The sequence below is a fragment of the Streptopelia decaocto genome (genome assembly GCF_964273445.1).
Source record: "Streptopelia decaocto genome assembly, chromosome: 1".
NCBI classification, from domain to species: domain Eukaryota; kingdom Metazoa; phylum Chordata; class Aves; order Columbiformes; family Columbidae; genus Streptopelia; species Streptopelia decaocto.
In genome coordinates, this window is record NC_138663.1 from 22,006,845 (window position 1) to 22,150,563 (window position 143,719).

At 46.1% G+C, this 143,719-nt stretch overlaps 1 protein-coding gene across 4 annotated transcripts; it reads right to left on the minus strand.

Annotated features, from left to right (window-relative positions):
• Positions 1-2,114: 2,114 nt before the first annotated feature.
• On the minus strand, positions 2,115-36,282 carry MAPK11 (mitogen-activated protein kinase 11). Of its 4 annotated transcripts, XM_082063417.1 has the most exons (13): positions 35,861-36,282; positions 21,399-21,528; positions 20,201-20,259; positions 18,966-19,077; positions 16,492-16,521; positions 16,310-16,357; positions 13,891-14,005; positions 13,678-13,767; positions 12,035-12,114; positions 8,389-8,467; positions 6,767-6,940; positions 3,463-3,542; positions 2,115-2,818 (listed from the first exon to the last, which is right to left on the minus strand). In XM_082063417.1, the coding sequence occupies exons 1-12, from the start codon at positions 35,971-35,973 to the stop codon at positions 3,469-3,471; spliced, it is 1,104 nt and encodes a 367-aa protein (XP_081919543.1). In that variant the 5' UTR covers positions 35,974-36,282; the 3' UTR covers positions 2,115-2,818; positions 3,463-3,468. The 4 variants fall into 4 exon arrangements, with proteins under 4 accessions (XP_081919543.1, XP_081919542.1, XP_081919544.1 ...); XM_082063416.1 differs by having other exon boundaries at positions 2,115-3,542; XM_082063418.1 differs by having other exon boundaries at positions 2,115-3,542; positions 13,696-13,767; positions 35,861-36,280.
• Positions 36,283-143,719: the final 107,437 nt, after the last annotated feature.

Sequence of the window (143,719 nt, forward strand, 5' to 3'; positions counted from 1 at the left end):
AGCTGTGCTCCTCTGAGCATCCCTTCTGTGGTCCACAGGCGGTCAGGGATGACAGCACCCTCATTCAGCATGAACTAAAACCTATGGCGCTCTCATCAAACATATGTGCAATGCATAAAGGATCTACAAAAGCACGGTTGTAATTGTGTAGTCATGTCAGGAGATGAAAAGCCCACCGTATAAGCAGACTCCACTACTAATTTTGCAAATAAAATTTGGTCCATCTAAACAATGCCTTCATTAAAGATATTTTTAGCAAATACATTTTTATAAAATAAAATCCATACTTTTATATTTATTTATTCTGTAAAATGTGGTTTTAAGTGATCTGTCTTAGAGGTTCACTGAGCATTACAAAGCTCTTACTCCTAGATGTTTACCTTCTTGCCTGATTGTGTTGGTTAACAAACGTTTTTTTCCATCTGTGCTTAAATGATAAGCATGATTAGTGCTAAGCCCTCCACCTCTCTGTCCCAGTGGGGTACTGGCTTTCCAATTACCCTGTCCTGCTGTTGTAAACTGATAAATTTACCACATTGCAGTCCCACGTTGGCTTACCACAAGGGAGTCAGCTACCTGTTCTAGAAGAATTCTTTAATTAGTGGCGTTTGAGCTCTAGGAAATCACCTTTATTTTGCAAATCTAGGAAAAGGATGTCTCTCTCCCTGCTGTTTTCTTTGACATTAAAATGAGATGATTTATGAGTTTTGACATAAGAAGGACATGGACCTGTTGGAGCGAGTCCAGAGGAGGCTACAAAGATGATCAGAGGGCTGGAGAGCCTCTCCTATGAAGAGAGACCGAGACAGTTGGGGTTGTTCAGCCTGGAGAAGAAAAGGCTTCAGGGAGACCTTATAGCAGCCTTCCAGTACTTAAAAGGGACCTACAAGAAAGCTGGGGAAGAACTTTTTGCAAAGGCATGTAGTGATAGGACAAGGAGTAATGGCTTTAAACTGAGAGACAGTAGATTTAGACTGAATAGAAGGAAGAAATTCTTCCCCATGAGGGTGGTGGGGCACTGCAACAGGCTGCCCAGAGAAGCTGTGGATGCCCCATCCCTGGCAGTGTACAAGGCCAGGCTGGATGGGGCTGTGAGTAACTTATCTAGTGGAAGGTGTCCCTGCTCACGGCAGGAGTTTGGATTAGGTGATCTTTAAGGTCCCTTCCAACTCAAACAATTCTATGATTCATTAAAAATAGCTGAGCTCTTGTGACCCATTACTGTCACTTTCGATTAGTTTAAATGTGGCTATGACTGGATTCTTCCTACATAATTTATCTGCTACAAAAAAACACATCTTTGCATGGAACTGTCCAGTTAAAGAAGATTCAAAGTTGCCAGAAGAACAAATTTTGTAATATAAAACTTTGTCTTTCTACCTCAAGTATCAAAGTTACAGTAAGAGCAGACAGTCTGATCTTTGCCTACCACAGAGTTTTACACATCCTTTGAAACATTTGGCGATGGCCACCCTCATAGCCAGGAAACCAGATTAAACAAATGATGGGACAAATCCCACACTAAATTAATTGTTGTTGGATGCAGAGGGTTCTTGTGAAATGTCTTTATTTCATCCCTGCCATTCCGGCTGGAAGAGAGCTGCAGAACAGGCTAGCCAAGCTCATTATCAGATTTCAGAGAAAATAAAGCACTAGGCTACTTTTCTGTTAACTGGTAAACAAACAAACCAAAAACACGTTTCAGACATGGGTAAGTGATTATTTTCATTAAACAGTCAGACAAGTCATTTAAGGATTTACAACTTTTTCACCTATTTTAGTCAGCATGAAATTCAGTCGTTGCATGGCCATTACAGGCCTCACCTTGCTTCATAGGAAGCCAGAGTAATGATGGCCTGGCAATTATTCAGAGGACTTGCAGGAAACCTACACAAGCATTTACTTTCAGATTAATATACCTTGCAGAAAGCTGAATACAAATGGTGAATTCTACTGGATGCAATATCAGATAACTGGCCAACATTACCAGCACCAGCCCACCACTCAATCCACAAACCAGGAGCACGTTTTCTAGGTGGAATGCTTATTTCTGTTTCTGAAAGGAGACATGAAACACTGTGTCAAGTATCTCTGAAAAATCAAAGTTCTTGGACTTCATTTTTCTAAATCTGTTTATTAAGAAAAAGCTTCTCTTTTTACATAGAAAAGATACAGAGGAAGGTAAATAAATGCAGTAGAATTCATTACCTCATGTAATAGCTGTACAATTGAATCCTAATGACAAAAGTTGCAGAAAACCTAAATAATATAAAAAGCCAGCCTCCAAAATGAGACTCTGACAGAGCGAGAACGAGACACAAAAATGAACAACAATGAACAACTGTGAACCACAAGTACATAGACAGACACAGCCAGTACACAAAGGGCCTCATGCCAAAGGGTATTCCTGTTTCAGTATTATGCCTTCAGTGGTGAAAGGAGATAAATTAAATTCTTTGAGACATTCAGATATCCACTGTATCTTGCAATGTATTATTTAATTTTTCAGCTTTTCAGAGCTGGAAAGCCTTTATTCACAAACAAATACTTAACTCTTCTTGTTTTGTCTTGTCTTCCAATGGCAGTTTATCAGATTATTTTCCCAAGGATTATGTGAAGGAAAATAAGACAATAAGGAATATTGAATTCAAGGCTGTGAACTGAACACTCTTGCACTGTCATCAGTCACTGCGTTTGCTGAAGCTTGTGGGAGGCTGCAGAGATCTGCCACAGTGCCTTCAGGGCAAATTCACCAGCACTCGGCTGATGGCGTGGTCAGGGGAACCATCGGGAACTAAAACGGTCTCACAACCTGGCACTGTGCAGATTAAAAAAAATATACACAGGGAAAATAATGAGAACAGACGCTTAAAATGGCAACAGAAGACAAAGATTTATTTTTACTGACTTTTAACTGATGTTAAGATCGATTGAGAGACATCCAGTAAATTTGTAAGACAACCACAGATATGACTACATATGCATATTCTGTCTATCTCACTACCACGCCCTCTCTTCATAAAGGCACTAGCTATAAATAATATGAAAATGGACAGATAAAATGCCAGGAAAAAAACTGATTGCTTGTATGGACTTCTCTGTTTATGTTTGTACACATTCATGCTTTAAATGTACAATTTAAAAATTAATTTAAAAAGTCATCTTTATTTTGGCAATACAACTGATAAAATGAAACATGCAGAACACACAGCGCAACAGAACTCAGTGCATAATTTTGTCAGAATGAAGCAGTTCATCACCCTTTGTGAGTTGGGAATACATTCATACTGCAAGGCAAATAAACCCCCACCAAAACCAGACAACATCTGGCTCCTGTATAACGCAACTGTTCTGCCGCATCTCCAGAATCTTTGGATAGTAAAATCTACATCTGACCACAGGTTAAATTGTACGGTTATATTTTAACAGTCTTCATAGTGCAGCAAAGCAAGACAGAACTGCCCGTGTTCACTGTTCTATCTCCAGGCTATCCATTTTCAAGTCGGGGGGTTTAAAGCTGATCACTTCTTCATAGGTAAGTTCTGTAGAGAGAGTGTAACAGAGAGAGAATAATTAAGCGATATTCTGTTCAAAAGAAAAGCATTCTAGACAAAACAGGTCTATGGATGCATGTGACTTGTAGTTTATAATTCCAGCCTCTTTAGAATCGTGATCCAAAAACAGACCGAATTCACCAGGAATCCTTCTGTTAACCTCAGATTATAAATTAAGACTCACAAATACTGTTATTGTACAATATGTCCATCCCTTCCAGCTAATTACTAAAACACAGGTCCTGAAATGGAAACATCAATTATGCTGTCAGATGTCCTGCCAAAATGACATAATAAAAGACAAAATGTAATGGAAAATGGAATTTTCAACAGCACACAAACAGGTTTTAAAACGTACGCTTGTAACTGCAGATTGTTCTTTATCATCTCTCAGTCAATTGCCTTCAACATAAATCCCTTGCAATTCTGTGCGAGTGCCTTGGGATCTAGTTTTTTAGTATATATATTTTATTGTAAACTTAAGGTACTCTTAAAAAAAAAAAAAGTTCTTTTGTCTTAGAAGCATGTAACAGTTCTATTTTCATCAAGAAAGGCTTAACTAGGAACATGGATTCCTTGCTATTTTACCCTGCTTTAGGAATAGCCCTTTATCTTTTCTTGCTGACAGTCATGTCCCATTTTGTGCCTTCCACAGTAATGGACTATGATGTCCATAGCTGCCTCCTATGTATTTTCTCAAGTTAGATATTGTATTTTAAAGGACCAAATCCTGTTCACACATAAATATATGGCTAACTTCCAGATCTGTTTTCCAAACACAGATGTTTAAATCGTATCAAACTTGTGCCTATTAGTTTGTCTACTAAATAGATCTGTCTGAGACAGCTGCTACACAGGCAAGCAGACCTCGCACTCCTCTAAAAAGTATGTAAAAATCTTTGGGCTGAATCTTGCATACACTCTGGTTGTTTTATGCTGTAGCATGTTGTACAGTGACCAGGGCGCCAGCCCCAGTGAAGGATTTCTCTGGAAGAAATTCTGCATGCAGAACCCCTGGGGCTGAGCGATTCGTTAGGTGACTCAGTGGTTGATCTGCAGCTATGAAGTAGCCACAGGCCAAAGCACAGGTAGGAGCTGGAGCGGTCCTGACGGAACTCGGATGAAATTGGATGCCTGGGACTGTATCAGAAATTATTCCCGCTCGCTATGCATTGTATGGTTATGAAGCTTCTTACCCAGTTCTCATGCCACCTGCTCAGCTGAGAGTGTATGAGGTATGTGCAAGCGGAGCAGCAGCTAAGGAGAGACAGCACATAGCATTCAACTCTGAATAGCATACTCCTGGCCTCTAGAATTTTGAAATATTTTCTAACTGATTAAACACGCCAGAAAGAAATTATGAGCTTGGGCACCTAGTGCACAATGGAGGCCAACAAAAGTCTTCAGTGCATAATGTATAAGACAAGGTGTCTGAAATCTCAGTTTACTTTGCTCAGTCTGTCTCCCTTAGGATCAAGCACCACTGATTTTTAATTTGAACAGAAAAAGAGGGGAAATATGCCATTGATACCTTGAGAAACCAGGTCAATATTTCATCAACAATACAAAAATTTTATGCAAATGGTGACCACGTCATCTTGCTCAAAAGTGACACATACTATCCTTGAAAAGTACACTTGCCAAAATAAAAATATGGCCAGGAGGAATGGTTGCATGTCCTGTGACAGTTTTGAGATTTTTGTCTCAAGCCTTTTTTCCTCACCCCCCGGCCCCAGTATAAATAAGGAATTTGACCTGTAGTTCCAGCAAGGACAGTCATGTAGAAAAATGTGATACTGCCCTTCCTAGAGAATTCACCTCCATGTCCTCATCTCAGTTCAGAAAGTGTTAAGCTAAGATTGCTCCTGAAATAATTTCAACGGAGTTTCATCACAAACAGAAATCAGCTTCGTGACTCGGAAATTGTTCAACTTTCCTGTTAAGGACTCAGTCAACTGAAAAAGTAGCAGAAAAAAATTGCCCACTGGTAAGTACAGCAGCAAATTGAACATGCCTCTCAATAAACAAGAAGCACGGGTGGTGGTGCATGCTGCCAGGTTTTGCAGAGGAGAGCATGTGGAAGGAATAAGTGATACCAGTCAACCCTTCTTGTTTGTACAGATACACTAGGCTTCTAGAAAACCCTTTCCAGGGCTCTAGGAGGTTGTTTTATTGTAGAGAGACCCATGACCCCACTCCTATTTTTCTTCAAGATGTATTTGCTATAGTCAGACTGCTTCTCTCCCCTGTAATGCCCAGGATAAAACATGGCACAAGTGGAAGGGCATGAGTAAGACATGAGAGGTCAGTATTTTTCATCATAAACCTACTATGTTGATTTTATTAAGCAAACCTTTCTGGAGTAAAAGTTATAGACTATACAAATAGAAACAGAAGAACATTTATTTTTAGAATACATATTTGATCTTAAGCCAAGGAAAGGACTTTATTGATAAACAGGAACAATAAGTTTTCTAGAACATTAATCTCAATTTAAAATGTCTAGTAAGGAATTTTTAGCAGAACATGTCCTCATCAGACAATGATGAAATTAAACTGTACTTTTCAGTACACTTGCAACTTAAACATTTAGCCATGTTTCTTCCGTGATACTGTAGTGCAATAGGATCATGATGCAAGCACGGAATTAACTAATAAAAAAAGGTTGTTGCAATATTTCTCAAGAATGGGTTTTTAGGGTGTCACTCCAAAGTAAAATCATCAACTCTCATCTCAAACAGGATCAACAGCATGGTTTATCTACTAATCCCAATTACGTGGCTACATGAAAAATGATTAGCTAAATACACATTTGTCTAAAAAACTTCCATTTTCGGTGGTGAACAAAGCTAGATCAGAATCCCAAATAGTGTCACTTACCGTAGGACAGCTACTTTAGCTGAGAATCTGACCTAGAAAACTAAAACTAAGACAGAATGCGTGGTTACCTGCTAACTCACATCACCTTTTAGTTAAGAGTAAACCCACTACAGAGAATGTAGTGAGATGATAGACCAGGGAAAGGGAGCAAAATCCAGAGAGGAAACACAACCCTTTCCATACCTCCCCTCCCACATGCATACAGGTGGACTTATCTTGTTTACCTGAGGCTTAAGCATTCAAATTGCTCTGGTTAGAAACAGAGGAAAACTGTCACTTAAGTAAAGTTTTGTCCTGCTGTGTGTATTAACTACCACACGTAATTCTGTTACCTTTCCATTCATCTATGGTTCGCTCCTTATTCTCTATTGACTCGTCATACAGCTCGGCTTCAGGTTCATCGTCTGGGTCATGATACTGTACAAAATATGGATGTGCAAGTGCTTCTGAGGCAGTAATTCTTTTATCGCTGTCTAGTATAAGCATCTTCTCAAGAAGATCTACAGCTATGGGAAAAAGAGAAACATGGTTCAATGCCAGAAGAGATTGTCTAGAAGTAAAAGAGAACACAACTGTTTACACACAATCTGTTCTCACTCACCATAAACACAGTTAACATTGTTGGCAAACCCATGAAATTTAGGCAATATACCAAACAAGTTTTGAAGATTTTATACTGTGAGTACAATTCTCAGAGCTGAAGGAAGCTTCTGGTTTGCTTACAGTGTGCACACAGGTCACGGAATCACAGAATGTTAGGCATTGGAAGGGACCTCGAAAGATCATCCAGTCCAATCCCCCTGCTGGAGCCATTACAGTCCATTTGTTATCAGATTCACCTTTACTGACATCCAATGCCTTAATTCTGAAAAGACCTCTGTGCTTAAAATTTAAATATCCTGTCTTGTGCATCATATGCTTAATTTAAATTACTTGAAGTAATTAAAAGTGTAATCTCACATTCCCAATTTTAAATTAGTTGCACCAATGAAATGATCAGATAAAAACTGCAAAGCAACTTTACAGGACCCAGCATAAAGAAAATAAGTTTGAAGTCAACAGTTGCAAAATATTAGAAAAAAGAAAGATCTGTAAGACTGAAATTGCTTTTAAATGGAAAGTTTATAATAACTATTTAAAATATGAAATAGAAATTTTCAGTGCTTTTATATAAGCACTGTGATTAATTTGCCTTTATGATATTAATACGTAGTATGCTGTCATGTACCTCATGCAAGTAAATCCTTTTTTTCTTTATAAACAGTTCACAGCTACTTGTATTTGTAAAAATAAAATAGTCTTTTAACACAGAAAGAATTCAAAACATTTTAACTCATAATACTTCCCTATCTTCAGTATTTTAATGTGCACTCAATGGAACCGACCAGGCACTGGAGCAAGATGACTCCAGTGACTCAAATGTCTCCTTTGCCATGTCATAAGAAACCGTTCAGAGAAACATCTCTTTTGCGCAGGCAGAGCCAATTGGTTAGACATAAAAACAATTGTGCAGGATCAGACTAAAGGTCTGTCTAGCCCAGTATCCGGTATCAACAATGGCTAATACATTTCTAGGAAATAATACTCAAAAGGGTCATTCTAACAGCTTCACTTCCTGGTACATTCTTCTGCTCACCAGCAATTTACAGCCCATGGCCTTCCTGAGCCAGAACTGATGTCTCTAGTCTAGACCCCACGACATTTATTTATTCCTGCTATATATAGCTGGCTTTTGCTTTTTATCCACAGAATATTTTCCTTTAGGAGGTTCCCATAATCTCCACCAGAAACAAAAAAACACAGGCTTCATGAAGAGAAAACAGTCTCGGGATGAAAGCTTAAGCAATGCTTTTCTCACTGGTCTGATCATTATTATGTGGGATGATATGGCAAAGGAAAGCTCGAGTTCCTGTGTTAGTGAAAGATATAAACTATATCCGTCTGACTTTCTTACCTAGTGGGTTTGCCCCACGGAATACTGCTTTCAAATCCTGTTGAGGCATATGTGGAAGAGATTCAATGTATTTTCTTGCCTAGAAATAAATCAATATACATACCACATGCAGAGAGGTTAATTTTTGCCCAGCAGTAACCATATCAACTCTAAAAAAACAGATGTAATATTCATTATGTTTTTTTATACATGGGAAACCTTATTTACATAAAAACATAATGTATGACTTTGTTTTAAACTCACTCCTGTATATTGCACAATAAGCAAGAGGTATATTTTCCTCTAAGGTTTATGTGTTAGCACACAGTTTTCAGCTACGCTTACTGGTTCAATGCAATATATCTCCAGGGAACACGAGCAGGTAACATTCAGCCAGAAACTGCAACCTAAATAATCTATCAGTTACCCTCAGCAAAGTGGTATCATCCAATCTGCGTTCTTCCCTCCTCTCTTCTGCCGAACAGTAGCTTCACTAACCAAAGAATAAATCCTGATACTCGCATGGCACAGATATTCAAATATTTAACAGAATTTATAGCTTGGCTTGTCATCACAGCTGTGAAAGACTGATCCAAACTCAGGTAGGAAAGGGCTGCCCTCATACTGGACCTACAATGTCAGCATGGAGTCTGACATTAGGTAAGTCACAAATTTCTTGGCTGAAGTAGACAGGCGAACATTTATCAGCAAGAGAAGAGGTTGAATGCTGGTCATGAGGGCTGGAGTTGGACAGAACAGGGAGTTCTGAAATGGAACAGGTAAATAAGAGGCAAATGGCTGTCCCCAAATCCATAGAAAACTCAGCTGGTCTTTGAACAAACCTCAATCCTTTAAAAACATGCTTGTGTTACAGGGACATCTCCTCGCACACTTGGCAATCCTGTTAGAAGGAGACTATCTGCAGGAGGCCAGCTAAGCATCCTTGGCCTGCTGAAGACTGCACAGGAAACAAAGGTGTTCACACTGGGCAGCTCCATGGCTTCACGGGAGATATGAGACTGAGAACTGGAACTATCTGCAGGATTGACCACCTCGGTGCATCATGAAGTGATTATAAAATGCTCTGACAGGTCATCTGTGCAATCCTACAGCCACGCTTGGGCAACAGACCCTGTTCTCTACAGTTTTCTCTGACATCATCTTAATTTCCGCAGCTACAATGAACTGATATAAAGTTATTTTAAATCATTACAAAGCAGTCTCTTTTCAAACTGTGTTCTAATTTAATGAGGCTAATCTATTTTTTTTTGGCCTTTTTAAGAGATGTAAGCATATTCTAACATAATTCTAGACTACCATTAGTGACACATTCCAGAGTCTTACTAAGAGAAGCAAATCCTCATGTGTTACGTCCCCACCTGTTAAAACTATATTAGCATTTTTCCTCTTCATTATGGGGGCTGACAGCAGAGCTTTCTAAGAGGATTATTATTTTTCTTAGCAGCTGTAGCTAGTCATGAAGAGAACAGTGTTTAAAGACTAGTCAAACACAGGCTTTGCTCCACCTATTTTATGCTCCTCAAGTTGGTGTGCAGCTCCCATCAGAGTTAAGTCTTCCAGGGCATTAGTTTATACATATGTATGAACAGCAGAGCCAAAGAGAGCTGTCACTCATTCTTGCACGGAAGATACGGACTAGAGTAGAAACAAGATGTAAATTTATCTTACGACAAACATCTGTGGATTTGTGGATTATTTGTTCCTGAATGGACATCAATTAACATCACTAATCCAAACATGACTGAACAACATACCCTCAGAATTATCTCCAACCTTGTCCAGAAGTCCTTTGAAAACAACATAGACCTATCAAAGTACACCTACCAACTCATCCCCTCTGCTTATATATTCATCACAGAAACCCAACCAATAGAATCTAAACATTTAAATTATCCTGAAAATAATGAAATGCAATCACTGTTTAAACCTATATTACTCCAAAAGACCAACAAATCAGCTCAGTAACTTGTGTTGAAATACCCCATGAGGTTGATCTTTTAGTTTCCAGTTCCTTAATCCTCCATTTATAACTGAGAATAGGCTTGGCATTTCAGAGAGCCTCTGATCTTGCTGTTAAGAGGATGGGAAAAACTGTCCAGGACTGCAAATTGCATTAAGAAATATCTAAACAATAAGGCCAAACTATAAGGTAAAGAAGAACTAGAATGACAGAACAGAATAGATACTCCCTTGCAAGAAGCAAGTATCTCCAAGTAGCTCCTCCAACCAGGCAGCAGCAGCCCAGAGGTGACCTCGCAACACTCCCATTCATTAACTTGCTTTTTGTGTTCTCTCTATGCTCTAAAGGTATAATTAACCCCAGTAAAACAGTTTAGGGATCTCAGTAGCTCACTGAGGTTTGCTCTGAAACACTACAAAATTAAACACAAAAGCAGATACTATCTCCAGTAAATATTTAAGGTGCTTAATCTCATAATCAAAAAGCTCACAAACTGACTACTTGTGGGCAAGCCAGACGTTTGTATACACTACTGCAAACTCGTTACTGCAAAAGCCGTAGGATCTCAATAAGACATCAAGGCTATACAAGGGCTTAGGTTTAGGACAGCACAGTCCAAGATTTGCTGATGGATCCAAGCCTTGGCACAAGGACTGATCCTCCTCCTGCCCTGGCCATCCCCAGGTGCTGGTACCCACAACCTCTCAGGCTGCGCGTTGACCTGCACTGATGAGGTTTCCTTATGCTGGGACCTTCCAGAAGTACAGCATTGCTCTGGCTCTCCTACTGTTCCTGCTTACTTAACCCACTGGTGTATTAAATTCAAAGAAACCCTATCAATATACACACATGAGCTGAAAAATTAGCCATTAGTATTAGACTGAGGTCTATATAGAAAATGTTTAAGAAAAAAGCTTCAGCTCAGGAGGTTTCTGTGTGCTGTTGTTTATCTGAATTTTTACATTGTGGCCATCACCTGCCTTTGTCAATCAACACCACATCTCATTCCTCAGCTGGATATCCATGGCTATTGCTTGAAGTGAATCCTTTAAGTGTAGCTTTAGCAGAACAACAAAGTGGGAATTGTTAATGTACTAGATTACTATCTTAAAGAAGTCACACAGAGTTGAAAAATCACACCTTTAACTACAGATATTATCATGAAAGTGAACCTCACACAAGAATTCAAAAACATGAATAAATATGAATTTCAAATTAGGGATCCAAATAAGAGCGTTTATGCAGAACACACATTATTTGATTCTGATATATCTGATTAGATCCCTTACAACAACAGAAAGCATAGAAGTTAAAGAGACATCAGATTCAATAACAAAAATATAATGCTCTGAGCTGACTGTAACTTGGAATTTTTTTATTTTCAGTATAGCAGTAAAATAAAAGATCATGCCGACCAAGTGCAAAACTCCTTTCAAAAACTGAGTACATGAGAACAAGTATAAAAAATAATCCAGCTGACAGTTAAGACATTTGGATACCTCTAAAAATAATATATTTTTAAATCATGCCAGTCTACTGACAAAAAAAAAAAAAAAAAAAGAGACATCACTTTGATATGTTTGCCCATTTTCAAATCAGAGTATCTGTGTAACACAACCAGTGACATATGATGCCAACTAGAAAAAAGATAGAAAGTCAGTTAACCAAATAAAGCTGTGAACTCACGTGTTCTGATGATATCTTCTTCAGAAGTTCAGGGCTGGGTGTGCCCACAACTTCCATTATTCTCTTTAGTTGATCAATATCTGCATTATTTCAGGGAAATAAAAACAGCACACGGTCCTTCTGGGTTTAAACAATTAATGAGCTTTCATGCAGATCGTTAAGATATTTAATACTATTCAGCAAGACAATTCCATCGTAGTCCATGGAAGGACACCAATTCATACCTGCTGAAGCCTAGTCCTGGAGTGTCAAATTCTCTGTTTGTACTAGAGGAATCTCTGTCAGGTGTGCTTGTATGTGAGAAAGGTGCATACAAAATATAGCTTCCCTGTCCCTGTTCCCCATTTAACATATTCCTCTGAAGCTTACTTTTAATAGCACATTTACGTTTCAGTGATCTGAAGGATTTCGGAAGAACTGCCTATTATAGCACATAAGGCTAGATTACTAACCTGAGGGCTGGTAAGTGGAAAATTCTCATTTGGCAGCTTTAAAAATCTGTTTTATATCACTCTCAAGACTAAAAATTTTAAAATGTTCATTTTTCATTGTCATATATGCCCTGTAAAGTACATTACCTTTCCTCCAGAGACTCAAGGTTATTTTACAGCTTTATTTAAACCGATGTAATCACAGAATTGTAGACAATATAATGGTAAAAACCATCTTATTTCTTGAAAACTACATGTATTGATTTTTCCAAATACCACATATCATGTAATCCAGCAGTCTGAAGCAGTCACCATCCAGATGATAAACATCTGGACAATGCCTGTGGTTACAACAGAGACTAATGATGCTAAGCACAATAGAAAGGCCAGTGGGGAGACCCGGTCACTCAGCTGTCTCTTGCAGGCAATTCTAGTGTCATGTTGTTTTGCACCTGGCAATATCTTAGTTTTAGCAGAAACCTTTGCTTTTGGAGGGGTTTCAAAGTAGTGAGAAATGTCAACATTTGGTACAGAAGAATGTGCCTCTGTTTCTTATGTTAAAAGCTTTTCCTGCTCTGATGTAGTTGTTTCCTCATTCCTGGTTGCCTGTTTTTCTTCAGTTTTCTTTTATTATTTTATGGCTCTTTTTTGTCTCCTGCCAGGGCAGCAAACACCAATGGAAATCCCTGATGCTCCAGCAGGGACCACAGCACAGCGCTGAAGAAAATGCTTCTGTGGCATTTCTAAAACTGCTGCATTTTTTATAACAGGATGCAATATGCCTATTAATTCACTTATTATCTAAAAGGTAATTTGTTCCTATTTTAGGAACTTTCAGCCTGAAAGCAGTTCTGTTTTTAAAAATTATATTAGCTGATCAAAAAATACTGCCTTTACTCAGCTTCAGTTTTAACATATGTTATTTCAGTAAGATGCACACATGGAAGAAATCTGCTCTGTTGTAACTAGGTTATTATTTAAATACTGATACACAACAAAGAGTAAATGTAACTTATCTTTGTTTAGAAACATCTGTTACTGTTTTTATTCCTACCAGTGGGTCTCATATTCAGCTGTCATATACACTAAACTGAAAGATTAGCAAAAATTGTTTACTGTTTTAAAGTTTATTACCTCAAAAACATTTCCATAGAAACACTCAAATAATTATATATATATAAAAAAAGGGAAGATTTACAGAGTATTTTATACATTTTATGTTAAGGATACAATCATCTCCTGGAAACAGAGCCTTCCCTTTCAGTAGCTCTGCCATGATGCATCCAACTGACCAGATGTCAACTGCCAAAAAATGGAGACAGAAACGTGTACAATGAATCAAAGAGATCCTCAAACAGAGTTGCCAGTCCGTTTAAAACTATCATTATATCCAGCTGTAGCAAAACGCAAGTCTTCACAGTTTACCTGTTTGATTGTAGTGCATCCAGTTTAACATAATTTCAGGAGCTCTGTACCATCTTGTTGCAACATATCCAGTCATTTCATCATCGGTTTGTCGAGCTAAGCCAAAGTCTAAAATCTACAGGGTAAAAAAGAATTAACAAAAAATTCCTTTTCACTTTTGTTACAGGTACTGATTTTCCTCCCTTACTTATTTCTGCATTTCTCCAGCAGCCCAAGTCCCTCAGCACTCAATACTGTGGACGAGTTCCTCTGCTCTCCCTCCTGTGGCCCTGCGGCCTACGGGGCTGCATCAGGATGCTGCCACTGCCACGAGCCTATTGAGCACTATTGCTATAAAAATGAAACGTTACCAAGTGGCAACGTTTGTGTAAAATGCCAACAGCAAGCACCGCTGGCCAATTAACACTGAAAGAGCACATGAGCTGATCACAAATCCACAGAATTTCTGCTGTTGCCCTCTCACGGCTACCTAACCACTGTTGCACACAGGTAGCACTTACCCAAATCATGCATCATTCTGATGCCATTAGGAGAGAAGCATATATCCTACATAACAAGGTAGATTTAAATCACATACCATCTGTTTTCGGTAGAACTCCCCCACCAAAACAACAAAGAAACTCTGTTTAGATACACACACTACTCACAGGATTGATAGCAAAAAGTTCCCCTCCATATGCTCTCCCTTGCTAAGTTTATATTGATGGTAAGCTATTTCAGCTAAATTTTTTCCTGCTCATTTCATTGCTGTTTTTTTATTAGTCTACTTCCCATTAATTATGGAGCTAAAAGGTACTCCTAACTCCAAGAGACACAGTTGCAAAAGGCTACAATCTGTGCCTCAGCACTATTCATTAAGACAGTCATCTAAGCTAGTTAGCATCTCTTCAAACAGAAATGTGAATTAAGATCAATGGCAACCTCCTGTGATGAGATCCAGGATTATTTATTAAGCTGATGGCTAATCCTTTTCATTGGGAGTAAGACAATTTTAAGAGTATCATTCAAAATTCTTCAGTTATAATCCAATTTAAAGATACAAAAAGCCTAAAGAAAAATATTGATATATAAATAACATATTAACATCTTCACTTCTAATACACTTTTAAAGCATTATTTGTTTCTTAAATAAGAAAAAATAAAAGTGTGAAGTAAACATGGTATGAATAACGGCTTGAAACTATAACACTAATGCAATTGTTTCGGCAATATTTTTCTTTAATGGCTGATCCCTTCTATCATATGTGTGCACACACGTTTTCCTTTTTTTTTTTTCCTCTAATTCCTTTTTGTTCATACTTGGAAATAACCACTAGTTTGTTGTATTAGAAAATAATTTGGCATCAGAAGAAATAAAGCTATAAATATACACAAAGCAAAGAGCAATGTAACAAATGCTAGGCAGTGAGGTGCACAGATACCATAATAATAGAGGAAAAAAACCCACAAAGGTCTCTTTTACTTACAGTACAAAAATACAGCACACATTTTAGAGTTCATGATCAGACCCAGATGACCCATAAAATTTCACAGATGCTGAACATACATGCATAAAGACATTAAAGGGATAATCATGAAACCTGGTGAGCATCTGCAAGTGTCGCTAAACCAAACAGGAACTACAGTTTCTCACCACAGATCTGGATTAGTGCGAGAACCTAACTGCACTGCTCTTATTCACTGTTGGGGTTTTTTTGCTGATCTCATAGTATTTGGAATCTTTTCTTAAATCCCTCACAGCTGGAATAAAGTGATTACATCAGAGTCTCTCAGGGAGAAAGATGTTTCTGGCTGTCATGGAGAAATGCTAAACTTCTCATTCTTAGGCTTAAAGGCTTAGCAAGCTACAATACATCTTCCTCTTCTCCAGAGTCTCATGCTTATTATGTATCACACAGACACACAAAGGTATGTATTTATATAGACATGTAAATTAAAATAGCATTTGAGAAGAGGGGATTACAGGGAATTTTTTTCTGAGTGTACCTGCTGACATAACTGGTAACAGTGGTTATCTTTTTTTTCATATCATTATTGAATTTAGCCTGTATACTCGGTAGATATAAAAAAGGAAGTCGTTACAAGGCTTCACCTAATCATGGCAGATGCAGATACATATCACAGGACAAACTTCCAAGATATACTCAGTTAAGTACTCACTCATGGGCCAAATTATCAGCCTATGTACCATCTCTGAGGAACTAGGGATGAATGTTTTACAAATATCTTTGTGTTCATACTAAATTAACACTGGGGAGAAAACACACGTTCATGAAAATGGGCTTTCTATGCCAGGGGAACAACAGTAGCAAACAGTGGAAACTAATGGAATCAGAAATAAAAATGGTAATGTTTTCTCAGAAAACTGTAATCTTGAGAGCTTTTACAGCATTCTTCATTACAACAGCATGATACCTACCCTCAATTCACAGTCTTCATTTACCGCTAGGTTGCTGGGCTTCAGGTCCTGTAGCAGAACAGACAGAGTTAGTCCAGCACGATATCAACCTTTTAAAGTATAATATAACTATCTTGGTAACACACTTGATGCACAAAGGGACATGTGTCATTCATTTTTATTATCCTGATGAGTGAACTCACCCGGTGGATGATTCCAGCTGAATGAATATACTGCGAAACAAAAAGGAAAAAAAAAAAGGTAAGATTTGAAGTTAGAGATGAAAGAAGGTATAAGTCACTTGTCTTCTAGCTTCTGAGATGGATGGTTTTATATACAGAAAAGACTTATGTCACACTACGTTTTCAGATCAAACAGAGATACGACGCACTTCAAAACCTCCTTGTTTTGACTTATCCAGAGCTGGATAGTTCAAGAAAGGTAACCACGAAGACTAGATTCTAGCATAAATGATAGCACTTGCAGTGATTCTTCTGTCCAAAGTTTCTTACCAATTTGGAATTCATTCCTTTCTTATCTGGATGCCCATGTTGACTGGCTATTGTGAGTGGCCTAGGGAGCTGTAGGGCTGACTCCTAGCTGATGTAAATCCCCTTCCCATGCTGTCAACACTGGATGTGGGTATTTGCACCCTGGGACAGGTTAGTGGCCAGGATACCCACCTGGGCCACAGTATTGCCTCAGGTGCACTCCCAAAGCAGGGACCTGAAGCAGTCTTTCAATGGCTACATGGGGTCTCTGCTGTTTTACATAAAACATTAAAGCTCAAATACTGAGAAAAGCTTACTCCATAATTGCCTGCTGTTCACTTGTTAGGATTAACACCAATTTATCTGGGATCTTACAGACCAGGATGGGCAAGAACTCTAAAACCTTATCTTCCATACTCTAGAAGTGAATTCACCTTCTTATTTATGAGCAGAGATTACGCGCAAAACCTGTATATCAACTGGGAAAACCCAAAGAAAACACCAGGGCACTCTCCTTGTTCCAGACCCTTACACTGTTTATCAGCAGGGCTGGGCCACCCCTGAGTGCTCCTCACAACAGTTGTGAGCAGCTGAACCGAGGGGAAACCAAACCCCCACTGATGACAGAGCGAGGTGTGTCCCTGCTCTGCTGAGACCAGGATCCCCTGGTGCCACCAGCGAGCTCAGGATCCTGCTGACCCAGGCAGCTCCATGCCAAAGTGTCACCTGCTCCAACAGCTTCCGCGGGTCACGGAGCCCGGGTTCATCCTGCTGAGACACCGACCAGCCAGCCCAGTGCTTACTCAGGTGCGTGAATACACATCCTAATACTCCAGCATCAGTGTAAGGGATGAGTTACACACAATCAAGTGTTCTTTAACTAATGAGACATAGGAATTTCAATTGAAGAAGAGCTGAGCCACCATCAGCCCCTTCCCTTTGAAACAGAGCCAGAAATGCACCTGAGTGCATTTCTGAAATTAATATTCACTTTAGAGCACAACTCCTACTATTATTTAGCTCTGACAGAACATACTCTTATATTCAATACCACAAACTGGGTAATTAACTCCAGAATCCATCTTTCTAATTAAGCTATTAACTTAAGTAATTGAGACGAAGCAATTAAGTGCTCAGTTCTGCAATTTTTATTCACTAAAATTGGCACATAAACTGACAGAACCTACACGCATGAATAAGAATCAGTCTCAGGCACCAGGTGACTTGCTGAAAATAACGTAATAAGTGTATTTCAGAGCCAGTATTTACCATGGCTTACTTTCAAACACAGTTATTTTTCCATGTCTAAAATATCAATTACTGTTAAGTTACCTACAGAAGCAGCTGACCTCTGTCTTTTCTTTTTGCTTATACTTGGGAAAATCAACACTGGTCTGAGAAAATGCTTATCACCTAGTAATGGGAAGCATTTTCTAAAGCTTCTGCTGTTTATAGACACTTGCGTGTTTAATGTCAGCAAAATGATACATATTTTAATTATTTCAGAAGAAAATTTTGCTACAATTTAATTGCTAATCACCTGTATTATCTAATTGTACAAATTTTAACTGGTACTATTAAAGGAAACAATGACTTTACAGGCACAATAAATCCTAGGTGATTGTATGCAACATTGTACATTGTTAGGATAAACTTCTACTTCCAAACATTTCCCAAAGAACTCAGCTAACTTGGTTCTCTCACCCATGTGATGCTCTCTACAAAAATCAGGGTGGTAGCTTTCAAGCTAGCTCACGTCTTTCAAAGCAGAAATGTAAGTTACTTGACATATCATTCTTTATCAATTTCACCTCTTCAGAAGTTTTTTCACTACTTGCTCATGACAGGTGAAGTATCTAAAACACACACTGTGTGCTACAGAACATGTTTGCTTGAGACACTATATAATAACTGATTCTCCTTCAATAACTTTAATAGACACTGATCTGAAGTTAAAGTTCAGGGGGAGTGTTCATGTGTATTGCGCGTGCAAACACTGGCAGGCTTGGCGTTTTATTTCTGGTTAGAAAAATGAACTGATAATTTCCGAAATGATTGCTGCTATCTGCACACTCTTAGGACATTGAGAAAAAAAAAAGGGGGTTAAAGTACTGTCACTGCAATGAACCAGTTGTTACTACAACATTTTGGTTGCTGACTCTAAAACTCCTGCATTCAGCCAGTACCTTAAGACCTCGAAGTAACTGATATATGAGAAACTGTATATGATCATCCGTTAACTTCTGGCACTTCACAATGTTATTTAGGTCAGCACCCATTAAATTTGTCACAAGATACCTGTGAAAACAAAACAGAGAGAAGACAACAAAGAAACGCACCTCATTTAAGGAGGCAGAATGTAAATCCTTCTAAAAGCAGCACATCTGAAGAGTAACTACACATTCACGCGTAGGTGCCTTTTCCACTCTCTACTAACATGGAGTTCATGCCTTTTAAATCAGCGATGAGCTTTAATAATGAAATCACAGCTATGGGATTTAATATAATGAAAAAGAAAAATCCTTATGGTGCATTAAAAGCTTTTATCTCTTTTTTCTCCATGATGCACTACAGCAGTTCAGTGAGGGGAACGCATTGTATTTTGAGATGAGCAGGAACCCTCACCCAATATCATAGTGGGAGCCTGAGGCACCAAAACTGCAGCACCTGAAAGGCCCCGAAATATCTGATGACAGCCACTAACACCAAATTGGTTGAAATAATTGTGTTTTGTGCAACTTTCTTCCCTGCCCCCACTGGAAGTTCTGTTTTATGCCAAATCTTGCACTGACTGTCTTCCAAAAATAGTGCTGGGATGAAAGTATGAAATCTATCATGCCCAGTTCTCATTTGTGTAATTTTGCCCCAGAATCAAAGGGGTTTGGCCACTAATTTCCTTGGACACAGAAATATATTAATTACTATTTTTTCTGCTTTTTTTTTTTTTTTTTTTTTTCCCAAGTGCTTATACACAATGTAAACCAAGAGGAACTCAGCATAAATCGTATGTTTGAGTAACACCAAAATGCACTTAGTCCTAGGTTAGTCCTAGGTTGTCTCAGTTAACCAACAGAATACTCTCCTGCATTCCTGAACTGTCCTATCTAGCTGTGAAAAAATAATATACAGCTAACACAAAATTGAATTGAAAAAGTTTTAAGTTTACATGCAGCATCAAACCATTTACCATACACCTATAATCTTATTAATCATAATTCAAAAAAGTACAAAAATGAGGCCCATCCTCCTGCCTCCTCTTTCGTGGAAAAGTTGCAAAAAGATTTATTGGAGTTTTTCCACACAAAGGTAACTGCAGCTGCAAGTCTATTACAGAAGTACATTCTTTTTTTTTTTTTTTTTTTTAAAAAGTGGTACTTACTTTCTTACTAATTATTTAGAATGATTTTAAAATTTTACTTACACTTCATTAAAATTTTCTATTGATGTTGCAGGTGTAAAAACATCTAGCAATCCTATAACCTGAAAGATGAGGGAATAGACATTTTATTTTTAGAAATCTGTAAAGCAACATGTAATTACTATTGACAGTGATTAACATTTTGGGGATGAAACTTGCAAAAATATGACATATGGTCATCCTGATAACTTAGTGCAACTGGCACAATATGTGGTCTATACAGGTTTAGCTTTAGCTATATCCACAATCAACAGAAAAATATATTAATTACAAAAAGCAATTACAAGAAGACTTTAAAGTCTCATTTGAGAAAAGCTGACACATGGCTTATGCACTTGTTATACTTAAGATTATGCATAATTTCATGGGTTATCTTGCTCTGTTGTTTAACTTTTCTAGCATCCTTTCTCCAGGATACTTTTCAATCCACTGTATTTTAGTCAGGCTTAAATTAATCAAGTTACTTTTAAGCAGGTGGATACTCCCACTGAAATCAACTGTTTGCCACATAAACTTTGAATAGTGCTCAGTTACTTGCGGCCTGAAGTTCTACTGTGTTTCATCTGCATATTACACTGTTGTTAATATCAATGAGAGCATCTGCCCTTAATTTCTCAACAGAATCCAAATTCAGCAAAAGGTTTGAGGCATATTTTTTCCAGGACTGATGTTTCAAGAGCACCCAATAGTAGTGAGCAACACACTATTATTACTTTGGTTAGAGAAGAGTAGGATCACTTGGTTTGGATTTCAAAAGCTGCATCTTCCAGATGAAATTAAATAACTTTTCAATAAAAAGGCATCTTTTTACTGAAAGTCTCTATTTTGAAGTCCAGTGATTTCACTTCACATAAGATGGCCAGGTCTAGGTATCTTGGGTAGTTAGAGAGTTGCACATACAGGGTGTTTCAAAAAGATGGACCAAATTTAATGATGGCAACACGTTACACAAAAATTTACAAATGGTTTAGTGAGCTGCCAAGTTTTAGTAACTTTTTTATAAATGCTCTACATTTCTTCCAGCTTCTGTACGGACAACATCGAGACGATAGTTGAATTCGTATGTAGTGATTTCAAATTGTGTCCCTCTTTCTGAAACATCCTGTACTCTTCAAAAAAGATTGTACCTAATTGAAACTAAGGCTGTATTGCAAACTTTTGCCATAAAAATCCAAAGGGAAAGAAGTCACTCTCCACTTACATTCTCATGCTTCATGTGCTTAAGCAACCGAAGCTCTCGGTAGGTCCTCCTCGCATGGATAAGTGATTGAAAAGGTCTTGAGAGCTTTTTCACTGCCACCTTCTGTCTTGTTTTGGTATCATAAGCTGAACTAGAAGAAGAAAAGAAAAAGTCCACGTTGAAGGCATGTGGTACTTCAAAGATCTCAGCTAGTTCACTGGAGAAACCTGTACCCTTTGGGGAATCTTACTCCTTCCTTTGCCCTTTTTCACCTTCTGCTTAGGGACTGCAGCTGGGGGAGCTGGTCAGCAGTAACTCTGAGTATTCAAAGACAGTTCCCTTGTTTTCCATCTAGAAAACTACTAACCCTTATGATAATGTTCTGAACTCAACCTCAGGTAACCCTTCCCTATATGGCAGGAAAATAACCAGAGAATTACCTCCACTAGTGCAGCTCCTGCCTCCAGCTCCAAGGCAAGGCTCATTGGGAGTATGGGGATTCAAACTCCGGGTCTTATTCAACAAACATAGGTCTTTACTAATTAGAGGAACACTGCCATCATGTCTAGCAATATTAATTACTTATGTAACCATTATCTTGCTAGACAATAATACCACAAAGCTGGTATCAAATTAGGATGTTGACGTAGCCAAGCCCACACCGTTTCCTCAGAAGATGCTGGTAACGAGTGAACAACAGGTATGTGTCTCACACTTCAGCCCATAGATCCTGCTCACACACAGTATGTGCTTAATTTCATACAGATTTCATACAGATGATACAGCCTGCTGAAGAGGACACTAAAGACACACACATCACCATTGGCATAAAAAGGAGACCCACTGCTTTTTGTGCATTAGAAAGACATGACAATCAAAAAAGCCACAAATAAATGCTGTCTGTTATGTAACACAGGAATAAAAATGATCCTTGTATGCACTACTTCATGACACTACACACTACAATTATAAAAATATTCAGTTTGCTACCTTCTGTTACAAAGAAGAAAACCTTGAAATTGTTAAGTTAAAATTGTGTTCAATTAAAATACCTTCAAATTCTCTCTGGAGGAGAGCACTATTTGCACTTGCTGGAGAGCATTAGAAAACCAAGAACCTTCACACATTTATCTTACAGAACCCTTTTGGAGTTACAACCACTGAAAATTAGATAACATGAAAAACGTACAACATATGATCACAACAGTCCATAGTCACACCAAATACTATTACCTCCTCTGCAAGTTGTGGTAGGAGACAACCCCTAGAGAGAAGAAAACATTGATCTTCCCTGTAGAGCTCCCAAACTAATACACCAATCCTATAATCAGCTCCAAGCAGGTGGACTCATACACATAGCTGATGCTCTGGTAAAGTTGTGAAGAGCTGGGTGAAGAGCAAAGCCTCTTTATCTGCAGGCAGCTGGAGGACAAGGTGGTGTTTCTAATTAGAAGTAACAAAGGTTACAAGCAACAAATGGGCAGGAAGAACAGAGTGGAATTAGAAATTATCCTAGAATTCACCCAACCTCTGCCAAGGCCAACACAGGGCACACCCAGCAACAGATAAAAACAGAGTAAGAGGAAGTAGATTGGAGCAAAAAATTTCTTGCAGGCACCGTGGAAAGGGCGAGTCACTCATGAGATAAATGAAATAAGATGAGCAGATTACTTAGCTGGTTTCTTGCAAGCACCACAGACCTGCATCTTCAGGGAAGTTTTAGAGGTGTAGAGGGTTGTGGCTTTGCTGAGCCCCTCAGGAAGGGCATTCCCTGAGCAGAAGCAAGCACAGGAAGGAGAAGAAGCCTGGTGGCATTCTGAAGGGTGAGAGGAAGGGATGTGACAGAGATAACATGTTCTGACAGTAGGGTACGGACACAATTATTCAGCATGTGATGGCACAGTGGTGCTGAAATATGTGGAGCAGCTCAAGGAATGAACAGTGTGTGAAGAACTGACAACAGAGACATCTTGAATTCCACATGACTGGCCACAGGCGCAACGTGACGGTTGCACAAGAAAATCTGAGGAAATAAAAAGGAAGCTGATGCTTAGCTGTTAATGTAACAAAGATCAGATATAATTACCCTGTGGGTAATCCTGGCTGATGAAGCCACTGGAAAACACCGCCAAGTCTCACAAATACGTATTCTCTACGTCCTTTCCAACTTTTTTCCAGTAAAAAAGGAAATGTTTATCCAGATAAATAAATAACATTGCTGAAAACAGCAGTCTGTGCTTAACATCTCAGCTCTTCTGGTAATTCACAAGGCTTCCCACTGATATTTGTACCAGTTTGTGAAATACCGTGCACATTATACAAGGCTAGGACGAATTAAGTTTTAAATCCTGTTATCATGATAAACATCCCTCTCCTCCCAATTCTAAGGTCAAACATGGCTTTCAGTGTTTAAAAACTGCTGATCTTTAAGATGGATTGCTTTTTAGCCTCCATATGACCCAAGGCTGCAAAGCTTTCAGATGGCATAAAGCACTGTTTTGTTTAACTTCAGTAATTCTTATGACAGCAGCTTTTTAGACCCAGGATGGAAGCACATAAGGAGGGAGGGGTGGGGGGGGGAAAGGAGAAAACAAATGGCAACTTACGTCCTGGGAGCCCCAATGGGAAATCATTAATTGAAGCTGTACAGGCCAGGGACTGACTTGGTTTAAATTAGTTACTCTGCAGTCAAGAAACTGTACCAAATGATAATTAGAGCTAATGCCTTCAGCTCTTTCCCTGCCTGTTTACCATCATCATAATTGAAGTTATTAACAGTGAAGCATTCAAAAATATAGATTTGATGTTGTTTGAACTCCCTTGTTTGTGAGGTTCAAGGATGACTTGCATCTGTGATCTCTGCTACTACCTCTGTGATCCCGTTTCACAAGCCACTGCCTGCATTCCTGCTAGGGTAAACTAGAGCTTCTTATTTTAGACTCGGTCTCCCCTCATGCTGTTATATCATCATAGCTGCAATCTGGGTCGTCCCCTGAATCCCTCATCCTCCCCTGAGTAAACTGTTAGGTGACAGGATGAACTGCTTTCCTTTCTGCATAGTTTCTCAGAGTGTTCAGGTTTCAGACTAGTCCCTGGACAGGACCTCCCCAGCCCCAGTCACGATGACTCTATGGACCCACCTCTGCTTGGCACCTGCAAACCCTTCCTTGGAGGCCTGTGACCAGCCTTTCACGGCTTCTCAAAAACACCCCAAAGCTCACGACACGCGTTAACTAGTTTTATTAATGGGTAAGAAAAGGGGCAGGGGCCCTCACCTCCCCTTACCCTGCATAGCACTCGACTCGCACCCTCCCCGCCTCTGCGTCTAGATGGAGAGCGTTTTTCTGCCTGTCTCCTGGTGTTTGCGTTGCCTCACCAGCAACTGCCAGCAACCTACAGCACCTTTTCTTTTTGCAGTTATTTTCTGCTGCTGTGGTGGTTTGGAGCATGGGCTTCAGCTTTGGCAAACCACTTGTGTTTATACCTAGTTTATGCTCACAGCTGGAAACAAATAATCCTTCCAATGACTGGTCTACTCTTTCCTGATTGTCTTTGAAACTACTTATTCTGAAGTGCCTTACCTCTGATTATTGTGTTACGTCATGTGGCTGGACAGAATAGTATGATAGAGATAAACTTTGATAGTTATAAAGGGCTATCAACTCCCATCTCTAATCTACTATTTACTGTTAGCATTTAATTTGATGTAGGCAGTGACAATAAGTGACTTTTAACTGCACACCATATTTCTTACATTTAAAGCAACATGTTCACATGCCTCAGTACCATATGTGTATACCACTTTAGACAGAGTTTCTACCATAATCTAAAAAGAAACACAATTATTACTATTTTTTTCTTATTTTACAAGAAACAACTTAGTAACAATCTTAGTAACAGCTTTTTCAGATATGATCATTCTTGACCCAGAACCCTTTGCAGTTATGACATGTTTTTTTTTACTTTCTGTCCTTTCCAAGATCAAGGATAAAAAGCTATTATCCTGCTTAGAGGGAAGGCATCATTTTCACACAGATTAGAGACCTTTACTTAGTGTGATTTTTCAACCATTGCTTAAATTAGACCTAACTTTTCAGTGTTGTCAACTCCTGTATTTAATAATTCTATTGAAGTTTCAGTAGATTAAATATTAATCTCTATTTATATGCACATTTTTCCAGTTCTTAAAGTTTCAGAGGGAAGTATGAACATCGTAAGCTAATGTAGTCAAAAAACTCAGAAGGAAAAAGCACAGGATTTTAACAGCTTCATGCTAACTTCAGGACTTTTGATGGGGCATGGATTTTTAGTAAACCCATACAGTCATTTCCCTGGTATTCATGGACAATTTATCCTGTGGCTGCAAAGCAGTAATACTGGACAGACAAGCCGTTCACGTGTGCAGCCTTGCTCAGATTCTTCAGGGCTTTTGGGTTTCGGAGAACACTATTCAGCCACAGTTCCTCAGCCCCCAGGGTCAGGTTTGCTCCAGCAGCTGCAGGGCTGCTTGCAGGAGCCCAGTCCAACAAACCACTCCTGGAGCCAGTGTGGATCCCATTCAGTAAACACCAGTATCCAATACAGGCAGGACTGCTCCTGGGATCAGTTGGTACCCTTGGAATACAGCCGGCCGCTGAGCTTCCTAATGCTTTGGGCTCAGAGAAGCCTTCTTAGCTAGGTACAGTACTACCCAAAAATGCCCAGAAAAAGCTCAGCTTGAGGGCACTGTTTGCTCTACTGAGTTCTTTCCATTCCTGGGGCCAGCTCAGTTCTAGCTGATGCAGAATGAAGGCAAGACCGAAGCTGGTTGTACATGGTGCCCATCTTGTGTCTGTAGTGAACTCCCCATTTACTGGTTGGACACACTATACCAAACTTGGAGAAAATACTATACACAGCAGATCCTTAACTTTGCCACATGTGACAATGACACTGGGTCTGGGCTTTCCCCCTATTATTCTAGGCATCTATTTCTTTCACTGCAGTTTAACAAAGGTTTCTTTCCTTACTTCACTGGGTCATATTCCTTCAGAACACATGAAGATTCCCCATAACATGTAAGTGTTAAGAGGAAAAAAAAAAAGGTGGGGTGGAAAGGCAATTCATGTTCAAAACACAGATTCACATGGAGAGAGCTTTACTGATTTTGGTAAGAAAGAAGGTAACATCCAGAAAACAAAGTACAAAGCGCACAGAATTTCTGCCACATATTTAGTGCAGTCACAACTTTGAGCTCTTATCCAGAGACCTCAGCATCCTTTCAGGTACCGACTCCTTTCATTACAGGAGACATGAACCTCCTTGTACACAAATGCACCCTTAATCTGTAAAATCCTGAATTTCTGACAAAAACAAGTAACAGCAGCACAAGCGCGTATGTGAGCAAGTGATGAGGGGAAGGAGGGGCAGAGGGGTCAACACAGAGAACCTCATCACTGAGGTAAGCAGCGCTTACTGCACCACACGTCAGCCAGTAAGACAGGAAAGGGGGACACCCTTTTTACATTTCTCATAAATATAATGAAAGTGACTGAAAGTCATCACATGAAAAACACGGATTTTGGGTTTTGTTTGCAAGGCTTTGTTTGTCAGCTTTGTCTTCTGGGTCTTCTCCAGGATCTTGCTGCTCTTTTTAAAAATATAACTTTTTAAAAGAATATATAGAGCTACTTTTTATTGGGATATAGAATAGTATTGAAAAAAAAAAGCAGACACAGCATCTATCCAGTACCAGAAAATAGACCATAATAGCTATTGGCAGTGCAGCAAGAGAACAACAGAAAAAGCAGAAAAAAAGGCCACCCATGGTAAGCTTAAGTTAATCAGCCAAATAAAGTCAGGAAATGGCTCATTTATTTCTTCTTTATAAATGTTTTGTTACTTTATGCAAGTTCAATTTGGTGATTTCCACCCTTTAAGGTACAGAGTGTGTTTGTTTACTAACCAACACAAATCAGGACATGCATGTGCATCAGGAAACCATACAGAAAAATGAGATTGTAGCAAGACAAAAGGTGGGAGGATGAGTAATGGGCAGCTCTGGAATGACATGTTAATCTCCTCATTAGAGAAAAAAAAAACAAAAACCCTTGCTCAATGACGACAGGTCATTCTATTGTAAAATTACAACCCATCACTTGGATATTATTCCAACACACCATGCTGAGCACTGGCATGAATTGTTTTGGCCTCAGTAAAATCAGTGTCAATTATCTCAGATTAATTTATCACTAGATCTAAATATAAAAGCACAAAATCTCACACATGCAATATAATTATTCCATAACCAACATAAATATGTACATACTTTCAAGCAGCCACTGAAAAATACTAAAAACATAATTGCTATCCATATATTTACATCAATATATCACCAGTCTTCTTTCAATGTAACAATATGATCATAAAAATGCTATTTTTTATTTTCTGATCTGTCTCATGTCTCCACAGTGACATAAATATTCAAATAACTTTTATAAAGGAGCAGTCACACTTTTCTAGGTGAAGTCACAGGCAGTAGAGTTTCTATCAGTAGGAGTGATGCTTTCAAAATCACAATAGTAAGAGAAACATATAGAGGGTTGGGGTCATAAGCTGTTAGCTTCCCTGGCGCGTACAACCAACTCACGGATACTAAAATAATCGTGTATTTTAGATAGCCTATAAGCCAAATGTCAGCATGTAAACAAGAAAATCTGTCAGCTGCCACTAAACCAGTACACTGCTAACGACAAATGTATTCTATTCAGCATTTCATAAAAAAGACTGCCAGGTAGTTATAAATCTTGGGCTTCAAAGCTGCAGCTAGAAATGCTTGTAGTTATAAAGTTTAATGTGAAAATTACTCGTGCTTTCAAATACATAAACCTAAACAGATGAAATCTCACGTACATTCTTGTCCTTCTTTTCCTATTCTTCCCCTACTTCTCCTTCACATTTCCTGTTTTCTCTGTCTACAATGGCCAAAATATTACATGGTAGCAATTCGTTTGCAGGACACACACAGGTTTTGAAATGCCCTCTCTCTCCCCAACTGTATACACAGAACTAAGATACTGGATTTTTGGTACCAACTAGCTAACAGGGTCTGAAATTGCAAACAGCTCCTTGGGAAGCTATATTGAAGGCACCCAGGACAAAGACTTGAAGGGCTCTGGAATAGGGACTGTGTCCCCTCACCAACTACAACCACAATCATGATTGATGGCAGGAGAGGAAAGCAATTCACTATACCACTGCTGTACCGTGTGCTCAGGAAGGTGCATATTATAAGAAATTATATTGAAGTAGGGATGGAGGAGATCTTCTGCAGAGATTTTTATTCTGGTAATGTATTCCTACAGCCACACAGAGGTTGTAATTCCATGATCCTTGCTGCCATTCTGCCACAACCTGCTCACCCCATGCCCTCTCTCTCTCCTGCACAATCCAAAGTGGTCTTCCCCACCTCCTGAGCTTGCCGTTTCTTCACCCTTCCTACAACTCCCTCTACCACCCTCCTCACACACATGCAGATGTTTCTCATCTGCTCTGGAACTACTCCACGGGCCTTGTGACAGCATCATACCTAAAGATTTCCATCACAGCCACTCTCAGCCCTTCTCATCCTTCTCCGCAAACACCTCCTTCCCGATTCAGTCTCCTTCATTAAAAGCATTCTTAGATATTCTAATTCAAAACAGGAACTTTGACTCCTCTAATTACCATCCCACTTCCTTTTCCAGTAGCTATGCTGTTCCAAAAACTGGAAGATGTGCAGAATGAAACTGGACAAAGGAATTACAAGCAATCTGCATTCCATCCTAGTACTTCAACAAAAGCACTCTCCAGTGATGTTTCCCTGGCAAGTGCTCAGAAACACTCTCCCACCTTTCTCCATGTATCTTTCACAAAATGTCTTGGATTCTTGACCTCCCTTGGTTTTATAGCTGCAAGCCCCACTGTGCCTCCATTCCTAATAGCTATTTCATCATGTTCCTCTTAGGATCTTTGACACTCTGCAACATTTTTTGTTGCTTCACTTATTTTCATCCGTTCATTCTAGCAAAGCTGCTGCAAAGATCCTCTTCCTAACCTGTAACGATGACCATGACCATACAACTCCTTTTAGTTCTCCTCCTTATTGCAATCTCACTTTCAAGGCCCTGCCTCTAAGCATCATTATTACATACCCTCACTCTTAAGAGATGTCCTGCCTCTGACTGGTCTCTCATCAGCCTTTGACTCTCACTCAGTTTTCAAGCGTCTGAATAAGCATAGAACAGCTCATTGTAAATATCTGCAAAACTAACAAAAGGCTTCAAAACTTGCCTTCTGAATGATGCATATCAAAAATAGACAACTGCTAACAGATCTTGGACAGCAGTATTTTAACAATATTGTCTGAAATGTTTCAAATAAAATATTACCATGAGCATATGTGGGATGAAGTTTCAGCCCCTGTTTTGCGTTGCAAACAAAAGACCTAATCTGAAGGAGGAAGAGCCCAAAGAGTCCACTGAGATCAACTGGCTCTACATGTGCTTGGGTTCTGCCTTTAGCCTGTATAGATCTATACAGTCCCTAGTTTCCAGATGTATTTACATACAGCAGGTGTGTGTTACTATCCTACTAGTCTAAAATCTTATCTCAGCATTCACTATTTAAAATAACACATAAGGTCACAGTGATACAAATCATAACTCCAGTAACCTGATCTCATAATTGAAAGCATAGTTGTGATGTGATACTAAATATAAGTAAAAAATCCCTTAAAAAAAAAAAAAAAGTCCAAAAGTCATCAAGTACCATCTTGGATGAAGGAGTTTTTCTTTTTGTCAGTCAAAGACAATTTATATCAGCTTTTAAAAAAACTCACACTCAACTGAGTTGTCTCAGCATCTCCTTTGAGGTCCTCAGTGTGAAAAGGACAGTATCAGCAATGTTATGTCCTAGTCTTGCAAGCTACTGCCCACAAAACACTTGTGAGGGACAGTCTAACCAAAAGCACAGGATGGCGTGGATGGCGGAAAGAAGGGGTTAAACTTCATGATGAAACCCTTCTGTTTCTATCTTTCCACTCCTACTTCCTCAAAGCAAAATAGAAGCTTAAACACCACCCCACCTTCCCCTGTTTTGACCCAAAATTAGCCAGGACAAAAACTCAATGGATCAGCATGCACTTAAAGTTAGCAGGATGAAATGCTGCATTGCAGAAATGACTTATGGCAGGCTTTCATTTCCTGCTTTTCTTGAACTGAGGCCTGTGCAACTACACTCTGACTTAACACATTTTAAAAAAAAGAGGCCTGCTAAGTCACCTGAGTTGGTGTCAGGTGTTGCACACTCTTAACATTAAAAGAGAAGTACTATTGATGCCAATGGCCTCTGAGGAAACAGTGCAGGAGTTTCCGGGTGGGAAGAAGCTCTGGACTCACTTTGATTCACCTTGAAAGGTCTCTTCTTTCCAAAGAAGGCAGAACACAGAGCTTGCAATATGCTAATGGGAAATAACCCGTTGGAGAGATCAAAGACAGCACGCTGCAGAAGGCAGTCCATACCTCCCAGGCAAAAACAGGACTAAATAGGTTGGAAGACAGTTTACAAAAGCCAGCATGAAAAGAGGCATACAGGCTCTAAAAAAAGAAACAAAATCAAAACCAACCAGCAAACAAACAAACAAATCTATCCATGTTACATAATTTGTGGTATAACAAAAAGTTTCTAAAAAAAGAAGAGATGAAGAAGCTCTTTCTTAAGCAGGTGGTAACGCCAGCTCTCAGAGGAAAAGGTGGACAAGTCCCAAACTATAGTGGACCTATCAAGATAACCCAGCAGGGGAGCAGAGGTGCTTCAGGCCAGAGGGTCCAGTTCATAAGCAAAGTCACCAGGGCACTTAAAAGACACAAATGCAGCCAAAATTCTTAACTAAAAGGCAGAGTCACAAGGGACAATAATTTAAAATTCTGTTTGACACAAGACAAGAATTGTTTCTTTTCTCTAGAACTGAAACCGAATTGTTGTAGATGAAGATTACCTTGTGAAAGTAAGTTTGCTTGCTTCCCATTTAAATGGCAATCAGCTTAAATTCTGCACTTAAAATCAGAAATGGTTTTAAAACTCACAATTATCAGAGATAGTCCCTGATCTATAAGAGCCAAGCAACTCCTTGACTTCTGTGAGAGGTAAGTCCAACTCTGAAAGCAGACACTGTGAAAATGCATTGCTCAAGAAGACCTCAAATTTAACTGAGTTTCTTGAGGAAGAGTTAAAATAATCACCCAGTACAAAAAAAACGCAATTTGATAAGCAGATCGATAACACAAAAAGAAAACAACTTCAAGAGAAAAAGTTGTGCATGTATATTTGATATTTGCTAATAAGCAAACAACCCTGAAAAAAGAAAAATTAACCAAAGCACACTGTTGAAGACCCCGTTTATAATTTTAAACGTAATTAAACTACCACACACGCTACGCTTTAATTTTTTTCCTTAACAGGAGGGAAAAATTAAAAAAAAAACAAAACCAATCAGATCAGATCTGACAGCAGCAAGTGACAGAACATCCACCAGCTTGAGCAGCCATAGGAAAGAGCCAAGGTAAAAGGAAGCTCTCCGCAGAGTTAAAATACAAGAAGAATAACACAAAATGTACTACAATGGTGAGGTACTTGAGGGAAAGACCTCACAGTTCTCTCTGTGGTTCATGTAGAATCATTTCAGTTGGAAAAGACCCTAAGGATCATCGAGTCTAAACATAACCTAACTCTGGCACTAAACCATGTCCCTAAGAACCTCATCTAAATGCCTTTTAAACACCTCTAGGGATGATGATTCCACCACTTCTCCCAGCAGCCTGTTCCAACACCTGGCAACCCTCTCCATGAAGAATTTTTTCCTAATATCCAACCTAAACCTCCCCTGGTGCAACTTGAGGCCATTTCCTCTCATCCTGTCACTTGCTACTTGGGAGAAGAAACCAACAGTCACCTCGCTACAATCTCATTTCAGGTAGTTGTAGACAGTGATAAGGTCTCCCCTCAGCTTCCTTTCTCCAGGCTAAACAGCCCCAGCTCCCTCACCTGCTCCTCTTGAGACATGTGCTCCAGACCCCTCACCAGTTTCATCACCCTCCTCTGCACTATCTCTAATATTTCGATGTCCTTCTTATGATGAGAAGCCCAAAACTGAACACAAGATTCAAGGCGCAGCCTCAGCAGTGTCGAGTACAGGAGCACAATCACTTCTCTAGTCCTGCTGGCCCCACTATTGCTGATACAAACCAGGATGCTGTTGGCCTTTTTGGCCACCTGGGCACACTGCTGGCTTGTATTCACCTGGCTGTCAATCAACACCCCCAGATCCTTCTCTGCCAGGCAGCTTTCCAGCCACTCTTCCCTGAGCCTGTAGCCCTGCCTGGGGTTGTTGTGACTCAAGTGCAGGACCCAGCACTTGGCCTTGTTGAACCTCATACAATTGGCCTCATCCCAACAATCCAGCCAGTCCAGATCCCTCTGTATGGCCTTCCTACTCTCCAGCAGATCAACACTCCCACCCAGCTTGGTGTCATCTGCAAACTCACCAAGGGTGCACTCAATCCCCTCATCCAGACAATTGATAAAGAGATTAAACAAAACTGGCCCCAGTACTGAGCACTGGGGAACACCACTTGTGACCAGCTGCCAACTGGATTTGGCTCCATTCACCACAACTCTTTGGGCCTGGCCATCCAGCCGGTTCTTTATCCATTGCAGAGTACTGAAGTGCAACTCCAGTGGGCAGCGTGACTGAGTTCTTCTGAGGATATCTAAGACAGAGTGTTCTTTATGATGTGTCATTAAAAAAGTGAGAAAAGCAGCTGACCTCTTCATTCTAAGGAAGGTTTGCCTTTTAGATGTATTCCACATCTAAATTAAAAAAAAAGAAAAAGAAAAACATTCTGGAAAGCACTGTGCTTGATATAGATACCTCTCTAAAAATGATTCAGTTTTAAAATGATAATATCTACGTCTGTAGCACATTTGATGCATCTGCACGGAAAAACTAACCCAAACATGAATTCTATTAGACTTACGAAATGTCAATAAATTGGGTCAAAACATGGCCTTCGTGACGCGAACTCTTCTATTGATTTTGAGCTGCAAGCTAAAAAGGGCAAGCAGAAGTTAGCTTAAATGCAAATATTTACAATATGTTCCTTATTACCAGTTATCACTTCAGTTGCACAGTTTGACTGATAATTTACTGTAAAAAAGGAAAGAGTAGGACCAGAGAAGAGTTTCACTGAGGTGGAAAAAGATTTGTTGCAACAACTCTGTTCCTATTTTAAAGTCAATGTTTGGATTTCAGGACCTTGGCTTCTATTCAGCAAAGCACTTAAGAATTTGTTTAATTCCAGTGGTTTCTGTAAGACTTAAATATGTTTTTAGATATTTTACTGAACAGGAGTACAATTATTCACAAAAGCAATATCACGTATTACTCAAGGGAATGATTGTGTCTTGTGGGTCTCCTGAGTAAAGCACATGCACACAGATGGGAAAAAAAAAAAAAATCAATTTCAAAAGACACTAAATATAGATGGCTTTTCTGAGAGATGCAAACCTTTTCCTCACATTCAAGCTTCTGTTCAGTTTTATAGTTCATCGATGTTAACAAGGCTATTAATATAGAGTAATATTTTATTGCTGTATTCTGTTCTCAAATGTATATTTTAGAGTAAACCTCTCCCATAGCATCTCCAAGTCTCCATTTAATGTCCCAGGCTTATATATTCACAGGCTTCTCCATTGACAAAATAATAGGAATTCCTTGGCTTTGCAGACAGAAGTCAGCACAATGAATTAACAACACGAACAGTTTAAAACAACAAAGCACCAGCTGTGCTGCAAGTGAATGACCACATGTTTTCATTTCCTTTGCCATTTCTCAAAAGTCTTGACATCTCATTACAAAATTCAGCAGCGTAGGTCTTCCCGCTAAAACTATGTCAGCATGAACAGGGAAGATAACCAGAAATGCAGGTCCAGTTGGAAAACGACAATAGTTACTGTCCTACTGTATATCCAGCTCCTAGTTTGTAAAAGAGAAGAAAGTAAACCAAGATTTTATGGTCTAAATAAACTAGATCCTCGTGCAGCTATTCATGTCAGATAGTCACAGAACTACAGGCTGAACTACAACGGCAGGTACCACTCACAGAATCTGCCTAGATTTCCCTGGTTCAAGCATAAGCCTGAAAAAATAAAAAAAGATAATTCAGAGATACTTCACACTAATTCTGTTTCTGCTGATTGTTGGAGTTTTTTTAAAATCCTTATTTCTAGTTTACATGTAATAGAAGTATGTCACAGAGCTAGGGGAGGAAGCAACAAATAAGAAACTCCATAAATGTTCTCCAGTGTCTGACTGTGAAAAGAAGTGACAACTATTGCACAAGTTCAGTCCACAGCAAAAAGTTTTTTTGTGCAGTACACTTAAAGACCCATTATGGATTGTTTTTACATAATTCCACTTACCTAGCTTACAAAAAAAACACAATTCTTTTCCAGAAACCCTTTAACCACTATTATTTCAAAAAATTGATTCAAAGCTTTTATAAGCACAGTTAAGCACGCATCAAATACAACAACAATAGCGCTATCTGCACTGGGAGTTCCCGAAAGTGCAAACCTGATATAGTAATTATCATAGAAAGGGAAACGTGATGTGATAAACCCTTACACAGCCCTAAGATGGTGAAGCCCTTGGGTGGCAATCTCCCGTCATTGGCCAACCCCAAACGGCCAGGTGCAGCCCCTCAGCCCGCTCTGCCCCGCTTCAGGGGGTTCTGGCCGTGGGTGTCCCGGGCCCCGGGTCAGCCCCGCTAGCCGCTCTGTCCCCATCACGGCCCAGGGCCGGAGCAGGCAGGTCCGCGGCCCCCGGGGAACCCTCCTGGGCCGGCAGCAGGGAGAGCTCCGGCAGCCGCGCCCGCCGCTGCCTCCCGGTCCGTCCCGCTCGGACACGCCGTGACTGTGCAAGATTCTCGGCTGCGGGGCAACTTGCGGCGACAACCGGCGAGTGGCCCCGCGGCGGCCGGTCGGCTTAACCGGCGCTGCGGAGAAGGGGCGGCAGCGGCGCGGCCATGGGGCCCGGCGGGCAGCCGGCGGTCCTGCACAGCCTCTCCGTAAGGCGGGGGGCGGCGGCCCGAGCGGGCAGCGGCGGGAAGGCCGGCAGGGGCCGCCCTCCGGCGGCGGCGGGCGCGGTTGTCCGGGTTACAGCGAGGCATGCCCGGCCCCGTGGGGCCGCCAGCCGCGGGGAGACCCCCCAGCGCCCGCCGCACAGCCCGGCGGACACGCCCCCGCCCTGGCACGCTCGGGGCCGACCCCGCCGCACGGCACCCCCGACCGGCGCACACGACCCCCGGCGCTCCCGCCTCCCCGGCATTGTCTGTCCCCGCCGGGCGGCGCCGGGCTCCTCCCGCTGCCGGCCGGCAGCACCTGCTGGCTCCCGGCCCCGCACCTACCAGACGGAACCGTAGGCGCCGGAGCCCACGGGGGTGAGGTTCTGGTAGCGCTGGGGCACCTCCCACACCGTCTTGTTCAGCTCCTGCCGGTAGAAGCCGCCGCGCTCGGACATCTTCCCGGAGCCGCCGCCGGCAGCAGCAGCGGCAGCCGCCCCTCAGCCGACGCGGGGAGCGAGGCGGGCACGGCGGGCGCCGGCGGGGAGGAGGGACCGGGAGGGGAAGGGGAGGAGAAGGCGGGAGGCCGAGGGGGTGGGGGCAGCTGCCGGGGGGAGCCCGGGCGGGGGTGAGGTGCTCCCAGCGCACAGGCCCAGGAGCCCCGGGCCGGCCGCCGGTGTGTTCCCGGGGGGCGTGTGGGGTGTGGCGAAGCGCCGAGCCCGCCCCGGAGCGGCCGGCATCGCTGGCGGGGCGATGGCGGCTGGAGCGGCTACTGCCACCGCATCAGCCACGCCCGCCGGAGCGTACGGGAGGAGCCGGCACCGCTGCCCCTCACCCGACGTCCAGCAGGCGTTTTAAAGCCCCGCTGACACCGCTCTTATTTTGCCACGGCCACCTGAAGCTCCTCCTCGGCCCGCAAGACCCCCCTTGCTCGGGGTACAGCGACAGCGGGTGTGAGCCGAGGCATCGCCCCCGGACCCGCGGACCAGCGGCGGTTCTTCTGCACTGACAACCCGGCCGGACCGCTCGGGTTTACTCGGAGTCCCCTGGTGCCGAGAATTGCCCCTTGAAGCATTAACTCCCGCATGCATTCAAATCATTTGAACACCTCCGCTTTCATCGATGAAGACTCGACCTCTCAGAATAACAGAAGAAAAATCTTGAATATTTTAAATTCCCAAAACACATGAACCAACTGACATAAAATGTACTCTGATTTTTTTACTTTTTTTTTTTTAAGTGTGCTTTATACAATATCTCAATGACTCGTGCAATCGTTGCAGCACTACTGCAATGTTACCGGTATATTTTGTTGTGTATTGTTTCCTTCCTTAATTTCTAATGCTTCCTTGAGCCCCTCTAAATAACTTGTATGTAGCTTGCTTGCATACATTCATTGTATGGAGATTGCTCTGCACCTGCCTTTGAGTCAGTGTGAATTCCTGTAAATCCTCTCTTTTCAGAACCCTGTGTCAATTCCAAGACCATGGAATTGACAAATGGATGCTCAGTTCATGACAGGACATCACTGTGAGTGTGCAGAACACAGACACTTGTATAGTTGTGAGCATGATGAGCCTGAAGGCAAGTTTTAAGGATGCTCCAAACACCAGATGGTTCAAGTCCCAGCTCCTAAACCTCAGCCCATATTGCATGACAGGAATTCCGTGCTAGGACTGCCAGAGTGAACAGTGCCAGCAACTCTGGCATTTGCTCACTGCATTTCAAATTAAGAATGTATGAATGGTACTATAGCCATTTATCTGCAGCCACCCACTCAACAGGTACTAAGCACTCTAAAGCCATAGCCTAGTTCTCACTTCTACTCTGCTCTAGTGCAAAAGACATCTCCAGCCCTCTCCAGACCGCTCCTTGGTCCCACTTGAACTTCTGTGCAGAGGGCAGAGTATTTGAAGGAAATGGTAAGCATGAGCAATTCAGCAATACATTCACATATCTCATTTTTCTCTGCAGCGCCATTCTGAGTTTTAAAATCAGAATAACAGTCTGATCACCCTACACCAAGCCAAGAAGAAATATTCCCATCCCTGTAGTTCCCCCTTCACCCCGCCCCCCCTGCAAGTAAGCAGACCCAAATGTATTCCAGTGACAAAACAAAGCAAATATTCCTACTTGCTGACTTTTATTTTACTTGGTCTCTGGAGGTGTTTTGGTCTCTGGCCCTCACCCACTCAGCAAATATTAGATTATTTCTTGCTAACTGGAGCCATGATTACTGGAAGTTGAGTCTATCCATATCTGCCCAGGCTTCTAATAATGTAATTTCCACAGGATTTAATTTTCTGCCTTGTTGATATTTACAGTTGCTCTCAATTTCCTGTCTTCTGTGAGCTTCTATCAGGTGTTCGTATTGCAGTCATGACTCTCAGATTGTGCGTGATTACCTTGTCTTATTGGATACTACATCGATGATGTTCTGCTCCACATAATGAGGGAGATATTAGAAAACACAGAGGTTGCAGTACAGTGCATGAGTTGTTTCAAAGCTAGGTAGGTTGCAGGTCTCCAGAAGCCTCCCACAAAGCAAGCCCTGACAGCTGCTCCTCCCACGGCAGAAGCAGCTCATCCATCTTTGCTCGGTCTGCGGAGGCACATGAGGAAGAGGCAGCTCCCTTGTCAGCCGCATTCTTGTCTGTTAGTTCCTGTTTTACAGGCTGACCAGGTCTGTGTGTGCACAGGGGAGAGCAGTGTGACCATGCTCTGATGAGGTGTGAAGGCATAAGGAAGAGATAAGGTCTGGGCTTCTTCTGTATATACATTGACTTCTCATGAACTTTCATTTCCTATATGGGAAGGAGTGCTACATTAAACTGTGCATCAGGCTGTGCTGGGGCTGCCCATGGACAGGGGGAGGTCACAAAACTGATGAGGACACTGCACACCCCTTCCCCTTCTGCCATGACAGCTCTGTGACAGTTCCTTGCCATGCCAAGTGCTGATGGCCAGATGGTGGCAGGTCAGAACGAATCACTGCATTTCACATATGGTGTCACGGTGCGGGACAGAGGCCTGCGTGCTGCCATGGGGAGGCTTACATGCCGTACTTCTACAGTCAGGTTCTCTAGCAGAGCTGCCACAATGGGGCAGCCCAAATAGGCTTGCCTCTGCACTGCTGGTTATTTTGCTTCCACTGCTTTAACCACCCCTACAAGGCATTTGCCACCATCCATGAGTCAGTGTAGAGATAAAGTACTGGCCACTTTTCTCTTTCAGCAATGTCCAATGCCAACTGTATGGCTTTTACCTCTGCAAACTGGCTTGATTCACCTTGTCCCTCATCAGTCTCTGTGACTTGTCGTGTAGGACTCCATACAGCAGATTTCCACTTTCGATGTTTTCCTACAAGACAACAGGATCCACCAATGAACAGGGCATGCTGCTTTTCAGTCTCTGGTAAATCATTAGATGGTGGGGCTTCCTCAGCACACATCACCTCCTCTTCTTCAGGTGACACTCCAAAATCTTTGCCTTCTGGCCAGTCTGTGATAATTTCTAAGATCCCTGGGCAGTTTCCCTATTTGAGCCTGCTCTGTGACTAATGCAATCCACTTGCTCCATGTAGCTTCAGTTGCATGATGCGCGGTAGAAACCTTACCCTTGAACATCCAGCCTGGTACTGGTAATCGGGGCGCCATGAGGAGCTGTGTTTCAGTACCAATCACTTCTGAAGCAGCTCAAACTCCTTCATATGCTGCCAGTATCTCTTTCTCAGTTGGGGTATAATTGGCCTCTGAGTCTTTATGTCCTCTACTCCAAAATCCTAGAGGCTGACCTCGAGTCTCACCTGGTGCCTTTGCCAGAGGCTCCAGGTAGGACCATTGTCCCCAGCTGCAGTATAGAGCACATTCTTAATACATTGTCCTGTCCAGACTGGCCCAAGAGCTACTGCATGAACAGTCTCTTGTTTAATTTGTTCAAAGGCTTGTTGTTGCTCAGGGCCCCATTGAAAATCACATTTCTTTCGAGTCACTTGATAAAGGAGGTGCACAATCTGGCTGTAATCTGAAATATGCATTTTCCAGAACCTCACAACACCTAAAAAGGCTCGTGTTTCCTTTTTGCTAGTTGGTGGGGACATAGCTGCTATTTTGGTAATCACCTCTCTCAGAATCTGGCAACACCCATCTTGCCATTTAACTCCCAGAAACTGAATCTCTTGGGCAGCTCCCTTGACCTTACCTCTCTTGATGGCAAAACCAGCTTTCAAAAGAAGTCGAATTATTCTCTCACCTTCTTTGAAGATTTCTGCTGCTGTATCACCCCATACGATGATGTCATCAATGTATTGCAGGTGTTCTGGAGTTTTACCTTGTTCCAGTGCAGTCTGGATCAGTCCATGGCAGATAGTAAGACTGTGTTTCCATCCCTCGGGCAGTTTTTTCCAGAGGTACTGGATAGTCCTCCAGGTAAAGGCAAACTGTGGCCTGCATTCCGCTGCTAAAGGAACCGAGAAAACTGCATTAGCGGTGTTAATTGTGGCGTACCATTTGGCTGCCTTTCACTCCAGTTCATATTGCAGTTCAAACATGTCTCACACAGCAGCACTTAATGGTGGCGTAACTTTTTTTAGGCCATGATAATCTACAGTCAGTCTCCATTCTCTATAAGGCTTTGGCACAGGCCATATAGGACTATTGAAAGGTGAACGAGTCTCACTGATCACTCCTTGACTCTCTATTCTATCGTATGTCAAAGGTGGCTAGTGGAGTTCCCAGCCTAGATTTCCAGGAGTCAGCTGGCACTTTCCACGGGAAAGAGCGATGTTTTGTTTGCAGAGCCTCATGGAGCGGGCTATGGCTGTCCCTGTCCAAATGTGACTCAGGTACCTTTGGAATATCCGGGGAGAAACGGAAGGGCTTGGAGAGATCCTTATGAAAAGCTCATGTGCTGTCAGCTGTTGTGTGTCACCAGACTGAGGAAAAACATCTATTTTTTGTAAGTAATTGCTCACGCTTCCATGCCAATGCCATATATACGTCATACTTCAGGCGACCATGCTCTCTTGTGAAGCTGGAAGTCCTGCACACAAGCTTTCCTGTCCCTGGTGCAGAATGGTAAGAGAGCATGAGAGCTCGGGCTGTTGAGGAGGGACAGACAGGGCAGGTGAGGTTGGGGGAGTCGCAGGGTATGTAAGGGAGAGGTTTGACTTGGCAGCCCTTACGGTTGAGAGCCTGTTGTTGTTGAGAGCCTGTGAGTGAGGATTAGGGGCTGGAAAACAAAGAAGGTTCATTGTGGGTGTCTATTAGCAATCAGCTAGCCAGGATGATAGCACTGGTGAGTTCTTGCCTAGGAAATGAGGAGAAATGTCTGGCAATGCTATGGGCATGAAGCGTATTGTGTTCAGTTCTGGGCCCCTCAGTTCAGGAAAGACATTGAAGTGCTGGAGCGGGTCCAGAGAAGAGCAACACGACTAGTGAAGGGACTTGAACATAAGACCTATGGGGAGAGGCTGAGGGAGCTGGGGTTGTTTAGTCTAGAGAAGAGGAGGCTTAGAGGTGACCTCATCCCTCTCTATAACTACCTGAAGGGAAGTTATAGCCAGGTGGCGATTGGTCTCTTCTCCCAGGCAGTTAGCAATAGGACAAGGGGGCATGGGCTTAAACTCTGCCAGGGGAAATTTAGGCTGGATATTAGAAAGAAATTCTTTACAGAGAGAGTGGTCAGGCACTGGAATGGCCTGCCCAGGGAGGTGGTGGACTCGCCGTCCCTGGAGGTTTTTAAACTCAGATTGGACATGGCACTTAGTGCCATAATCTAATAAACGGACTAGAGTTGGACCAAGCGTTGGACTTGATGATCTCTGAGGTCTTTTCCAACCCAGTCGATTCTGTGATTCTGTGATCCTGGGACACGTGCACCCAGACTTGTGACCCAAAGCAGCTTGGCAAAGCTGCTGGCAAAGAGCGTGGCACAAAAGGTCCTGGGCTCCCGGTGGACGGCAAGTTGAGCAGGAGCCAGCGAGGTGGCCTTGGCCCAAGGCGGCAGCCAGTGGTGCCCTGGGCTGCACGGGGCAAAGCCTTGCCAGCAGCTGGAGGGAGGGGACCCTTCCCCTCTGCTCGGCGCTGCTGAGGCCAGGCCTGAAGTGCTGTGCCCAGGGCCGGGCTCCCAGGGCGAGAGAGGCATGGGCATAGTGGGGAGAGCCCCCAGTGCCCCTCCCCCACCACTGCGCTCAGAATGTTGGGCTGTGTTGACCCGGCGCTGTCCCGGCAACGCTTCTGTGCCAACTCGGAGTGCCAGGGGTAAGAGCCAAGCTCTTGCCCTGCACCACTGGGACGGCACTGGGGCGCTCTTCGCCAGATTTTTCCACGCGTCTGGCCACCCCCTCGCGCCCCGCAAGCGTGCCCAACGCGAGGCAGCTCTTGGTTCCGTGGCGATGGGCCAGCTGAATTGCTGCCGCGGCTCCAGGTAGGCTCCCCCCACGCACGGCTCGGGGACACCCCAGAACAGCCGGACCGTGCAGCAGCCGATTTTCTCATGCCCGCCGCCGTCTGCTCCGCAGGGACGAGCCTGAGCCTGAGCCCCAGCACCCACGCATGCCCAACGGTGGATGTGGCCAGTTGGCTGGTGAGTTTGGAGAAGACTAGGGCAGGATGGCCCTTCCCTCCTCCCCTTGTGGACGGGCACTCAGGCTGCACTGGGGCTGCTGCTGCCCTTCCCGCAGGGCACGTCTGTCCCCGTTACTCTGCGGCAGGAGAGACCTGAGCCCTCGGGATCCCTCGTTGCCAAAGGACACTTCTCCCGTGCGCTCCAGGGTCCAGGAGCGCTGGCCAGGCGCTTCTGCTCCACCTCTCTTTGCTCTCTTCTCCTTGGCAGATGGTGGCGCCCGCAGCAGGAGGAGGAGCTGGCTGCCCTGGCACTTTGTGCGGCCAGGGACCTCGGCGGCTGCAGAGGCACCGGGGCCCTCGGGCTCTGCCCGCACGGGGCTTCTCTTTGGCCGGCCCCTGGCGGATCTCTGCAGCCAGGACGGCATGCTGCCCCAGCCCATGCAGGTAAGCAAGCCTGGCCAGGGGGTCCCCATCCTGCTGGCTCCTCTGGAGAGGCGCTGTCCCCATGGCAGGCATCCCAGATGAGTCCTGGGGACAAAGCGCACTCCTCTCCACGTCACCCAACTCCAGCCAGCCCTCTGTTCAGCCCCATCCACACTCGCTCCTGCCCCTGAGGAAGCCTGGCCTCTCCCAGGGCATGTCTCCAGCCCAGCAACGTCCTCCTCTCTGCCCTGCAGGACCTGCTGGCTCTGCTGCACGAACAGGGGCCATCCACGGAGGGGATCTTCCGGCTGGCGGCCAGCGAGCGTGCCTCCCGGGAGATCAGGGAGGCCCTGGACAGCGGGACCGAGGTCCACCTGGCCAGCCAGCCGGTGCACGTCCTGGCCGTCATCTTGAAGGTGAGCCCTGCTGACCTGGAGTCCGGCAGCTCCCGGTTCTGGCGCTGCTGACGGGCAGCTGCCCGAGCAGGAGCCCAAAGCCAGGAGCTGCTCGGCACCCAGCGTGCTGGGGATGCTGCCCGTGCTCCCGGCAGCAGCGCCCACAGCCTGACGCGCAGCCCTTGGCATTGCAGGACTTCCTGCGCAAGATCCCCTCCAAGCTCCTGGTGGCGGAGCTCTACCAGCAGTGGATGGCCGCCCTGCAGAAGAGCAGCAGGGAGGAGAGGCTGCTGGGGCTGAAAGAGTAAGTGTGGCCAGCAGCCTGGCTGCTGCGCAGGGACTGGCAGAGCCCGGCACTTGCCTGCAAAGAGACAGCCTGCCTGAAAAAGATGCAGGCGTTGGGGCTGGCTCCTTGTGCAAAGGGACTCTGGCCAGAAGGGCAGGCAGGGAGGGAGGGGGCAATATCTCAGGGAAGGCAGCGCCTCGGCTGTAGAGCCGGCTTGGCCAAGGAGACTTCCCTGGGGTGGGCTTGGCTGACATCAGCATGGGACACCTGTCTTGACAACACCTACTTCATCTCTGAACGTTGCGTTCCTGTTCCCGCAGGGTGGCCCGCAAGTTACCCGAGGCCAACCTCCTCCTCCTCAACACCTTGCTGCGGCTGCTGCAGAACATCAGCAGCAACGCCACCGTCAGCAAGATGTCAGCCAGCAACCTGGCCATCTGCGTGGGGCCCAACCTCCTCGGCCCACCAGAGGAGGACACGCTCCCTCTGGACATGCTGGTGCAGGTGACAGCCAAGGTACGCTGCGTTTCCCAGCCCGCTGCAGCCTTCCAGCTTTGCTCTTCAGAGGTTCCTGGCTGCCTCCTGTCTTCAGCCAGTGCTGGCAGGGGAGCTGCTGGGAAGAGCAGCCGCACAGCTGCAGCTTTCTGTGCGCAAGGCAGGATGAGGAGTGGGAAGGGCTGTTGGAGCCATTTGCAGCCAGCGCCTTGGAAACCAATGGTTTGCTGTGTGCAGGTCACCCAGCTGGTAGAGTTCCTCATTGACCACCGGGAGGAACTCTTTGAGGCCGAGGAGGAGCGGGAGGAGGTGGAAGAGGGGGCTGGGCTCGCCGCTGAAGGGGCCGAGGAGTCGCCGGCAGCAGGAGCAGAGGCGGAAAGTGCCGAGGTAGGTGAGGTCCACAAACAGCGTGAGAGAATGCCTCCCCCCTCAGAAGGTGGGATTGCCGCTGCAGGGACGAGCAAGTTCATCCACCAACCTGCAGCTCTGCACCAGTGCAGAGTGAGGCTGACGCAGGTTGGCCATCACCCTTTGTGCAGTGACCCCAGCAGAAGTGGCACAGCTGGGCTGAGCAAAGCCATCCAAGGGATCTGCCTTTTAGAGCTGAGCTGGAAAACGGGCAGGGGGCATCTTCTGCGTTTCCATTGCAGGTGCCTGCAGTCGCTGCAGAAAGCGAAGGCCAGAATAGCTCCTCTGGGCAGAGCAGGTAACATGAGCTAGCTGCGATTTAGAGTAGAATTGATTCCTGTTTGTCATGGCTTTACCTGCCTAACAATCCTTTTGGATGGAAAGCTCGCCAGGCTCTTCGCGGGAGGGGGGAAATCCTTCCCCCCGGAAGAGAAAACTCCCACGCGAAGAGGAGAGCGATGCGCAGCCCAGCAAGCGCAGGAGGAGCCTGGAGCCAGAGAGCTCAGGAGCGGGCGACTGAGCCAAGGCAGGTGGGGCGAGAGGAACAGGGAGCCCTGGTGTGTGAAAGAGCCTGCTCTCCCTCTGTCCAATTGTCATGCTGCTCTGAGTCTAGGAAATATTTCTGTGGTGCCCAGAGACGGCCCCAGAGAGGAAGCATTCACCTTCCCTTGGGAGAAGGGGCATGTCTGGAGGCAAAGAGCACTCCAGCGTTGGCGGTTTTCATTTGGCACTTAGAATCCTAGAATCAAAGAAGAGTTTGGCTTGGAAGGGACCTTCCAAGGTCATCTAATCCAACCTCCCCGCAATCAGCAGGGACATCTTCAATGAGATCCAGTTACTCAGAGCCCCGTCCAGCCCGGCCCTGAATGTTTCCAGGGATGGGGCATCTACCACCTCTCTGGGCAACCCGTGCCAGTATTTCACCGCGCTCATTGTAAAAAAGTTCTTCCTCTTGCCTTTGTCTTTGTGCTTGTCTTGGTCTTTGTCTTGGTTCTTCCTTCCTTTACTCTGGTTCGGTTTTACTCTCTGTTCTTACTGCAGCTGTACCCAGGCCTGGCCCTCGAAGCATAGATTTGTACAGCAGTTGAGTCAAAAGCCCCTGCGTCCGCTCAAGCCTCCCCAAACTCGCACAATCTAAATCATTCATAGCAAACCACCAAAGCCCAATCCCCAGCCCTAAGGAATCCTGCAGAGGAGAACTGTGGATGGGGATTGCCTATCCCGGCAAAGCACGAGTTGCTTGTTCTCCTCTCAGCCTTGTACTTAATGCCTGTCTTTTCCCCCCCCTCTTTCTCAAGGCAGGTTGAAGAGGAAGTCGCCCTCGTGTTGCCACCCTCAGGTTGGCTCGGCCGGACAGTCCGGAGTTTGTTTTAGTGAGTTTGTTAGTTAGCAGTTAGTTAGTTTGTTCGTTAGTTTGTTTGTTGGTTTGTTACTTAGCAAGTTAGTTAGTTAGTTAGTTAGTTTGTTACTTAGCAAGTTACTTAGCAAGTTAGTTAGTTAGTTAGTTAGTTAGTTAGTTAGTTTCTAGTGTAGGTAGCTGTGTACTGAGTGCACTTTTTTTTCACATACGGGTTTGCAAGTTTCCAAAATTTTCCCATAGGTTTTTGAGCCAGTAGGGCAAGAGAGTTTGTTTGTTCGTTTGTTTGTTTGTTTGTGAGTTATCTAGCAAGTTTGTTATTTTGTTTGTTTGTTAGTTTCTAGTGTAGGTAGCTGTGTACTGAGTGCACTTTCGGTTCACATACGGGTTTGCAAGTTTCCAAAATTTTCCCACAGGCTTTTGAGCCGATAGGGCCAGAGAGTTGGTGAGTCAGGTCGGTAGGTAGGTAGGTACATCTGGCTGAACTGCACAAGTTCCCAACAAATGTATGGAGAACAGCCCTGCTGCCAACAACGTCTGCGGCTGCACAAGATGAGGGCCCGGCCGAAGGAGCTGCAAGAATCAACTGCCAAGCCAGAAAACCTGGCGACCGAGCGACTGAGGCGGGATCCAGCTGTGCGAGCCTCACTCCTGCTGAGCAGGGTGTCTGGCGCGGATGGGAGCCCTGGCTGCAGCTGCGAGGGGACCGTGGCCCCGCGAGGTGCCAAAGGAAGAAGACTTGCTGCTGCGTCAGGGCACGACTTACCTGTTGTGGTTGTTCTCTCACTGCACAGTCCGATCCGATGTTCTGCTCACTCAGACAAAGCCCAGTTAAAACAAAGGAAAGTATTACTTTAGCCAGTTGTGAGTTACCGATTTCCAGTTCTTCCTCATTTCTACCTCCTCTTTTGTTTGGTACATTCCAGAAAGTGTCTGTAACTAAAGGTTTAGCAAGTTTCAGAGAGGTTTTAGAATGAACCACCTTGATTCTGCCACTTGATCTGTTACAGACTTAATGTTGAACTTGGAGATGTTCATCAATACATTCCCTCCTTTCCACCTGAAGTTACTAACAGTAAAATAAACCTGAGAATGCCAAGAAGATGCTTCCTGTGCCGCTTTCTTTTGAAATGTAATCAACATCTTTACAAAATAAAAAATTATCATGGAGCGTTCTGTACATTACTATGAATAAGTAAACATTGTGGTATTCTAATCAGCTATAGTGGTGGTCTTGTTGGTTTTTGTGAATTTCTAAAACTGTGTCTATGAACATGTAATTCTGACAGGAAAGCTGTGACTGTCTATAACTGCAGAAAAGATGGAGTACAGGCAGCAAGAAAGGCCCAATGAAGCCTCTGTAAACAGGGAGACAGTCATTAGCTGCTCTTAATGTAACGGTTTCCATGAGATGGCTTTGCAAGAGACCGTGTCTCTTTGTTACTGAATTACAAGACACTTGTTGCATATGCCCGCAGGGCAGTGCCGCTCTTTTTTCTGCTATTATTAGTAAATACCACTTCTTGCTGTTGAATACCTGTTTGGAAGGCGCCTAGAGCAGCCCAGTCGATCCAGATGAGCTGCTCCAGCCTCCGGCTCTTATGTCCTGTTACAGCTTAGATGCTGCGACCGGAGAAATGTTTGTGACATTGTGAGAACATGAAGGGTCTTCCTTTGGGGAAAACTTAAAATTTAGCTCTTCATTTTGAAACTCAAATTTGACAGTGCAAAATCCAAGGTATTTAATACCTGTGGCTAGGTACGACATCCACTGAGGAACGCTGCTCTTGACCGAGGACTTTTAAAAAATCTGGCTAATACCTTAAGAATTGCATGGCAAGGACGGGTTTCTGCTCTTCCTGAGAAGACATATTCTAATACGGTTTGAGTGGAGAGCTGGGGCTTTGTTTCCTTTTCTCCCCCATTCTTTCTCTGTGGACTTCCGAGGGTCACTAGACATGTTTGTGCCACCTTTCCACATTTGTGAACTGAGACTAGTATTGTTTCCCTATTTTAAGGGTAAATATACGGGATTGACATTACCTCAGATAGTAACTGGTTTAGCCCAAAGCCTGATGTGCGTTAGATACCGAGAGCAGAAACTTCATTCCAAGGGCTCCCGTCACTGCCCTTTGGCTTCTACCCAGTTGCACACACTGCAAAAGGCACATGTTGAGCTGCAAGGATTTCCTCTAAGGACACAGGTAATAAAATGGCCGTTCTAAAATGACTCTGACCCAGTTCTTCTTGGCACATTTCCTCCACGCAGTGAAAGGGTGAACCTTGCCATCAACCTCTGCGAAGTCGCACTCTTCTTTAAGTGGTTGAAACACAGCTCTGGGGCAAGCAGGACCCTCAATCGCTCCTCTGTGACACTTTGTTCCTTGCCTCCCGGCCTCCCTTCCTCCCTTCTAGAAAATGGAACACAACAGCCTGGGTTTGGATTTTGGGCTTCTCCTGACTTTGCTTCATAGATTTGGAGCCAGAGGGACAAGAAGACTGGCCCGAGGAGGCAGAAGGACAGCTTTCTTGTCTCTGCCAAGTGTCTAAGGCACCCCAGGAAGAGTGGGAAGTGGGCAGGATGTAGCTGCAACCCCCTGGCTTGCACTCTTCTGATCTCTTCTGTTTCTTGGAGTTTCTCCTTGATGTTTTAGAGGCTGGGGTCTAAAAGACAGTACCAACCGCCACCTTTTAGCCAGGTATTCTGTGAAGAACAAAGTCGGTGTGAAAAAAGCTGGAGTTAGGGAAAAAAGACATAGGATGGAGTTCTATGGAAACTCCACCTCTGGACTCTGTCACCAGGGTGCATCCTCTTTCTCCCCGTCCCGTAACAAGAGAGAGCCTTTCCGCCTGCACCACTGCTTGGGCTGGAGGAAACGTGCCCTCCTCCTCCTCACGGCAGTGGCAACAGGAGACGTGCGGCAAGAGCGTGGGACTGACTGTGGATGGCACGGGCATGGGGCATTTGAAGGCATTTCATGCACGTTGGAGAAAACGGGTACAAGCACTGAGATGATCTCCATCTCTCATGAACACACAAGGAAATGGGTGAGGCATTCGAGCCTCCTGAAATGCTGCTGCTTTGTGCCCTTCTTACTGCATTAGAAGGACCGTGCATGCGGAGCTGCATCACTGAAGCCAGCTGCGCGCTTTTCCCTGTTTGCTTGGTCAGGTAGCCTGGAACGGTGACAGACCTATTGTGTGTGAACTGTGTCACAATCTCGTCACTTCTCAGCATGACAGTTCTCGGGAGCCACTTGCTTTGAGCCCTATAAAAGCCAAAGCGAACCAAACCTGGAGAAGGCATCAAAGCAGAAGTCCTGAAGAACCTCCAAGGTCAACTTAGAGAGGTTTTCATGGAAGATAAGAAACAGTGAGACGCAGGCGATGAACAGCCTGTAATGCAGCTTACAGAAATGTGATGGTTACCTAGAGAAACCTTGTATTCCGTGGGCCGTTCTGTTGTATCAAAATATATTTACTAGAGAGAGACATGCTTCATGATAGAATGAGAAGACGTAATCTGAAAGGTGATGTGAAAAAGGGAGATTCTTCATCTTAAACTGTGCTGGTGCTTGACAGCACACAAAGAGCGGTCGCTTGCTCGGCGCTTTTGAAATTATGTCGGTGGTAAATGGGTAGGGCACGATGAATTAGCTGCGGTCAGGCGCTTTGCTGTGGGCACAACCTGTTGCTTTCAGCATGCTGGTTGACCAGACGCTGCCTGTGAAACTCACTCAGGTATTCAATGGAAAGCAGGAGCGATGGGTGGAGCGATGTATTTGCTGTTTCATGACTACTTTAAAAATGGCTCTTCACTTTGGCCGATGTCTTGTAGTATGTAGATATGTCATATATTAATACATTTTCTTCAATAAAGGAGTGTTTCTTTGCAGGAAACAGACATGAGACACATCCTTTCTTCAAAGGTCAAAAGCTTGTTTCACTAAGTCCATTGTGTTTTTTGAAACTTGCCAAATGGAAATGGTTAGAACAAGACACAGTAAAAAAATAAACAACAAGAACAACAACACCAAAGCGCATTCCTTAGCCCCCAATATTTGCTCTTAACTGCACAAGCTACCCAAAATGTGCGGAGAATGCTCCCACTGGGTCTCAGCTATGGGGATACAGGACACAAACCTCCTCGGCGGAAGAGGGAACTACAACCAGGGTGGGGTTCGGTTCACTGTGACTTGGGTGTCACAGTGTTGGGACTTGGTTTCCACAAAGCCCTTAGAGTGAGCGGGCAGCAAGGGCTTGATGACAGAGCCTCTCCCTGGGCATGGTTTGGGAATGATCTGAGATTCTAGAGGGGATGTTCTCTGGCCTCCAGCTGTCCCCTCAGAAGGGCCAGACTATCCCTAGGTCCTGCGTCGCATCTGCTGATCCCCAGGTGCTGGTTTCGTTACGGCATTTGAAATGGCATTAAGTTGCCTGCGCGTAGGAAATCCAACTGAGGCCTTAGTCGATACACTCCCTTAAGTCTAAAGGTGTCCTAAAGATGTCTGCTTAAGGACAGTAGGAATAAGTCCTTCCTCTGCTAACTAGAATGGGACCTTGGCAATTATTTCACATGCAAAGCTGCAATAGAGCTCTGTAAATTGGGAGGAGCTGAATGCCCAATTTGGTGTCTGGTGTTGGCTGCTTCTCAAAAACTGCTACTCTGTCGTATGTCAAAGGTGGCTCGTGGAGTTCCCAGCCTAGATCTCCAGGAGTCAGCTGGCACTTTCCACGGGAAAGAGCGATGTTTTGTTTGCAGAGCCTCGTGGAGCGGGCTATGGCTGTCCCTGTCCAAATGCGACTCAGGTGCCTTTGGAATATCCGGGGAGAAATGGAAGGGCTTGGAGAGATCCTTATGAAAAGCTCATGTGCTGTCAGCTGTTGTGTGTCACCAGACTGAGGAAAAACATCTATTTTTTTGTAAGCAATCGCTCACGCTTCCATGCCAATGCCGTATTTACGTCACACTTCAGGCGACCATGCTCTCTTGTGAAGCTGGAAGTCCTGCACACAAGCTTTCCTGTCCCTGGTGCAGAATGGTAAGAGAGCATGAGTGCTCGGGCTGTTGAGGAGGGACAGACAGGGCAGGTGAGGTCGGGGGAGTCGCAGGGTATGTAAGGGAGAGGTTTGACTTGGCAGCCCTTACGGTTAGGGGTGATGTAGTTGAGAGCCTGTGAGTGAGGATTAGGGGCTGGAAAACAAAGAAGGTTCATTGTGGGTGTCTATTAGCAATCAGCTAGCCAGGATGATAGCACTGGTGAGTTCTTGCCTAGGAAATGAGGAGAAATGTCTGGCAATGCTATGGGCATGAAGCATCCTGGGACACGTGCACCCAGACTTGTGACCCAAAGCAGCTTGGCAAAGCTGCTGGCACAAAAGGTCCTGGGCTCCCGGTGGACGGCAAGTTGAGCAGGAGCCAGCGAGGTGGCCTTGGCCCAAGGCGGCAGCCAGCGGTGCCCTGGGCTGCACGGGGCAAAGCCTTGCCAGCAGCTGGAGGGAGGGGACCCTTCCCCTCTGCTCGGCGCTGCTGAGGCCAGGCCTGAAGTGCTGTGCCCAGGGCCGGGCTCCCAGGGCGAGAGAGGCATGGGCATAGTGGGGAGAGCCGCCAGTGCCCCTCCCCCACCACTGCGCTCAGAATGTTGGGCTGTGTTGACCCGGCGCTGTCCCGGCAACGCTTCTGTGCCAACTCGGAGTGCCAGGGGTAAGAGCCAAGCTCTTGCCCTGCACCACTGGGACGGCACTGGGGCGCTCTTCGCCAGATTTTTCCACGCGTCTGGCCACCCCTTCGCGCCCCGCAAGCGTGCCCAACGCGAGGCAGCTCTTGGTTCCGTGGCGATGGGCCAGCTGAATTGCTGCCGCGGCTCCAGGTAGGCTCCCCCCACGCACGGCTCGGGGACACCCCAGAACAGCTGGACCGTGCAGCAGCCGATTTTCTCATGCCCGCTGCCGTCTGCTCCGCAGGGACGAGCCTGAGCCTGAGCCCCAGCACCCACGCATGCCCAACGGTGGAAGTGGCCAGTTGGCTGGTGAGTTTGGAGAAGACTAGGGCAGGATGGCCCTTCCCTCCTCCCCTTGTGGACGGGCACTCAGGCTGCACTGGGGCTGCTGCTGCCCTTCCCGCAGGGCACGTCTGTCCCCGTTACTCTGCGGCAGGAGAGACCTGAGCCCTCGGGATCCCTCCTTGCCAAAGGACACTTCTCCCGTGCGCTCCAGGGTCCAGGAGCGCTGGCCAGGCGCTTCTGCTCCACCTCTCTTTGCTCTCTTCTCCTTGGCAGATGGTGGCGCCCGCAGCAGGAGGAGGTGGCTGCCCTGGCACTTTGTGCGGCCAGGGACCTCGGCGGCTGCAGAGGCACCGGGGCCGTCGGGCTCTGCCCGCACGGGGCTCCTCTTTGGCCGGCCCCTGGCAGATCTCTGCAGCCAGGACGGCATGCTGCCCCAGCCCATGCAGGTAAGCAAGCCTGGCCAGGGGGTCCCCATCCTGCTGGCTCCTCTGGAGAGGCGCTGTCCCCATGGCAGGCATCCCAGATGAGTCCTGGGGACAAAGCGCACTCCTCTCCACGTCACCCAACTCCAGCCAGCCCTCTGTTCAGCCCCATCCACACTCGCTCCTGCCCCTGAGGAAGCCTGGCCTCTCCCAGGGCATGTCTCCAGCCCAGCAACGTCCTCCTCTCTGCCCTGCAGGACCTGCTGGCTCTGCTGCATGAACAGGGGCCATCCACGGAGGGGATCTTCCGGCTGGCGGCCAGCGAGCGTGCCTCCCGGGAGATCAGGGAGGCCCTGGACAGCGGGACCGAGGTCCACCTGGCCAGCCAGCCGGTGCACGTCCTGGCCGTCATCTTGAAGGTGAGCCCTGCTGACCTGGAGTCCGGCAGCTCCCGGCTCTGGCGCTGCTACTGGGCACCTGCTCGAGCAGGAGCCCAAACCCAGGAGCTGCTTGGCACCCAGCGTGCTGGGGATGCTGCCCGTGCTCCCGGCAGCAGCGCCCACAGCCTGACGCGCAGCCCTTGGCATTGCAGGACTTCCTGCGCAAGATCCCCTCCAAGCTCCTGGTGGCGGAGCTCTACCAGCAATGGATGGCCGCCCTGCAGAAGAGCAGCAGGGAGGAGAGGCTGCTGGGGCTGAAAGAGTAAGTGTGGCCAGCAGCCTGGCTGCTGCGCAGGGACTGGCAGAGCCCGGCACTTGCCTGCAAAGAGACAGCCTGCCTGAAAAAGATGCAGGCGTTGGGGCTGGCTCCTTGTGCAAAGGGACTCTGGCCAGAAGGGCAGGCAGGGAGGGAGGTGGCAATATCTCAGGGAAGGCAGTGCCTCTGCTGTAGAGCCGGCTTGGCCAAGGAGCCTTCCCTGGGGTGGGCTTGGCTGACATCAGCATGGGACACCTGTCTTGACAACACCTACTTCATCTCTGAACGTTGCGTTCCTGTTCCCGCAGGGTGGCCCGCAAGTTACCCGAGGCCAACCTCCTCCTCCTCGACACCTTGCTGCGGCTGCTGCAGAACATCAGCAGCAACGCCACCGTCAGCAAGATGTCAGCCAGCAACCTGGCCATCTGCGTGGGGCCCAACCTCCTCGGCCCACCAGAGGAGGACACGCTCCCTCTGGACGTGCTGCTGCAGGTGACAGCCAAGGTACGCTGCGTTTCCCAGCCCGCTGCAGCCTTCCAGGCCCACGCCAGCTTTGCTCTTCAGAGGTTCCTGGCTGCCTCCTGTCTTCAGCCAGTGCTGGCAGGGGAGCTGCTGGGAAGAGCAGCCGCACAGCTGCAGCTTTCAGTGCGCAAGGCAGGATGAGGAGTGGGAAGGGCTGTTGGAGCCATTTGCAGCCAGCGCCTTGGAAACCAATGGTTTGCTGTGTGCAGGTCACCCAGCTGGTAGAGTTCCTCATTGACCACCGGGAGGAACTCTTTGAGGCTGAGGAGGAGCGGGAGGAGGCGGAAGAGGGGGCTGGGCTCGCCGCTGAAGGGGCCGAGGAGTCGCTGGCAGCAGGAGCAGAGGCGCAAAGTGCCGAGGTAGGTGAGCTCAACAAACAGCGTGAGAGAATGCCTCCCCCCTCAGAAGGTGGGATTGCCGCTGCAGGGACAAGCAAGTTCATCCACCAACCTGCAGCTCTGCACAAGTGCAGAGTGAGGCTGACGCAGGTTGGCCATCACTCTTTGTGCAGTGACCCCAGCAGAAGTGGCACAGCTGGGCTGAGCAAAGCCATCCAAGGGATCTGCCTTTTAGAGCTGAGCTGGAAAACGGGCAGGGGGCATCTTCTGCGTTTCCATTGCAGGTGCCTGCAGTCGCTGCAGAAAGCGAAGGCCAGAATAGCTCCTCTGGGCAGAGCAGGTAACATGAGCTAGCTGCGATTTAGAGTAGAATTGATTCCTGTTTGTCATGGCTTTACCTGCCTAACAATCCTTTTGGATGGAAAGCTCGCCAGGCTCTTCGCGGGAGGGGGGAAATCCTTCCCCCCGGAAGAGAAAACTCCCACGCGAAGAGGAGAGCGATGCGCAGCCCAGCAAGCGCAGGAGGAGCCTGGAGCCAGAGAGCTCAGGAGCGGGCGACTGAGCCAAGGCAGGTGGGGCGAGAGGAACAGGGAGCCCTGGTGTGTGAAAGAGCCTGCTCTCCCTCTGTCCAATTGTCATGCTGCTCTGAGTCTAGGAAATATTTCTGTGGTGCCCAGAGACGGCCCCAGAGAGGAAGCATTCACCTTCCCTTGGGAGAAGGGGCATGTCTGGAGGCAAAGAGCACTCCAGCGTTGGCGGTTTTCATTTGGCACTTAGAATCCTAGAATCAAAGAAGAGTTTGGGTTGGAAGGGACCTTCCAAGGTCATCTAATCCAACCTCCCCGCAATCAGCAGGGACATCTTCAATGAGATCCAGTTACTCAGAGCCCCGTCCAGCCCGGCCCTGAATGTTTCCAGGGATGGGGCATCTACCACCTCTCTGGGCAGCCCGTGCCAGTATTTCACCGCGCTCATTGTAAAACAGTTCTTCCTCTTGCCTTTGTCTTTGTGCTTGTCTTGGTCTTTGTCTTGGTTCCTCCTTCCTTTACTCTGGTTCGGTTTTACTCTCTGTTCTTACTGCAGCTGTACCCAGGCCTGGCCCTGGAAGCACAGATTTGTACGGCAGTTGAGTCAAAAGCCCCTGCGTCCGCTCAAGCCTCCCCAAACTCGCACAATCTAAATCATTCATAGCAAACCACCAAAGCCCAATCCCCAGCCCTAAGGAATCCTGCAGAGGAGAACTGTGGATGGGGATTGCCTATCCCGGCAAAGCACGAGTTGCTTGTTCTCCTCTCAGCCTTGTACTTAATGCCTGTCTTTTCCCCCCTTCTTTCTCAAGGCAGGTTGAAGAGGAAGTCGCCCTCGTGTTGCCACCCTCAGGTTGGCTCGGCCGGACAGTCCGGAGTTTGTTTTAGTGAGTTTGTTAGTTAGCAGTTAGTTAGTTTGTTCGTTAGTTTGTTTGTTGGTTTGTTACTTAGCAAGTTAGTTAGTTAGTTAGTTAGTTTGTTTGTAGTGTAGGTAGCTGTGTACTGAGTGCACTTTTTTTTCACATACGGGTTTGCAAGTTTCCAAAATTTTCCCATAGGTTTTTGAGCCAGTAGGGCAAGAGTGTTTGTTTGTTTGTTTGTTTGTTTGTTTGTGAGTTATCTAGCAAGTTTGTTATTTTGTTTGTTTGTTAGTTTCTAGTGTAGGTAGCTGTGTACTGAGTGCACTTTTGGTTCACATACGGGTTTGCGAGTTTCCAAAATTTTCCCATAGGTTTTTGGGCCGATAGGGCCAGAGAGTTGGTGAGTCAGGTCGGTAGGTAGGTAGGTATATCTGGCTGAACTGCACAAGCTCCCAACAAATGTATGGAGAACAGCCCTGCTGCCAACAACGTCTGCGGCTGCACAAGATGAGGGCCCGGCCGAAGGAGCTGCAAGAATCAACTGCCAAGCCAGAAAACCTGGCGACCGAGCGACTGAGGCGGGATCCAGCTGTGCGAGCCTCACTCCTGCTGAGCAGGGTGTCTGGCGCGGATGGGAGCCCTGGCTGCAGCTGCGAGGGGACCGTGGCCCCGCGAGGTGCCAAAGGAAGAAGACTTGCTGCTGCGTCAGGGCACGACTTACCTGTTGTGGTTGTTCTCTCACTGCACAGTCCGATCCGATGTTCTGCTCACTCAGACAAAGCCCAGTTAAAACAAAGGAAAGTATTACTTTAGCCAGTTGTGAGTTACCGATTTCCAGTTCTTCCTCATTTCTACCTCCTCTTTTGTTTGGTACATTCCAGAAAGTGTCTGTAACTAAAGGTTTAGCAAGTTTCAGAGAGGTTTTAGAATGAACCACCTTGATTCTGCCACTTGATCTGTTACAGACTTAACGTTGAACTTGGAGATGTTCAGCAATACATTCCCTCCTTTCCACCTGAAGTTACTAACAGTAAAATAAACCTGAGAATGCCAAGAAGATGCTTCCTGTGCCGCTTTCTTTTGAAATGTAATCAACATCTTTACAAAATAAAAAATTATCATGGAGCGTTCTGTACATTACTATGAATAAGTAAACATTGTGGTGTTCTAATCAGCTATAGTGGTGGTCTTGTTGGTTTTTGTGAATTTCTAAAACTGTGACTATGAATATGTAAATATAACAGGAAAGCTGTGGCTGTTTATCACTACAGAAAAGATGGAGTACAGGCAGCAAGAAAGGCCCAATGAAGCCTCTGTAAACAGGGAGACAGTCATTAGCTGCTCTTAATGTAACGGTTTCCATGAGATGGCTTTGCAAGAGACCGTGTCTCTTTGCTACTGAATTACAAGACACTTGTTGCATATGCCCGCAGGGCAGTGCCGCTCTTTTTTCTGCTATTATTAGTAAATACCACTTCTTGCTGTTGAATACCTGTTTGGAAGGCGCCTAGAGCAGCCCAGTCGATCCAGATGAGCTGCTCCAGCCTCCGGCTCTTATGTCCTGTTACAGCTTAGATGTTGCGACCGGAGAAATGTTTGTGACATTGTGAGAACATGAAGGGTCTTCCTTTGGGGAAAACTTAAAATTTAGCTCTTCATTTTGAAACTCAAATTTGACAGTGCAAAATCCAAGGTATTTAATACCTGTGGCTAGGTACGACATCCACTGAGGAACGCTGCTCTTGACCGAGGACTTTTAAAAAATCTGGCTAATACCTTAAGAATTGCATGGCAAGGACGGGTTTCTGCTCTTCCTGAGAAGACATATTCTAATACGGTTTGAGTGGAGAGCTGGGCCTTTGTTTCCTTTTCTCCCCCATTCTTTCTCTGTGGACTTCCGAGGGTCACTAGACATGTTTGTGCCACCTTTCCACATTTGTGAACTGAGACTAGTATTGTTTCCTTATTTTAAGGGTAAATATATGGGATTGACATTACCTCAGATAGTAACTGGTTTAGCCCAAAGCCTGATGTGCGTTAGATACCGAGAGCAGAAACTTCATTCCAAGGGCTCCCGTCACTGCCCTTTGGCTTCTACCCAGTTGCACACGCTGCAAAAGGCACATGTTGAGCTGCAAGGATTTCCTCTAAGGACACAGGTAATAAAATGGCCGTTCTAAAATGACTCTGACCCAGTTCTTCTTGGTGAACCTTGCCATCAACCTCTGCGAAGTCGCACTCTTCTTTAAGTGGTTGAAACACAGCTCTGGGGCAAGCAGGACCCTCGATCGCTCCTCTGTGACACTTTGTTCCTTGCCTCCCGGCCTCCCTTCCTCCCTTCTAGAAAATGGAACACAACAGCCTGGGTTTGGATTTTGGGCTTCTCCTGACTTTGCTTCATAGATTTGGAGCCAGAGGGACAAGAAGACTGGCCCGAGGAGGCAGAAGGACAGCTTTCTTGTCTCTGCCAAGTGTCTAAGGCACCCCAGGAAGAGTGGGAAGTGGGCAGGATGTAACTGCAACCCCCTGGCTTGCACTCTTCTGATCTCTTCTGTTTCTTGGAGTTTCTCCTTGATGTTTTAGAGGCTGGGGTCTAAAAGACAGTACCAACCGCCACCTTTTAGCCAGGTATTCTGTGAAGAACAAAGTCGGTGTGAAAAAAGCTGGAGTTAGGGAAAAAAGACATAGGATGGAGTTCTATGGAAACTCCACCTCTGGACTCTGTCACCAGGGTGCATCCTCTTTCTCCCCGTCCCGTAACAAGAGAGAGCCTTTCCGCCTGCACCACTGCTTGGGCTGGAGGAAACGTGCCCTCCTCCTCCTCACGGCAGTGGCAACAGGAGACGTGCGGCAAGAGCGTGGGACCGACTGTGGATGGCACGGGCACGGGCGTGAAGCATCCTGGGACACATGCGCACTTTGGGACTGGTGATCCAAAGCAGCTTGACCGGGCTTCTGGAAAGCAACGTGGCAGAATATGTCCTGGGGGTCCTGGTGCACACCGAGTTGACCAGGAGTCAGCAAGGTGAGCTGACTTACATGCAGCATACACCCTAGCAGCTAAAAAATGCCTTTGCCATAGACCAGTATTACGTTCTTCCCCTAATATGCTCCACAAATGCAGCCCAGGCCCTTTAGTGGGTGACCAATGTCAAGAAGATAAAGCTCTGTATCCTGTGTACATCCTTTCAAAAGAAGGCATTTTAAATTCTGACCATCTTTTAATATGTCTTGCTCATATGACGTGACAAATACTTCTACACAGTTGCGCATGCTGCAGAAGGCCCGTGTTGAGCTGCAAGAGTTTCCGCTAAGGACATGGGTAACAAAATGGCCATTTGAAGGCATTTCCTGCAGGCTGGAGGAGAGGGGTAGCAAGCACTGCGGTGCTTTCCATATTTAAATGTTTAAATTAGTGTCTCTTGAAGTTTGCCAAATGGAGACGGTTAGAACAAGGCACAGTAAAAAAATAAACAACAACAAAGCGCGTTCCTTAGCCCCCATATTTGCTCTTCACTGCACAAGCTACCCAAAACGTGCGGAGAATGCTCCCACTAGGTCTCAGCTACGGGGATACAGGACACAAACCTCCTCGGCGGAAGAGGTAATAAAATGGGCATTTGAAGGCATTTCATGCACGTTGGAGAAAACGGGTACAAGCACTGAGATGATCTCCATCTCTCATGAACACACAAGGAAATGGGTGAGGCATTCGAGCCTCCTGAAATGCTGCTGCTTTATGCCCTTCTTACTGCATTAGAAGGACCGTGCATGCGGAGCTGCATCACTGAAGCCAGCTGTGCGCTTTTCCCTGTTTGCTTGGTCAGGTAGTCTGGAACGGTGACAGACCTATTGCGTGTGAACTGTGTCACAATCTCGTCACTTCTCAGCATGACAGTTCTCGGGAGCCACTTGCTTTGAGCCCTATAAAAGCCAAAGCGAACCAAACCTGGAGAAGGCATCAAAGCAGAAGTCCTGAAGAACCTCCAAGGTCAACTTAGAGAGGTTTTCATGGAAGATAAGAAACAGTGAGACGCAGGCGATGAACAGCCTGTAATGCAGCTTACAGAAATGTGATGGTTACCTAGAGAAACCTTGTATTCCGTGGGCCGTTCTGTTGTATCAAAATGTATTTACTAGAGAGAGACATGCTTCATGATAGAATGAGAAGACGTAATCTGAAAGGTGATGTGAAAAAGCGAGGTTCTTCATCTTAAACTGTGCTGGTGCTTGACAGCACACAAAGAGCGGTCGCTTGCTTGGCGCTTTTGAAATTATGTCGGTGGTAAATGGGTAGGGCACGATGAATTAGCTGCGGTCAGGCGCTTTGCTGTGGGCACAACCTGTTGCTTTCAGCATGCTGGTTGACCAGACGCTGCCTGTGAAACTCACTCAGGTATTCAATGGAAAGCAGGAGCGATGGGTGGAGCGATGTATTTGCTGTTTCATGACTACTTTAAAAATGTCTCTTCACTTTGGCCGATGTCTTGTAGTATGTAGATATGTTATATATTAATACATTTTCTTCAATAAAGGAGTGTTTCTTTGCAGGAAACAGACATGAGACACATCCTTTCTTCAAAGGTCAAAAGCTTGTTTCACTAAGTCCATTGTGTTTTTTGAAACTTGCCAAATGGAGATGGTTAGAACAAGACACAGTAAAAAAATAAACAACAAGAACAACAACACCAAAGCGCATTCCTTAGCCCCCAATATTTGCTCTTAACTGCACAAGCTACCCAAAATGTGCGGAGAATGCTCCCACTGGGTCTCAGCTATGGGGATACAGGACACAAACCTCCTTGGCAGAAGAGGGAACTACAACCAGGGTGGGGTTCGGTTCACTGTGACTTGGGTGTCACAGTGTTGGGACTTGGTTTCCACAAAGCCCTTAGAGTGAGCGGGCAGCAAGGGCTTGATGACAGAGCCTCTCCCTGGGCATGGTTTGGGAATGATCTGAGATTCTAGAGGGGATGTTCTCTGGCCTCCAGCTGTCCCCTCAGAAGGGCCAGACTATCCCTAGGTCCTGCGTCGCATCTGCTGATCCCCAGGTGCTGGTTTCGTTACGGCATCTGAAATGGCATTAAGTTGCCTGCGCGTAGGAAATCCAACTGAGGCCTTAGTCGATACACTCTCTTAAGTCTAAAGGTGTCCTAAAGATGTCTGCTTAAGGACAGTAGGAATAAGTCCTTCCTCTGCTAACTAGAATGGGACCTTGGCAATTATTTCACATGCAAAGCTGCAATAGAGCTCTGTAAATTGGGAGGAGCTGAATGCCCAATTTGGTGTCTGGTGTTGGCTGCTTCGCAAAAACGGCTACTCTGTCGTATGTCAAAGGTGGCTAGTGGAGTTCCCAGCCTAGATCTCCAGGAGTCAGCTGGCACTTTCCACGGGAAAGAGCGATGTTTTGTTTGCAGAGCCTCGTGGAGCGGGCTATGGCTGTCCCTGTCCAAATGCGACTCAGGTGCCTTTGGAATATCCGGGGAGAAATGGAAGGGCTTGGAGAGATCCTTATGAAAAGCTCATGTGCTGTCAGCTGTTGTGTGTCACCAGACTGAGGAAAAACATCTATTTTTTTGTAAGCAATCGCTCACGCTTCCATGCCAATGCCGTATTTACGTCACACTTCAGGCGACCATGCTCTCTTGTGAAGCTGGAAGTCCTGCACACAAGCTTTCCTGTCCCTGGTGCAGAATGGTAAGAGAGCATGAGTGCTCGGGCTGTTGAGGAGGGACAGACAGGGCAGGTGAGGTCGGGGGAGTCGCAGGGTATGTAAGGGAGAGGTTTGACTTGGCAGCCCTTACGGTTAGGGGTGATGTAGTTGAGAGCCTGTGAGTGAGGATTAGGGGCTGGAAAACAAAGAAGGTTCATTGTGGGTGTCTATTAGCAATCAGCTAGCCAGGATGATAGCACTGGTGAGTTCTTGCCTAGGAAATGAGGAGAAATGTCTGGCAATGCTATGGGCATGAAGCATCCTGGGACACGTGCACCCAGACTTGTGACCCAAAGCAGCTTGGCAAAGCTGCTGGCACAAAAGGTCCTGGGCTCCCGGTGGACGGCAAGTTGAGCAGGAGCCAGCGAGGTGGCCTTGGCCCAAGGCGGCAGCCAGTGGTGCCCTGGGCTGCACGGGGCAAAGCCTTGCCAGCAGCTGGAGGGAGGGGACCCTTCCCCTCTGCTCGGCGCTGCTGAGGCCAGGCCTGAAGTGCTGTGCCCAGGGCCGGGCTCCCAGGGCGAGAGAGGCATGGGCATAGTGGGGAGAGCCCCCAGTGCCCCTCCCCCACCACTGCGCTCAGAATGTTGGGCTGTGTTGACCCGGCGCTGTCCCGGCAACGCTTCTGTGCCAACTCGGAGTGCCAGGGGTAAGAGCCAAGCTCTTGCCCTGCACCACTGGGACGGCACTGGGGCGCTCTTTGCCAGATTTTTCCACGCGTCTGGCCACCCCTTCGCGCCCCGCAAGCGTGCCCAACGCGAGGCAGCTCTTGGTTCCGTGGCGATGGGCCAGCTGAATTGCTGCCGCGGCTCCAGGTAGGCTCCCCCCACGCACGGCTCGGGGACACCCCAGAACAGCCGGACCATGCAGCAGCCGATTTTCTCATGCCCGCCGCCGTCTGCTCCGCAGGGACGAGCCTGAGCCTGAGCCCCAGCACCCACGCATGCCCAACGGTGGAAGTGGCCAGTTGGCTGGTGAGTTTGGAGAAGACTAGGGCAGGATGGCCCTTCCCTCCTCCCCTTGTGGACGGGCACTCAGGCTGCACTGGGGCTGCTGCTGCCCTTCCCGCAGGGCACGTCTGTCCCCGTTACTCTGCGGCAGGAGAGACCTGAGCCCTCGGGATCCCTCCTTGCCAAAGGACACTTCTCCCGTGCGCTCCAGGGTCCAGGAGCGCTGGCCAGGCGCTTCTGCTCCACCTCTCTTTGCTCTCTTCTCCTTGGCAGATGGTGGCGCCCGCAGCAGGAGGAGGAGCTGGCTGCCCTGGCACTTTGTGCGGCCAGGGACCTCGGCGGCTGCAGAGGCACCGGGGCCCTCAGGCTCTGCCCGCACGGGGCTTCTCTTTGGCCGGCCCCTGGCGGATCTCTGCAGCCAGGACGGCATGCTGCCCCAGCCCATGCAGGTAAGCAAGCCTGGCCAGGGGGTCCCCATCCTGCTGGCTCCTCTGGAGAGGTGCTGTCCCCATGGCAGGCATCCCAGATGAGTCCTGGGGACAAAGCGCACTCCTCTGCACGTCACCCAACTCCAGCCAGCCCTCTGTTCAGCCCCATCCACACTCGCTCCTGCCCCTGAGGAAGCCTGGCCTCTCCCAGGGCATGTCTCCAGCCCAGCAACGTCCTCCTCTCTGCCCTGCAGGACCTGCTGGCTCTGCTGCATGAACAGGGGCCATCCACGGAGGGGATCTTCCGGCTGGCGGCCAGCGAGCGTGCCTCCCGGGAGATCAGGGAGGCCCTGGACAGCGGGACCGAGGTCCACCTGGCCAGCCAGCCGGTGCACGTCCTGGCCGTCATCTTGAAGGTGAGCCCTGCTGACCTGGAGTCCGGCAGCTCCCGGTTCTGGCGCTGCTGACGGGCAGCTGCCCGAGCAGGAGCCCAAAGCCAGGAGCTGCTCGGCACCCAGCGTGCTGGGGATGCTGCCCGTGCTCCCGGCAGCAGCGCCCACAGCCTGACGCGCAGCCCTTGGCATTGCAGGACTTCCTGCGCAAGATCCCCTCCAAGCTCCTGGTGGCGGAGCTCTACCAGCAGTGGATGGCCGCCCTGCAGAAGAGCAGCAGGGAGGAGAGGCTGCTGGGGCTGAAAGAGTAAGTGTGGCCAGCAGCCTGGCTGCTGCGCAGGGACTGGCAGAGCCCGGCACTTGCCTGCAAAGAGACAGCCTGCCTGAAAAAGATGCAGGCGTTGGGGCTGGCTCCTTGTGCAAAGGGACTCTGGCCAGAAGGGCAGGCAGGGAGGGAGGGGGCAATATCTCAGGGAAGGCAGTGCCTCTGCTGTAGAGCCGGCTTGGCCAAGGAGCCTTCCCTGGCGTGGGCTTGGCTGACATCAGCATGGGACGCCTGTCTTGACAACACCTACTTCATCTCTGAACGTTGCGTTCCTGTTCCCGCAGGGTGGCCCGCAAGTTACCCGAGGCCAACCTCCTCCTCCTCAACACCTTGCTGCGGCTGCTGCAGAACATCAGCAGCAACGCCACCGTCAGCAAGATGTCAGCCAACAACCTGGCCATCTGCGTGGGGCCCAACCTCCTCGGCCCACCAGAGGAGGACACGCTCCCTCTGGACATGCTGGTGCAGGTGACAGCCAAGGTACGCTGCGTTTCCCAGCCCGCTGCAGCCTTCCAGCTTTGCTCTTCAGAGGTTCCTGGCTGCCTCCTGTCTTCAGCCAGTGCTGGCAGGGGAGCTGCTGGGAAGAGCAGCCGCACAGCTGCAGCTTTCTGTGCGCAAGGCAGGATGAGGAGTGGGAAGGGCTGTTGGAGCCATTTGCAGCCAGCGCCTTGGAAACCAATGGTTTGCTGTGTGCAGGTCACCCAGCTGGTAGAGTTCCTCATTGACCACCGGGAGGAACTCTTTGAGGCCGAGGAGGAGCGGGAGGAGGCGGAAGAGGGGGCTGGGCTCGCCGCTGAAGGGGCCGAGGAGTCGCCGGCAGCAGGAGCAGAGGCGGAAAGTGCCGGGGTAGGTGAGGTCCACAAACAGCGTGAGAGAATGCCTCCCCCCTCAGAAGGTGGGATTGCCACTGCAGGGACGAGCAAGTTCATCCACCAACCTGCAGCTCTGCACAAGTGCACAGTGAGGCTGACGCAGGTTGGCCATCACTCTTTGTGCAGTGACCCCAGCAGAAGTGGCACAGCTGGGCTGAGCAAAGCCATCCAAGGGATCTGCCTTTTAGAGCTGAGCTGGAAAACGGGCAGGGGGCATCTTCTGCGTTTCCATTGCAGGTCCCTGCAGTCGCTGCAGAAAGCAAAGGCCAGAATAGCTCCTCTGGGCAGAGCAGGTAACATGAGCTAGCTGCGATTTAGAGTAGAATTGATTCCTGTTTGTCATGGCTTTACCTGCCTAACAATCCTTTTGGATGGAAAGCTCGCCAGGCTCTTCGCGGGAGGGGGGAAATCCTTCCCCCCGGAAGAGAAAACTCCCACGCGAAGAGGAGAGCGATGCGCAGCCCAGCAAGCGCAGGAGGAGCCTGGAGCCAGAGAGCTCAGGAGCGGGCGACTGAGCCAAGCCAGGTGGGGCGAGAGGAACAGGGAGCCCTGGTGTGTGAAAGAGCCTGCTCTCCCTCTGTCCAATTGTCATGCTGCTCTGAGTCTAGGAAATATTTCTGTGGTGCCCAGAGACGGCCCCAGAGAGGAAGCATTCACCTTCCCTTGGGAGAAGGGGCATGTCTGGAGGCAAAGAGCACTCCAGCGTTGGCGGTTTTCATTTGGCACTTAGAATCCTAGAATCAAAGGAGAGTTTGGGTTGGAAGGGACCTTCCAAGGTCATCTAATCCAACCTCCCCGCAATCAGCAGGGTATCTTCAATGAGATGCGGTTATTCAGAGCCCCGTCCAGCCCGGCCCTGAATGTTTCCGGGGATGGGGCATCTACCACCTCTCTGGGCAACCTGTGCCAGTATTTCACCGCGCTCATTGTAAAAAAGTTCTTCCTCTTGCCTTTGTCTTTGTGCTTGTCTTGGTCTTTGTCTTGGTTCCTCCTTCCTTTACTCTGGTTCGGTTTTACTCTCTGTTCTTACTGCAGCTGTACCCAGGCCTGGCCCTCGAAGCATAGATTTGTACGGCAGTTGAGTCAAAAGCCCCTGCGTCCGCTCAAGCCTCCCCAAACTCGCACAATCTAAATCATTCATAGCAAACCACCAAAGCCCAATCCCCAGCCCTAAGGAATCCTGCAGAGGAGAACTGTGGATGGGGATTGCCTATCCCGGCAAAGCCCGAGTTGCTTGTTCTCCTCTCAGCCTTGTACTTAATGCCTGTCTTTTCCCCCCTTCTTTCTCAAGGCAGGTTGAAGACGAAGTCGCCCTCGTGTTGCCACCCTCAGGTTGGCTCGGCCGGACAGTCCGGAGTTTGTTTTAGTGAGTTTGTTAGTTAGCAGTTAGTTAGTTTGTTCGTTAGTTTGTTTGTTGGTTTGTTACTTAGCAAGTTAGTTAGTTAGTTAGTGAGTTTGTTACTTAGCAAGTTACTTAGCAAGTTAGTTAGTTAGTTAGTTAGTTAGTTAGTTAGTTTCTAGTGTAGGTAGCTGTGTACTGAGTGCACTTTTTTTTCACATACGGGTTTGCAAGTTTCCAAAATTTTCCCATAGGTTTTTGAGCCAGTAGGGCAAGAGAGTTTGTTTGTTTGTTCGTTTGTTTGTTTTTGAGTTATCTAGCAAGTTTGTTATTTTGTTTGTTTGTTAGTTTCTAGTGTAGGTAGCTGTGTACTGAGTGCACTTTTGGTTCACATACGGGTTTGCAAGTTTCCAAAATTTTCCCACAGGCTTTTGAGCCGATAGGGCCAGAGAGTTGGTGAGTCAGGTCGGTAGGTAGGTAGGTACATCTGGCTGAACTGCACAAGTTCCCAACAAATGTATGGAGAACAGCCCTGCTGCCAACAACGTCTGCGGCTGCACAAGATGAGGGCCCGGCCGAAGGAGCTGCAAGAATCAACTGCCAAGCCAGAAAACCTGGCGACCGAGCGACTGAGGCGGGATCCAGCTGTGCGAGCCTCCACTCCTGCTGAGCAGGGTGTCCGGCGCGGATGGGAGCCCTGGCTGCAGCTGCGAGGGGACCGTGGCCCCGCGAGGTGCCAAAGGAAGAAGACTTGCTGCTGCGTCAGGGCACGACTTACCTGTTGTGGTTGTTCTCTCACTGCACAGTCCGATCCGATGTTCTGCTCACTCAGACAAAGCCCAGTTAAAACAAAGGAAAGTATTACTTTAGCCAGTTGTGAGTTACCGATTTCCAGTTCTTCCTCATTTCTACCTCCTCTTTTGTTTGGTACATTCCAGAAAGTGTCTGTAACTAAAGGTTTAGCAAGTTTCAGAGAGGTTTTAGAATGAACCACCTTGATTCTGCCACTTGATCTGTTACAGACTTAATGTTGAACTTGGAGATGTTCATCAATACATTCCCTCCTTTCCACCTGAAGTTACTAACAGTAAAATAAACCTGAGAATGCCAAGAAGATGCTTCCTGTGCTGCTTTCTTTTGAAATGTAATCAACATCTTTACAAAATAAAAAATTATCATGGAGCGTTCTGTACATTACTATGAATAAGTAAACATTGTGGTATTCTAATCAGCTATAGTGGTGGTCTTGTTGGTTTTTGTGAATTTCTAAAACTGTGACTATGAATATGTAAATATAACAGGAAAGCTGTGGCTGTTTATCACTACAGAAAAGATGGAGTACAGGCAGCAAGAAAGGCCCAATGAAGCCTCTGTAAACAGGGAGACAGTCATTAGCTGCTCTTAATGTAACGGTTTCCATGAGATGGCTTTGCAAGAGACCGTGTCTCTTTGTTACTGAATTACAAGACACTTGCTGCATATGCCCGCAGGGCAGTGCCGCTCTTTTTTCTGCTATTATTAGTAAATACCACTTCTTGCTGTTGAATACCTGTTTGGAAGGCGCCTAGAGCAGCCCAGTCGATCCAGATGAGCTGCTCCAGCCTCCGGCTCTTATGTCCTGTTACAGCTTAGATGTTGCGACCGGAGAAATGTTTGTGACATTGTGAGAACATGAAGGGTCTTCCTTTGGGGAAAACTTAAAATTTAGCTCTTCATTTTGAAACTCAAATTTGACAGTGCAAAATCCAAGGTATTTAATACCTGTGGCTAGGTACGACATCCACTGAGGAACGCTGCTCTTGACCGAGGACTTTTAAAAAATCTGGCTAATACCTTAAGAATTGCATGGCAAGGACGGGTTTCTGCTCTTCCTGAGAAGACATATTCTAATACGGTTTGAGTGGAGAGCTGGGCCTTTGTTTCCTTTTCTCCCCCATTCTTTCTCTGTGGACTTCCGAGGGTCACTAGACATGTTTGTGCCACCTTTCCACACTCGTGAACTGAGACTAGTATTGTTTCCCTATTTTAAGGGTAAATATATGGGATTGACATTACCTCAGATAGTAACTGGTTTAGCCCAAAGCCTGATGTGCGTTAGATACCAAGAGCAGAAACTTCATTCCAAGGGCTCCCGTCACTGCCCTTTGGCTTCTACCCAGTTGCACACGCTGCAAAAGGCACATGTTGAGCTGCAAGGATTTCCTCTAAGGACACAGGTAATAAAATGGCCGTTCTAAAATGACTCTGACCCAGTTCTTCTTGGTGAACCTTGCCATCAACCTCTGCGAAGTCGCACTCTTCTTTAAGTGGTTGAAACACAGCTCTGGGGCAAGCAGGACCCTCAATCGCTCCTCTGTGACACTTCGTTCCTTGCCTCCCGGCCTCCCTTCCTCCCTTCTAGAAAATGGAACACAACAGCCTGGGTTGGGATTTTGGGCTTCTCCTGACTTTGCTTCATAGATTTGGAGCCAGAGGGACAAGAAGACTGGCCCGAGGAGGCAGAAGGACAGCTTTCTTGTCTCTGCCAAGTGTCTAAGGCACCCCAGGAAGAGTGGGAAGTGGGCAGGATGTAACTGCAACCCCCTGGCTTGCACTCTTCTGATCTCTTCTGTTTCTTGGAGTTTCTCCTTGATGTTTTAGAGGCTGGGGTCTAAAAGACAGTACCAACCGCCACCTTTTAGCCAGGTATTCTGTGAAGAACAAAGTCGGTGTGAAAAAAGCTGGAGTTAGGGAAAAAAGACATAGGATGGAGTTCTATGGAAACTCCACCTCTGGACTCTGTCACCAGGGTGCATCCTCTTTCTCCCCGTCCCGTAACAAGAGAGAGCCTTTCCGCCTGCACCACTGCTTGGGCTGGAGGAAACGTGCCCTCCTCCTCCTCACGGCAGTGGCAACAGGAGACGTGCGGCAAGAGCGTGGGACCGACTGTGGATGGCACGGGCACGGGCGTGAAGCATCCCGGGACACATGCGCACTTTGGGACTGGTGATCCAAAGCAGCTTGACCGGGCTTCTGGAAAGCAACGTGGCAGAATATGTCCTGGGGGTCCTGGTGCACACCGAGTTGACCAGGAGTCAGCAAGGTGAGCTGACTTACATGCAGCATACACCCTAGCAGCTAAAAAATGCCTTTGCCATAAACCAGTATTACGTTCTTCCCCTAATATGCTCCACAAATGCAGCCCAGGCCCTTTAGTGAGTGACCAATGTCAAGAAGATAAAGCTCTGTATCCTGTGTACATCCTTTCAAAAGAAGGCATTTTAAATTCTGACCATCTTCGAATACGTCTTGCTCATATGACGTGACAAATACTTCTACACCGCTGCACATGCTGCTTCAGAAGGCCCGTGTTGAGCTGCAAGAGTTTCCGCTAAGGACACGGGTAACAAAATGGCCATTTGAAGGCATTTCCTGCAGGCTGGAGGAAACGGGTAGCAAGCACTGCGGTGCTTTCCATATTTAAATGTTTAAATTAGTGTCTCTTGAAGTTTGCCAAATGGAGACGGTTAGAACAAGGCACAGTAAAAAAATAAACAACAACAAAGCGCGTTCCTTAGCCCCCATATTTGCTCTTCACTGCACAAGCTACCCAAAACGTGCGGAGAATGCTCCCACTGGGTCTCAGCTACGGGGATACAGGACACAAACCTCCTCGGCGGAAGAGGTAATAAAATGGGCATTTGAAGGCATTTCATGCACGTTGGAGAAAACGGGTACAAGCACTGAGATGATCTCCATCTCTCATGAACACACAAGGAAATGGGTGAGGCATTCGAGCCTCCTGAAATGCTGCTGCTTTATGCCCTTCTTACTGCATTAGAAGGACCGTGCATGCGGAGCTGCATCACTGAAGCCAGCTGCGCGCTTTTCCCTGTTTGCTTGGTCAGGTAGTCTGGAACGGTGACAGACCTATTGCGTGTGAACTGTGTCACAATCTCGTCACTTCTCAGCATGACAGTTCTCAGGAGCCACTTGCTTTGAGCCCTATAAAAGCCAAAGCGAACCAAACCTGGAGAAGGCATCAAAGCAGAAGTCCTGAAGAACCTCCAAGGTCAACTTAGAGAGGTTTTCATGGAAGATAAGAAACAGTGAGACGCAGGCGATGAACAGCCTGTAATGCAGCTTACAGAAATGTGATGGTTACCTAGAGAAACCTTGTATTCCGTGGGCCGTTCTGTTGTATCAAAATGTATTTACTAGAGAGAGACATGCTTCATGATAGAATGAGAAGACGTAATCTGAAAGGTGATGTGAAAAAGCGAGATTCTTCATCTTAAACTGTGCTGGTGCTTGACAGCACACAAAGAGCGGTCGCTTGCTTGGCGCTTTTGAAATTATGTCGGTGGTAAATGGGTAGGGCACGATGAATTAGCTGCGGTCAGGCGCTTTGCTGTGGGCACAACCTGTTGCTTTCAGCATGTTGGTTGACCAGACGCTGCCTGTGAAACTCACTCAGGTATTCAATGGAAAGCAGGAGCGATGGGTGGAGCGATGTATTTGCTGTTTCATGACTACTTTAAAAATGTCTCTTCACTTTGGCCGATGTCTTGTAGTATGTAGATATGTTATATATTAATACATTTTCTTCAATAAAGGAGTGTTTCTTTGCAGGAAACAGACATGAGACACATCCTTTCTTCAAAGGTCAAAAGCTTGTTTCACTAAGTCCATTGTGTTTTTTGAAACTTGCCAAATGGAGATGGTTAGAACAAGACACAGTAAAAAAATAAACAACAAGAACAACAACACCAAAGCGCATTCCTTAGCCCCCAATATTTGCTCTTAACTGCACAAGCTACCCAAAATGTGCGGAGAATGCTCCCACTGGGTCTCAGCTATGGGGATACAGGACACAAACCTCCTTGGCAGAAGAGGGAACTACAACCAGGGTGGGGTTCGGTTCACTGTGACTTGGGTGTCACAGTGTTGGGACTTGGTTTCCACAAAGCCCTTAGAGTGAGCGGGCAGCAAGGGCTTGATGACAGAGCCTCTCCCTGGGCATGGTTTGGGAATGATCTGAGATTCTAGAGGGGATGTTCTCTGGCCTCCAGCTGTCCCCTCAGAAGGGCCAGGCTATCCCTAGGTCCTGCGTCGCATCTGCTGATCCCCAGGTGCTGGTTTCGTTACGGCATCTGAAATGGCATTAAGTTGCCTGCGCGTAGGAAATCCAACTGAGGCCTTAGTCGATACACTCCCTTAAGTCTAAAGGTGTCCTAAAGATGTCTGCTTAAGGACAGTAGGAATAAGTCCTTCCTCTGCTAACTAGAATGGGACCTTGGCAATTATTTCACATGCAAAGCTGCAATAGAGCTCTGTAAATTGGGAGGAGCTGAATGCCCAATTTGGTGTCTGGTGTTGGCTGCTTCGCAAAAACGGCTACTCTGTCGTATGTCAAAGGTGGCTAGTGGAGTTCCCAGCCTAGATCTCCAGGAGTCAGCTGGCACTTTCCACGGGAAAGAGCGATGTTTTGTTTGCAGAGCCTCGTGGAGCGGGCTATGGCTGTCCCTGTCCAAATGCGACTCAGGTGCCTTTGGAATATCCGGGGAGAAATGGAAGGGCTTGGAGAGATCCTTATGAAAAGCTCATGTGCTGTCAGCTGTTGTGTGTCACCAGACTGAGGAAAAACATCTATTTTTTTGTAAGCAATCGCTCACGCTTCCATGCCAATGCCGTATTTACGTCACACTTCAGGCGACCATGCTCTCTTGTGAAGCTGGAAGTCCTGCACACAAGCTTTCCTGTCCCTGGTGCAGAATGGTAAGAGAGCATGAGTGCTCGGGCTGTTGAGGAGGGACAGACAGGGCAGGTGAGGTCGGGGGAGTCGCAGGGTATGTAAGGGAGAGGTTTGACTTGGCAGCCCTTACGGTTAGGGGTGATGTAGTTGAGAGCCTGTGAGTGAGGATTAGGGGCTGGAAAACAAAGAAGGTTCATTGTGGGTGTCTATTAGCAATCAGCTAGCCAGGATGATAGCACTGGTGAGTTCTTGCCTAGGAAATGAGGAGAAATGTCTGGCAATGCTATGGGCATGAAGCATCCTGGGACACGTGCACCCAGACTTGTGACCCAAAGCAGCTTGGCAAAGCTGCTGGCACAAAAGGTCCTGGGCTCCCGGTGGACGGCAAGTTGAGCAGGAGCCAGCGAGGTGGCCTTGGCCCAAGGCGGCAGCCAGTGGTGCCCTGGGCTGCACGGGGCAAAGCCTTGCCAGCAGCTGGAGGGAGGGGACCCTTCCCCTCTGCTCGGCGCTGCTGAGGCCAGGCCTGAAGTGCTGTGCCCAGGGCCGGGCTCCCAGGGCGAGAGAGGCATGGGCATAGTGGGGAGAGCCCCCAGTGCCCCTCCCCCACCACTGCGCTCAGAATGTTGGGCTGTGTTGACCCGGCGCTGTCCCGGCAACGCTTCTGTGCCAACTCGGAGTGCCAGGGGTAAGAGCCAAGCTCTTGCCCTGCACCACTGGGACGGCACTGGGGCGCTCTTCGCCAGATTTTTCCACGCGTCTGGCCAGCCCTTCGCGCCCCGCAAGCGTGCCCAACGCGAGGCAGCTCTTGGTTCCGTGGCGATGGGCCAGCTGAATTGCTGCCGCGGCTCCAGGTAGGCTCCCCCCACGCACGGCTCGGGGACACCCCAGAACAGCCGGACCGTGCAGCAGCCGATTTTCTCATGCCCGCCACCGTCTGCTCCGCAGGGACGAGCCTGAGCCTGAGCCCCAGCACCCACGCATGCCCAACGGTGGAAGTGGCCAGTTGGCTGGTGAGTTTGGAGAAGACTAGGGCAGGATGGCCCTTCCCTCCTCCCCTTGTGGACGGGCACTCAGGCTGCACTGGGGCTGCTGCTGCCCTTCCCGCAGGGCATGTCTGTCCCCGTTACTCTGCGGCAGGAGAGACCTGAGCCCTCGGGATCCCTCGTTGCCAAAGGACACTTCTCCCGTGCGCTCCAGGGTCCAGGAGCGCTGGCCAGGCGCTTCTGCTCCACCTCTCTTTGCTCTCTTCTCCTTGGCAGATGGTGGCGCCCGCAGCAGGAGGAGGAGCTGGCTGCCCTGGCACTTTGTGCGGCCAGGGACCTCGGTGGCTGCAGAGGCACCGGGGCCCTCGGGCTCTGCCCGCACGGGGCTCCTCTTTGGCCGGCCCCTGGCGGATCTCTGCAGCCAGGACGGCATGCTGCCCCAGCCCATGCAGGTAAGCAAGCCTGGCCAGGGGGTCCCCATCCTGCTGGCTCCTCTGGAGAGGCGCTGTCCCCATGGCAGGCATCCCAGATGAGTCCTGGGGACAAAGCGCACTCCTCTCCACGTCACCCAACTCCAGCCAGCCCTCTGTTCAGCCCCATCCACACTCGCTCCTGCCCCTGAGGAAGCCTGGCCTCTCCCAGGGCATGTCTCCAGCCCAGCAACGTCCTCCTCTCTGCCCTGCAGGACCTGCTGGCTCTGCTGCACGAACAGGGGCCATCCACGGAGGGGATCTTCCGGCTGGCGGCCAGCGAGCGTGCCTCCCGGGAGATCAGGGAGGCCCTGGACAGCGGGACCGAGGTCCACCTGGCCAGCCAGCCGGTGCACGTCCTGGCCGTCATCTTGAAGGTGAGCCCTGCTGACCTGGAGTCCGGCAGCTCCCGGCTCTGGCGCTGCTGACGGGCAGCTGCCCGAGCAGGAGCCCAAAGCCAGGAGCTGCTCGGCACCCAGCGTGCTGGGGATGCTGCCCGTGCTCCCGGCAGCAGCGCCCACAGCCTGACGCGCAGCCCTTGGCGTTGCAGGACTTCCTGCGCAAGATCCCCTCCAAGCTCCTGGTGGCGGAGCTCTACCAGCAGTGGATGGCCGCCCTGCAGAAGAGCAGCAGGGAGGAGAGGCTGCTGGGGCTGAAAGAGTAAGTGTGGCCAGCAGCCTGGCTGCTGCGCAGGGACTGGCAGAGCCCGGCACTTGCCTGCAAAGAGACAGCCTGCCTGAAAAAGATGCAGGCGTTGGGGCTGGCTCCTTGTGCAAAGGGACTCTGGCCAGAAGGGCAGGCAGGGAGGGAGGGGGCAATATCTCAGGGAAGGCAGCGCCTCTGCTGTAGAGCTGGCTTGGCCAAGGAGCCTTCCCTGGGGTGGGCTTGGCTGACATCAGCATGGGACACCTGTCTTGACAACACCTACTTCATCTCTGAACGTTGCGTTCCTGTTCCCGCAGGGTGGCCCGCAAGTTACCCGAGGCCAACCTCCTCCTCCTCAACACCTTGCTGCGGCTGCTGCAGAACATCAGCAGCAACGCCACCGTCAGCAAGATGTCAGCCAACAACCTGGCCATCTGCGTGGGGCCCAACCTCCTCGGCCCACCAGAGGAGGACACGCTCCCTCTGGACATGCTGGTGCAGGTGACAGCCAAGGTACGCTGCGTTTCCCAGCCCGCTGCAGCCTTCCAGCTTTGCTCTTCAGAGGTTCCTGGCTGCCTCCTGTCTTCAGCCAGTGCTGGCAGGGGAGCTGCTGGGAAGAGCAGCCGCACAGCTGCAGCTTTCAGTGCGCAAGGCAGGATGAGGAGTGGGAAGGGCTGTTGGAGCCATTTGCAGCCAGCGCCTTGGAAACCAATGGTTTGCTGTGTGCAGGTCACCCAGCTGGTAGAGTTCCTCATTGACCACCGGGAGGAACTCTTTGAGGCCGAGGAGGAGCGGGAGGAGGCGGAAGAGGGGGCTGGGCTCGCCGCTGAAGGGGCCGAGGAGTCGCCGGCAGCAGGAGCAGAGGCGGAAAGTGCCGAGGTAGGTGAGGTCCACAAACAGCGTGAGAGAATGCCTCCCCCCTCAGAAGGTGGGATTGCCGCTGCAGGGACGAGCAAGTTCATCCACCAACCTGCAGCTCTGCACCAGTGCAGAGTGAGGCTGACGCAGGTTGGCCATCACTCTTTGTGCAGTGACCCCAGCAGAAGTGGCACAGCTGGGCTGAGCAAAGCCATCCAAGGGATCTGCCTTTTAGAGCTGAGCTGGAAAACGGGCAGGGGGCATCTTCTGCGTTTCCATTGCAGGTGCCTGCAGTCGCTGCAGAAAGCAAAGGCCAGAATAGCTCCTCTGGGCAGAGCAGGTAACATGAGCTAGCTGCGATTTAGAGTAGAATTGATTCCTGTTTGTCATGGCTTTACCTGCCTAACAATCCTTTTGGATGGAAAGCTCGCCAGGCTCTTCGCGGGAGGGGGGAAATCCTTCCCCCCGGAAGAGAAAACTCCCACGCGAAGAGGAGAGCGATGCGCAGCCCAGCAAGCGCAGGAGGAGCCTGGAGCCAGAGAGCTCAGGAGCGGGCGACTGAGCCAAGCCAGGTGGGGCGAGAGGAACAGGGAGCCCTGGTGTGTGAAAGAGCCTGCTCTCCCTCTGTCCAATTGTCATGCTGCTCTGAGTCTAGGAAATATTTCTGTGGTGCCCAGAGACGGCCCCAGAGAGGAAGCATTCACCTTCCCTTGGGAGAAGGGGCATGTCTGGAGGCAAAGAGCACTCCAGCGTTGGCGGTTTTCATTTGGCACTTAGAATCCTAGAATCAAAGGAGAGTTTGGGTTGGAAGGGACCTTCCAAGGTCATCTAATCCAACCTCCCCGCAATCAGCAGGGTATCTTCAATGAGATGCGGTTATTCAGAGCCCCGTCCAGCCCGGCCCTGAATGTTTCCGGGGATGGGGCATCTACCACCTCTCTGGGCAACCTGTGCCAGTATTTCACCGCGCTCATTGTAAAAAAGTTCTTCCTCTTGCCTTTGTCTTTGTGCTTGTCTTGGTCTTTGTCTTGGTTCCTCCTTCCTTTACTCTGGTTCGGTTTTACTCTCTGTTCTTACTGCAGCTGTACCCAGGCCTGGCCCTCGAAGCACCGATTTGTACGGCAGTTGAGTCAAAAGCCCCTGCGTCCGCTCAAGCCTCCCCAAACTCGCACAATCTAAATCATTCATAGCAAACCACCAAAGCCCAATCCCCAGCCCTAAGGAATCCTGCAGAGGAGAACTGTGGATGGGGATTGCCTATCCCGGCAAAGCACGAGTTGCTTGTTCTCCTCTCAGCCTTGTACTTAATGCCTGTCTTTTCCCCCCCCTCTTTCTCAAGGCAGGTTGAAGAGGAAGTCGCCCTCGTGTTGCCACCCTCAGGTTGGCTCGGCCGGACAGTCCGGAGTTTGTTTTAGTGAGTTTGTTAGTTAGCAGTTAGTTAGTTTGTTCGTTAGTTTGTTTGTTGGTTTGTTACTTAGCAAGTTAGTTAGTTAGTTAGTTAGTTTGTTACTTAGCAAGTTACTTAGCAAGTTAGTTAGTTAGTTAGTTAGTTAGTTAGTTAGTTTCTAGTGTAGGTAGCTGTGTACTGAGTGCACTTTTTTTTCACATACGGGTTTGCAAGTTTCCAAAATTTTCCCATAGGTTTTTGAGCCAGTAGGGCAAGAGAGTTTGTTTGTTCGTTTGTTTGTTTGTTTGTGAGTTATCTAGCAAGTTTGTTATTTTGTTTGTTTGTTAGTTTCTAGTGTAGGTAGCTGTGTACTGAGTGCACTTTTGGTTCACATACGGGTTTGCAAGTTTCCAAAATTTTCCCACAGGCTTTTGGGCCGATAGGGCCAGAGAGTTGGTGAGTCAGGTCGGTAGGTAGGTAGGTATATCTGGCTGAACTGCACAAGCTCCCAACAAATGTATGGAGAACAGCCCTGCTGCCAACAACGTCTGCGGCTGCACAAGATGAGGGCCCGGCCGAAGGAGCTGCAAGAATCAACTGCCAAGCCAGAAAACCTGGCGACCGAGCGACTGAGGTGGGATCCAGCTGTGCGAGCCTCACTCCTGCTGAGCAGGGTGTCCAGCGCGGATGGGAGCCCTGGCTGCAGCTGTGAGGGGACCGTGGCCCTGCGAGGTGCCAAAGGAAGAAGACTTGCTGCTGCGTCAGGGCACGACTTACCTGTTGTGGTTGTTCTCTCACTGCACAGTCCGATCCGATGTTCTGCTCACTCAGACAAAGCCCAGTTAAAACAAAGGAAAGTATTACTTTAGCCAGTTGTGAGTTACCGATTTCCAGTTCTTCCTCATTTCTACCTCCTCTTTTGTTTGGTACATTCCAGAAAGTTTCTGTAACTAAAGGTTTAGCAAGTTTCAGAGAGGTTTTAGAATGAACCACCTTGATTCTGCCACTTGATCTGTTACAGACTTAACGTTGAACTTGGAGATGTTCATCAATACATTCCCTCCTTTCCACCTGAAGTTACTAACAGTAAAATAAACCTGAGAATGCCAAGAAGATGCTTCCTGTGCCGCTTTCTTTTGAAATGTAATCAACATCTTTACAAAATAAAAAATTATCATGGAGCGTTCTGTACATTACTATGAATAAGTAAACATTGTGGTATTCTAATCAGCTATAGTGGTGGTCTTGTTGGTTTTTGTGAATTTCTAAAACTGTGTCTATGAACATGTAATTCTGACAGGAAAGCTGTGACTGTCTATAACTGCAGAAAAGATGGAGTACAGGCAGCAAGAAAGGCCCAATGAAGCCTCTGTAAACAGGGAGACAGTCATTAGCTGGTCTTAATGTAACGGTTTCCATGAGATGGCTTTGCAAGAGACCGTGTCTCTTTGTTACTGAATTACAAGACACTTGCTGCATATGCCCGCAGGGCAGTGCCGCTCTTTTTTCTGCTGTTATTAGTAAATACCACTTCTTGCTGTTGAATACCTGTTTGGAAGGCGCCTAGAGCAGCCCAGTCGATCCAGATGAGCTGCTCCAGCCTCCGGCTCTTATGTCCTGTTACAGCTTAGATGTTGCGACCGGAGAAATGTTTGTGACATTGTGAGAACATGAAGGGTCTTCCTTTGGGGAAAACTTAAAATTTAGCTCTTCATTTTGAAACTCAAATTTGACAGTGCAAAATCCAAGGTATTTAATACCTGTGGCTAGGTACCACATCCACTGAGGAACGCTGCTCTTGACCGAGGACTTTTAAAAAATCTGGCTAATACCTTAAGAATTGCATGGCAAGGACGGGTTTCTGCTCTTCCTGAGAAGACATATTCTAATACGGTTTGAGTGGAGAGCTGGGCCTTTGTTTCCTTTTCTCCCCCATTCTTTCTCTGTGGACTTCCGAGGGTCACTAGACATGTTTGTGCCACCTTTCCACACTCGTGAACTGAGACTAGTATTGTTTCCCTATTTTAAGGGTAAATATATGGGATTGACATTACCTCAGATAGTAACTGGTTTAGCCCAAAGCCTGATGTGCGTTAGATACCGAGAGCAGAAACTTCATTCCAAGGGCTCCCGTCACTGCCCTTTGGCTTCTACCCAGTTGCACACGCTGCAAAAGGCACATGTTGAGCTGCAAGGATTTCCTCTAAGGACACAGGTAATAAAATGGCCGTTCTAAAATGACTCTGACCCAGTTCTTCTTGGTGAACCTTGCCATCAACCTCTGCGAAGTCGCACTCTTCTTTAAGTGGTTGAAACACAGCTCTGGGGCAAGCAGGACCCTCAATCGCTCCTCTGTGACACTTCGTTCCTTGCCTCCCGGCCTCCCTTCCTCCCTTCTAGAAAATGGAACACAACAGCCTGGGTTGGGATTTTGGGCTTCTCCTGACTTTGCTTCATAGATTTGGAGCCAGAGGGACAAGAAGACTGGCCCGAGGAGGCAGAAGGACAGCTTTCTTGTCTCTGCCAAGTGTCTAAGGCACCCCAGGAAGAGTGGGAAGTGGGCAGGATGTAACTGCAACCCCCTGGCTTGCACTCTTCTGATCTCTTCTGTTTCTTGGAGTTTCTCCTTGATGTTTTAGAGGCTGGGGTCTAAAAGACAGTACCAACCGCCACCTTTTAGCCAGGTATTCTGTGAAGAACAAAGTCGGTGTGAAAAAAGCTGGAGTTAGGGAAAAAAGACATAGGATGGAGTTCTATGGAAACTCCACCTCTGGACTCTGTCACCAGGGTGCATCCTCTTTCTCCCCGTCCCGTAACAAGAGAGAGCCTTTCCGCCTGCACCACTGCTTGGGCTGGAGGAAACGTGCCCTCCTCCTCCTCACGGCAGTGGCAACAGGAGACGTGCGGCAAGAGCGTGGGACCGACTGTGGATGGCACGGGCACGGGCGTGAAGCATCCCGGGACACATGCGCACTTTGGGACTGGTGATCCAAAGCAGCTTGACCGGGCTTCTGGAAAGCAATGTGGCAGAATATGTCCTGGGGGTCCTGGTGCACACCGAGTTGACCAGGAGTCAGCAAGGTGAGCTGACTTACATGCAGCATACACCCTAGCAGCTAAAAAATGCCTTTGCCATAAACCAGTATTACGTTCTTCCCCTAATATGCTCCACAAATGCAGCCCAGGCCCTTTAGTGAGTGACCAATGTCAAGAAGATAAAGCTCTGTATCCTGTGTACATCCTTTCAAAAGAAGGCATTTTAAATTCTGACCATCTTCGAATACGTCTTGCTCATATGACGTGACAAATACTTCTACACCGCTGCACATGCTGCTTCAGAAGGCCCGTGTTGAGCTGCAAGAGTTTCCGCTAAGGACACGGGTAACAAAATGGCCATTTGAAGGCATTTCCTGCAGGCTGGAGGAAACGGGTAGCAAGCACTGCGGTGCTTTCCATATTTAAATGTTTAAATTAGTGTCTCTTGAAGTTTGCCAAATGGAGACGGTTAGAACAAGGCACAGTAAAAAAATAAACAACAACAAAGCGCGTTCCTTAGCCCCCATATTTGCTCTTCACTGCACAAGCTACCCAAAACGTGCGGAGAATGCTCCCACTGGGTCTCAGCTACGGGGATACAGGACACAAACCTCCTCGGCGGAAGAGGTAATAAAATGGGCATTTGAAGGCATTTCATGCACGTTGGAGAAAACGGGTACAAGCACTGAGATGATCTCCATCTCTCATGAACACACAAGGAAATGGGTGAGGCATTCGAGCCTCCTGAAATGCTGCTGCTTTATGCCCTTCTTACTGCATTAGAAGGACCGTGCATGCGGAGCTGCATCACTGAAGCCAGCTGCGCGCTTTTCCCTGTTTGCTTGGTCAGGTAGTCTGGAACGGTGACAGACCTATTGCGTGTGAACTGTGTCACAATCTCGTCACTTCTCAGCATGACAGTTCTCAGGAGCCACTTGCTTTGAGCCCTATAAAAGCCAAAGCGAACCAAACCTGGAGAAGGCATCAAAGCAGAAGTCCTGAAGAACCTCCAAGGTCAACTTAGAGAGGTTTTCATGGAAGATAAGAAACAGTGAGACGCAGGCGATGAACAGCCTGTAATGCAGCTTACAGAAATGTGATGGTTACCTAGAGAAACCTTGTATTCCGTGGGCCGTTCTGTTGTATCAAAATGTATTTACTAGAGAGAGACATGCTTCATGATAGAATGAGAAGACGTAATCTGAAAGGTGATGTGAAAAAGCGAGATTCTTCATCTTAAACTGTGCTGGTGCTTGACAGCACACAAAGAGCGGTCGCTTGCTTGGCGCTTTTGAAATTATGTCGGTGGTAAATGGGTAGGGCACGATGAATTAGCTGCGGTCAGGCGCTTTGCTGTGGGCACAACCTGTTGCTTTCAGCATGTTGGTTGACCAGACGCTGCCTGTGAAACTCACTCAGGTATTCAATGGAAAGCAGGAGCGATGGGTGGAGCGATGTATTTGCTGTTTCATGACTACTTTAAAAATGTCTCTTCACTTTGGCCGATGTCTTGTAGTATGTAGATATGTTATATATTAATACATTTTCTTCAATAAAGGAGTGTTTCTTTGCAGGAAACAGACATGAGACACATCCTTTCTTCAAAGGTCAAAAGCTTGTTTCACTAAGTCCATTGTGTTTTTTGAAACTTGCCAAATGGAGATGGTTAGAACAAGACACAGTAAAAAAATAAACAACAAGAACAACAACACCAAAGCGCATTCCTTAGCCCCCAATATTTGCTCTTAACTGCACAAGCTACCCAAAATGTGCGGAGAATGCTCCCACTGGGTCTCAGCTATGGGGATACAGGACACAAACCTCCTTGGCAGAAGAGGGAACTACAACCAGGGTGGGGTTCGGTTCACTGTGACTTGGGTGTCACAGTGTTGGGACTTGGTTTCCACAAAGCCCTTAGAGTGAGCGGGCAGCAAGGGCTTGATGACAGAGCCTCTCCCTGGGCATAGTTTGGGAATGATCTGAGATTCTAGAGGGGATGTTCTCTGGCCTCCAGCTGTCCCCTCAGAAGGGCCAGGCTATCCCTAGGTCCTGCGTCGCATCTGCTGATCCCCAGGTGCTGGTTTCGTTACGGCATCTGAAATGGCATTAAGTTGCCTGCGCGTAGGAAATCCAACTGAGGCCTTAGTCGATACACTCCCTTAAGTCTAAAGGTGTCCTAAAGATGTCTGCTTAAGGACAGTAGGAATAAGTCCTTCCTCTGCTAACTAGAATGGGACCTTGGCAATTATTTCACATGCAAAGCTGCAATAGAGCTCTGTAAATTGGGAGGAGCTGAATGCCCAATTTGGTGTCTGGTGTTGGCTGCTTCGCAAAAACGGCTACTCTGTCGTATGTCAAAGGTGGCTAGTGGAGTTCCCAGCCTAGATCTCCAGGAGTCAGCTGGCACTTTCCACGGGAAAGAGCGATGTTTTGTTTGCAGAGCCTCGTGGAGCGGGCTATGGCTGTCCCTGTCCAAATGCGACTCAGGTGCCTTTGGAATATCCGGGGAGAAATGGAAGGGCTTGGAGAGATCCTTATGAAAAGCTCATGTGCTGTCAGCTGTTGTGTGTCACCAGACTGAGGAAAAACATCTATTTTTTTGTAAGCAATCGCTCACGCTTCCATGCCAATGCCGTATTTACGTCACACTTCAGGCGACCATGCTCTCTTGTGAAGCTGGAAGTCCTGCACACAAGCTTTCCTGTCCCTGGTGCAGAATGGTAAGAGAGCATGAGTGCTCGGGCTGTTGAGGAGGGACAGACAGGGCAGGTGAGGTCGGGGGAGTCGCAGGGTATGTAAGGGAGAGGTTTGACTTGGCAGCCCTTACGGTTAGGGGTGATGTAGTTGAGAGCCTGTGAGTGAGGATTAGGGGCTGGAAAACAAAGAAGGTTCATTGTGGGTGTCTATTAGCAATCAGCTAGCCAGGATGATAGCACTGGTGAGTTCTTGCCTAGGAAATGAGGAGAAATGTCTGGCAATGCTATGGGCATGAAGCATCCTGGGACACGTGCACCCAGACTTGTGACCCAAAGCAGCTTGGCAAAGCTGCTGGCACAAAAGGTCCTGGGCTCCCGGTGGACGGCAAGTTGAGCAGGAGCCAGCGAGGTGGCCTTGGCCCAAGGCGGCAGCCAGTGGTGCCCTGGGCTGCACGGGGCAAAGCCTTGCCAGCAGCTGGAGGGAGGGGACCCTTCCCCTCTGCTCGGCGCTGCTGAGGCCAGGCCTGAAGTGCTGTGCCCAGGGCCGGGCTCCCAGGGCGAGAGAGGCATGGGCATAGTGGGGAGAGCCCCCAGTGCCCCTCCCCCACCACTGCGCTCAGAATGTTGGGCTGTGTTGACCCGGCGCTGTCCCGGCAACGCTTCTGTGCCAACTCGGAGTGCCAGGGGTAAGAGCCAAGCTCTTGCCCTGCACCACTGGGACGGCACTGGGGCGCTCTTCGCCAGATTTTTCCACGCGTCTGGCCAGCCCTTCGCGCCCCGCAAGCGTGCCCAACGCGAGGCAGCTCTTGGTTCCGTGGCGATGGGCCAGCTGAATTGCTGCCGCGGCTCCAGGTAGGCTCCCCCCACGCACGGCTCGGGGACACCCCAGAACAGCCGGACCGTGCAGCAGCCGATTTTCTCATGCCCGCCACCGTCTGCTCCGCAGGGACGAGCCTGAGCCTGAGCCCCAGCACCCACGCATGCCCAACGGTGGAAGTGGCCAGTTGGCTGGTGAGTTTGGAGAAGACTAGGGCAGGATGGCCCTTCCCTCCTCCCCTTGTGGACGGGCACTCAGGCTGCACTGGGGCTGCTGCTGCCCTTCCCGCAGGGCATGTCTGTCCCCGTTACTCTGCGGCAGGAGAGACCTGAGCCCTCGGGATCCCTCGTTGCCAAAGGACACTTCTCCCGTGCGCTCCAGGGTCCAGGAGCGCTGGCCAGGCGCTTCTGCTCCACCTCTCTTTGCTCTCTTCTCCTTGGCAGATGGTGGCGCCCGCAGCAGGAGGAGGAGCTGGCTGCCCTGGCACTTTGTGCGGCCAGGGACCTCGGCGGCTGCAGAGGCACCGGGGCCGTCGGGCTCTGCCCGCACGGGGCTCCTCTTTGGCCGGCCCCTGGCGGATCTCTGCAGCCAGGACGGCATGCTGCCCCAGCCCATGCAGGTAAGCAAGCCTGGCCAGGGGGTCCCCATCCTGCTGGCTCCTCTGGAGAGGCGCTGTCCCCATGGCAGGCATCCCAGATGAGTCCTGGGGACAAAGCGCACTCCTCTCCACGTCACCCAACTCCAGCCAGCCCTCTGTTCAGCCCCATCCACACTCGCTCCTGCCCCTGAGGAAGCCTGGCCTCTCCCAGGGCATGTCTCCAGCCCAGCAACGTCCTCCTCTCTGCCCTGCAGGACCTGCTGGCTCTGCTGCACGAACAGGGGCCATCCACGGAGGGGATCTTCCGGCTGGCGGCCAGCGAGCGTGCCTCCCGGGAGATCAGGGAGGCCCTGGACAGCGGGACCGAGGTCCACCTGGCCAGCCAGCCGGTGCACGTCCTGGCCGTCATCTTGAAGGTGAGCCCTGCTGACCTGGAGTCCGGCAGCTCCCGGCTCTGGCGCTGCTGACGGGCAGCTGCCCGAGCAGGAGCCCAAAGCCAGGAGCTGCTCGGCACCCAGCGTGCTGGGGATGCTGCCCGTGCTCCCGGCAGCAGCGCCCACAGCCTGACGCGCAGCCCTTGGCATTGCAGGACTTCCTGCGCAAGATCCCCTCCAAGCTCCTGGTGGCGGAGCTCTACCAGCAGTGGATGGCCGCCCTGCAGAAGAGCAGCAGGGAGGAGAGGCTGCTGGGGCTGAAAGAGTAAGTGTGGCCAGCAGCCTGGCTGCTGCGCAGGGACTGGCAGAGCCCGGCACTTGCCTGCAAAGAGACAGCCTGCCTGAAAAAGATGCAGGCGTTGGGGCTGGCTCCTTGTGCAAAGGGACTCTGGCCAGAAGGGCAGGCAGGGAGGGAGGGGGCAATATCTCAGGGAAGGCAGCGCCTCTGCTGTAGAGCTGGCTTGGCCAAGGAGCCTTCCCTGGGGTGGGTTTGGCTGACATCAGCATGGGACACCTGTCTTGACAACACCTACTTCATCTCTGAACGTTGCGTTCCTGTTCCCGCAGGGTGGCCCGCAAGTTACCCGAGGCCAACCTCCTCCTCCTCAACACCTTGCTGCGGCTGCTGCAGAACATCAGCAGCAACGCCACCGTCAGCAAGATGTCAGCCAACAACCTGGCCATCTGCGTGGGGCCCAACCTCCTCGGCCCACCAGAGGAGGACACGCTCCCTCTGGACATGCTGGTGCAGGTGACAGCCAAGGTACGCTGCGTTTCCCAGCCCGCTGCAGCCTTCCAGCTTTGCTCTTCAGAGGTTCCTGGCTGCCTCCTGTCTTCAGCCAGTGCTGGCAGGGGAGCTGCTGGGAAGAGCAGCCGCACAGCTGCAGCTTTCAGTGCGCAAGGCAGGATGAGGAGTGGGAAGGGCTGTTGGAGCCATTTGCAGCCAGCGCCTTGGAAACCAATGGTTTGCTGTGTGCAGGTCACCCAGCTGGTAGAGTTCCTCATTGACCACCGGGAGGAACTCTTTGAGGCCGAGGAGGAGCGGGAGGAGGCGGAAGAGGGGGCTGGGCTCGCCGCTGAAGGGGCCGAGGAGTCGCCGGCAGCAGGAGCAGAGGCGGAAAGTGCCGAGGTAGGTGAGGTCCACAAACAGCGTGAGAGAATGCCTCCCCTCTCAGAAGGTGGGATTGCCGCTGCAGGGACGAGCAAGTTCATCCACCAACCTGCAGCTCTGCACCAGTGCAGAGTGAGGCTGACGCAGGTTGGCCATCACTCTTTGTGCAGTGACCCCAGCAGAAGTGGCACAGCTGGGCTGAGCAAAGCCATCCAAGGGATCTGCCTTTTAGAGCTGAGCTGGAAAACGGGCAGGGGGCATCTTCTGCGTTTCCATTGCAGGTGCCTGCAGTCGCTGCAGAAAGCAAAGGCCAGAATAGCTCCTCTGGGCAGAGCAGGTAACATGAGCTAGCTGCGATTTAGAGTAGAATTGATTCCTGTTTGTCATGGCTTTACCTGCCTAACAATCCTTTTGGATGGAAAGCTCGCCAGGCTCTTCGCGGGAGGGGGGAAATCCTTCCCCCCGGAAGAGAAAACTCCCACGCGAAGAGGAGAGCGATGCGCAGCCCAGCAAGCGCAGGAGGAGCCTGGAGCCAGAGAGCTCAGGAGCGGGCGACTGAGCCAAGCCAGGTGGGGCGAGAGGAACAGGGAGCCCTGGTGTGTGAAAGAGCCTGCTCTCCCTCTGTCCAATTGTCATGCTGCTCTGAGTCTAGGAAATATTTCTGTGGTGCCCAGAGACGGCCCCAGAGAGGAAGCATTCACCTTCCCTTGGGAGAAGGGGCATGTCTGGAGGCAAAGAGCACTCCAGCGTTGGCGGTTTTCATTTGGCACTTAGAATCCTAGAATCAAAGGAGAGTTTGGGTTGGAAGGGACCTTCCAAGGTCATCTAATCCAACCTCCCCGCAATCAGCAGGGTATCTTCAATGAGATGCGGTTATTCAGAGCCCCGTCCAGCCCGGCCCTGAATGTTTCCGGGGATGGGGCATCTACCACCTCTCTGGGCAACCTGTGCCAGTATTTCACCGCGCTCATTGTAAAAAAGTTCTTCCTCTTGCCTTTGTCTTTGTGCTTGTCTTGGTCTTTGTCTTGGTTCCTCCTTCCTTTACTCTGGTTCGGTTTTACTCTCTGTTCTTACTGCAGCTGTACCCAGGCCTGGCCCTCGAAGCACCGATTTGTACGGCAGTTGAGTCAAAAGCCCCTGCGTCCGCTCAAGCCTCCCCAAACTCGCACAATCTAAATCATTCATAGCAAACCACCAAAGCCCAATACCCAGCCCTAAGGAATCCTGCAGAGGAGAACTGTGGATGGGGATTGCCTATCCCGGCAAAGCACGAGTTGCTTGTTCTCCTCTCAGCCTTGTACTTAATGCCTGTCTTTTCCCCCCCTCTTTCTCAAGGCAGGTTGAAGAGGAAGTCGCCCTCGTGTTGCCACCCTCATGTTGGCTCGGCCGGACAGTCCGGAGTTTGTTTTAGTGAGTTTGTTAGTTAGCAGTTAGTTAGTTTGTTCGTTAGTTTGTTTGTTGGTTTGTTACTTAGCAAGTTAGTTAGTTAGTTAGTTAGTTTGTTACTTAGCAAGTTACTTAGCAAGTTAGTTAGTTAGTTAGTTAGTTAGTTAGTTAGTTTCTAGTGTAGGTAGCTGTGTACTGAGTGCACTTTTTTTTCACATACGGGTTTGCAAGTTTCCAAAATTTTCCCATAGGTTTTTGAGCCAGTAGGGCAAGAGAGTTTGTTTGTTTGTTTGTTTGTTTGTTTGTGAGTTATCTAGCAAGTTTGTTATTTTGTTTGTTTGTTAGTTTCTAGTGTAGGTAGCTGTGTACTGAGTGCACTTTTGGTTCACATACGGGTTTGCAAGTTTCCAAAATTTTCCCACAGGCTTTTGGGCCGATAGGGCCAGAGAGTTGGTGAGTCAGGTCGGTAGGTAGGTAGGTATATCTGGCTGAACTGCACAAGCTCCCAACAAATGTATGGAGAACAGCCCTGCTGCCAACAACGTCTGCGGCTGCACAAGATGAGGGCCCGGCCGAAGGAGCTGCAAGAATCAACTGCCAAGCCAGAAAACCTGGCGACCGAGCGACTGAGGTGGGATCCAGCTGTGCGAGCCTCACTCCTGCTGAGCAGGGTGTCCAGCGCGGATGGGAGCCCTGGCTGCAGCTGTGAGGGGACCGTGGCCCTGCGAGGTGCCAAAGGAAGAAGACTTGCTGCTGCGTCAGGGCACGACTTACCTGTTGTGGTTGTTCTCTCACTGCACAGTCCGATCCGATGTTCTGCTCACTCAGACAAAGCCCAGTTAAAACAAAGGAAAGTATTACTTTAGCCAGTTGTGAGTTACCGATTTCCAGTTCTTCCTCATTTCTACCTCCTCTTTTGTTTGGTACATTCCAGAAAGTTTCTGTAACTAAAGGTTTAGCAAGTTTCAGAGAGGTTTTAGAATGAACCACCTTGATTCTGCCACTTGATCTGTTACAGACTTAACGTTGAACTTGGAGATGTTCATCAATACATTCCCTCCTTTCCACCTGAAGTTACTAACAGTAAAATAAACCTGAGAATGCCAAGAAGATGCTTCCTGTGCCGCTTTCTTTTGAAATGTAATCAACATCTTTACAAAATAAAAAATTATCATGGAGCGTTCTGTACATTACTATGAATAAGTAAACATTGTGGTATTCTAATCAGCTATAGTGGTGGTCTTGTTGGTTTTTGTGAATTTCTAAAACTGTGTCTATGAACATGTAATTCTGACAGGAAAGCTGTGACTGTCTATAACTGCAGAAAAGATGGAGTACAGGCAGCAAGAAAGGCCCAATGAAGCCTCTGTAAACAGGGAGACAGTCATTAGCTGGTCTTAATGTAACGGTTTCCATGAGATGGCTTTGCAAGAGACCGTGTCTCTTTGTTACTGAATTACAAGACACTTGCTGCATATGCCCGCAGGGCAGTGCCGCTCTTTTTTCTGCTGTTATTAGTAAATACCACTTCTTGCTGTTGAATACCTGTTTGGAAGGCGCCTAGAGCAGCCCAGTCGATCCAGATGAGCTGCTCCAGCCTCCGGCTCTTATGTCCTGTTACAGCTTAGATGTTGCGACCGGAGAAATGTTTGTGACATTGTGAGAACATGAAGGGTCTTCCTTTGGGGAAAACTTAAAATTTAGCTCTTCATTTTGAAACTCAAATTTGACAGTGCAAAATCCAAGGTATTTAATACCTGTGGCTAGGTACCACATCCACTGAGGAACGCTGCTCTTGACCGAGGACTTTTAAAAAATCTGGCTAATACCTTAAGAATTGCATGGCAAGGACGGGTTTCTGCTCTTCCTGAGAAGACATATTCTAATACGGTTTGAGTGGAGAGCTGGGCCTTTGTTTCCTTTTCTCCCCCATTCTTTCTCTGTGGACTTCCGAGGGTCACTAGACATGTTTGTGCCACCTTTCCACACTCGTGAACTGAGACTAGTATTGTTTCCCTATTTTAAGGGTAAATATATGGGATTGACATTACCTCAGATAGTAACTGGTTTAGCCCAAAGCCTGATGTGCGTTAGATACCGAGAGCAGAAACTTCATTCCAAGGGCTCCCGTCACTGCCCTTTGGCTTCTACCCAGTTGCACACGCTGCAAAAGGCACATGTTGAGCTGCAAGGATTTCCTCTAAGGACACAGGTAATAAAATGGCCGTTCTAAAATGACTCTGACCCAGTTCTTCTTGGTGAACCTTGCCATCAACCTCTGCGAAGTCGCACTCTTCTTTAAGTGGTTGAAACACAGCTCTGGGGCAAGCAGGACCCTCAATCGCTCCTCTGTGACACTTCGTTCCTTGCCTCCCGGCCTCCCTTCCTCCCTTCTAGAAAATGGAACACAACAGCCTGGGTTGGGATTTTGGGCTTCTCCTGACTTTGCTTCATAGATTTGGAGCCAGAGGGACAAGAAGACTGGCCCGAGGAGGCAGAAGGACAGCTTTCTTGTCTCTGCCAAGTGTCTAAGGCACCCCAGGAAGAGTGGGAAGTGGGCAGGATGTAACTGCAACCCCCTGGCTTGCACTCTTCTGATCTCTTCTGTTTCTTGGAGTTTCTCCTTGATGTTTTAGAGGCTGGGGTCTAAAAGACAGTACCAACCGCCACCTTTTAGCCAGGTATTCTGTGAAGAACAAAGTCGGTGTGAAAAAAGCTGGAGTTAGGGAAAAAAGACATAGGATGGAGTTCTATGGAAACTCCACCTCTGGACTCTGTCACCAGGGTGCATCCTCTTTCTCCCCGTCCCGTAACAAGAGAGAGCCTTTCCGCCTGCACCACTGCTTGGGCTGGAGGAAACGTGCCCTCCTCCTCCTCACGGCAGTGGCAACAGGAGACGTGCGGCAAGAGCGTGGGACCGACTGTGGATGGCACGGGCACGGGCGTGAAGCATCCCGGGACACATGCGCACTTTGGGACTGGTGATCCAAAGCAGCTTGACCGGGCTTCTGGAAAGCAACGTGGCAGAATATGTCCTGGGGGTCCTGGTGCACACCGAGTTGACCAGGAGTCAGCAAGGTGAGCTGACTTACATGCAGCATACACCCTAGCAGCTAAAAAATGCCTTTGCCATAAACCAGTATTACGTTCTTCCCCTAATATGCTCCACAAATGCAGCCCAGGCCCTTTAGTGAGTGACCAATGTCAAGAAGATAAAGCTCTGTATCCTGTGTACATCCTTTCAAAAGAAGGCATTTTAAATTCTGACCATCTTCGAATACGTCTTGCTCATATGACGTGACAAATACTTCTACACCGCTGCACATGCTGCTTCAGAAGGCCCGTGTTGAGCTGCAAGAGTTTCCGCTAAGGACACGGGTAACAAAATGGCCATTTGAAGGCATTTCCTGCAGGCTGGAGGAAACGGGTAGCAAGCACTGCGGTGCTTTCCATATTTAAATGTTTAAATTAGTGTCTCTTGAAGTTTGCCAAATGGAGACGGTTAGAACAAGGCACAGTAAAAAAATAAACAACAACAAAGCGCGTTCCTTAGCCCCCATATTTGTTCTTCACTGCACAAGCTACCCAAAACGTGCGGAGAATGCTCCCACTGGGTCTCAGCTACGGGGATACAGGACACAAACCTCCTCGGTGGAAGAGGTAATAAAATGGGCATTTGAAGGCATTTCATGCACGTTGGAGAAAACGGGTACAAGCACTGAGATGATCTCCATCTCTCATGAACACACAAGGAAATGGGTGAGGCATTCGAGCCTCCTGAAATGCTGCTGCTTTATGCCCTTCTTACTGCATTAGAAGGATCGTGCATGCGGAGCTGCATCACTGAAGCCAGCTGCGCGCTTTTCCCTGTTTGCTTGGTCAGGTAGTCTGGAACGGTGACAGACCTATTGCGTGTGAACTGTGTCACAATCCCGTCACTTCTCAGCATGACAGTTCTCAGGAGCCACTTGCTTTGAGCCCTATAAAAGCCAAAGCGAACCATACCTGGAGAAGACATCAAAGCAGAAGTCCTGAAGAACCTCCAAGGTCAACTTAGAGAGGTTTTCATGGAAGATAAGAAACAGTGAGACGCAGGCGATGAACAGCCTGTAATGCAGCTTACAGAAATGTGATGGTTACCTAGAGAAACCTTGTATTCCGTGGGCCGTTCTGTTGTATCAAAATGTATTTACTAGAGAGAGACATGCTTCATGCTAGAATGAGAAGACGTAATCTGAAAGGTGATGTGAAAAAGCGAGATTCTTCATCTTAAACTGTGCTGGTGCTTGACAGCACACAAAGAGCGGTCGCTTGCTTGGCGCTTTTGAAATTATGTCGGTGGTAAATGGGTAGGGCGCGATGAATTAGCTGCGGTCAGGCGCTTTGCTGTGGGCACAACCTGTTGCTTTCAGCATGTTGGTTGACCAGACGCTGCCTGTGAAACTCACTCAGGTATTCAATGGAAAGCAGGAGCGATGGGTGGAGCGATGTATTTGCTGTTTCATGACTACTTTAAAAATGTCTCTTCACTTTGGCCGATGTCTTGTAGTATGTAGATATGTTATATATTAATACATTTTCTTCAATAAAGGAGTGTTTCTTTGCAGGAAACAGACATGAGACACATCCTTTCTTCAAAGGTCAAAAGCTTGTTTCACTAAGTCCATTGTGTTTTTTGAAACTTGCCAAATGGAGATGGTTAGAACAAGACACAGTAAAAAAATAAACAACAAGAACAACAACACCAAAGCGCATTCCTTAGCCCCCAATATTTGCTCTTAACTGCACAAGCTACCCAAAATGTGCGGAGAATGCTCCCACTGGGTCTCAGCTATGGGGATACAGGACACAAACCTCCTTGGCAGAAGAGGGAACTACAACCAGGGTGGGGTTGGGTTCACTGTGACTTGGGTGTCACAGTGTTGGGACTTGGTTTCCACAAAGCCCTTAGAGTGAGCGGGCAGCAAGGGCTTGATGACAGACCCTCTCCCGGGGCATGGTTTGGGAATGATCTGAGATTCTAGAGGGGATGTTCTCTGGCCTCCAGCTGTCCCCTCAGAAGGGCCAGACTATCCCTAGGTCCTGCGTCGCATCTGCTGATCCCCAGGTGCTGGTTTCGTGACGGCATCTGAAATGGCATTAAGTTGCCTGCGCGTAGGAAATCCAACTGAGGCCTTAGTCGATACACTCCCTTAAGTCTAAAGGTGTCCTAAAGATGTCTGCTTAAGGACAGTAGGAATAAGTCCTTCCTCTGCTAACTAGAATGGGACCTTGGCAATTATTTCACATGCAAAGCTGCAATAGAGCTCTGTAAATTGGGAGGAGCTGAATGCCCAATTTGGCGTCTGGTGTTGGCTGCTTCTCAAAAACTGCTACTCTGTCGTATGTCAAAGGTGGCTAGTGGAGTTCCCAGCCTAGATCTCCAGGAGTCAGCTGGCACTTTCCACGGGAAAGAGCGATGTTTTGTTTGCAGAGCCTCGTGGAGCGGGCTATGGCTGTCCCTGTCCAAATGCGACTCAGGTGCCTTTGGAATATCCGGGGAGAAATGGAAGGGCTTGGAGAGATCCTTATGAAAAGCTCATGTGCTGTCAGCTGTTGTGTGTCACCAGACTGAGGAAAAACATCTATTTTTTTGTAAGCAATCGCTCACGCTTCCATGCCAATGCCGTATTTACGTCACACTTCAGGCGACCATGCTCTCTTGTGAAGCTGGAAGTCCTGCACACAAGCTTTCCTGTCCCTGGTGCAGAATGGTAAGAGAGCATGAGTGCTCAGGCTGTTGAGGAGGGACAGACAGGGCAGGTGAGGTCGGGGGAGTCGCAGGGTATGTAAGGGAGAGGTTTGACTTGGCAGCCCTTACGGTTAGGGGTGATGTAGTTGAGAGCCTGTGAGTGAGGATTAGGGGCTGGAAAACAAAGAAGGTTCATTGTGGGTGTCTATTAGCAATCAGCTAGCCAGGATGATAGCACTGGTGAGTTCTTGCCTAGGAAATGAGGAGAAATGTCTGGCAATGCTATGGGCATGAAGCATCCTGGGACACGTGCACCCAGACTTGTGACCCAAAGCAGCTTGGCAAAGCTGCTGGCACAAAAGGTCCTGGGCTCCCGGTGGACGGCAAGTTGAGCAGGAGCCAGCGAGGTGGCCTTGGCCCAAGGCGGCAGCCAGTGGTGCCCTGGGCTGCACGGGGCAAAGCCTTGCCAGCAGCTGGAGGGAGGGGACCCTTCCCCTCTGCTCGGCGCTGCTGAGGCCAGGCCTGAAGTGCTGTGCCCAGGGCCGGGCTCCCAGGGCGAGAGAGGCATGGGCATAGTGGGGAGAGCCCCCAGTGCCCCTCCCCCACCACTGCGCTCAGAATGTTGGGCTGTGTTGACCCGGCGCTGTCCCGGCAACGCTTCTGTGCCAACTCGGAGTGCCAGGGGTAAGAGCCAAGCTCTTGCCCTGCACCACTGGGACGGCACTGGGGCGCTCTTCGCCAGATTTTTCCACGCGTCTGGCCAGCCCTTCGCGCCCCGCAAGCGTGCCCAACGCGAGGCAGCTCTTGGTTCCGTGGCGATGGGCCAGCTGAATTGCTGCCGCGGCTCCAGGTAGGCTCCCCCCACGCACGGCTCGGGGACACCCCAGAACAGCCGGACCGTGCAGCAGCCGATTTTCTCATGCCCGACGCCGTCTGCTCCGCAGGGACGAGCCTGAGCCTGAGCCCCAGCACCCACGCATGCCCAACGGTGGAAGTGGCCAGTTGGCTGGTGAGTTTGGAGAAGACTAGGGCAGGATGGCCCTTCCCTCCTCCCCTTGCGGACGGGCACTCAGGCTGCACTGGGGCTGCTGCTGCCCTTCCCGCAGGGCACGTCTGTCCCCGTTACTCTGCGGCAGGAGAGACCTGAGCCCTCGGGATCCCTCGTTGCCAAAGGACACTTCTCCCGTGCGCTCCAGGGTCCAGGAGCGCTGGCCAGGCGCTTCTGCTCCACCTCTCTTTGCTCTCTTCTCCTTGGCAGATGGTGGCGCCCGCAGCAGGAGGAGGAGCTGGCTGCCCTGGCACTTTGTGCGGCCAGGGACCTCGGCGGCTGCAGAGGCACCGGGGCCGTCGGGCTCTGCCCGCACGGGGCTTCTCTTTGGCCGGCCCCTGGCGGATCTCTGCAGCCAGGACGGCATGCTGCCCCAGCCCATGCAGGTAAGCAAGCCTGGCCAGGGGGTCCCCATCCTGCTGGCTCCTCTGGAGAGGCGCTGTCCCCATGGCAGGCATCCCAGATGAGTCCTGGGGACAAAGCGCGCTCCTCTGCACGTCACCCAACTCCAGCCAGCCCTCTGTTCAGCCCCATCCACACTCGCTCCTGCCCCTGAGGAAGCCTGGCCTCTCCCAGGGCATGTCTCCAGCCCAGCAACGTCCTCCTCTCTGCCCTGCAGGACCTGCTGGCTCTGCTGCATGAACAGGGGCCATCCACGGAGGGGATCTTCCGGCTGGCGGCCAGCGAGCGTGCCTCCCGGGAGATCAGGGAGGCCCTGGACAGCGGGACCGAGGTCCACCTGGCCAGCCAGCCGGTGCACGTCCTGGCCGTCATCTTGAAGGTGAGCCCTGCTGACCTGGAGTCCGGCAGCTCCCGGCTCTGGCGCTGCTGACGGGCAGCTGCCCGAGCAGGAGCCCAAAGCCAGGAGCTGCTCGGCACCCAGCGTGCTGGGGATGCTGCCCGTGCTCCCGGCAGCAGCGCCCACAGCCTGACGCGCAGCCCTTGGCATTGCAGGACTTCCTGCGCAAGATCCCCTCCAAGCTCCTGGTGGCGGAGCTCTACCAGCAGTGGATGGCCGCCCTGCAGAAGAGCAGCAGGGAGGAGAGGCTGCTGGGGCTGAAAGAGTAAGTGTGGCCAGCAGCCTGGCTGCTGCGCAGGGACTGGCAGAGCCCGGCACTTGCCTGCAAAGAGACAGCCTGCCTGAAAAAGATGCAGGCGTTGGGGCTGGCTCCTTGTGCAAAGGGACTCTGGCCAGAAGGGCAGGCAGGGAGGGAGGGGGCAATATCTCAGGGAAGGCAGTGCCTCTGCTGTAGAGCTGGCTTGGCCAAGGAGCCTTCCCTGGGGTGGGCTTGGCTGACATCAGCATGGGACGCCTGTCTTGACAACACCTACTTCATCTCTGAACGTTGCGTTCCTGTTCCCGCAGGGTGGCCCGCAAGTTACCCGAGGCCAACCTCCTCCTCCTCAACACCTTGCTGCGGCTGCTGCAGAACATCAGCAGCAACGCCACCGTCAGCAAGATGTCAGCCAGCAACCTGGCCATCTGCGTGGGGCCCAACCTCCTCGGCCCACCAGAGGAGGACACGCTCCCTCTGGACGTGCTGGTGCAGGTGACAGCCAAGGTACGCTGCGTTTCCCAGCCCGCTGCAGCCTTCCAGGCCCACGCCAGCTTTGCTCTTCAGAGGTTCCTGGCTGCCTCCTGTCTTCAGCCAGTGCTGGCAGGGGAGCTGCTGGGAAGAGCAGCCGCACAGCTGCAGCTTTCTGTGCGCAAGGCAGGATGAGGAGTGGGAAGGGCTGTTGGAGCCATTTGCAGCCAGCGCCTTGGAAACCAATGGTTTGCTGTGTGCAGGTCACCCAGCTGGTAGAGTTCCTCATTGACCACCGGGAGGAACTCTTTGAGGCCAAGGAGGAGCGGGAGGAGGCGGAAGAGGGGGCTGGGCTCGCCACTGAAGGGGCCGAGGAGTCGCCGGCAGCAGGAGCAGAGGCGCAAAATGCCGAGGTAGGTGAGGTCCACAAACAGCGTGAGAGAATGCCTCCCCCCTCAGAAGGTGGGATTGCCACTGCAGGGACAAGCAAGTTCATCCACCAACCTGCAGCTCTGCACAAGTGCAGAGTGAGGCTGACGCAGGTTGGCCATCACTCTTTGTGCAGTGACCCCAGCAGAAGTGGCACAGCTGGGCTGAGCAAAGCCATCCAAGGGATCTGCCTTTTAGAGCTGAGCTGGAAAACGGGCAGGGGGCATCTTCTGCGTTTCCATTGCAGGTGCCTGCAGTCGCTGCAGAAAGCGAAGGCCAGAATAGCTCCTCTGGGCAGAGCAGGTAACATGAGCTAGCTGCGATTTAGAGTAGAATTGATTCCTGTTTGTCATGGCTTTACCTGCCTAACAATCCTTTTGGATGGAAAGCTCGCCAGGCTCTTCGCGGGAGGGGGGAAATCCTTCCCCCCGGAAGAGAAAACTCCCACGCGAAGAGGAGAGCGATGCGCAGCCCAGCAAGCGCAGGAGGAGCCTGGAGCCAGAGAGCTCAGGAGCGGGCGACTGAGCCAAGCCAGGTGGGGCGAGAGGAACAGGGAGCCCTGGTGTGTGAAAGAGCCTGCTCTCCCTCTGTCCAATTGTCATGCTGCTCTGAGTCTAGGAAATATTTCTGTGGTGCCCAGAGACGGCCCCAGAGAGGAAGCATTCACCTTCCCTTGGGAGAAGGGGCATGTCTGGAGGCAAAGAGCACTCCAGCGTTGGCGGTTTTCATTTGGCACTTAGAATCCTAGAATTAAAGGAGAGTTTGGGTTGGAAGGGACCTTCCAAGGTCATCTAATCCAACCTCCCCGCAATCAGCAGGGACATCTTCAATGAGATCCAGTTACTCAGAGCCCCGTCCAGCCCGGCCCTGAATGTTTCCAGGGATGGGGCATCTACCACCTCTCTGGGCAACCCGTGCCAGTATTTCACCGCGCTCATTGTAAAAAAGTTCTTCCTCTTGCCTTTGTCTTTGTGCTTGTCTTGGTCTTTGTCTTTGTTCCTCCTTCCTTTACTCTGGTTCGGTTTTACTCTCTGTTCTTACTGCAGCTGTACCCAGGCCTGGCCCTCGAAGCACCGATTTGTACGGCAGTTGAGTCAAAAGCCCCTGCGTCCGCTCAAGCCTCCCCAAACTCGCACAATCTAAATCATTCATAGCAAACCACCAAAGCCCAATCCCCAGCCCTAAGGAATCCTGCAGAGGAGAACTGTGGATGGGGATTGCCTATCCTGGCAAAGCACGAGTTGCTTGTTCTCCTCTCAGCCTTGTACTTAATGCCTGTCTTTTCCCCCCTTCTTTCTCAAGGCAGGTTGAAGAGGAAGTCGCCCTCGTGTTGCCACCCTCAGGTTGGCTTGGCCGGACAGTCCGGAGTTTGTTTTAGTGAGTTTGTTAGTTAGCAGTTAGTTAGTTTGTTCGTTAGTTTGTTTGTTGGTTTGTTACTTAGCAAGTTAGTTAGTTAGTTAGTTAGTTTGTTACTTAGCAAGTTACTTAGCAAGTTAGTTAGTTAGTTAGTTAGTTAGTTAGTTAGTTAGTTAGTTAGTTAGTTTCTAGTGTAGGTAGCTGTGTACTGAGTGCACTTTTTTTCCACATACGGGTTTGCAAGTTTCCAAAATTTTCCCACAGGTTTTTGAGCCAGTAGGGCAAGAGAGTTTGTTTGTTCGTTTGTTTGTTTGTTTGTGAGTTATCTAGCAAGTTTGTTATTTTGTTTGTTTGTTAGTTTCTAGTGTAGGTAGCTGTGTACTGAGTGCACTTTTGGTTCACATACGGGTTTGCGAGTTTCCAAAATTTTCCCACAGGCTTTTGAGCCGATAGGGCCAGAGAGTTGGTGAGTCAGGTCGATAGGTAGGTAGGTATATCTGGCTGAACTGCACAAGCTCCCAACAAATGCATGGAGAACAGCCCTGCTGTCAACAACGTCTGCGGCTGCACAAGATGAGGCCCCGTCTGAAGGAGCTGCAAGAATCAACTGCCAAGCCAGAAAACCTGGCGACCGAGCGACTGAGGCGGGATCCAGCTGTGCGAGCCTCACTCCTGCTGAGCAGGGTGTCTGGCGCGGATGGGAGCCCTGGCTGCAGCTGCGAGGGGACCGTGGCCCCGCGAGGTGCCAAAGGAAGAAGACTTGCTGCTGCGTCAGGGCACGACTTACCTGTCGTGGTTGTTCTCTCACTGCACAGTCCAATGCGACGTTCTGCTCACTCAGACAAAGCCCAGTTAAAACAAAGGAATGTATTACTTTAGCCAGTTGCGAGTTACCTATTTCCAGTTATTCCTCATTTCTACCTCCTCTTTTGTTTGGTACATTCCAGAAAGTGTCTGTAACTAAAGGTTTAGCAAGTTTCAGAGAGGTTTTAGAATGAACCACCTTGATTCTGCCACTTGATCTGTTACAGACTTAACGTTGAACTTGGAGATGTTCATCAATACATTCCCTCCTTTCCACCTGAAGTTACTAACAGTAAAATAAACCTGAGAATGCCAAGAAGATGCTTCCTGTGCTGCTTTCTTTTGAAATGTAATCAACATCTTTACAAAAGAAAAAAAATATCATGGAGCGTTCTATACATTACTATGAATAACTAAACATTGTGGTATTCTAATCAGCTATAGTGGTGGTCTTGTTGGTTTTTGTGAATTTCTGAAACTGTGTCTATGAATATGTAAATATAACAGGAAAGCTGTGGCTGTTTATCACTACAGAAAAGATGGAGTACGGGCAGCAAGAAAGGCCCAATGAAGCCAGTTCTTGCTGTTGAATACCTGTTATAAGCCTCCTAGAGCAGCCCAGTTGATTGAGATGAGCTGCTCCAGCCTCAGGCTCTTATGCCCTGTTACAGCTTAGATGTTGCGACCGGAGAAATGTTTGTGACATTGTGAGAACATGAAGGGTCTTCCTTTGGAGAAAACTTAGAATTTAGCTCTTCATTTTGAACCTCAATTTTGATAATGCAAAATCCAAGGTATTTAATACCTGTGGTTAGGTACGACATCCACTGAGGAACGCTGCTCTTGACCGAGGACTTTTAAAAAATCTGGCTAATACCTTAAGAACTGCATGGCAAGAATAGGTTTTTATTCTTCCTGAGAAGATGTATTCTAATACGGTTTGAGTGGATAGCTGGGGCTTTGTTTCCTTTTCTACCTCATTCTCCCTACGTGGACTTCTGAGGGTCACTAGATATGTTTGTGCCACCTTTCCACATTCATGAACTGAGACTAGTATTGTTTCCCTCTTTTAAGGACAAATATATAGGATTGATATTACCTCAGATAATAATAGCATATGTACTAGGTATGATTATTTTTTGCAGTCATTGATAACAACATTTTTCAAATATTCCTTTAATACTGCTGCGGATGCAAGGTGGGAAATATTTTCTAATATCCTGTTAAATTATTTAATTTTGAAATAAAATCAGCTTCCTTTACCTGAAGTTATAGTGAGGTGTGTGTTTTCCTTCGGTAGTCTACCCGTCCAAGGTACCAGTGTTTTCTTCATCCAGGAACAATATATGATTATTATTGTAAGCTCACATTGATATTAGATTTTCAATGTGATTGGAACTGTAAACATGCTAGCAATTGGCATCAGAAGTCTTCAAAGTAAATTTAATAAAATACAATATCCTGTTCAGTTATGTCAACAAGGGCTTCTCAGTGTATGTACATTCAGAACAAGGCCATCATCAGAAAAATAAATACAGATTTAACTTCAAAATAATCCCTAATTAAGTAAACAAAAGTCTGCATATAATGAGGGAAGGCTGAGATCGGCTATTAATATACAGTGCTATATTTTGCTTTGTGTTTCTCTTGCAATCCATGTAATCGTGTTGCCTGGTGTCACACAACAACTCTATGATACTTTATTCTTATGCATAATACAGCATCATTGAAACACAGACTAATATTGACATGTATAATCAGTAGCTGCAGAGAGCCCTGCACTGTTCCCATTCAAGTCAAAGGCAAATTTCATTGTGTGAGTGGGAGCAAGAACACATTGTTCCAAATGCATTAATTTGGGTTTATGTCCTGAATAAATATTAGTTGTAAATTTCTCCTGTTTGACTCTGAAGACACTCCAAAGACAAAAGCAGATGTGGATGTAAGAGCTGGCATACACCAAGCTATCTGCTTTTCTCTGCTGAAGGAAGGCTGTTTAATTGACTATTGGGTTGACTTTTTTGGTTCCAAAGAAAACACTACGTGATCTTTAAAATGATCGTGCATTCCTAATCATGAATTCCTCTAATCACAATCAAAAAATATTTATGTATTGGAACATTTATATTAACAAGTTGTCAGTTTGGCTAAAATTGTTTTTACTGTGCACACTAAGTCAATATGAAGAGAACGTGTTACTGATATGGCTTTTAAATAGCCAGGCTTGTAGATGTGTACAAACTTGCACCCACACCTGCAGGGCTGCTCTGCCTGATTCCTGTAAGCTTCAAAACACGGTGAGTGCTAATACAGTGCTTTAAAAATATGCAAATATTTGCAGTTAGGGCAGAACAATATGTGAGTTCTGATTCAGCCTTAACTCTTGGTGAACACCTAGAGGAAACAGTTACCAATGCTACCACGTGTAAAAGGAGAACACTAATCTCTAGTAAATTATCAGCCTGGCTTAGTATGGGATGCATGTCTTCACAAGCCTTCATTTGCCATCTGCTACTCATCTACAGAATTTTGTACTGCAATCTGGTGCTGTTCATCTCCCATAAAGCAGCTACACTCAACCCTATCATACTGAAAATACTGCATCCTTCTCCATCACTGTGTTTTCCAGCCATTATTCAATATATTGTGAGGGTGCAACTCAGGTTATTTGAGAAAAATGGTACAAATTCGGTTGTGCTATTGTATATGAACCTCTCCAACCTATTTGCAGTTTGTTTGTTTGTTTGTTTGTTTCCACCAGTATGACTCCAGTGCACAGTGGGCTATTCCACAAAGGTGAAAAGTGGAATTTCTACTTTAATAACAATTATGTCCTCCTCACTGATATTATAAAGTCACCTTCTTGGTTTTGACTTAATATCCTGTCTTTGGACTCTGCTGAACAGACTTTCGATTCTTCAAAGTAAGTGTGTCAGCAAGGCTCCAAATAATGGTCGTAATGTGGCTGTAACGTGGCAAATTATGCTGCAGATGTTGAGCAGTGTGGACAATAATGGACCTGATGCCCTCTATCGAGGCTTCACGGGGGCTCGATAAACCCAGTGAAACAGTTGTTGCAAGGTTTGGCACACTGTTCATTTATTGGGCACATTTGGGCCCACAACATACTTTGCTTGCTAAATATCTAGATCAAACTTTCTGCTGTTATTATGATGATTATGATTATGATTATGATTATGATTGTTATTATGATTGTTATTATTATTATTATTATTATTATTATTATTATTATTATTATTATTATTATTATTATTATTATTATTATTATTATTATTATTTTGGCAGGGTGGTAAGACAATAATGTGATGTGTTCCAAATTATTCCAAACAGCCATTTGTGTGATCCACGTGATGCACATTCTGTTCAAGAGATGCCATCCGTAAAGGGGGAAAAATTTTCACAGCTTCATCACAATTCAGGATGTGTTCAATACACATTGGATCTTTCAGACTATTTAGACCATGCATCTACTGAAATTTAATAATATTTCTACTAATGAACCTACATAGTCTACATGAAACTGTTGTGAAAGAGTAGTTTATTACTCCTCAGTTTTTCTTGTCCTTATGAGAGTTCTTATGAACAGAACTGCATAAGCTGTGTCCACAGATTAAGCAATCTTCTTGTACATATATTGCCCTCTTAAAGCAGATAAAGACATAAACCTTTGCATATAGAGTTGTGTAGACATATTGTATATGTCTACTAATATTTCAGAAATAAATATCAGGTGGCACCTCAGTTTCCCTGTTTTATATTATTGTACCTGACTGTACACGGTTAAATCAATGAATAAAAGAAATAGCAGAGATAAAGCTGTTTTGAGAAACAACTAATTGATGGCCCTCAACTTGAGGATTTAAGCCCCTTAATGACATTTTTATAAACTGAAACTTAACAAAGGAAATACTAAATCACTGTAAGATCAGAGGCCCTGGAAACGAATGGGGTTATCAGCAGTTGCAAGAAATAAGTGAGACAGGTCCTGACTGCAGCAAGTATATGGCCACACAAAAAGGTGAAGGGAACTGTGCTGGGAAGAGTTTTCAAGTGAAGGCTCCGTGATGAGAAGGAATATAAGACTGGAAGTTGTTTCCCAGGTAGGTCATTGAGTCACAGGTGCTACATTCACCATCACAAACTTACTGTGTGCCAATTCAAAAGTAATTCATTTTCACTGGCCTTATAAGAAAATTTATACGAGTTTGTACACTACCAGTATATACTTGTGCTGGTGCCGGTGCTGCTCTGTGGCCTTTCCTTGGCATTTCCATTTCCCCCAGTGTATTCTAGACATCAATTGTGTCTGTGGTGGCATTCATACTAAATACACTGAGCTCTTTATGTTTCCTGCCTTAAGCCAGGCTTACCCTTCCCTGCATGATTCTAAGGAGAACAAGCAAAAACTGTAACAGCTCCTCCTGTGGAGTTGATTATTTTATGAAAAATACAGTGTGACTGTTCTCTGTAGCCATCAGGGAGTTATGAAGTAGTCCTTTTTTTGTACTGTTGTCTATTGTATAAGCCAAAATTAATTATTCCCAATTTCCTTGAGGTTTTACTTAGCCTGTAGCAAAATACAGACTGTCGCTTTTGGTGCTTGCTTACTGCTGTCTCTTGTAAAATAACCAACAGGCTATGTTCTCTTACTGACTGGGACTGTCGGACGTGAATGCCATAGCAGTGGGCTTTCAAAAGTAATGGTCATGCCCATTACTTTCTTTGTGTGAACATCTAAATGACATGACAGTAACCTGTGGTAAAACCTTTTACATCCGCAGCTTGCATTTGGGGGCCTAATTAAGCTTGGCAGAGGTAAGAGACCTACAAGCAAAAGCAAGAGGCATTTCAATACAATTTTTAATGCATGCAAAGTTATTGCTCCTGTCATGCTAAGGGGAACGAATGCAAGGTGTCTTCACTGGCAAAGGCAGCACATTTGTTTTAAACACTAGCCTGTTTTATAGCAAAATACCTTGGTAAACTAATGTTTCTTAACACTACTTATCATCTTTAATCTCCATTTTATGTAGGATTAGACTGAATATACATTAAGGAAATTCTTATCACCAGCTAATAAGGCAAATAGGTCCTTAATTTCAGATAACAGAAAGTGATTTTTATGGCATGCTACTGGTGTTCTTGAAATCATCATGGAGATGGGTATGAGCCCATATTTTACTACTGCCATGGTAACATGCCCCATCTTCCCCCAGTAAGTCTTCTTTATACACCCAATGGTCTGCTTCTCTTTTGAAATAGTGTGAAACAGTGGATCAGCTTTTAGGCTGATCAAGTATAGTTTCTGTTTTCATCGGTTCCAATCTGTTCTGGCTTCCTCCTGAAAGACATCAGCCAACTGCCTTGTCCAGCAGTCTCAACAATTTTTGCTTTGTGATGGAGACCAATATTTTCTTTAAAACCTTGGATTGATTGTAAGCATGGGCATTGAAACGAATTCTCTCTGCCAGTCTTCAGCTCCCATTTCTTAACGCAGAGGTTTAGCAAATACTGTATCAGTTTTAGTTAATTCTCCTTCTAGAAAGCTCCATGGGAGGCTTTTCCCAGTAGGGGTTTTAGAAGCACCAGGTTTTCTGTAACTTTTCTTCTTTTACTAGTTTTCACAACTTTTGTGTTTCAAAATGTAGAAACAGCAAACCTTGACTCAGGCTTCTTTTGAAAGTGGTTTTTGTTATGTATTGTAAAATTCAAGTTGTTTACTGTTTTCTGAACTTAATGGATGCCCTTGAAGAGTGACCATTTACTTCTTCTGCCTGATCTGTTTCTTGCTTTTCTGTGTGATGTTGTTGCACCTACATAGCAGCTTTACAAGTTCTCTCTCCCTTGACTCAGCAATTATTAATGCATTTTTAAGGCCCAAATCAATGTCTAGTTGCCTCAGTTTGTGCATCCTATACTAACTCATTTTTTGAAACAAAGATTCGCAACATTTCAAGGGCCTAGTGCTAGACTGTGATTTTTCCTCCAATTTAGACAACAAGTATGTTACCAGGAGCTCAGTGGAGTGGTGATTTTTTTTGCCTTTATACAAATAGAAACTGCTGTGTTTTGAACCCAACTAGATCCAAGTACCTGTGAATGTTGTTGATGTCTCTCCTGAGATATGCTGTGGTGTCAGGGCCTGGTTCTGTACCAGTTTTGCTGTATGCCAGCTAAAAGAGGCCACGTACATTGTTTGTTACTCCTCCTGCAGTTTCCTGCCCCTTGCTTTGGTGTGATGAATTGCTAAACTCATAATGTTCCACCAAACTCTTAATCCAGTTGCATACTGGGAAAATATGATACTTTCTGTCTGACACTTCTATGGCAGCAGAAGAGCTTTGCAATCACCAGTGGCTTTGTGGACAGGTGATCCTGCAAAGTCATTCTGTCTCAGCACTATTTTGTGTGCTGACTTACAGAAATTGCCAGCTATAGAGTAGCTCCTTTATTCTCAGAAAATCAATAAATTCTGTCATTAGCTATTAGAAACTCCCACATTCCCCATGCAAGTGGAGCAGTAGATTTTTTTGCAAGCATCCTGTCTTTTGACACTTTTCTATCTCCTAGATAATTTTCCTTTTTTTTTTTGCTTTTTTTTTTTTTTTTAACATTGCAACAGCTGCAAGGTGATGAGGTCTTTTTAGTTTCATTCAGCTGGCTTCTCCCTTTTCCTCATTTCCAGTTCAGGATTCCAGCCTCATTCCAAATTGGCAGGACTCTCACTCTGCAAATAACAACCATTTGTTAAGACTGGACCCCATCAAGGCTGCACAGTTTTGCATCAATTGTGATTGTTGTAACAATATTTGATGTCGGCAGGAGCCTGGACTTGACCTGCGAGATTCCTTCCCAGTACTGTGACGCTTCCATTACAGATCACACAACCAAAAGACCAAATGGCAATGAGAAGGAAAACCTAAATCACAACATATAGATAAGAAAGAGCACAAGGAGGAGTTCCCTGGGAAGGCACAGTCCCTTACCGCAACTCTACTGTCCAGTGACTCATTGTACCTCAAACCCACACTGCACTACAAAACTTAATTACAACAGAGCTCAGATCTTCACAACTACATAAAAAGCGATGTACACCAGAAAACATATTTTTGGTTTTATATTAAATAACATAATGGGGCTGAATTCTCCTTCGATAGTACCCTGTTTTCAGTTATTTCTTTCTATACTCATGTATGCATAGTTATCAGCAGTTCTGCTTTAATAGGGAGAACTTTCTTTAAATATCTCCAGACTTTCCTTCATATTCACCTCTGTATTTTCTTTCTTTCTTTTTCTTTCTTTCTTTCTTTCTTTCTTTCTTTCTTTCTTTCTTTCTTTCTTTCTTTCTTTCTTTCTTTCTTTCTTTCTTTCTTTCTTTCTTTCTTTCTTTCTCTCTTTCTCTCTTTCTCTCTTTCTCTCTTTCTCTCTTTCTCTCTTTCTCTCTTTCTCTCTTTCTCTCTTTCTCTCTTTCTCTCTTTCTCTCTTTCTCTTTCTCTCTTTCTCTCTTTCTCTCTTTCTCTCTTTCTCTCTTTCTCTCTTTCTCTCTTTCTTTCTCTCTTTCTTTCTCTCTTTCTCTCTTTCTCTCTTTCTCTCTTTCTCTCTTTCTCTCTCTCTTCTCTCTCTCTTTCTCTCTCTCTTTCTCTCTCTCTTTCTCTCTCTCTTTCTCTCTCTCTCTCTTTCTCTCTTTCTTTCCTCTCTTTCTTCTTTCTCTCTTTCTCTCTTTCTCTCTTTCTCTCTTTCTCTCTCTCTTTCTCTCTTTCTTTCTCTCTCTTTCTCTCTTTCTCTCTTTCTCTCTTTCTCTCTTTCTTTCTCTTTCTCTCTCTCTTTCTCTCTCTCTTTCTCTCTTTCTCTCTTTCTTTCCTCTTTCTTTCCTCTTTCTCTCTTTCTCTCTTTCTCTCTTTCTCTCTTTCTCTCTTTCTCTCTTTCTCTCTCTCTTTCTCTCTTTCTTTCTCTCTCTCTTTCTCTCTTTCTCTCTTTCTCTCTTTCTTTCTCTTTCTCTCTCTCTTTCTCTCTCTCTTTCTCTCTTTCTCTCTTTCTTTCCTCTTTCTTTCCTCTTTCTCTCTTTCTCTCTTTCTCTCTTTCTCTCTTTCTCTCTTTCTCTCTTTCTCTCTTTCTCTCTCCTCTCTCTTTCTCTCTTTCTTTCTCTCTCTCTTTCTCTCCTTTCTCTCTTTCTCTCTTTCTCTCTCTCTTTCTCTCTCTCTCTCTTTCTCTCTTTCTTTCTTTCTCTCTTTCTCTCTTTCTCTCTCTTTCTCTCTCTTTCTCTCTTTCTTTCTCTCTTTCTCTCTTTCTCCCTTTCTTTCTCCCTTTCTTCCTTTCCTTTCCTTTCCTTTCCTTTCCTTCCTTTCCTTTCCTTTCCTTTCCTTTCCTTTCCTTTCCTTTCCTTTCCTTTCCTTTCCTTTCCTTTCCTTTCCTTTCCTTTCCTTTCCTTTCCTTTCCCTTTCCTTTCCTTTCCTTTCCTTTCCTTTCCTTTCCTTTCCTTTCCTTTCCTTTCCTTTCCTTTCCTTTCCTTTCCTTTCCTTTCCTTTCCTTTCCGTATTCCTTTCCTTTCCTTTCCTTTCCGTATTCCTTTCCTTTCCGTATTCCTTTCCTTTCCGTATTCCTTTCCTTCCATTCTTTCTTTCCTCTCTTTCTTTCCTCTCTTTCTTTCTCTTCCTTTCTTCCTTTCTTCCTTTCTTTCCTTTCTTTCTCTTTCTTTTCTTCCTTTCCTATGTGACTTAGACCAAAATGAGCCCTCAATACATTTCCCAAAGTCTCACATGCCAAGAAGACAAAAAGAAACTGAGGGTGGCTGGGTTTGCCAGCAGTAGCCCCCACTGCTGTGTTGATCATCCATTCTCTCTCATTAACTTACCTGGAATGAGGAGGTTTGACTTGCTGGATTCTGCATGTTCTCTTTCCTCCCTTACACCTGCTTTTCACCATTCTGCTGATAGATCCTGTCCATACAGCTGAGGGACCTGCCCAGCAGGGAATTTCCTCACTGTAGTGCAAACTGTGGATAGTAAGAATGTGTGAATAGCCTGGAAGCATCGTGGTTAAAAGGGAATGAGAAACAAAATTACTGAGCTTGGGCTCGGTGACCTTCTCTTTCCAGCCATGAATTCTGCAGAAAGCATAACTCAACCTGAATTAATAATAGCTATGCAATACTTGTTCAACAAACAAACAAAAAGAGCAACAATAACGAGACCTTAACCGAGGTTTATGCTTGCTTTCTGAGGTACAAATTGATAAGAGTCTAGCTTAGACATGAATATCAGTTTCATTAGATCTTTTGGTTAAGGTGATGGCCCTTAGTGTAGGGAATATGAGAGGTGATGCTTTGAGAGGAAATGGCAACAGATAAGGATGCTCAGGCTGTAAATGCTGTCGCTTTCCCTCTTTCTTTAATGAAATAACAGTAATCATAGAGAGACAAGCAGACAAATGGTTCACACATATGGCAAGCTTCAGCAGTCAATCAAACAATTCCCCCAACACAATGACGACAATCTTTCCAGCTCTAGGCCTTTGCCACAAAGCTAATAGCTCTGCTGTTCCGGAAAGCAATCACATGCCTGTCCCTGCAGGTGCAGCTTTCCTGGTCCATCCAACCATAAACACTGTATTTTTCACTCCCTTGTACAGGAGTAAGTGGCAATCTTGCCATTAGGAAATGCCATGATCACAAGCCATTATGCTAAATTCTCCAAAGTAATGCAAAGGCACACAGGGAATAGCTTTGCATGATCTTAAAGGCTTCACACAGAGGCTGCTAGATGTTCTGAAACAGTAACTAGTGACTGAAATAAAATGATAGGTTATCGCTTCCCCTCCACTCTTTTTTTTCCCTGTCAAAGCAGGAAAGAAAATTAAAGAAAAATCTGTTTTTATGAAATAGAAATAGATTTTTATTATAAATAAATCTTGGGCAAAACCAGAGCAAGCAAGAGCACTGCAGTTTCTCTTTTTGGCAGGTAACTTGGTAAAGTATGGGACAGGTGGCTTCAGGAAGTAAAATACTCTGTACCGCTGCAAGTGGTTGGCAATCTGTTAAAACAGCAGCTGTCCCAATCTCAACCATAAGGAGAGGGAAATTATTGTAGCCTCTGTTATGACTATAGGTAAGTCGACAGGCTTCAGCACAACTTGAATCCTGTTTCTTTTGCTCTTGTTTACCAGAAGCCACACACTGCCCCAGGCGTTTCACACAGCAAGCAGCCAGATTTCACACATCGGTTATCAGCCAGAAAGAGCAATGGTGTTGTCCAGACCTTAAGAAAGTGGGTTCAGTTCCTGCCCTTGCACAGACATCCTATGGGATTTTATACAAATCATTCAGTTTGCCTAGTCCAGATACTTTAAAAGACTTTTTTTTTTCCCCTAATTCCTAAAACCTTTACATGCTAATCCTTCAAAGAATACACTATGAAGAGCGAGGTACCAAAGTTACACAGGGATTAAGCATCCAGAAAGAGTTAGAGAAAGACTCGCTCCTTTATTCTAACACTAGGACAAGCAGACAATTTTCCATACAAGACTTCAGTGTTTGGAGAACTCATCTAGGAGTGAGAAGCATGAATGCAATTCTTCCTTCAAACTTACTGTCTTGAACCCTAGATTTCTGCCCACTGCCTAAGGCTGTCCCAGTTCCAAGGTTCCAAGATATGGGGCAAGAAGAAGGGAAGTACAAATGGATCAAGATGGGATGGAGGAGAAGAAACTATTCCTCTTATACAACGTGTAGTGTTTTGTACTGACAGAATCTGAAGACCAAACAAGCTGGAGGGCAAATAAACTGCCCCTCAGTTGTGTAGCATACTTGCAATCCAGCTGTTGCTTTAATCAAGTCATCAAGAACATTTATTTTTATTATTATTATTATTATTATTATTATTATTATTATTATTATTAAAAATAATTTTATGTCTTTTTCTTAGTGAATATTCAATTCTTGTTTGCAAAATGGAGCTGCTTCAAACAAAGGAAGTAAGGGCATTGCTATGCCTGTGTAACCCAAGTCCTTATGGTCCTGGTGGATGAAGGAAGGACAGGGACAAGAGAGGAAAGGAGAACTTCGATTCTGCATAAGCAGAGGGAAGCACAGAATCCAGCCACCCATTTCCTAAGCACTGTAACCACCAGAGCACGTCTTCCAAAGAAGGAGCTCAATGGCTACACTTCAGGAAAGCCTCATTTTCAGATCTGAGTTAGGTCAAGTATGAGGGGTATGAGTTTGATTGGCCTGAAGAGATGAAGGTAGTTCCTTTTTTACAAAAGTAGAACTGTAGGCAAGGGACCTTCACTATTAAAACCCTGATAACTACAGACTTAGACACTAGGAGTATAAGCCAGAGTTTGGAATTTCATGGTATTATACTTCTGAATCTAATTGGTGTCTACAAGCCAAGGTGGACACAAAAACTGACCTTCTGGTTTTGACCCGTCATATTTCTTTTCCTGATCTTCTCATTCAACAATAAGAGTTTTTACATTTTTCCCAAGGCTTTTTATGAGGGTAAAAGCCCTAAAAAATTCTAAGCGGTCATCTTGCATGGCAGTAAGGCTCTATATGAATATCTAAAAGTTGCACATCCAGTGGAGGGAATGTGTGACTGGAAGCTACGCACCCCACTAACGTGAGCAGGTGAGGGTGAGAAATGAACCTCACTCTTGCACCAGCTCATGCCTAGGGGCATCCTCCCCCACCTTACTCTATGTAAAGGGGTACAACCTTCACCCTGTGCCATGTATGTCCTCCTGATGTTGAGTCAGTCCCTGGCTCCTGCACAGCGATGCAGCCTGGCTTCAGTTCCAATGCAGCTGTTGTTACCAACCCATGACACAATCACACCTTCAGTTTTCTGTGTGAACTTATCCTAAGGGGTATATTTGTGCTGCATGGCGTGGAAGGGGTAAAGGTGGATGAGCCAACATTGCACAAAAGGTAGGGCTAGTTATCAGATGTGGAACTCCATGCTGCTGTGGCCTATTTAGAAGAAGCCCAGGTATTTAGAGGTAACACAGAGTTATGCTGCGCAGACACATCAGTACAGGAATGGGTAATATTTTTGAAGCAAATATGCTTGGCAAAAGCTGCTAACAAAAAGAATCAGTCTTCTGCTCAGTCAGAACTGATGCCATTGACTCCCTGTGCCTTGATGATGTTTAAAATATTGCTGACTGCTGTTGTGTTGATACGAGTAATGCAAATCCACGCACTTTCTGTCAGTGAAAAACACAGGAAAACAAGGCTCCAGGGCCAAACAGTCTGTTGAAGCAGGAAATGTTTTCAGAACAAAAAGTGACTGGGTCATGCACAGGGTTTGTGACAGCAATTATTCTGGCAGCTCTACAAACAGTCTGTTGGGGGAGGCAGGTCAGTTCATCTCCCTTGACCTAGAGTACTTCTTTCCTGTATTAACTGGCTGCTTTGACTTGCTGGCTTTGGTTCCTACATGTTTACTTTTTTTTTTTTTTTTTTTTTTTAAATAAGAAAAGGAAGATGTATGGCAGGAGAGGCCACAAGAATCTGTGGACAGAAATGCCTCTCCAATGGCAATGCCTCTCCATTGGCAATGCCTGATTTTCAGTAACCTTGGCATAAGTCATATGGATGGGCTAGGAGATAAACCCCAATCCAGGCATAGGTCACTGTTATTGCAACAATCCATCTAGCTTTACACTGACTTTCAATATACAGGAAATTTTTAAGCAAGCAAAGATATCATGGGAGGTGAGAGTGCATCAAGGCATGGAATCCAACTTCCACATCATTTTCAGGGACTTTCCCTTCTGAGGCCTAAATCATCTGAGAACATTCCTGAGTTAACTAGAACACGTCTCTCACTCTGAGCTGCCCACCAAAAATCTTTAAACAAAACATAACACGTGATTAATGGTGACATGAACTCCCCTGACACATGCACAGCCAAAGTAATATTATGGTACAGTCTGTTATGCTTGATTAAACAAAACGTTTTGGTACTCACATTTGACAAGCTTTTGCACAAAACAGTTTTATCAAACTACACACCTGAGTAAAGAAACTTTAATTTGTTCCAAGGCTGAGTGTTCACGTTCTTTTCTCCTCTCACTTCCTTGTTTCTCTGGCAAGAAGCAGCTCACACCACCCTTGTCACAGCTGAATGTACATGACTTGTCCCGACTGTATTGCTGAACCTGCAAGGAGATGCTGCAAGTGGGAAAGACCTCACTGAGGAGGTGCAAGGATGGTGCTGTGGCTCAACAGAGAGCTTGAGGGTGACAGGACTGTTTCTGCAGCATGCCTAAGGTGCTCCGAGCATGGGGAGAGAGCCCTGAAATGACTGAGAGGCTCTGGGCTGGATCTGCCAGGCTCAGGTAGCCTCACTAGCCTGGCCACGGTGCCTGCTCTGTGGGAAGCAGATTTGGAGTTAGCAGGGTGAAGCAGAAACATCATGGGTGAGGAGTGAGCCCTGAGCCAGGAGTGACAGTCCTGGTACTGCTGGAGGAGATGCCCAAAGAGATGGATTTTGTGGCAAGTCAGTAGGTGTGTCTTGCTAGGATGTCCCACATATGACTGGCTGAAGTGATCCTATGAGCATGATCATCAGCCGAGAAACCAGCTGTCACAGGAATTCTACCACGAAATGACTGCTGATGAGTTCAGCTTCCCAGGAGGGGTATGAAGCCTAATTAGCACAAGTAAGGATCAAGACTTTCATTGGATTGTGTCACCAATGTTTTCATATGCTTTAAATTGTCTCAATTTTTTTAAGATCTGCATCCCAAAGTACATAAATCATTGATATTGTTCAACTTGCTTATACATAATCTTTAAACCATGTTTTATGCTATTGCCTGTACATCTCGACCAAACTGTGAGAAAGGCAGAGAGCGCAAGATCAAAGCAAGCAGGAAACTTATAGTGTGGCTGGACTGGTAAAAACATCTGCCTGTCGAAATGTTTGTATAATCACTCATGTCATGGCTGTCAGATGAGTGATACTTGTGTCGTTCTGCACACTGCAGCTCACCAGTGGTACCTGGGGTGCTGGGTTTTAAAGAACATGCACCAGGACTACAAGGCAGTTAATTGCAAGTGAGAGCCAAGCTCTTTGTACTGCTCTTCATATGTATTCTTTAAAGTAAATCCTGCTATATCTTAGTCAAGATAAGGTTTATTTTAACTAATGTCTTCTATAGCCCTAATTTATTACTTTGGGCTTTTCTTACCAAGAAGATGTTAAAAAATACCTTTCCTTTGCATCTTTAAGAAGCACCGTAGTATGATTTATGTTTTAATGCTTCTGACAATGTAAACTCCTGATGTACTCAGATTTGTGTAGCACTTAAAAGACAGACACTTTATCAAAAAGTTTGCAGGCATGTTCAATTAGAGCAGTGTCTTGAAAAGAAGAAACCTTGTCTCATTTGTGAGACAGCGAAGGCAAGGATAAAATAGTCTAACTTCCTCTGAGTAGTTTTTATTGCTGGAAATATACTTGCTGTCCTTTAATAACAATTTGGGACTTCAAGCAGTACATAAAAAATAAGTATTTAAGAGCAATCTTACTTTTTGAAACAGACAATTACTCAGCATGAGCAGCCTATGAAGTTTGCATAGGCAATATGAGCAGTTATTCAGACATACAGTAAAAGATCTCAGAAGAAAGAGAATTATCTTGCAGCACTTACCTTGAGGAATTTTTTACTTCAACCTGGCAGGTCCCTGTGTAGCAAAAATCCATGCTGAGGCCTCACATCTTCTCAGCTGCACCGTGTCATTATCAAAGTTCATCACAACTATGCTGCACCTTGGCCATGGTGTTCTGAGAAGAGTGCATGGTCCAATCACTGTGAATGGGTAATTCATGCCCAAGAAGGAACTCTGGAGGACAGATGACGAGCATACTTCCAGCAGCTTGTCTTGTTTTCCCTTTCTCCCTGCACTTCCCAGGAAAGGTTCATCAGCAGTTGTGACAAGTCCCTATTGCTACAGCCCACTGAGAGCCTGGACTGGGATTCAGCTTGTTGCCCAACACTCAGTTGGTGTCTGCGTAAGTTTGACTTTGTTTTCACTGCTGCTAGGGGTGAAAGGGACGTGTAGCACATACAGCAGAATCAAAAAAGGGATAAAGTCTCCATTACTGTGCTTCTTTCCCTCATTAAAAGTCGAGCTAGTTTAGATCCATGAAACAAAGGCAGCATTCCTACAGAAATCGCATTAATTTGAAGAGTAAAATAAGTTTACAATCATAGCTAGATATCATGGCAACCCCAGGCAGTCAACTCACCATTAATATTAGACTGTATTTAGATATTACATACACCTGCGTAACTCTTCTCTCCACCACTTCTTCTGTCCATGTTCTCTGATCTCCATGGGTCTGAAGCAATTGCTCTGCAGTAGCTGTGATGCTTTACGGGTGTAAGAGCTGAAGTTTGTGGAGAGAGGAATTAGCCTGTATTAGATTTGTTGAAGAGAGGAATTAACCTATATTAGGTCTGTTGATTTAACTGAAAAATTAGATATGCTTTAGGCTTCATAAGTTCTTCTTGCCTTTCACAGAGTTGGGCATTTGAAATCAAGATTTAATGTTGAATTCTGTTTTATCAATTATGGACACAAAATTGCCCTTACTTAAGCAGTGCAAATTCACTTGCCTTCGATAATATCAAAGGCCAGTGGTCAACAACTTATGACACAGAAGCGTATGTTGAACTGCCCATAGTGCAGCTTGGGACAGTGCTGGGAAATTCTACAGTTTGAAAATCCATCTATGGAAGGGAAAGGTTTCTGGTTTCTTCTAAATTCAATGGAATCCTTTGAACCCAGAGGATACAAACAGTCCCTGCCATTCGGAGGCAGGGGGCTGCCAGTTGGCTGACTGGTATCATCTTGCCTCTCTGTGAAGCAGCATCCCTCAGCTCCCTCTGAGCTTCTACCAGAGCTGCTCTTAACCTCTAAATTGAGAAAGAAAATACAGCTTGGCACGTGCTCTTTAAAAAGTTGCTTCTCCAGCTTTGGAGCTCAATCGTCTTTGAGGATGTTTCATTTATTTGGGCTCGAAAACAGTTTTTAATTGAAGCTGTCAAAGCTCCAGACTGAACAGTGCTTTTAAAATTTGGTGTATCTCCTACGAATCACATCCTGAGATCTGTATTGTATCAAGTTGCCTTTTTACAGCTCTAGGCTAAAAACTTAAAAGCAAAGCATTTTAAAAGGCTGAATGAAAGAAAGGAAACACAAAGCGGTTTGCTTGGCTCATGGCCAGGCCAAGGTTGCTATCTGGAGAATATTCTGAAACACAAATCACAAAATATGGAGACTTGCCATGTCATCAGTTATTTTTAGCAGAGTGAAGAAGAAGGAACTCACTTTTAAGAGACATGTAAGGTGAATGATGCAGCCTTAAAATTAACTTTGGTTTAGATTTGTTCCTTGAATTATTGGTATGAAACAATGATCTGCATTTTACATATCCCTTGTAGATGTCTTCTCTTCTGTGTACAAAAACAAAATACACCATGTTTTTATATAGTAAAAGCAGTAAGACTGAATAAACAACTATGTACTTACAACATAGTATGAAAAAGAAGAATTAGAATAATTTGGGAAAAAAAACCAAACAGTTCTACACATTTTTAAAGGCCTTGCATTTCTATACCTCATCAGCTTGCCTCATACTTACAGAAAATTTCAGAGGGGTGAAATCCAAAGTTCTACTCATTCAAATTACACCTTACTAGGCTGCTATATAGAATGCATTTCTGGCCTCTGGGCCTAATTCATAATACTGTCTTTACTCTTTTTCAGTGCTATGTTTCTTAATCTTGTACACATTTTTAAACTTTGATGGATCTTAAGTTGTGATGGCATTCATGCAGATACTGATATGCTCACATGAAGAATCAAAAGCACATGAAGTAATATTCTAGAAACTGATTTGGCTGTGAGGCACAGAATCAGACCTAGTGCTCTCCCACGGATGCGGGAGGGAAACAGTGATGGCAGCGGCAGCCACTCCGTCATGCCAGGTCATGGTCAGAGGGCAGTGACCATCTGTTAATCAGGTCTAGAGCTGTAACCCACGACTTCTTTTGCTTCCTCACACTGTAGCCCATGTACAATGCTAAACATTTATTCCTGACTTCTTAGTGTAGTCAGCTTGCTGCAGAGGAAAATCCCTGCTGCTACAAAGTCCCAAGTCGATTGCAAACCAGTTTGCTTCTGACATGTCACGTTGCCTTGTATCAAAATAGACTTTTCTCTTTTAAAACAAATTAAATGAGAAGTGATGAAGGATCAGAATTCACCTCAGGCAAAATAACTGCTCTGTAAAATCAAGGAAATATTTCTGACATAAACAGTGATTCCCAATTGCTGAAGCTTTTCGTAAGGCTGAGTGTGGCCATGATGTCAGTATATGGGCTGGGCAGCCCCTCCTGCACTCCTGACTGGCTGTGTTTATTAACAAGAACTAATATGAAGGAGAAGAGAGGAAACAGGAATGTAGTTTTGTGTTTATTAACAAGAACTAATATGAAGGAGAAGAGAGGAAACAGGAATGTAGTTTTCTCAGTTCTTTAGAAATTCAAACTACTTCCCATTGCAGTACTGAAGAAATGAGTCCCAGTGCGCGTCCAGGTGATCCACAGGCCCCATGGCACATCCAGGACCATATCCTCCTTTTCCTCACGCAAACTGAGAAAAATTCAATTGAAATTCATGTTGCTGAAGTATGGATTAGAGACAGATCTGAAGTTTTTGTTTTGTTTTGGTTTGTTTTTTTTTTAATCAAGCTTTTCTAGTAAGTTATCAATTGCATGCAATGCAAGCTGTCACCTTGCAGAAGCCTTAAGTGCTGTTGGCAGAAATGTTCCAGTTTAATTAAGCTATTACAAAAGACTGCTACTTTTAATGTAGGAGGAGGGCTGCTTTCAGGGATAGTTACAACAGAAACAGCTTCCTCCAGCAGAATTGAATCAGACAGGGCAAAAGGAGCCAGTAGCTGAACACAGTGCAAATAAAGATTGAAGAGCAGCCCAAAGAAAGAACAAGGAACACACCAGCTAGGAGGGACATGAAGACTGAGAAAACAGAGTATGAGCAACAGTTTTAAATAAAATAAGTCATGAAAATGCTAGATTATCTCTCTGACAATGCTGTGTAAGGAAGTAGCGATGACTGTGTGAAATGATGATTTGGAAACTGGAAGGCAGAAAGTGCTAATCTAAAATGCAGCCCACCTCATTAAAAATCTGAGAGCTCACAAAGTAGCTGTTTTTAAAGATTAGATTGTAGATGCACAGGATGGAGGAATTACATATAAAGACAGATTCGGAAGAAATGAGAAAAAGTTAACATCCAAAAAATTTCTTTATGATTCCAAAAGGTGTTGTTCAGACTGAATGAAAACCTCGGAGAAACCTTAGAGAAACTGGTGAACAACTTCCAATGGTAAACATTAGATTTCTGCAATTTGCAGTGAATGATGACATGTGTATAGTAAAAATCATCTTGAATGAGAGAAAGAAGGTCAAACTGAAGAATAAGGAAAAATATGTAAAGGACAAAGGGAAAAAAGCTTTTCTACAAATTAATATAAGAAAAAGGACACATGAAAAAGAAGTTCGTCAGATGGAAAAGCGATGGAAGAGCATGACAGAAAAAAACAACAGTTCAGATCCATAACTGGTAATGAGGAGTTCCCAGGTGTCCTTGCCCTGCTCCGGGGATGCGGGGAAGTTAGAACCTCATTCAGATTAGTTGAGGATCAAAGAGTTCTGAAAGCCACATAAAGCCATTTTTTCTTTTTAATGTGGTTTGGTACACCTCTCAGCTAGTCCCATGTATACAACTGGAGCTTAAAGAAGAGAAACGGGACAAAAAGACTGAGAAGGACGAAAAACATGAACAGGGGAAATAGAGCTATTTTTAGCTTTCTTCTCCCCCAGTACTGTGTCAAAGTGATGAAATGTAATTAATATTGATCCTCTGTGATTCAGAAACTGCCTGTAGCAGCTTCTTTGAAGACATTCACCACTTGCACAGCTGCTGTTGGTTTTCCAGGGGCACAGAACTGCAGTGAGCATCACAAAGCACGCAGGAGAGAAAAGGTACCACTCTGATGTAGGAACTGAATAGAGACAATGGTTTTAGCAAGTGCAATTAAATAGGTGCCTATCACAGAAATGCTTTAATTTGTTCAGAATTGGAGAAGGTGCTAATTAAGTTGGTGCAGCAGTCGCTAACGCATATGGCCATGTGTGGGAGCACTCTCCTAGACATATCATAACTACTCCAAGTTGTGACCATTCAGCATGAAGTTCATTATCTGTGTCACCTGTGTGTGCCCAAACAAAACCTCCTGGAAAACCTGTGTCCTGGGAAGCTGGAGGCAAGAAGAGCAGAGCCTGTGAGCTGTCAAAGTGCATGTGCTGATATATTTCTGCCAATCTATTTTCACTACAAAGTTGCCACTCTTCTTCCCAGCCACGATAAGACACTGCATGTCACCGTCTCCCAGCCCATCTGTCCCATCAAATTGGCTTTTCTCCCTCTGGCTGTTTTGTGTTTCACTGCCGTCTGCAGGTTTTAATCCCTCCATCTGATTAGTGAGGAGAAAAGCCAGTCTTAATCTGATAACAGCAGGATAATGTAGCACTGCAAAGATAGGATGATTTAATTATCTAATCATTTTCATTTATTTACTTATTTATGTGCTCTTCAGCACAATGCAATGTTTTTTGTTTCCAAGAAACTAAAAAGTTGTCCTAAAAGCACACTGGATTTAAGAGCACTTTGTGCAATACTGATATTCTCCAGTAAGAAGAGATTTATCTGAGTCCATTTCAGTACCATGTTTTTATGCTGGTGTTCCTAATGGACTTAGCCTGTCCTCAGATTGGGTCCTCTTGGCACAATTTGCCCAGCCTGGAAAATTCTGCACATTGAGAAAAATAAAACCCAGGCAAATGTTCTCTTATTAGAAAAAGCAGCTGTCCTCCAAATAAGTCTCCTTGTTATTATTTCCACAATGACCCGGCTGAAATGACTTGCAGATTTTCAAGCTGGAACTGACAACATATCTAATGTTTGTGTTAAACAGAAGTGATTTATGCAGGCCTCAACATTTTAGCTATTGGTCCTGGTCTCAGACAGATTGGCTGGGAGTCCGGAAACACATTTACTTAAATTGCCTAAGTAAGCCTATTAGACATCTTGTAAGACACGAAAATAGGTGTTTAATAGACCTTCCCTTTGTATGTAGGTGTTAAACCCCACTTGCTCACATCAGGAGACACACATCTATCACAGTCAGGACAAGGACAGGCACATCTGGGTTACAGATGGCAGTGAGCCTCCAGCCTGCCTCCCAAGAACAGCAATCCCTCCAGAGGTGCGGCTGGGACCTTCTCTCCTGATATCCCTCCAGTCGGTGACTCCAGCTGACCACCCACAGATGTCCACCTGCTCTAATGGCAGAGGGTCCCAGGGGTGGGGAGGCTGCGGGGGGCTCAGGCACAGAGACGCAGCTTGTCCAGAGTGCGGCGTGCCCGAGGCAGAACTCCAAGGACACAGTCAGCAGCTGGACTGACTCAGGCGCAGATCAAGGCCACTGCTACTGACCTTGGTGCGGCTGGAATTTGCACAGCCCTTTTGAGTGTCTTTAGCTGCTTCTGTTGGCAATATTGAGGCCTTTAAGTGGAACATAGGAAATATAATATAAAATTAAGCTATATTTTAACTTATCCTGTGGAGTACAGTTTGGAGGCTTATGCCAAGGAAAAATTACAATCACAGTGGGAATCTTCACAAAGAAGTAAAATTGTATTTTATGCAAAAACACACAAAATTACAAAGGAACAGCATATACAGAAACCAGGCAGAGTAAAACTGACCCTTCCCCATAATAACCCATGGTATCATAGAATGCTCAGGGTTGGAAGGGATCATCCAGTCCAACCCCCTTGCCATGGTCAGGGACTTTCACTAGATAAGCTTGCTCAAAGCCCCATCCAACCTGACCTTGAGCACTGTCAAGCAGTTAAGCTGCATTACCTTGCAGGTGGATGTGGACTTCACACGGGGGCTGGGGACTGACCGCAGGTCAAACCAGCCCATGGCACCTCCTGCAGGCTGGTGCTCTCTGTGCTAAGGTTTTTGTTTTGAGACACTGGACCCATCTGATGATCACCCAGTCTGTTCTCAACTGGCTCCCATGCACTCAGTGCCAGCAAGTACATTCTGCATGGCAAGAGCCTCCTTCCTAATGATTTGATAGCACTGAGCAAGCTTGACTCAGAACACTGAATGTAATACATTAAAGTCTTTGTGAAAGTTGAATAAATAGATAAATAGATTGATTTTAGATAAGTTCACTGCTGCCGGACATAATTATTTTGCCATTTTGGGGCACCAGTATGTGCATTCTGTGAATACTGAAAGGGGAATTAATCCAGCCTGTTTTCTGAGGAAGAAGAGTTTCCAAATAAAACAATTAACATAATAGTTACAATGAGCAATGAGTTCAAAACATTTTTTTTCTCAAAAATGAAATGGGCAATATGCTTTAAGTCACTTACTAATGGACACTTCTGGCAGTATAAAGAAGAACATTTTTTATCACAGTCATTGGGATTTTAGCTACAGTGAATTACTATCAATATCTAAAAGACAAGAAGATCTTAGAAGTTGAAGTTTCAAAGATATGCAATGTAAAAGACTATATCTATCATGAATTGAAAGTACAGGGCAAGAGAGGTGAATGGTCATTGAATTTACACAGAATGATTGTAAATACATTGCTCTTATTTTGGAAGCTTCTAATACTTGATTCCACTTCAACCTTTTATTAACAAGAATTTCAGTTGTCGTGTCCCGCCTCACATGAATGAAATTATTTTATGAGGATACAAGCAGTACAGCCTATTATTAATATGGTCTCACATACTTCATCATATTTATAGTCTCACCAAATGTTAACGGTTTTGTTGATGTTTCCTTGTTGTATATCTGCTTTGCACTGAAATTTTAATTAGAAAATTTTATACAACACAAGTGACTCATTTCTTAAAGCTGCGCCTTGCTCTGCCATGGAGCTGTGCCTGTTTCCCTGACGCTGTCCTGGGGCTGTGAGCTCGTCCGGCCAAGTCCCACAGCCTTGTTGACACCGTGGTTCAGCTCTGCGTCAACCTGTGTAACACCAGGAACTTCCCACAGCCTCACCAGATCGTTTTAAGCACCCTCAATGCTTTCTCAGCTCAGGAGAGATATTTAAGCAGCCTTTCATGTCTCTCACACATGGCAGGAAATTCCTTCAGAAAGTCTTCTGCCCTCCTGGTCTTTTCTCTCCAGGTTCTTGGCTTTGCACCCTGGTGCTGATGCTTCATGTGATGGTCAGTCAGGTGAGGTCAGACAGAGTCAACACAACTGTCCACTACTGCAGTTACAGATGTTGTTCACCTCGTTACAGAACTCCCAACAGCAATATCTTTCAAGCATAACACCGCCACACATTCAAAACAACCTCTTCCCCATGCCTCCTTTCCACACATTGCCTCTTTGTCACACCAGATATTCACAAGAGGTCCTCTCCTTGTCTGAGGAATATGGAGGGGGTTTTACTTTAGGCTTACACCGAGAAGACTGGTCACAAAGTGACTCCTGGGCCAGGTAAGGCATGCAGGCAAGTGTGGTTCCCGAAGAAAGATCACGTTATGTGGCTGTCATGAGGGTTGTGCTGTTTGGGAGGCTGAACCCCTGGGACGGCAGGTAGGGAAGGAGAGAGGCAAACGGGCTGCGAGGCTGGCTGTTAGACCACCTGGGATGCTGCTTGGTCCTGTGGCAGAGCACTGTGACCTTTGGATCTAAGAGACTTGTTGCCTTCTTCCTCCTCTGCGTTGGTCTGTCAGCCATGGGAAGATTTGCACTAGCTTCTACACAGCCTACTTCTGTGTGTTGGTAGACAGCAGCAGGCAGGTACCACTGAACCACGAGCTTTTTTCAGTGCATCTGGGCAAGCTGGCACTTTCAATGTTTGGACAAGCTGCAGTAATGTTTCTCAGCAGGTTTCAGTATGTCTCTTCCCAGACTTTAATGTGCAAAGCTCATACCTGCCCCAGATATAGACTTAAAACGATGGAGAAAACATCTGCTCCCTGAGTAGATTTTTCCAGGAGTTAACTATGCTCACGGTGAAAAATCTGGTCCTTATTTCTGTTCTGGTTTTATTTGGCTTAGCTTCCTGCTAAAGAATCTTCCTTTTCCTTCAGCTTTGACTTTTAGAAATCTTCTCCTGAACAGATACTTTGATTGAATCAACTCTCAGCTTTCCCTTCAACAAATTAATAATTTGAGGTTTGTCTGTTACTAGGTTCCCTGGGCTGCAAATCATTCTTCTAAGTCCTTTTGGAAGTCCTTTCACGTTTTTCAGAGTTCTTCAAATAAATTAGCCGTTAATGCTGGGCAGTATCCCGGGTATGGCCACAGAGTCTTCATCTCAACTGGGTGCAACTGAGGTGCAGGAGTGCTCTGGTGTTTTGTGCATCCTTGGTTTTCTAACCACACAGTTAATTAAAGCTGTGCTGGCCATTAGTTTGTGGCTGCGTGAACCATCGAGTAAAAGAAACTGTATCATCCCCACTTCTTCAGTGCCCTGCAAGCCTCCCCATGTCCTCTGAAAGGCCATACGCATCTTTTCCATTTTAATTAAAAAGCCTTAAGCCTTCAGTTCATCTCTCCAAAAACAGTTATTAGAAATCTACCTTTCATAATTTACTTTCAAGCCCAGATGCCTGTATTAGCTACAAAGTTAATTCTGCTTTGTATTTACTAAAGACAGTTCAGCTTATTTGGGAACTGGTTTTACTGGTCTCTGTCCATGTCACTGTATTTTAACACAGCTTATTCTGCAAGGCCGATGCATTAATCTGGTTAAGAAACCAGAACCGGTATTTCCGGCCTGAGATGTTTCACTCATTGAACCCCCAAGGGCATTTTACTCTGTTATTGTGGATTGAATTTATGACTGTTTTTATTTCAATTGAATCAGAATTGTTATGCTGGGGATAAATTTGTCCTGGCTTGTTTACTAGCTTATTTGAATGATTACACAATTGTCACACTCTAGGAAATAATTCTGCTATTCAAAGCATAAGGCTAATCAGAATTTTCTCCTTGGAAATAAAAGATTATGGGTAGACAGCATAGAGGAGAACAAGGCTATATTATCTCATGAAGGCAATCAACAAACACTAATCCCTTTAAGTGCTCAGTTTTGAAGTGGAATAGCGCTGTGCATGGTATAGAATTAGAAATCCAATATACAGAATACAAAGGGATCAGTCTGTACTACTAGAGAGGTGGACAAAGTAATTAGACGACTCATTTCATTCTCCAGTTTGCCTGTTTTGGTAAGAAAATGCTCTTGCTGGATTGCTGTTTGCACAGCTCTGTGATTTTCAGTTAATACTGCAAGAGACAGAGTAATTATATTTGGTTTAGAAGTGCTGTTATTATGTCAACGCTAATATTTCTGTTACCTAATTATCACTTTGAATCACCCTATATGAACCTTGGTTTCCTTTCCTTTCCTTCTTTCCTTTCCTTTCCTTTCCTTTCCTTTCCTTTCCTTTCCTTTCCTTTCCTTTCCTTTCCTTTCCTTTCCTTTCCTTTCCTTTCCTTTCCTTTCCTTTCCTTTCCTTTCCTTTCCTTTCCTTTCCTTTCCTTTCCTTTCCTTTCCTTTCCTTTCCTCCTTTCCTAAACTTCCTTTCCTTTCCTTTCCTTTCCTTTCCTTTCCTTTCCTTTCCTTTCCTTTCCTTTCCTTTCCTTTCCTTTCCTTTCCTTTCCTTTCCTTTCCTTTCCTTTCCTTTCCTTTCCTTTCCTTTCCTTTCCTTTCCTTTCCTTTCCTTTCCTTTCCTTTCCTTTCCTTTCCTTTCCTTTCCTTTCCTTTCTTTTCCCCTTTCCTTTCCCCTTTCCTTTCCCCTTTCCTTCCCCTTTCCTTTCCCCTTTCCTTTCCCCTTTCCTTTCCCCTTCTTTTTTCCTTTGCCCTTTGCCCTTTCCTTTTTTTTTTTTTTCTTTTCTTTTCTTTCTTCTTTTCAGTTTGGGAAATGGTTTAGCTAATTGCCACAGGAATTTCTTCACTTGAAAAATGCACAAGAAAGGATATAATTGGCCACATTAGATTGCACTCAGGAACATGAAGGAGACATGGCTGGAGATTTTTAGTACATCATCATTCATACAAAGTTTGGTGACCTTTCTCATAGTTGCCCAGCAATAAAGCAGCTAAGCCAGCCTGTTTTAATAAATGACCTGGAAAGCAGGGGGTTAATGAATAACGCAGATACAGGACTTCAAAAGTAAGGTCTTCACAGGTCTTGTCTTCAACATATCAAGCTGAATTTTGCCCTAGGAAAATTCTCCTTTCTCTTACAATATTTAAATAAATGTCTTGTAAGTCTATTGAAATTTAAACTGTGAATTAAATGCCTCTATACAGACTAACTTTAAGATCATCCCTGTGTAACCTCAGATTCCAGTCCCTTCCAATACTGTCCCTTCCAATTCGTAACATTTTGTGATTCTGTGATCACAATCAGCCTCTAGATGGTGGATGTTCTACCTGAATAAGTGAGTTGAAGAAAAAATTGTTTTGCCAGACATGTTCTCACCTTAAAAATCATATGGACAAAATGCTCCTAATACATGGATTGCTGAATAAGTTGGGATTGCCAAGACATTAACACCATCTTAATTTTTTCACTCCTTCACTATGCTGGGTTAATACAATCTAATTGCTCCCCAGCCCTACAGTGCTATAATCACCATTTCAGTAAAACGTTCACAACTACTCAGGTCTGTTATTCAGCCTACAGCTCTTAATAGAGTTGTAAAATAGCTTCCAGGGAAGCCTTGCTTTCTAAAAATAGACCAGGACAACGAGGTTGCAATTGTGCTTGAAAAAATTTGCCAAAAATGTTTATAAGGCCTGGTACGGCCCTAAGGGAGGACAGGGGGTTAGCAGCACTTGACGCACAACAGCTACATCATTCAGGTGAAGGCAAGAGTGAGTAGAAATATTTCAGTGTGTCACCAAGAAATGAGCTTCCTTGTGAAATTTATTGCCTATCAAAATAATGGATTGCAGAATTAACCTGTCACACAGAGGAACAGATAACGTGGCCTTGCAGTTTCAGCTCGAGGGCCGTGGTCAGGCTGGAGGTTCCTGGCAGCACGGGTGACGCTGGGCTATATGCAGCTTCATTAAATAATCACAGCAGAAATCTCCCAGTTCGTTTCATTTTTTTTTTTCCATACAATACAAAAATGCAGGAACTACTGTCTTCGAGATCCTTGTTATAACCCCAGGGCTGGCACTGCTCCCTGGGCAGCACTGGGCTGTGTGGCCGGCAGGTGGTTTCAGAGGATCTGGGCTGTGGGCAGGGGAACCAAAATCACAGAATCACAGAATGTTAGGAATTGGAAGGGACCTTGAAAGATCATCCAGTCCAATCCCCCTGTCAGAGCAGGAACACCCAGATGAGGTTGCACAGGAATGTGTGCAGGCAGGTTTTGAATGTCTCCAGAGTAGGAGACTCCACACCCCCTCCGGGCAGCCTGTTCCAGTATTCTGTTACCCTCACTGAGAAGAAGTTTCTTCTCAAATTTAAATGGAACCTCCTGTGTTCCAGTTTATACCCATTGCCCCTTGTCCTATTATTGGATGTCACCAAGAAGAGCCTGGCTCCATCCTCGTGACACTCACCCTTTACGTATTTATAAACATTAATGAGGTCACTCCTCAGTCTCCTCCAAGCTAAAGAGACCCAGCTCCCTCAGCCTTTCCTCATAAGGGAGATGCTCCACTCCCTTAATCTTCTTTGTGGCTCTGTGCTGGACTCTCTCCAGCAGTTCCCTGTCCTTCTTGAACTGAGGGGCCCAGAACTGGACACAGTATTCCAGATTCGGTCTCACCGGGGCAGAGTAGAAGGGAAGGAGAACTTCTTTTGACCTACTAACCACCTCCCATCTTCTACACCCCAGGATGCCATTGGCCTTCCTGGCCACAAGGGCACAGTGCTGGCTCATTCATGGTCATCCTGCTGTCCACCAGGACCTCCAGGTCCCTTTCCCCTACACTGCTCTAATAGGTCATTCCCCAGCTTATACTGGAACCTGGGGTTGTTCCTGCCCAGATGCAGGACTCCACACTTGCCCCTGTTATATTTCATTAAATTTTTCCCTGCACAACTCCCCAGCCTGCCCAGGTCTCTGGATGGCAGCACAGCCTTCTGGCGTGTCAGCCACTCCTCCCACTGCTCCACTGGAGCCGCAGCCTCGGTGCGCGGCGCGGAGAGTTTCCCCACGGCCTGTGCGTGGGCTCCGAGCGCCGCGGGCCGGCTGGCTGGCTGGGGACTGGTGGACGTGTGATGTATTTCGGCCGCTCCTCCTGGAAGCGCGGGGAGACACAGGGAATGCGAGCGGCGAAAGCTGCCTCCTCCCAGAGCCTCCAGCTAATTAGCACTGCTGCGGGAATTGTAAACCCGGGCCTCGAAAGTGCTTTAAAAATAAATGTTGTATTGTCGCTAACCAGTCGCCTGCTCTGGGGCCGGAGGGGGCCGGTCAGGCTGCTCGGCCCGAGGGTGATACGGGGAAATGTGTCCGGTGGGAGCGCGGGGCCTCAGGCCCCCCGAACCAGCACCGCAGCCGCTAGATGGCGCCCGCCGCCAGGCGGAACCGCGGCCGCCGCCCCTGAGCGCGCCGGGCGGGGAGCGGGGCCGGGGCGCCCCTTGGTCGCTTCTTTAACTTGACATGGGCGGGGGGAGAGCTCTCTGCTTGTTTATTTTTAGGACTTTGACAAATACCCGGAGGTTTCCGGGCGGGGGGAGTCGCACGGCGCTGGCGCCGCTGGCCCGTGTTCCCGGCCCCGCGGCCGGAGGGGCTCGCTGCCCCCCAGCCCCGCTCGGACAGACCCACCGCGGCTGCGCTCGCCCCTCTCGTCTGTCCTGCGTGCGGCACCGAGACTGGCTGACAGCGTTTAGGTAATTACGCGGCTAAAAGGAGAACACCATACGATTCACTTGGAATCTCTCTCGAGCACCAAATTGTGTTTCTAAATACAATTCGAACACAAAAGACGTTAAATCATAACATTACAAAAGCATTTTTAACCTACTTTAAACAACATTTTACACTACAGAGATTTTAAAATCATTTGGGATCTTTTTTCCTTTCAAGCAACACAGACTTAACTTGTGTCTATTTTTCAGTTTACCAGAGGAGAGAGAAGAATTTCCTAAGAATGCAAGAAGCTATTAGATCTGCTAGTTTATGAGAATGTCCACTGGTAATATTTATCAGCTTTCAGTGTTTTTGCTGTCTCGTCCGGAGGGGAATTCTAGCCAGGGAATTTGGGAAGTGTGCTCAGTTTATTTTAGTGTCTGTAATATTTTTGCAAGCTGTGTGATACTCATTAGAGAAAACGGCAAAACCAAAGTGAACCCTAAAGCAGTCGGAGTGAATACAATAGGAGAGAAAAAAGCATCAGCTTGCTTTTGTGACCAAGGTCAAAAAGGAGAAACTGAAGGGAAATAATAGCACAGAAATGTCCCAGAATGTAGTAGTTTTAATTTTCTTAGTATTAAGCTAAGGCTTCAGGGAGCTGATGCAGCCTTTCTGATAGAAGTGATTTAGTGTCAGAAATCTGAGATAAAACTGAGTTTGTGTGGGAGGGAAATAGATGGAGGTTTAACTGAAGAACATTTCTTATAAATTAGGACAACTGAGCAGAACGGCAGCAAGGACCTACTTCTGGTGGTTATGGTTCTGCTGAAATACTGAGGTTTTTTTTCTGTAAAGGCGAAAGAAAAACATTCCAATTAATTAGATTTATTTACAGCAACTGGGTTTGGGATCAAAATAATTGCCTTGAGACCCAAGTGCAGCTGCAACACACATTCCAGATGTGAAATGTAACGATGTGTTGCAGCTGACCTTATTTTCTGATTTTCAACCCAGAATTGGTCAGAACTGGTAAGTGGATAAATTCATACCATCCTTCGAGTTAATCCAGTGCAGAGTTACTATCACATTCCCCAAATGATCACATGTGTTCTGAGGACAGGCAGGGAAATAGCTTCCTGACATATGACAGGTCACCCAGAGAAAAGTCATTCCCTCGGGTCTGGGATGCAGGGAATTGTGACCCCCTGGGGCATGCGTGCTCCGAGATCTTACTTTGGATTGCAGTTTGAAGCTCAACCCAGCAACAAGTTACCACTGCAGACCTCATGTGGCCTACAGGTGAGGGAGTCCCCCAGGAACCCCCGTCCTGGGGAAAGCAGCCGGGTGTGCGCTGCCTCCCGCCGCACTTCTGCAGGCAGTGTGTGCTTCACACTTGGTTTTGCTCTCTCAGAATCACAGAATCACAGAATGTTAGGGATTGGAAGGGACCTCAAAAGATCATCTAGTCCAGTCCCCCTGCTGGATCACCTAGATGAGGTTACACAGGAAGGCATCCAGGTGGGTCTCGAATGTCTCCAGAGTAGGAGACTCCACAACCTCCCTGGGCAGCCTGTTCCAGTGTTCAGTCACCCTCACTGAGAAGAAGTTTACTCTCAAATTTAAGTGGAACCTCATGTGTTCTAGTTTGTACCCATTACCCCTTGTCCTATCATTCAGAGTTCAGGCCGTTTTTGTGTTAGCCTGCTGAAAGGCATCGTGCGAACATCTTAGTGAAAAACAACAACAACAAACAAAACAAAAACAAACGAACAAACAAACAAACAAACAAACCCCCAACTCCCCAAGCTAAGTTTTGCCACATTCCTCAGGCACCTAAGAAGACCTAATGTTCACAAGAGCATTGAACAAGCTTACCCGTGACTCTCCCAGCTTCTCTCCAGAAGACGGTGATTACAAGTGAGTATCTGTTTTTCTCAGTAATTTCTACAGGGAATTGGATATACTGTACCATGCTTGATGCTTATTCCAAACTAAGACAATTAGTCAATCTAATCAAGCTGATATGTGTAGTTTTTTTCATTCTTTTGCTACTCTTGCCTCAGCATTGCTGGACAGAAATATCGCAAACATGTGATGTACATCCCCAGTCTACTATGATTTTTTTACCTATCAGAAAAGTTTCTTTAAAGCTTCAGCTGGCTTAATTCTTCTGAAGTGTCTGAATGAGATATGCTTAATAGGCCAGATTTTTAGAGGCTCAGGTGTCTGATTCCTCAGGAAAAAAAAAGGCAGACCCTTTGAAAAGCCTTTTTTTTGGAAGAAAATTTCAGTGTGTTTTCCATAGGAGGCAGCCTGGGGTTAACGTAGACAGAAGACAAAACCTCCCACAGTTCATTAGGTTAGGGAGAACTGTACGAGAAACTCAAGAGTTAACTGAAATGTACTTTATTTCCTCCTAACTTGTGCTATCAGATGCCAAACTTTCTTATAATGGGAAAGGATTTCTTGTAGCATAGGTCACTGTACTGAGTCTCCCTTCTGTAAAAATTTGAGCAGTAATTAACAAATGGTCGTTCATGAAGAGGAAGAAGAATTCCTACAAGAACTAGTCCAGCTCCCTACATTACCTGCCCAGCTTATGATTTCTCCATTAGTAGAAATGTCAAACAAGTTGGAGATATTCCCTTAGGTGGTTTTAAACATGAGCCTTCTGACAGAATCCCAGGCTGGGTTGTAAGGTATAGTGTAGTGCTAGGCCATGCACCACATTTCATCCCAAGACGGACAAGGATGTTATGGGAAGGAATGGCAGTGTTTATCCTTGAATAAACACGCTTTTAAATTTGCTCCTTAATGTGTCAGAAACAGCTGTTTTACCTTTCTTTGAGTCTGAACTCTCAGACAAGGACATACCAGGGACAATATGGGAAACAGCACAAAAAAGGTAGCGCAATGGTAGGAAGTATAGTGTAGTGGGAGAAAACATGTAGTATTATTGTTCCTTTTGAGATATGGTGATTATCTTGGTATATTAATTTTTCAGCAGTAAATACTGTATCATGGTAACTTCAGAGATAGGATTTAATTAATGCTCTTCATGTAATGCTTTCGCATGTATAGGTATCGTTTTAGGGCATGTGTATTCAAAACATCAGAATTAGAGACGGTGCCCAGCAGTGACATCAGAAAGTTGAGACAGTTTCTGTGTGTCTCTGTCTATCTTACATCTGTGCTGTGAGTTGTGTGAATACCTGGTTTTCTCAGCCAAAATATAAAACAAAATTAACATCAGACTAAGAACCTTCATGTCAGTGTACAGTTGGCCCAGTAGCCGGTCACAATGATTTTGACCATCAGCAGTAATGCTCAGAGGAAGCACAAGAGAGTATGTGAACAGTGATCTACCCTCCTCTGCTTTCCTGAGTCAGAGCTTGAATTAACACTATGATTTTTTAATTTATTTTATTTTATTTTTTTTTTTTTTTACCAGTGGACCAACCCTCCCCGAATTTCTTTAGTGACTTTTTGACTTCATCTGCACTTTTGGCCTACACAGTAGCCTGTGACAATATAATTATGCACTGTGCAAAGAAATACCTGCTCTCTCCTCCTAATTTGACACCTGGTAATTTCAGTAGGTGCCTTGTAGTTTTTGTGTGGTGCGAGACAGTGAATAATCATTACCTTGTCACCTGTTCAGCACTATTCATTGTTTGTAGCCTTCCTCATTTGTCTTTTTCCAACCTAAAGTCTCCTCATTTGTTTGGTGTTCTCTTATACAGAAACTGTTCACTGCCTTGGACCATACTCACTGCCTTCATCTCTGTTTTTCAAGTTCTGCCTTCCCTGAGGTGAAAGAATGAGACTACATGCAAAGGCTTATCCAGCATGGATGGGGTTTTGTAAAAATAAAACATGAGTATAGATTATAATCTTATTTTGATTTGTTTCTGAAATGGTCTGATAAAATCAAAGGGTTTGAGTCACAAAGTGGCAGAAGTGGTGGTGCTGGGTGCTCCCTTATATGTAAATCTTAGTTGTCATGATGGCATAAGTCATGGACAGGATGAAATCTGAGCTCAGGTCCTTTCTGCCTGCCTTTGAGAAGGGAACTGAACTAGTGCCTGAGCTACAGGCTGATCTGGAAAAAGTCTCTCTTGCTTTAGCTGCTCCGGTTTCGCTCAGAGCTCTTTGAAAGCCACTGGAGTAGGGACTGAACCCCAAGCACTTATCTTCCCAAGCATGTGCCTCTAGGACTCAGTTAGGGAAATAGCTCCTTGCTCGTGCTCTTCCCTGCATGACCTTGTTATGAAGAGGAAACTGTCAAACACCCTTTATTGCTATCAGTTTATATCCTTGAATAAGTTCGGGCTGATGTCCTCCAGGACACAAGAGTTCAGAATCCTAACGACTCAGGGCTGTTTTAATCAAACAATTGCAGTTGCTAATTACTGAGCTAGTGCTGCATCCTCCTAAACAGTGCTAGGAACAGCTGTTCAGGAAAACATATCTTTGTGGTGAAATAGTCGTGGTGCCGGCCTCGCTTTGACTACTCAAAAATTTATTTGGAAGTTGGGAAGGAAGCATTGCCAGAGCTCAGCCCAGTTGTCCACACACTCCTACCAGCGAAGTGTTTTCCCTGATCAAAGAAAGGACAGATGTTTCTTAGACAACACTTAGGCAGCAGAGGACCTGTCAGCTTGGAAATTTCTTTTCAGCTTGCAAACTAAAGATATTATTTCTGCTGTGTGCAGCTTCTGGCCCAAGCACCACACGGCTCCTGTGATATACCTGGCCTCAGCGCCAAGCTCTCCCCATCCTTCTCCCTGCTGTTGGCCTCCTCCCCCTGGCTTTTGGAAACACAGCCACAGAGGTCTCTTACAACGAAGAAGGAAAAACACCTTTTAACCTATTGCCAAGACAGAAAAGGGCATGTGGCCTGTTTTCACTGTACAAGCCTTTTAGGTAGGTGTAATTAGAGGCAGTGTTGTTGACTTCCATTTGGCTTAATTAGATGTGGATTTGCAGGCAGCTCTCACTCTGGCCAGTGGCTGTTCCACATGGCTCTTTCTGCCCTGGAAGTATTCAGCAGCAACTCTCAGTGCTACTTTCTGGCCTCTTTTGAGCCTGGAAGTTTTCACAAAATGCACATGTTTGATCGCAGTTCACCTCATTAACAAGGAGCTGTTTCTGTACTAGCACCCCTGGGTGATCTCTGGTTACTCTAGCCAGCATGGGAGATGCTGGATCTTCCAGTTCCCCCTGTCCTCACAGAGGCCGTTAAAAACAAACACACACAATTCAGTGTTCACTGCATGAAAAATGGGAGAAAAAATAACTTGTTAGCAGTTCCCTTTCTACTTCAGGAAAAGGTTTGCATTTGCATTTAAAAGCATAACCTTGTCTGAAAGCACAAGCACCAATGCAGTGTCACAGGTTTTTGGAGGACACAACATTCGACCCATACATGACTCAGGGTTCATGTGCAGTGCAAGAGGAGCTAGCTGGGTTTTTCATGTCTCCATGACACATACCCTCTGGACACAGTGACTCATCTCTCTGCATCTGCTTTATCATCCCTAACTTGGCAGATGAAGCTAAACAATATTGCAAGGTGCATGTAACTCTTTTCCTCTCCTAAGAAAATCCGTGGCAAAATATAAAAATCTAGGTGGAGTATAGGTGAGCAGTGTGAGCTGGTCTGAAATCAGTGCTCCGTACAAACACCCAAAAGGCAGTATGCTGAGCTTATGGCAGTTGCTTCCTATATCCTCTTCCATTACTGATAAAAGCCCAAGCTCTGCCAATTTGAACATTTAAAACATATTCCATCCCACCCAATCCATTTCAAAAAGTTGTTGAGAAACTAAAATGAGCACTTCAGTGATAAGATTGACAGCTGTGGCAAAATCAAGTTGCCAGCTATCTTGTGCTATTATTTCAGTCTCCAGAAGTATTTCCTCACATTGCAGGTACATGCTTATGTTCATCCTGGTGAACTTTGGAGCCTGATGTAGATGCTGGTGTGGGTTCTTGCTGTGACCAAAGGGGAAGAGCCATATTTGCAGAACAAGTCAGATAGTACATGGGTTGAGTCACTCTTTGATTGTGGTTTTAAGAAAGGAAACCATGCTCCTGATTTAATTGTCCTGGTGAAGTCATGGTCCTGCTGTTGCAGTGAGCCCTGTGCTGAAGCAAGCACTGAAGTATGCACTGAAAGAACCCAGAGCAACCTGACGTTTAAGCAGAAAGAAAAGGAAATAAAGCAGTAACCCTTTTAAGATGACAGACTGATTTGCCTACCTAACATGCCAGCATTGAGCGCTGTGTAACAGATAAGGTGAGCAATACAGTACTGCCCAATGTGGAATAAAATTATTCTCGTGATAATAGTTTATCTCCCAGTTGATATAATGACATGGAAACAAGCCATGAAAACTTGACACTCGGATGAACCCTAGAGCTGGAGTGAGGGAGGCAGAGAAGAGGTAGAAGGAACAAAGCAGAAGGGAAGGAACATAGCAAGTGGACGAAAAAAAAAGCTTTCCACCTTTCAACAATGATGAGCCTTTCATTCAGGTTGTTCATATGATGAAACCATCCCCACAAGGGCCCTACCCGAGATGTCCTTACTTTTTGTCTGTATGAGCTCATGGTAAACACTTACATGAGGGTTTTTTTTTTTCCCCTTAGAGAAACAGAATAGAGAACAGAATGATATTTATTGATCCAGAAAGTCAAACTACAAAGGACATTAAAAAAATGTAGTAGGACACAATTTAAATTCTCCATTGAGAGTATCTTACTCTTCATTTTGTTTTATCTGGATAGATACGATAGCTCTTTTCCAATATTTTTTGTGAATTTTGCCATACAGAAAATAAAATACAGCCGTTGGGGGAAACTCAGGATATTGCAACGCATGGACAAAACTTACCAGGTGAAGAAAAACTGAAATCCTACCCCTTTTTTCCTTAATATATTCCTGGTCTGTTACTTTGGTTTTACCATGGTTACTCTTCCATAGCTGTAACACTAAATATATATATATATATATATATACACATATGGTAAGTAGTAGAATGAAGAATTGTCAGCTACACATTACAGAAGGAAGTAGGTGGTATTTGTTTACCTGACAGTAGTGCATCCATGACTGAAATGCCACACCAGAGAGATGTAGCATCATCATTGTGGAACTTTTAGTTTGTGCACTGAAGCAAATTATACTTAAGGTTGGGAAAGACCTCACAATATCAGTTTAACTGCCAGTTTTAAATAAAACCTAGCTGTGGGGAGGAGTGTTCTGGATCATGAGATCAGGGGCAGCTGTGCTCCTGAAAGACGCTTTCTCCATCCCTTCACCCTGGGACTTGTATTTAGCCTTGCAGGTGATTCATTTCTAAAGTGACTAAAAGTCCTGATGTAAATAAGTCAGTGAAAACAGGAAGACAAGAAGACTACTTATATTAAAAGAGAGTGCAGTAAGCCTGGGAAGCATCTGTATCACATATAGCCTGATAATAACATTACCTTTGGGATAGCTACATGTACGAGTACTCCTTTACACCAGTAATTCAACTACTGCCTTGCAGCAATGTAATTACCCTGCTTTCTCTTTGAAGGCTGGCTGCCGTTTCAATTCATTTACATTCTAAAGAGATCTAATTTTTTAATAATAAAAAAAAAGCCTTCTCCAGGTCTCAGCAGGTCTGGAGATCTCTGCTAGGCTGGTGCTGGCCTGAGAATTGTGGATAAATGTGATATGCCTAAAAAGAGCCAAACAGGCAAGTTAAGTCCTCTGTCTGATCCACAGAACCAGAGCACCCTGCTACCGACAGCTGTGCAGACACACAGCCGGTCAGATGTGTTTTTGTGGCAGGACAAAATATTTCCAGCATCTTGCCTGTGCTCAGCCTGCTCTCAGGGATGTTCATTGTGGTGCTGGTTTTGACTGGATGCTTGGAAATTGGTGGTGGGGAACAGCATCCTGCCATCAGCTGGTAATAAGCTGTGACAGCTGCTGTAGGTTGGAGACAAGAGCTCCATTAGCAGGTTGCTGAACACCTGACACATGAGTTTCTAGCTTTTCCCCTCAAAAATGCCAACAGTGCCAGTAATGGCAACATAAACAACCCAATGCACTGTGGGTTTAGAGGGTGTGCAGCCAAGAAGGCCTGGGCAAGAAACCTGTTTTCTGAATGGATTAGAGAAATACGTTATGCAGGTGCCTGTTCAGCAAAGGCTGCGCTTTCTGGAAGCAGGAAGGTCTGTGGAAAAAATGCAAACATAAAATATGTGGAATGTGAATGTCAGGAGTGCAAAATGTCTGTATACAAAAGCTGTAAAGCTTTTTACCTAACTTGAGCCATACAGAAAATGATGCCTAGTCTAATCTAACTCCTTATCATCCCAGTGTGGAACTCTGTCACCTGGACATGCCCATCCCCCAATCCTTTCCTTCCACCCCCTTCAGTTGTAGAGGGACTGTAGAAGAGTAGATAAGGCTGGCAAGACATTTTTAGATCATTCAGATTGGATGACATGAATTAGTACTACATCCCAGGAGTCAAATTAATGCTGTTATGGATACCTTGATTTCTGGTATTTCCCAAGATTGCTGTAGCTCTTTCAAGAGATTTCTTGGATGCACGTGGAAGGGGTCCACCAGTGCCCAGATTGCATCAAAATAATTTACACACAGGCTGCACAGAAAGACGAACTCTCTAGAGACCAGAAAAGTGCTAAAATGCTCCATTTCTTCTAATGTAACATTTCCAGGTGAAAAAATAAGGCATGTCCACTGAGACTTGATAACCTCAGTGACTCAACAGTTTGAGCTGTTCTCACTGCAATCTCTCTGTCCTTTTTAACAAAGATTTTTCACATTTGTGAAGGTGTCACAAGCATGATGTGAAAAGAGATTGTGATATATGATTTTGAATGGTGTCTTTCATTGCCTAAGGACCTTTACAATGGGCCCTCTGTGTCTGCAGTTGTGTTGGAGACAATTTTACCTTAGCAAAATAAGAAAGTAAAATCTAGGCAAGAATGCTGTTTGCGAGTCTGAATTATATTTAGTGCTAACTCCTTGCAGGCTCTATTTCCACTTTGTCAATAACAGATGTGCTGTTTGCAGTGTATGACTGAACAAATCTATTTTCAAACGTCTCCTTGACTGCTTCACAATCTGTTGCATTCCATTGATAGTGGAATAAGCTGCTCAGCTGGGAGAAGAAATGTGGAAGATGGGAACAAACCTGACTTTATTCATTCGGATAAAAAAGGAAAAAAAGAGACTTGAGTTCTTTTTATTTATTCATGAGTAAGTCAAATTAGGAAATCTAGTTTTGTAACTTCTGGCTTCAGGAATGGTGACAGAAATAATGAATATTAGCTCTTATTAGTGGCAAACTCTCTATTGATTACTAGTTATTTGCATACACTGTTTGTTTAAATTGTACCCATGCCAGAAGTGCCTTTTTAAGCAAGCACATGTGGTCTTTCTCAAAGTCTCAAGGCAACATTTAAAATTATATACCACAAATACATGCAGCAATTCTCAGAGTAATTATAATAAACCATTTTTTTAGTCTGAAAATAAAGAAACAGATTTTAAGTTGATAATTAAATGACTCATTGAGCTCAACAAGAACAGCATGCAGCGTTTAGAAAAACGGAAAATATTTTTTGCCTAAAACCATTACAATTTAAGAGACAGAGTTAGTTCCAAGGAATAGCTGTGCCTTATCCGACTGTGGTTTAATGACTGTCCTTTCCATGCCACCTTATGTCGGGGTGAAAACCTCTTGAAAGAGCTTTTGGAGAATGATGGAAACTTCTGAAGCACAGCACTGAAAGTGAGCTTCCCAGGGCCTTCCTGGTGAGCGCTTCAATAATTCAGTCAAGACAAAAAAAATTAGGAAATAGGCTGAAGTTATGGTACTTATCCAAAAATAAACATGTGGGTTTTCCTTTTAGTAAACTTCTGAATTTTAAAACTAACTACTAGTGCTTCACCATTAGCACTAATTTGTGAGGGTGGAGCTTAGAAAGGGGTAGAGTGTTTCCACAAGAGCCCAAAATAAACTGGTATAAATCAATTTTGCTCAGTTGCCTTTAGCTAAATACATTGGTTAATGCCAGGCAAGGGTGTAGCTAACTTTATTAACCCTATAAATGCAAATACATGTTTGTTCACCTGGCCTCATTCCTGAGGACGGTGTGGGTGTGTCATCGATAGCAGGTTCAGTGTGCCCAGGGCTGGTCTCTGACACAGATCCACTGCTGTGAAACAGGCTATGTTCATGCCATTAAATTCTCTTATCTGCCAAAACTGGGTCAGCTCACACAGTTTGCCTCTTGGGAGAGGTATGCTGATGCCTCAGTTATGGCCAGGCATTCTGCTGAGGAGCGTTCCTTGGCCCTGGCCAGCAGTGTGCCAGTGCTGTCTGAGAATTTAGTTTGTGAGTGTTGCCCTCGCCGTGTCCCCTCAGCTGCGTGCTGGGAAAGAGACCGGACACTGCACGTCCTGCTGCACCTCTGAGGAAAGAACAAGGAGGAAAAGGATGCAGCTCCACCTTGCCCTGGCTCCCTCCAAACACACAGTCACTCCTCAGGCTCCCTTCTGACACTTGGTACCATCATGGTTAAAATGTGTGTGGTGGGATGGCCTTTTCTGTTCAAAATTACTTTTCCTGTCTTCCATGTTAACAATACACAGCTGTTGATTCTCAGAAGTGTACAATTTGGTCAAATATAGATGTTCCGTGGCCAGCAGAAGACAGTTTTCCTGTGCCATGTTTCAGGCTCCTGCACTAGACCATAAAGGCAACAGGGTTCCTCAGCACATCGACTCAAAGAGAACACCAGACCGTTTTTGCCATGCGTGGAGTGACTATAAAGAACAGAACCATGAAGCACATACTCAGTTCATGTCTTTTTTTCAACCAGCAGAATTTCAACTAGGAGGAAATAGTGCCCAATACAAGGTTTTGAGCGAATTTAACTTAACCATTGATATCAAAACTACCAACAACTGTTTACAAATACACTGTGGGACAGGAGAGGCCTTTAGGTCATTTAGTGTGACTCCCACATGTCACAGACAATTAAGGATACTCTATATTGAAGTGATAATAGTTTCTTCAGGAACACAGATTTTGTTTTCCAGTAAAAGCTGTGTTTGAGAAAGCATTCAAACTTAATTTGGAAACCCCAAATGATGAAGAGTAAACCTTTTCATCTGGTAGTTTGTTTCAGTGGTTAATCACCTGCTTTTTCAAGCACAGTTCTATGGTTGATGTACCTCCCAGTCTGCCTCCCTCCCTTCATCTCTCCCCCGCTTCATTCCTGCTTTTCTCTCTTCCCTTTCCCCTTCTTTTTCCTTTCCTTTCTTTCACCACTGGTTCTTGACAGTTTTTTCACTGCTGGAATTAAAAACTGTTACTACTTAGTAGTTTCTTCATTTGAAAGTACTTACCTAACCACTGTTTGGTCTTCCTTTTGGTGAGCTTAAAGAGGCTGGGCTTGTTATCTTTGTCACTCCAGCTCTCCAAAAATGTAGTTGCTTTATCTTCTCCAGTTTGTTAATATTATTTTTTTAAAAATAGTCCCCAAACCACACATAGTATTTCAATCTTCACTCACCAACACCTATAGTACTTAATCAGTTTACTAATCCTCTCTGACCTCCCCTTAGCTAATGTATTAACCTGGTTTTTGTTGCTACAGTTTTGGTGTACCATACCCTCAGTCTTTTCCTGCATCCTTTCCCCTATTCGGTAAGTGTAGCCTTCCCTTCACCCTTCTAAAAAGGAAGAATATCCTTTGGCTATCCCAGCTTCTTTGAATGGGCTCAGATAACCATGCAATCAGAGGGTTTTGTCTGCTCTGTTCTCCATTACTGCTTATCACTTTTTCAGTCTTTGTCACTGGAATTATGATTTACTCCTTGATCACTTATGAAAATAGTGAAAGTCCTGATTAGTGAAGTTTTCCCACAGTCACCGATGATAGTCTATTTGCAGTGATGCTTTCCACAAATAGAGTCAACTTTCTATCTTATTGCATTTATGTTATACAGCGCCAATTTTTACATCAGTGTAATATTGTATTAATTCAATAGATCTATAAAAGTCAAGGATAACTGTGGAGCTATGGCACACTTAATCAAAGTTGTAATATCATTTTAGAAGTAATTCAGGTTTATTTGACAACAGCTGTTTCCCTAAAACCATGTTGATGAGTGTTTATTACATTCCTATCCTCTTAATCTTAAAATTGAACAACCGAAAAATGGTATTTACTGATTCAACAAGGAAGGTAAAAGAAAGAAGTTCACAGAACCGGGTAAGTGGATGCTCATGGTACAGGAATGAGGGCAAGATGGCACTGATGTTTTAGTACAGGGAAACATAACAATACTTCTTTAGCAACCCCTGTTCTGGTTCTTTTTGCTGCTTGCAAGAAGGACTTAAGTCTCCACATCACTTAAAGAAGGTGAGAGTATAGTGATGAGAGGTTTCTATTCCAAGTCTCCAAAATAATAACAATAATAATAATAAAAAAAAAAAAAAGCAGACTCAAGCCATTATCTAAAATTGTTCATACAAGTAAAGAAAGGGTTAAAGAAAAAGATATCAGATTAGCAAAACCCAAGATTTTCATTGTTATCCCCCAAAGGCTGTGTTTGATAACTAAGACAAATGTGAAATTGGGAATTAATGAAGAAAATTTTATGTGCTGCATGCTGGGTCTAATAATGAAGCATGGCCGGTTGGGCCTCTCCATGTTTCTGGGGCTGTAAATATCAATGACAGGAGAGCAGATGGACTGAAAGGAGTAAGCTTTGCTGTGATGACTGCCACCTTCCCACCTCTGGGGTTGTGGGACCCACCATGACCACCCTGCTCCTTCAGAGGCCTAGAGGTGTCACCCGCTCAGCCAGCCAGCCCCTGGCTAGGTCACATCCAATGTGTCTTTCCTGAATATCCCCTTTTCAACTTCCCGTTCTTTTTTCTTCTCTTTCTTTTTTTTTTTTTTTTTTTAATCTGGTTGTTTATACCTTCTTTTTAATGGAAGTCTGGTTCAGCTGACTAAGCTTGCATCCTTTGCAATGTTATTCTAAGCCTATGGCCAAAAAGGCAACTAAAAGAAAAACTTTAAACAACCTGATGCTTGTACACATCTGTAACTGATAAGGATATGCAGGCATCTGTCATTCTTCAGCAGAGAGTTACACCAGAAACACAGGACGCTTTTGTTATCCCTTGCTTTTATGTGACTTTCTCTAATTTGTGTTCAGGAAAGCCAGATCAGACTCCAGCAGATAAAAAGCAAAATGCCTCCCAGCTCATGTCTGAGTCTTTCTACCCTTCCCCGTCTCTTTCCCTTATCCCTTCTCGACTCTCCCCACCGTCTCCTGACAATGACTCTTATCTTTATCACCATCTCAAGTGTTGCCAAATGGAGAAAGATGGTGCCTTATATAATTTTTCTGAAGTAAAAAGAAAGGGTAAAAGGGGTCATTGTCAAATGAAAGCCTTCATTGATGCTTTTAAGTGCTCACCTGTGTGGTTGGTTTTGTTTATTTTATCCTCAGTTTAAAAGTTTTGATGGTGCTATTCTGCCATAGGAAAAAGTCCTCATGAAATCTCTGCACTTCAAACTTCACACAACATCTATTTTTTATCTCTATGCAGATACAGGTTCATTCAGTACATTTGTATTCTGGACTAGCTAATACTCAGGAAATGGACGTGGTTTATTTATATTAAGAGCTCTCTGGCTTGTTACCTGGGAGGCTGAAATACTTCTTCACAAATCACAGAATCCTAGACTGGTTTGCGTTGGAAGGGACCTTCAAAGATCATCTAGTCCAATCTTTCACCAGGTCAGGTTGCTCAGAGCTCCATCCAACCTGACTTTGAGCACTTCCAGGGATGAGGCATCCACAACTTTCCTGGGTAGCCTGTTGCTGTGTCTCATCACACTTATCATAAAAAATTAGTTTTGTTCAGAAGTTTAGTAAGTACTCTTCTCCTGCACAACAACTTGTGTCATGTAGGACTTCTTGGCTTTCCAAATACCACAGTTAGCCTTCAGCTAACTACTGTGGAGTGCAGCTCCCTCAGGGCCATCTTTTATCATCTTTTCCCTCTCATGTGCACTAAGCTGGAGAACTTGATAGGAGAAAAAGACATCTTCACAAAACTAAGTAAAAAAGCATGGAAATGTGAGAAAGTTCCTTTCTGAGTAGGATATTGCTGATGGGCCCCTGGTTCTCTGTAAGGTCAAAGTCAAGGAAAAGGTGCCAGTCTAAAGACTTCACATTCCTCCTTCAATCAATCAGCAAGGTTTAAAATTATCTACTAGGCAGGCCTCTCCTTCTCCACTCCAGTCTGGTCATATCCCTTTCTAAAGGAGGCGAGGAGACACCACCAGTCTAAGAATCAGACATTGGGATCATCACATAGCTCCTTCATGGGTATAGTTATGGTTCACTGGTGTCAGTACATGAAAACACAGCAAATATCTGACTCTCAGTCCAGCACTCTTGTACTGTCAGGCAGTTTTCTTTCTCTTTGACTGTTTTCTAATGTGGAACATTCAAACCACAATTGTCTGCCAACCTCTAAGGTACCACAGTTTGGAGGCAAACAATGAAAGTGCTTTCTGGGTGTATCCATGTTGTACAATTGCACATACAGCTTTGGCTAGGCTGTATTTCACAGTCTGTTGCCACAGCAAGCCCAGCACCGAAAGCAGCATATCTAGCTCAGAGCAGTAATGAGAGAAAGTAATGCTGAGAAGTAGGACAGGGTGGGTTGGGCATGGTGCCGTGCTGCATGCAGGTTCAAACTAGTGCCACCACCACAGGGACATCTGGCTGTACTCAAATGAATAACGTGTCTTCAGATGCTAGACCACACAAGCGCCCATCCTAAGGGTCCTTTGTAACAATTCAGAGTAGTAGATAATAGAATAACTATTTTACTAGGCCTCAGAGAAAAGGAGATGTCACAAATAGTTGCAGCACACTTAAAACAATATCACTTTGTTGAAGACAACCCAGCACCTACCACGTGTCTTCAATTCAAATTTCTGCTAGAGAAATATAGAAGCCAAGTGTCTCTTAGTGGAACTTACTATGTTTAAAACCTCCTGAATCCCACAGCTGCACTGTTTCCCACATGTGTCTCCCAAGCAGGCTGTTCTTCATGGTGTTCCCTGGGGATGTCATTCTGGATCCCTCTGACCTGTTTCTCCTGGCTTGCTTGGCTGTAGCTTGCCCAGCGCTGGAGAGTAACTTTGTGGGGTAGGAAGTTTTCATAAATGCTCTGTTCTTGCCTTGTGCTGGCTAAGGAAGAAGACTCTTTAGAACTTAATTTTCATTGACTTCTGTATATAGAACATATAACAAAGGCAAAGCATTTCACTTTACATATTCTGTGTTGTTTCATTACAGTCTTTAATTTTATTTATGTATTTGTTATATTCCTTTTTTTTTCTTCCATCTACTTGCATCTGTGTGTGGGTGACTACCATTCAAGGTGGGCCTTTTGCTCTTTAAAGGACATCAGAAATCCACCAGGGCCAAATAACCCTGAATCTGCTCTGCACAGGTGATGAAAACAGGGAGTATCTGGTGTTAGGGAGTGGCACTGGCAACTAACTTCCATGGAGCACTGGCAACTAACTTCCAGTTCAGGTTCTTGGTAAGCTTGTCCTTTAGGTTTAATTGATGCACCAGAGGAACATGAAGGCCAGAGTCAACCGGTAGCCAGCCTTTGGACTTAACCTCCCTAACCATGTGTGAAACCACTATTGTGATATCAAAGTCTCATTAAGTATTAAATATAGAGCATGCCAGAAGTGGCTTTGCAGTTAATAAAAATGTTCATCCATGTAATAATAAGACTGTAGTCTCATTACAGCTGTATTGCATGAAACATTATTTGTAGAGAAGAGTTCTTAATCGTCTACTTCAGTATAATTTATAGGGAAACCAGCTTTAGTGAGTGAGTTAATTTCAAAGAATAACATGTTTGGTCTTGGATTATTCTTTCACAGCTGAAAAGAAAATCAAAGTGTTTTGAAAATGATTCTGAAATAACAGAAAATTATAAACAACGTAGAGTGAATGACTTGTAACTGCCCCTTTGCAAAAGAGAGGAAAACAGAGAACTCACAAAACAGATCCTGCCTCCAGTAAGAGAAACTGATGTACAGACACCCTCCCCCGACAACAGAGGAATACGACTCCAAAACCTTTGGGAACAAAAACTCTGTGAGACTTTCAGACCTTCCAGATGGAAGTTTTTACCCTTTTACCCAAAGATCCTTTTACCCAAGAGACAGTGTTGACATTGCTAATGAGCGATGGCAAATATCTTTTTAACTCTCTCTGTGGTCTTCTTTGCTATTGTAAATAATATGCCTAATAACAGCGGAAATAAAGTCTTTGATGCTGTTACTGGCTGGGAGGGGGGGGTTTCAGATGACTGATGTAACATGTTAGTAACAGATATTTTTACATTAACATGTATAGATTTATAGACTTAAAAAGGAATCTTTTGATTTTCTAAATAGTGCCAGGGCGTGCCATACAAACAAAATTACGTGTCCTTCTGGCCACAAGCTCATCCTGGAAGTCCATGAAACAGGCGTTTGCCCATGCCTGCTGCCTGTTGTCCTCCTGCTGTGCCCCACTATGAAGAGCCTATCTCTGTGTTCCTGATGGCTTGTAAAGCATTGGGGGCTGCTGTTGGGTGTGCCTGAAGCCAGGCTGGACAAGCCCATCTCCTCCTGTCTCCCCTCCCAGGGCACATGCTCCAGCACCCAACCAAACCATGGCCCTACCCTGAACGTGTTCCAGTTGATCGATACCTTTCTTGTACTGATTGGGACAGACATACCAGACACACCAGATACATCCCATAATCCTGTGAAATGGGTGGTGCCTAGTAGGTCCAAGAGGCATAAGGTAATAAGGGTGCAGGAGGTAAATAGACTTTGTGTGAGAGTAGGTGAGATATGTAGGGTGATTGGGTGGGGTGAAGAAGAGATGGTGGGTGTTACAGGTTAGAAGCTGTTGAGGAAACAAGGGAGAAGCCACAATAAATAATGCTAGAAAAACTCACGTCCACAAGTTCAGTAAAAGAGTCCAAAGTTTTGCTGGAAATTGTGGCAATCTTCTGCAAATGGAGATGATGAAGTGATTAACATCAGAAGAAAATTCCGGAAAGAGAACATGGTGATTTTAGGGTATAAGATAGTGCAGGAACTTGTGCTCACTTAAGGTCTCTTTTCTATTATTATTGCTTTCAAATGCAAACACTCAGAGGAAGAAATAGATAAAAGAGCACCTGCAGGCTTCTTGGTTTCTGGGCATGCTTTAGTGTGGCAGTCCCTGGCAAAAGCCTTTGCTTTTCTCCTGGCTGAGAAGGGAATATGAGAAAGCAAAGGGGAGGGCAACAAGTGAAACCATTCTGCTCCTCTGAGCTGGAGACCAGGCTTGTCACCACCACATTGGGCTGCATCCTGAGCCTCAGGATGCTTTGTGCTTTCTTAAAGCTCCAGTTGCTGGAACTGAGAAGTGAGGCCTTTGGTTTTAGAGAACACCTAGAAAAGATTGAGGACATTGCAAGGTTTAGGGCCCAGGAGTAAATGGTGCCAACCCTCTGTTTCACACTTTTCTCTTTCCTTTTTTTCCCCTAGTCCCAGGAGCAGTTGGTCAAACTGGCCACCCTAACAGCATTTGTACCTCCTGGGACACTGATGATTGAATACAGTGTTCAGGCAAACCTGTTTTGAACATGGGAGATGGCATCTCTAGGTTTAACTCTCTTTACCTGCTGATAGTTGGAGCTGTGGACACACATCTGTGCTTGGGCACTAGTGGCAGTCCAGTGCCCAGGTGTCCTTCTCCTGTCTGGTCTTCAGGAGTTCTCTGCCAGCGAAAGAGGAGGAGGTTTTTGCTTTCACCACAGCTATGACATAGGACTGGAGGAAATAGCTACCAGAGGTTGTCTTCTCTCATGTCACTGGCTTGATGCACCAACATGGTGACCTACAAAGATGGTACAAAGGAGTGAGTGTGAGGTGCACTGAGAAACAGGGGTGGGACACCTGAGATGCCCCACAGAGACACTGGCTTGGTAGCTGTGTGACTGGACAAAATTATCCTCTTGTACTAAGTCATCCCTGAGGGGACAAGATGAGAAACATGATGTGCCCCAGCTCTGAAGGGTCTTTAGTGCAGCAAGCTCCTCATACTGATTCCAATGATGAACGTGTGTGACTTGAGGGTGTACAAAATCTGCTTTAAAAATTCATGTTTCCTTTTTCCTCCTGCCCCCGGTAGCTCTGTGTGCTGTTTGAAAAATTATTCACCTCTCTCTGAGACTGCTTTATAGTCAAACAGCTAAACTATTGTTTTAACCAATGTTTTGTTGAAAGATTCCCCCTGGCCTTGCCAGCTCTTTTGGACAAACACCTTCTCTGCCATGCCTTGCACATACATTTATGTGCCACATCAAAGAGCACAGCCAAAAGGTTTTGAGATTATTATTGTCAAACTGGCAAACTTTAGATCAGCATGAAAGTCAGGCCAGGAAGCGAAATCCTGGGTGTGCAGATCGTGACCGGTCCTGGGCAGCCCCTGCACGGGGTGGCAGCTGTTTCACGTGGCTGCGCAGCAGCACCGGCCAGCCGCACCAACGCTGTGCTGGGAGTTGTGGCTGTTTGGGGCTATATTGCTGGTACTTGGAAATAGATGATTGTTAGGAAATTTTTGTATTCTAAACAGCGACAGCTGGAGACAGAAAGACTGTCGTGAGAGTACGGCTGAGAATTAGTGTAAAAAAGCTATGATCACCCAAAGGAAAAATTATACTTTCTTACTCTCCAGTATAGTTAGGAGTGGATAGGGTTTATGCTGATCACAAATGTTGACAGATTTTACCATCTTTCCTGCAATAACATAAAGTCTACTTTTGCTTCTGGAAACTATTCTAGATACATGACTTGGAGGTTAAATTTTAACTAAGCTCTTTCATGATATACAATAGCTGTTCTCTTTCTCATTTATGTCTTGGATAACTGTTGATAAATGTTCACATTTGCAGTAAAATTCAGAGGCAAAGAGGTGATCATCACAATCTAATTCAAAACAGAGAGCAAAACTCAGGAATGATAAAGCCTTGGGCAAAATTGTCATAATTTACTGTTATAGGGAAAAGTTTATGGTTAGCTGCTTGGATTAAAAATCCCTGGGAGTTTTCCACAGGAAAGCTTTATTAAAGGCATGCTGTGTTAAATATAGTTATACAACACTCCCTGCTCACATATATGCTTACATATATATTTATGTATCTGTAAAATCAAATTTCCTTGCCCATGTTAAATGACATTTTAGATTATTTAAAGGGGGAAAAATCTTTAAAATACTATATAATTCTTCGTATGAGTTGTATTGCTTTTTTTCTAACATCTTATATTTCATTCTGGAACCAGCCCAGGGGTGCCCAGTCTGGTTAAACATCAGCTTAGTGAGGAGAACAGGGCAGCTGCAGCTTGGGGACTGCAGTGGGGCTACAGATGTGGCCAGAGGTGAGCTGCCCCTGTCCTCAGGTGGCACCGAGCTCTGTGCCACAGGTTCCACCCCCTGGGAGTACACGTCACCTATACATGTATGTCCACACCAATGAGGACATCTTAGGCAGTTGCAGATGCTGCCCACGATTATAGGATGGGTCAGACCACATGCTCAGAAACACTAAAAACCCAGACTCACCTCTCCCCTTCGTAGATGCTGAAAGCCCATAGTTTTCAGTCTGCATTTTGGGCAGACTTCTTCAATAAATTCCTCAACAAATATGA

What these genes read in the sequence shown, in the direction of transcription:
- MAPK11 (XM_082063417.1), bottom strand. Translation starts at nt 35,973, where the DNA reads ATGTCCGAGCGCGGCGGCTTCTACCGGCAGGAGCTGAACAAGACGGTG. An exon ending in AGCACATGAAGCATGAGAAT is followed by an intron (nt 20,260 to 21,398) that starts GTAAGTGGAGAG and finishes CTCATCTTTCAG; the next exon opens with GTTATAGGATTGCTAGATGT. An exon ending in AGAAGATATCATCAGAACAC is followed by an intron (nt 8,468 to 12,034) that starts GTGAGTTCACAG and finishes ATTTATTTCTAG; the next exon opens with GCAAGAAAATACATTGAATC.